The 144,179-nt window shown below is 39.5% G+C and overlaps 4 protein-coding genes and 1 long non-coding RNA gene across 13 annotated transcripts; 4 read left to right on the top strand and 1 right to left on the bottom strand.

Annotated features, from left to right (window-relative positions):
• The first annotated feature begins 2,885 nt into the window (after positions 1-2,885).
• Positions 2,886-8,579, top strand: LOC105869185 (apolipoprotein R-like). Its single transcript, XM_012760850.3, has 4 exons — positions 2,886-3,060; positions 5,879-6,049; positions 7,049-7,260; positions 7,842-8,579. Exons 1-4 carry the CDS (start codon positions 2,976-2,978, stop codon positions 7,974-7,976), a joined length of 603 nt encoding a protein of 200 aa, XP_012616304.2. The 5' UTR covers positions 2,886-2,975; the 3' UTR covers positions 7,977-8,579.
• Positions 8,580-19,444: 10,865 nt separating this feature from the next.
• On the bottom strand, positions 19,445-21,180 carry LOC142863839 (uncharacterized). Its single transcript, XR_012914472.1, has 2 exons — positions 20,896-21,180; positions 19,445-20,539 (listed from the first exon to the last, which is right to left on the bottom strand). It is a non-coding gene; the product is annotated as an uncharacterized LOC142863839 (long non-coding RNA).
• Positions 21,181-62,712: 41,532 nt separating this feature from the next.
• Positions 62,713-118,360, top strand: LOC105869192 (complement decay-accelerating factor). Of its 7 annotated transcripts, none has more exons than XM_075996882.1 (13): positions 62,714-62,976; positions 63,779-63,964; positions 65,770-65,961; positions 66,567-66,666; positions 68,730-68,815; positions 73,312-73,503; positions 79,248-79,391; positions 80,769-80,849; positions 84,195-84,215; positions 90,209-90,273; positions 92,725-92,829; positions 93,245-93,349; positions 94,221-94,389. In XM_075996882.1, the coding sequence occupies exons 1-11, from the start codon at positions 62,892-62,894 to the stop codon at positions 92,767-92,769; spliced, it is 1,197 nt and encodes a 398-aa protein (XP_075852997.1). In that variant the 5' UTR covers positions 62,714-62,891; the 3' UTR covers positions 92,770-92,829; positions 93,245-93,349; positions 94,221-94,389. The 7 variants fall into 7 exon arrangements, with proteins under 7 accessions (XP_075853002.1, XP_075852997.1, XP_075852998.1 ...); XM_075996886.1 differs by having other exon boundaries at positions 62,716-62,976; positions 79,248-79,310; XM_075996883.1 differs by lacking the exon at positions 93,245-93,349.
• On the top strand, positions 79,397-80,764 carry LOC142863841 (uncharacterized; the record flags this gene model as incomplete). Its single annotated transcript, XM_075996909.1, has 1 exon — positions 79,397-80,764. A coding segment is annotated over one exon (1,368 nt), but the record flags the coding sequence as incomplete, so codon positions are not given.
• LOC105869204 (complement decay-accelerating factor-like) lies at positions 98,617-135,660 on the top strand. Of its 3 annotated transcripts, none has more exons than XM_075996891.1 (10): positions 98,624-98,930; positions 101,725-101,913; positions 102,574-102,673; positions 104,663-104,748; positions 109,048-109,239; positions 117,202-117,258; positions 121,198-121,218; positions 125,308-125,372; positions 127,221-127,302; positions 135,492-135,660. In XM_075996891.1, exons 1-9 carry the CDS (start codon positions 98,813-98,815, stop codon positions 127,239-127,241), a joined length of 849 nt encoding a protein of 282 aa, XP_075853006.1. In that variant the 5' UTR covers positions 98,624-98,812; the 3' UTR covers positions 127,242-127,302; positions 135,492-135,660. The 3 variants fall into 3 exon arrangements, with proteins under 3 accessions (XP_075853007.1, XP_075853006.1, XP_075853005.1); XM_075996890.1 differs by having other exon boundaries at positions 127,221-127,382; XM_075996892.1 differs by lacking the exon at positions 109,048-109,239 and having other exon boundaries at positions 98,617-98,930; positions 127,221-127,382.
• The last annotated feature ends 8,519 nt before the right edge of the window (positions 135,661-144,179 follow it).

Here is a 144,179-nt window from a genome sequence, read left to right as displayed (position 1 = left end):
TTTGCATATAAACTATGTGATCCTCGCATATACTTTAAATCATCTCTAGATTACTTATAATACCTGATACAGTGTAAATGCTGTGTAAATAGTTGTTATATTGGTTTTTTCTCTGTATTATTTTTATGTTGCTATTTTTTATTGATTGAATATTTTCCATGTGAGGTTGGTTGAATCTGCGGGTGTGGAGGGCTGACTGTGCCTCCATTGTCAGGGTGCAGCCTCCCTCGTGGTTTGGAGAGGTCTCTCAACCACACCCACCATCTACCTCTCTTTTAGGAGGTTGCTGAAGGTTGTCAGCAAGTCCGTGCAGGCAGCAAACTCATGTGGTGTCTCCCAAGCCCAGAGGCATATAAGCTGTCTCTAGAGACTGACCTACCGGAATTACAGAGAGACAAGGCAAGACAATCCAATCTGGAGAAAGAACTATAATTTTTCACAAAAGAGGGAGGAAAAGGTGCTTTTCTGCTTTTAATTCTATTCACCAATTTTACCAATATTTATGGTAATAAATATTCACATATCAAAACTCCTTTGTTTTTGGCTGGGTGCAGTGGCTCATGCCTGCAATCCTAGCAAGCACTCTGGGAGGCTGGGGCAGGAGGATCACTTGAGGTTAAGAGTTCAAGAGCAGGCCGGGTGCAGTGGCTCACGCCTGTAATCCTAGCACTCTGGGAGGCCGAGGCAGGCAGATCGCTTAAGGTCAGGAGTTTGAGACAAGCCTGAGTAAGAGCAAGACCCTGTCTCTACTAAGAATAGAAAGAAAATAACTGGACAACTAAAAATATATAGAGAAAAAAATTAGCCAGGCATGGTGGCTCATGCCTGTAGTCCCAGCTACTCAGGAGGCTGAGGCAAGAGGATCGCTTGATCCCAGGAGTTTGAGGTTGCTGTGAGCTACAATGATGCCAGTCTACCCACAGTGAGACTCTGTCTCAAAAACAAAACAAACAAATGAACAAAAAGACCTATTTTTTTTTTTTGTGGTCATGTATGAGCTCAACAAATGAGGGTCCTAAGGAACTCCATCACCTAAATTGATACATTTCTTCTACTGTATTATGTACACCTTGGAAAAATGCACTTGAGCTCACAGCAGTACGTGTCCCTGGACTGCCTTTACTACCCTGGTCCACATGTGCCCAGACTTGAGGCAAGAGATCAGGGCTTTTGTACCCAAACATCAGCCTGGTATTTGTTGCTCCTGGGGACTGGGTTATAACTTTCCATGTGGATCTGGATGATGGGGCTCCTGTCATCCCAGAACGTCACAGGTGTAACCCATCAACTGCAGCACCAGCAGCACCTGCACGGTGAGCAAACTGTCCTCAACAGAAGTGTCCATTTACTCCCAAGTGGCTGAGTCAGTGTCTTGGCCGATCATCGTTATTGGCCAATAAGTTGAAATTACTTCAGTATAAAGAAAAGACCTGGATTTTGGAATCAGTCTTGCAGGGATTTTGACGTAGTCACCAATGATCTGAGCGATTTAGTGACATTTACTTAATCTTTCAGAACCCGTTTCTTCGTCTATGCAATGAGGAAGATAAGAATCATGTCACAGGGTTGAGATTAATCATGATAATTTATGTAAAGGTCTGGTATATTGCATGCTTAAAAATTAAAACCGGGTTAATAAAGCCTTCTGATTAATCATTTAAATTATTTCTTTGTTGTGGTTCCTCTTTCTAAAGGAAGCAACTGTTCAGTGGATTTGTTTTCCTCTCTCTCTAGGAAGTTGAAGTTCAATTGTGCTTTCATCACTATTCCAAAGAAATTCGCTCAGTTATATTTAGTAATTCCTCCTATGTATTTTTGAGAGATAAGCATCTTGGCTGTTATTGGTATGTAGCAGTCATTCCAACTTAACTGGTAGTGAAGATCACTTTAGGACAAGTTCCAGAGCCTACTGGACAACTTGTCCTAAACTGTTTGGACAACTCTCTTCCAGGAACAGGTACCCACAGTTGGTTGGTAAGACACAGAATCTAGATTGGTAGTTCATCTGTCTCACTTTAGGAGACTAAATTTTGCAGAGGTCTGGATGAATAGCTGGACAGTTCCATGTAACTAAGGGAAATTTAGTCTTGTGGTTAGCCACCCGTGAAGAATAACAAGTATGCTTTTCAACAACTTCTCTTTTGGTGCTTAGGGACAAAATGCTGGGCTTCTCCATGACCAAACATGATTCAGCTATTCCGAAAGTTGTAATAAATCTTCCTTTCTTCTTAATTCATCATCCTCAATCAGTTAAGTTTCAATGCATGTTTGTTTTTTTTTCTGTGTTGCAAACACAAACTAGACTAATTTTCAGACTAGAATAGTATCATTGAGTGAATCATTTGGTGCCTTAGGTACATTAGTAGGGAGAAAGAATTTCTCATGGAATTACTGTAAAAATTATTATTGCTTGGATTAGATTCTTGAGTATGTTCACTTGGAGACTTGTATTACTCTGTTCTGGCAAGAATGTCTGATAAAGAAATTTAACTTTGTAGATCTTTTTAAAAAAATCATTCTTCTGTGAGCAGTTCATACTCTGGACAGGAACTGCTTGTCGCCTGGGCTTTTTCTCCTGCTATGACTTTGAATTTCTGTAGAGCCACCGCACACACTGTTCCTCAGGAGCTGCAGTCCCTTTTGCCTTTTGGTTTTGTTTACCCAGAGAGGAGTCATGCATATATCCAGAAAGAGACTAGCCCATGCCTTGCTAAAATATGCACAGAATCACAGGGGGCTCTTGCATCAAGCTCCAGACTCTTCTCTCTAAGAAAGGGTCATGTCAGTTGCCACTGCCAGGGCTGTGCTCAGCACCTGGTCTTCTAGTCACTCCCCCTGCCCCTCCCCTTTAGTGACACTTGCTGGGACCTCCCCAAGGCTGAGCTCCTTGGCTTAGGCACCATTTCAACTGCTACTTAGAGACAAGGTGTCCTTAAACGTTGAGCCCCAGTGTGGTCCCTCTAAGACTGTGTGCCATGTCCCCGGAGTTGCAGAGTGTTTCCCCAGCAGTGTGCCTCTTTGGGGTCTTGACTCTACTGCTGTGCCCTTCTGGCTTGTGTGGTGAGTACCATGGTTACGAGGAAAAGGGGATGGTTTCTCCAAGGTATGGAGAAAAGTTCTCAGTGAAGACTTAACCAAATAGAGTCAAAGCGTGGCAATTCACAAGGTTTTTTCAGAGAGTACAATGAACTATGTTATTGATAAAAATAAAGAATTTTAAAATATCAAGGCAATTGTTCTAATTCAGATAGACACTGCTATTGTGTCTAGAATAACAAAGTGTTGATACGCAAAACGTTTTGCAGGGCTTCTTTAAAAAGGAATAACCTTTAATTTTCAAATCAATTTCTCGCATTTAAATGACTGCTTCTAAATGCTTAAAACACATTTCTTTTCCAATTAGGTTAGTTATATACAATCTACAATCTCAGTTACTGATTGATTAGAAAACATTTCCATCCGTAAAGCAAAAATATTATCTGTGTTCACAAATACTCTGTAAATTTGCTGCAGTAGAAATACAGAATACTTTGTAAACTGTAAAGCCTTTTAGAAATGTAAGGTATTATTATTGAAATGTAGGGAAATGCTTATAAATAAATGAGAAATGTATGTATTTGAGAGAACTTGGCAGAACTGGTTGATGAACTGTTGCTATGGAATTTAATTATCATTATATTATTTAAATGGAAATGTGCTTTTAGCAAAGTGATATTTTTCTCTGTCAGCCAACTTTGTTTCTTATCTGAGAGAAATTTTATAATAAATTAAAAATATGAATATGCTCTAAATTTATTAAATTTCACTAATTTCCTCTGTAAAATTTTTGGAACTGTAGATAATTCCTTTTCTGATAGACTAACGCAGCATTATATATTTCTTACTTCAAAGTATGTCTTTGTTTTACATAGTTTTGATAAATCTCTTTCCCAAACATTGAAAAATGATAAAACACACTCTTTGTGGAGTGTATGATAGTTGGGAGAAGTAGGGATTGCATAGAGATTCCAGATTCAGTCAATCCTCAAACATTATCAATGATTACCAACTCTTTTATTAAAATCTTATTAGAATATAACACACATATGGAAAAGTATACAAAGTGAAAACATACAGCAAAATGATTTGCCAAAAGGTAAACACTTATGAAAACCTCACTCAGGCAGAGAAATAGGACCTTGCCAGCCCCCAGAAGTCCCCATCCTTCTTCAAATATAACACCATCCTGATTTTTCAAATAAAAATGGAATCATATATCCAGGGTCTATCTACTTTTGTTCAATATATTGTGAGACTCATATGCATTGTGAATAGTGTTTCATTCATTTTGATTGCTGTATAATGTTCCATTGGATGAATATACTACAATTTCCTTTCCTTTTCTATAGTTGATGGGTATTTTGGCTCTTTCATGGTTGGGCCTATTATAAATAATGTTGCTTGAGACATTTCTAAGCTTGTCTCTTGGTGTACATGTTCCTGTATTTCTGCCAAGAAAATGCCCACGATTGCAATTGTTAGGTTCTAAGATACGATTATCTTCACCTCTCGGGGATAACAGTCTATTGTTCTTGGAAGTGGCTGTACCTTGGAAGTTACATTTCCTGAAGCGATGCATCAGAGTTCCATTGTGCCTTATTCTGTGTTAGGCTGGGATGAGGCTATACCGGTGTCAGGGCAGGCAGTGAGACAGGCAATAGGTGGATGTGGTCAAGGGCCGAGGGTCGGGAGCAATAAAAACAGAGAAGAGAAACCACAACCACAAGCACTTAAGGTTAGGGACTTTTCCCAACCGGGAGCCTACACAGAAACTAGGAACTTATAACCAGAAATAACCTTTTCCTCATTAACATAGTAAAACTCACACCCCCTAGCATGAGGACAGTCCCAGAGCCAGCCATGCAAGGACAGAAAATGGGAGAGCACATGGTTCTGGGAAATCTCCACCCACATCCCCGAAAAGACATAAATATTCTACCCCCAGCTTGACATATCGTTAGGGATTAGCATAAAGGACAGGTCCTAACCCTCGGATGACGCCGTTCCTTATTGGAACTGTCCACTCTCTACTGACCTTGACAGTGTACTATACTTTCTGTACTCTGTCTTTAAACTCAGGGTCATCTCCACTCTTGGGGACAGACTTTTCCTCTTTCTGATACTTACTTTCGCTTTACAATAAAAACTACTTGTGTGGAAGTGCTTCGTGTCTGTTATCATTTTATCATACCGGCCCTACTTATAATTCTTCCAAACAAGGAGCCAAAAAGCCAGGAAGGCAAAAACCACAACTGACATTCTTGACAACATCAGCATTACAGTAGTTTTCAATTGTAGACATTCTGGTAAGTGTGTCGTGGTTTCTCATTGTGGCCTTTATTTTTTCATTTCCTGACAACCTTTGAAGTTGAGCACCTATTCATATGCCTGTTGACCATGTATATAGCCACTTTATAGAAGTGTCCATTCAAGTCCCTTGCCATTTTTATATCGTATTGTCTGGTTTTAAAAAATCCATTTGTAAGGCATTCTGGCATTCTTTTCATTTAGCCTCATGATTGCTAAATATGATCTGTTTCAGAGTGATTCCCTGTGGTTGAATTAATACTTTTTGTACCAAAATGTCCATGAATAGTATCCATAGCATAGTGATTTTGCCAAGGAAATGAAATATATGAACATACTCAAGAATATAATAACATACCTGAAAGCGTTTGAAAGCCTGATCTATGTGTAACCCAGGTATTCCTCTTGGGCATACTCAAATCAGTATAATAATTTAATAACATAGTTCTATATAATGGGAAGGGCAGTTCACTCTGAATTGTTAATTACACTCTAGCTCATTCTCTTCTATCCTTCTCTCTCACCATTCAAGATTGCAAAATGCCTCCTCCCATTGCCCATGGGTCCCATGAAGATGTGAGTTCATTTTTATCCTTTACTACTGTGATGTACTACGAATGCGATGAAGGATATATTCTGGTTGGAGAGCCTAAAATCTCCTGCAAATACTCGCAGTGGTTGTCTCCAGCTCCTCAGTGTAAAGGTAACTCCAACCTTACTCACTGTCCTTGGTTAGAAGACAGAACCATCGTGGACATTCTGACAACAGGCTTTTCTTCTAGACAAAGGCAGTGCTTAGAAATTTGACTTCTACTTATTGATTCAACTTGGGTAATCAATACATGCACATGGTATAATATTTTAAAAGTATGAACCATCACACAGTTTAACACTCTTAAAACTACTGTTATGGTTGTGTGTCTTTCCAGAGTTCATCTGGAGGGCCACAGTTTGCTTTGTTGTAATAGAAGTTTTAATTCCAATATAACATACTATAGCACTGAGTACAAATTTTAGGTCTACAGGTCAATCAATCACAAGGTAAACCCACCCATGCAAACTACCACTCAAGTCAAGAAGCATTACCATTGCCCCAAAACCAGAAATGTCCCACCTGCCCTCTCCCAGTTACTCCCCAACTTTCCTCCCCAGTTATTCTGACTTTTAACACCATGGATTAGCTTTGTCAACTTTTCAACATGATATAAAGGAAATCCCATTTGTATTCTTTTGTGCCTGGCTTCTTTAATCAACATTATGTTTTTGAAAATCACGTATGTTCTTGCATGTAGTGACAGCTTATTCATTGTCATTGATCATAAAAAGATTAAGGTTTTGAGATATAACAGTTTTGAAAACTCAGTTTCTAGGGCTGCAATACCTAGGTTTATATCACAATCCTGCTGCCTAAAAGCTATGCAACCTTAGACAAGTTACATAAACTATCTGTACCTAATTTTTTTCTTTTTAACAAAATGGAGAAAATAGTGTTTTGCATTAGTGCTTACATTGATACGTAGTATGCACAATAACATTAGCATTATTATTAACCTTATTGTTATAATCATGAAATAAATGGAGGTAAAGAACAACTCTCAGCATCAGGTAAAATTTATCAGTGTTTCTCAACTCTCAATATTTTTTGCTACTATCAGATCTTATTCTAAGAAGCAAAGGATAATCAAAATTCTTTCCTTTATAGCCCTGTGTCTGAAACCAGAGATAGAAAATGGAAAGCTGTCTGTGGATAAGAATCAGTACGTTGAGCCTGAAAATGTCACCGTCGAAGATCATTACATTGAAACTGAAAATGTCACTGTTCAGTGTGACGCTGGCTATGGTGTGGTCGGTCCCCAAACTATCACTTGCTCGGAGAACGGAACCTGGTACCCAGCGGTGCCCAAGTGCGAGTGGGTAAGTGGCACAATCCTTGAACTGTCGTCAATCCCTAAAACCGGTGGCATCATCCAAAGCTCTGTCGCAGCCAACATCAATGAGATCGGACCTTTGTCAGGATTTGTTTCTGACAAATCACTTACACAGTCAGCACTGTCACCCTCGAAGCACTCTGGTGAGCTTGTAAAGGCAAGTTCTAATTCTTTCACTTTATTGCAAGAAGGACCAAGCCCCTACAGGGGACCTGGCCTCTAGCCTTATACTTTCTCCACTCAATGCTATGCTTTTGCTCCATTTCAGATGGAGTTCCGTCAGAACTATCCCTCCAGTTGTCCCTAAAGAGGCCGCTGGTTGTCCTCTGGAGCCCTGGTCCCTCCGTGCTTTAGCTGTTGTTTATTGCTGCCTGAGACCAGAGAAGGTGCGGACTCCAGGGCAAACCCTGCTGGGACCCAGGTTTCTTTTGGATTTTGTCCATCTGTCCCGAGGAAGGTTTTGAAACTCCAGCTGTGTTGCCATCAATGATGCATCCCAACGGGGTCATGTGTTTGGATTTAGTTTGGAGAGAAGCCTCTCAAAAACCATCTTTTTACTTCTTTTAGGAAGCCCCTACAGGCTGTGAGAAAGTGCTTGCAGGCAGAAAACTCACACAGTGTCTCCCAAGCCCAGAGGATGTGAAGATGGCCCTGGAGGTGTACAAGCTGTCTCTGGAGATTAGACAGCTGGAACAAGAGTGAGGCTTGAAGAGGAAGAGCACCAGATAGAAACCTGCACATCTATTCCCCCTCCACCCGCCCACCCCATATAGAGCATTGGGTATGTTTTTCTCTTTAGCAATTTTGCTGTTCCTTAGTTACCAGCATTCACAAGGGGAAGAAATACCTGTGTTAAACTGAGTGCAGTGGCTTGTGCCTGTAATCTCAGCTACTCAGGAGGCTGAGGCAGGAGGATCCCTTGAGACCAGGAGTTCCAGACCAGCCTGGGCGACATAGTGAGATCCGATCTCTAAGAAAACAATAAAAATAAAAAATTAGCACACCTGTAGTCCCAGCTATTTGGGGGGCTGAAACAGAAGGATCTCTTGAACTTAGGAGTTCAAGGCTGCAGTGAGCTATCATCACGCCACTGCACTCGAGCCTGGGTGACAGAGTGAGACCCTATCTATAAATAAACAAACAAACAAATAAATTAAATTAAAAAGTACTCTTTTATTGATAATATGGAACTATTCGTGATTTATGTCTTAGCTCAGTTTAAGTTTCTGCTTTGCTGGATTTGGTGGACTGGCTGAAATTAATAGTTACCTGTCAAAAATAAAATTATCTTTATTTTCACTTTGATTTCTGTGTAATAAAAGAATAGGGGCTTATACAAATCACTTCCAAATGTTCCTCTGGTTAGCTTTCTTTTCTACTTTGCGGTATTGCAGGGTACACGTGGTCTTTGAAAACACATACTTGTGCCCTTTGTCTGAGGTCTGTTCACGCCACCCCCTCCCTTCCTACTCATCCTGACCTGCGTCAGGACACGTACGACATCGTCCTCCGTCTCCTCCCTTCTCACCCTATTTGATCACAAGTATTTCTCTGAAGTCGCTTCTATATTCCACTTTATGTTTAATATATTCGGTTTCGTTTGACATCCCTGTCACCCGACGATAACACACCTGAAAGCGTTTGAAAGCCTGATCTATGTGTGACCCAGGTATTCCTCTTGGGCATGCTCAAGTCTTCCAATCCAATTTGAACGCTCTTTAATGTTTTAATTAAAGTGGCTTTGGTGTCTCTTTTAGGTCAGATTCCTCAGAAGCAGAGCCTGAGAAGAGGTTTCATGTGCAAGGAATGTATTAAGGAAGAACTCCCAGGAAAATCAGGAAAGGAAGTAGAGTCAGCAGGACTCAAAGGGAATGGGCCTCCCAAGGCTACCAGGCAAAGTGCTAGGGTGGGTAGGGGTGTAGCATAGCTTTATCCTGAAGAACTTTGCACTATAAATTATGCCTCAGAGCTTGTCCCACCCAGGCACAGGAATGGGGCTTCCCTTCTGCTGCACCAGCCAGTCCCTGGTGAAGGACCAGCCTGGGGCCACCTAGCTCTCAGGGCATCCAGCACTCTCAGCGTGTGGCCAAAGCTGCCCGGTGGGAGGGAGACCTCTCAAGAAAGCAGCAGGTGTGGCCATTAGAAACAAAGCACCGGCCAGGTGCGGTGGCTCACACCTGTAATCTTAGCACTCTGGAAGGCTGAGGTGGGAGGATAGCTCAAGGTTAGGAGTTCGAAACCAGCCTGAGCAAGAGCGAGACCCCCCCCACCTCCCCCATCTCTACTAAAAAGAGAAAGCAAATTAATTGGCCAACTGAAATATATAGAAAAAATGGCGCATGCCTGTAGTCCCAGCTACTCCGGAGGCTGAGGCAGGAGGATCACTTGAGCCCAGGAGTTTGAGGTTGCTGTGAGCTAGGCTGATACCAGGGCACTCTAACCTGGGCAACAGAGACTCTGTCTCAAAATAAAAAAGAAACAAAGCACCCAGGAGCCTGCAGAGGGGCATGCAGCAATGGTAAAAAGGGATCCCAGCAGGGCTGGGCAGAGCTCTTGAAGGCTCATCCACATGTGTCCCTCTTATGTCTCTGGGTATTCCTGGGAGTCTTGTATTTCTGACAGTCACCACCATTAAAACTATCTTGAAACAGAACAAAGCTGGAGGACCAATACTACTAGATTTCAGGATTGATTATAAAGCTGTATTAATTAAGACTGCATGGTGTTAGTATAAGTAGAATCAAAATAACTATGCAACTGAATAGAGAATCTAGAAATATCTATATCTCTATTATATATTTTTATATATACATATGTGATACACACTAGAAATGTATAGATATAGATAAATTAAATATAATTTTTTTAACCTTAGTTGTGATAACTTTGACTCTTCAGTGTGGTGTGAAAAGATATTTTTTTCAACACTCACTTCCTAGGTCCATTGGTGAGCTATGTGGCAAAACTGTACCTTGATCTCTACCTTATATCTACTCAAAAGATATCCAAAGTGGATTCTCGAGCTACATGTGAAAGATTAAAAAAATAAAGCTTCTAAAATAACACACACAGGAGAATATCTTCATGATTTAAAGTAGGCAAATATTTCTTATATACAACAACAACAAAATTATCTATAAAGGAAAAAAGTTATGAATTTCTCAATATTAAAATAAGCATTTCTGTTTATATAAAGACACCATTAATTTTCATCAAAGAAGATATATGAATGGCCAATAAGCACATCAAAAGATGCTCAACATGATAAGTCATTAAGGAAATGCAAATCCAAACCACAATGACACCATTTTCCACCCATCAGGATGGCTATACGGGTTTTTTTTGAGAATGGAAAATAAGTGTTGGAGAGGATGTGGAGAACTTTAAACACTCATCTGTCGCTGGTGAGAATGTAAAATGCTGCAGTTCCTGTAAAAACAGTTTGGCAGCTCCTCAAAAAATCACCACTTTTTTCAATTCTTGCCTCCTCTGAAATCTCATTCTCACGCCTGCCCACCTTCTGTGGCTGGCCTCTGGTTCTCACTGCATCTTGAACATCACCTCTCTTCTTTGATGTCCTCAGAAGGGCAGTCACACAAGGAGGTCGTGGAGCAGATGCCAGTACGAGAGCGAAAGGCAAGCCACAGTCTGCAAAGCAATATTTTCGATATTTGTGTCCAAATAAGGATTTAGATCCAAAATATATAAAGAACTTTTACAAATAAATAAGAGGAATATAATCGACCCACCAAGAGAATGGACAAAAGACCTGGCGCACCTTCGCGTAAAAGGATATCCAATTGTCCTATAGACATGTGAAAAGTTGATCAACTTCATTAGTTATCAGAGAATTAAAATTAAAACTACAATGCAATTTCACCATGTGCCCCAAAGCATGGCTAGAATGATAAAATACCAAGTGTCAGCAAAAATGGACTGCAACTGTAACTCTGAAAAACTGATGGTGGAAGTATAAATTTGACCCAACTGCCTTGCAGAATTCTTTGGCAGTAACTACCAAAGCTGAATGTGTGCCTGGTCTATGATCCAGCAATTCAACCCCTAGATATCACTCCTCAGAAACACGTACATCCACTCAACAATGGATATGGATTAGAATTTTTGTAGCAGCTCTATTTGTAATAAACTCAAACTGGAAATGATCAAATGCTCGTGAGCAATAGGGAAGATAAATTAATTGTGATACATCACGTGATGAAATATACCATAACAATGGAATGAATATCTGAATGAATTTCAAAACATAAAGTGTCTAGTGAAAGATGCCTGGCACAAAAGAGTATATACTGCTTAGTTTCATTTATGCAATATGCAAAAACACACAAAAGTAATTCATAGTTTTCAAAGTCAGTTTGAATAGCAATTCCCCTTGGGATGGAGGCATGAGGGGGGATTTGGAAGTTGCTGATAATGTTTTGTTTCTTCATCTGAGTGGTATTTTATGGGTGTGTCCAGTGTATGAAAAGTCAGCTAGCTCCACACTTAAGATATTGCAATTTTTTATATATATCTTTCAATAAAAATTAAATACAAAATTGGAAAGAAGGTGAATCCTCTATACCCTAGTGCAGGGGTCCTCAAACTTTTTAAACAAGGGGCCAGTTCACTGTCCCTCAGACCATTGGAGGGCCATTGGAGAGTGCAGCGCACATTCTACACATGCGCACTGTGGGCCCCCAACAGGTCGGCTGCTAAGAAGGACAGGCAGCGGCGGCAAAAACACCTGGTGGGCCGCATGTGGCCTGAGGGCTGTAGTTTGAGGACACCTGCCCTAGTGATCTAGGGGGTAATGGCAGGTTTACCCATTTACTTACAATATCCTTACCGATAATACATTTAGATAGAGGAGAAATTGTCATATTACTCAGAACAGGATTTATCTTTTCAATGTTTACATTGACTGATATGTTTTGCCCTTTTGCAGCTACCTGCGATATCTCCAAGGTTATTATATTACTGTGTCACCAGTTATGTGGAACACTATAAGTCCCAGAATCCACAAGCTTCTCCTGTGCTATTTTAGCTCCCTCTGTTGGCTCACTAATTTTCACCCAGTGCAGTAAACAAACAATACCCAAGGGATTAGATTTTGTTCTAGTTGTTAATGTCGATGTTATGCTAATATTACTTCACTGGGGCAGATCGTCAAGAATGAATGGTATAGCTTTGATGCCACACTAGTAAGATCTACTTCTCCTTATGCATCTCAAGGCTTTAACTATTATCTCAAACTCTGGATGATAAGATCACATGGATTTCACAATATCATACCTCTCTTCTTTGTCATCCCAGTTTTTTCCTCAACTTAAACATATGGGCATGGGGTCTTTGCGTCAACCCCACTATCTACCCACTGACAGTATTTACAGTATTGACAAATGTTGGGAAGAGGGTCTGATGGATGGGAAGATTAGATGCTTGGGGCAAATCAAATCACGTGCTCATCCAAAAGACACAGAAATATGCAAGGAATTCATCAAGGTATGGATACAGGGCAAAGGCAGTCCTACCATTTTCTTGGTTAGGTAGAAGTCAAATTTCCCAACTTCAAAAATCTTCACAGCACATTCACAACTGAAATTATTTCATCTGGGTGAGTAAGAGCCTCATGAGAACTTTGGTGGTTCAAATTTTCCCTTCTAAGCATTGCTTTATAAGAGTTGTGGAGCAATTCTACACACTGGTTGCTTTTGATATATGCTAAGCCCATGCATCCAAGCCAGGTGTACTCCATCAATGTACAAAATGACTACAAGTATAATGACTCAGCCCCCTGGCTAACATAGCTCATTTCCAATTGACCTGGAGCAAGGGTTAATTACTCAAGACATCTCTTGGCATCTGACTAATAGGCCATTAGGGCCTAGCCTGTATTTATTGCCTGCACCTGATTCATTATAGTTTTCTTAAATAGAATCATTGTCTCCAAGACTGAAAACCACAGGTTTCTTCACCTCTTCCCTTTTCCTTTGTACTCTGTATCTAATCAGTCATGTAATTCAGTTGCTTATTCCTTTGAAATGTTTTTGAGAGAATGGAAAAAAAATGTTTACATTAGAATTATGGAATTATTTCTACAATATGGGTCTATTGAAAAAAATTTAAGTTAGCCAAATTCCAACAATTCTTTGGCCCAAAATGGATCTCCATAAAGTTCTTTGACTCTTTTACTTCCATTATTCTTTACCTCCCTTTTTACCAAACAGGGTTAGAAGTCTTTTCAAGCAAGTATATTGAATAATGACTAAAGAGGTTGAGAGTACATGCAAAGAAATAGCCATAGAGATCAATGATAGGACTAAACACATTCCCCAATTCCATCATATTTAATTACATCTATCACTACTACCCTGGCCTAAGACACCATCACTTCTGTCGTTAGTATTTCCCTCTTATCCTTCATGGCAGCCATAGAGAGCTTACGTAATTATTCCTCTATTCACAATTCACGATTAGTTTCCCCTCAAAGACTAAATTTCTAAGTCCTCCTCAAGGCCTACAAGTCCCTATATGATCTAATCTCTGCTTATTTTTTATTTTTATTTTTTTTTGAGACAGAGTCTCACTTTGTTGCCCAGGCTAGAGTGAGTGCCGTGGCATCAGCCTGGCTCACAGCAACCTCAATCTCCGGGGCTCAGCGATCCTACTGCCTCAGCCTCCCGAGTAGCTGGGACTACAGGCATGCGCCACCATGCCCGGCTAATTTTTTGTATATATATTTTTAGTTGGTCAATTAATTTATTTCTATTTTTGGTAGAGACGGGGTCTCGCTCAGGCTGGTTTCAAACTCCTGACCTTGAGCAATCCGCCCGCCTCAGCCTCCCAGAGTGCTAGGATTACAGGCGTGAGCTACCACGCCCGGCCTAATCTCTGCTTATTCCTCCAACACCACCCCATCCTCCGCACTGCTCACACAGTTCTGCTATACTGGCCTTGTCGTTTGGCTTGTGGCTTTTCTATGCTCTTTTTTTTTTTTTTTTTTTTTTTTTTTTTTTTTTTTTTGAGACAGAGTCTCACTCTGTTGCCCGGGCTAGAGTGAGTGCCGTGGCATTAGCCTAGCTCACGGCAACCTCAAACTCCTGAGCTCAAGCGATCCTCCTGCCTCAGCCTCCCCAGTAGCTGGGACTACAGGCATATGTCACCATGCCTGGCTAATTTTTTCTATATATTTTTAGTTGGCCAATTAATTTCTTTCTACTTTTGTAGAGACAAGGTCTCACTCTTGCTCAGGCTGGTCTCAGACTCCTGACCTTAAGCAATCCTCCTGCCTTGGCCTCCCAGAGTGCTGGGATTAGAGGTGTGAGCAACCATGTCTGGCCAGTAGCTCTTTCTTAATTTTGTCTTTTCATGGTGACTTGGAGGAAGGAGACAGTATTTCCACTTTCTAGATATTAACCCCATTTCCTTATCTTCCTTGTCTATGCCTAATTACCTATTTTTCCGTGACAGTTATTTCCATTATTTTTAAAGTACTAGGTTTTAGTGGAAAGCACAGATCTGGTTGTGATCCTAGCTCAGCCACTTAATATTTATAAAGTTTTGGGCAAATGTTACTTAACCCTCTTTGTAAAAGGGATTTAAAAAACCATAGGGTTGTTATAAAGCTAAATGGAATCATTTATGGAAAGTACTTAGAATATAGTAGGTGCCTAATAGGTAGAAGGAACAATGTAAAGTAGTCTTCTAGTAAATGTTCTAAATTGCTTTTTTTATTTTATTTTACTTCATATTCAGTTATTGTCTTGGATTCTCTTTCTAAAGTCAAGAAAATTCATGATGAATTTATTTGCTTTTTTTTCTCTCTAGGAAGGTTGAAATTTAATAGTGCTGGAATGAATATTACATCATAATTTACCCAGTTATTTCCTGTAAGTTAGAGCTAATCACTTTGGATTTTGAGTTCCTGTAAACAGTCTTTGCACCTGAACTGCATGAGCAGGTTTTTCAGGCCTCCCTAAAACTTATCTTCTTCTAGTAAAAATCGACATATCTTCAAGTATCACTTCCCATGAAAGATAAAAATGATGCACATAAACAACTCGTGCTTTACTGCTTTGGTCAATGCCACACAGCAGGCTGATTGTTCCCTTTTGCTGACTGAACACCATGCAAGTACTCTCAGTCTTAGGGAATCTTCCTCTCTTCACGGTTCTCCTCTCCCAGCCACTTCCGTGTGTGCTGGTTTGTGTTTTTCAGGGTTCAAGATACTACTTGTTCTCCCTTCTAAGAGACTAAAATGGCACCAAAGTGTGATTCATTAGGTGACTTATGTGAATCAGGATTAACAAAAAGGAATGTCACACTCAACTACGGTGTGTGAGTAATTTGTCTGCCCTTATTCTTGAATTTTTTTCATGTTTCTCTTTCCCTGCTAGGCTTCAGTAATTCTGGAAGGAAATTTAACTTTCTCCATCATTTTTTGTTTTGTTTGCTTTTTAATTTTACCTTTCCATTGGCAGCCCAAATTCATAATTGAAGCCACTACTCATCCCAAGCAGGTAGTACTTAGAAATGGCTTCTCTCCTACTGTAATCTCCAGTCTCCAGTGGCCCTAACACTCAGCTTTATCAGACTCAAAGTTTGCTTTAAGGGTGACTAAGCAGGCCCACTCTGAACCAAAGTCCTTTTTTCCCAACCCTTGTTTGTTCTGTCACTCAGAAATGAATTACTCACATTTCTAGATAACAATTTAAGTTGTACTCCTACAGTGAAAAGAAAATATTAGGGTTACGGTTCTAAATACACTCCAAGTTCTACAAAGTTACTCGCTCCTGGTGTCAGAGGTTTTGAGTGTCCTTGGGCTTGATTGATTCCAGAAACCCTAATTCCACCTTCTTCCCTTGAGCGTCTTCCTAATTCAGAGCTCAGTCTTGACCTGACTTTGCCCCAGGGTGTAGCTGCTGTTGACTGTTGTACAACCAACCTCCAGTTTGGCAGGTGCGGCCGCTAGTTCACTCTTTCTTCCAGATATTTCCAGGTGGAATCTGAGACCCTTGAGCTTCTGTTGGTGGGATGCCAAGGCCTGAGTCAGGGAGCAACTCCTCATGTCTGTGCCTTCTCGGGTTCTGACCTTCCTACTATGCTCACGCAGCCTACAGAGTGAGCAAGGCAGTTGCTGGGGCACTGGCCCCAGGACAGCATGAGGAAGTGTACCATCAATGAAGGGAAGATAATTTAGACCAACCAAGTGCAAAGGCATTTCTTCCATATTAGTGTTACAGGCCAACAAGGTTCATTGCCCGCTACTCAAGAGGAAGCCAATACACTGAGATAGCAAGGTTTATAGCAAAGAAAGATATTAAATATCACAGGCACCATGCAAGGAGATGGGAGAAATTTCTCAAATCCATCTCCCTGAAAATTTTTTTTTTTTTTTTTTTGAGACAGAGTCTCACTTTGTTGTCCAGGCTAGAGTGAGTGCCGTGGCGTCAGCCTAGCTCACAGCAACCTCAAACTCCTGGGCTCGAGTGATCCTTCTGCCTCAGCCTCCCGAGTAGCTGGGACTACAGGCATGCGCCACTATGCCCGGCTAATTTTATATATATATATATCAGTTGGCCAATTAATTTCTTTCTATTTATAGTAGAGACGGGGTCTCGCTCTTGCTCAGGCTGGTTTTGAACTCCTGACCTTGAGCAATCCGCCCGCCTCGGCCTCCCAAGAGCTAGGATTACAGGCGTGAGCCACAGCGCCCGGCCCTCCCTGAAAATTTTGAGAGAAGGGGTTTTTAAAGATAGTTTGTCCAGCAGAAGACTAGGCAGTTGAGTCTGCTAATTGGCTACGTTTGGGGCAAAACCACAGGGGTGTAGAAATTGTCTTCCATGCTGGGTCGGTTCTTAGGTGGGGGTTGCAATACCAGTTGAGTCAGTTCCTTGGTATGGGCCACTGGGTTGGGTGGGTCAGCCAATCCCCTGGAATGCAGCGCCTAGACAATATCTCAGAAACCTTGGGTTTCACAGAGTGATGTTATTGATGAGGAAAGTCAAGAATCTTTATGACAATCAGCTATGTAATTCCTGAGTAGCAATTATAGAAAAGTAAACTAGGGGACAGTGACTGGCTATTATCATTATTTTTTATCTATGCCTGTGCCTTTGTAAAGTTTAGGCATTTACCACAGCTCTTGCCTTCCGTCCCTTTATTAATTTCTAAAGGGCAGTTTCATTAAGAATTTTAAAGGTGTGGTCAAATTGTAGCAATTTACATCAATTTGTGGGAGGAATTATAAATGGTTTTTATTAATGCTACTGATTTATTAACAATGAACAAATTATTTTATTAGTGGTATAATAAATGGTTTATTAATTTCCGTTTTATTAATGGAAAAGTTTAACTACAAAATATTTTTAAAGGTTTTAATATTTTTAAGTATATACTATTTCCATTACTAGAGAAAAAAAACTTGGTTTGTATATATTCCTGGAGCTCTACTCTAGTAAACAGATAAGAATGAATCGTAACTTGATTTTTTTGCATATAAATATAAATGCAATAAATCTTTGACACTCGTTTACTTTTTAAATAAGTTCACTATCTCATGCTTGGTTTACTAATTAGTTGTCATTATTTTTACCATCTCTACAGCAAAAGTGAAATTGTTACTATTGTCACAAATTCTGAGAAAATTAACTAGAACCTAAAATCTTATGCTATGCGTATAAAAATTCCCTGTAAACCATAAAACATTATATAAATATAAGGTTTTATTTTTGCAGTTTGGTAAATAATTTTCATTATTCAAGTAATTAAAAATTTTTCTTTTCCTAAGGTTCTTTTCTATAAATGATTCAAAAACACAGGGTATTCTTGGGGTTGGTGGGTGGGGAGATTCTTGGAAATTCTGGATTTGCACAGTCCTTAAAAGTTTTCACAAAGCAACATCTTTTTAATCACAAATGTTTCTTGAACAACTTCATTTTAAAGAAAAGACTCTTCTGTTGCTGATTCTAGACTTTATACCTAACATCCTCCTTTTTGTGTGTGTGTGTGTTTTTGAGACAGAGTCTCACTCTGTTGCCCAGGCTAGAGTGCCGTGGCGTCAGCCTAGCTCACAGCAACCTCAAACAAACTCCTGGGCTCAAGTGATCCTCCTGCCTCAGCCTCCCGAGTAGCTGGGACTACAGGCATGAGCCACCATGCCTGGCTAATTCTTTCTATATATTTTTAGTTATTCAGTTAATTTCTATTTTTAGTAGAGACGGGGTCTCACTCTTGCTCAGGCTGGTCTCGAACTCCTGAGCTCAAGTGATCCTCCTGCCTCGGCCTCCCAGAGAGCTAGGATTACAGGCGTGAGCCACCGCGCCCGGCCCTAAAGGCCCTTCTTTAACCCCAAGTGGCACAGGCAGCATGCTGTGAAGAGCAGGGCGTGTTAGAGCAAAACGACATCGACTATGTTCCTCATTAGCTGTGGGACCCTGGGCAAGTGACTTCACTTCTCTGTGCTTCTGTTTGCTCATTTGTAAAATGAGGATAATAAGCTACCTCATGATGTTGTTGTGGGGAGGAGTATTAAATGTATTTATATTTGTTCAATGCTTAAAAAGCTGCCTGACACACCACAGTTAGCCCTTATATTAATACATTTTGCTAAATATTTAAAATTATTGAAAAAATAGTTCTATACCAGGCGAGGAGTCAATTCTGCTTTCCCCCCAAACACATACACATGCCCATTTCCCTTAATTCTCAGCCACATGATACTATGAAGGGGAAACCCTTACTCTGTGAATTATGCCATGTTATTTTAGAGGCAAGGAAATTGATCAGGAAGGGTTAAATCTTTCAACAAATCCCCTTAGTTCTGTGCTGTTTTCTTTGTTTTTTTTTTTTTGAGACCAAGTCTCACTCTGTTACCCAGGCTAGAGTGCCATAGCATCAGCCTAGCTCACAGCAACCTCAAACTCCTGGGTTCAAGCGATTCTCCTGCCTCAGCCTCCCAAGTAGCTGGGATAACAGGCATGCGCCACCATGACTGGCTAATTTTTTTTTCTATATATTTTTAGTTGGCCAATTAATTTATTTCTATTTTTAGTAGAGACGGGGGTCTCACTCTTGCTCAGGCTGGTTTCGAACTCCTGACCTTGAGGGATCTGCCCATGTTGGCCTTCCAGAGTGCTAGGATTACAGGCATGAGCCACCACGACAGCCTGGCCAGTGCTGTTTTCTTTAATGAATCAGAAACAATTTTCCCTCTTCCCTCCCCTTTCCTCTCTCCCTCCTCCTCCTCTCCTGCCCTCACTATCCAAGGCTGCGGTTCACCGACCAGGATTGCACGGGGACACTATGAAGGTATTAGTGAACTATCACTCAGAACTGTAGTAGGAATACGAGGAAGGATAGGCTCTGGAACAGCTAAAATCTCCTGTAGGTCTACAGGATGATCATCTTACACTCCTAAGGGAATCCAAGCTCTCTGGGCAGATTAGTGCAGTAGAGTGACTCAGAAGTCACTCAGACAGAAAGGGTCCTCCCAGCCAGAGGCAGAGTCATCGTGGTTCTGTGCTTGAGCCCGAGTGACGTCGTCTGTCAGGGTGTAATTCTAAATATCTAAGAAACAGCACCCTTCGGTTCTTTCGCAGTCCGAAACCTTTTATGGAAGAGTCGACCTGTGGGGTTGACCTCACTTTTGGTCAAATGGCTGTTAAGGCAGAACAAGCAACATGTTCCTGATCAGATGTTTTTCAGGCCTGTGTTGGAGACTGTCCCCTGGTTGTAGAGAGGGTAAAAAAAAAAATGACCGCAAATGCTTCCTGGTCTTGTATCCATGCTCTTGGGCTGCCTTTCGATTTGGTTTGCTCAACGGGACAATAGCAAATATGACGCAAACAGAGGCCGGGAGAGCACTTTGTGCTCTGGGACTTGTCCTGCTGTTGCCCTTGGAACTCTGTGTCCGCCACCACGTGAGTAGGTCCGGGCTGGCCTGCTAGGCAACGAGAGACCCATGATCCTTCTTTGCCCCAGCTAATCGATAAGCCTGCCGACTGCCAGAAAAGTGAGTGAAGCCACTGAACCAGTCAGTCCGCAGACAACTCCACCACGGACGGCATGCACACGAGCACATCCAACCGCCGTCAGCTGAGCCTGGGCCAATCCAGAAAGACGGCCCGGAACAGTCCTTGTGTAAATAAACAGTTGTTCCGGGATACTAAATCCTGGGGTTGTTTTTGCAACAGAAGCCGATCCAAAAAACTCTTCAAAGCTGTTTGCAGTCTGTTAAGTGAAGGTGCCTTAAGAAGTGACTGCACCTAAGTGGACATAGAAGAGTGACATTTATTGGGTATTTATTGGGCAGGGGGGAGGGGGTGGGTATATACATACATAATGAGTGAGATGTGCACCCTCAGGGGCATGGTCATGCTTGAAGCTCAGACTTGTGGGGGTTTAGGGGGGAGCAAGGGCATTATTAGAAACCTTAAAATTTGTAACCCCATAATATGCTGAAATAAAAATAAATAAATAAATAAAAATAAAAAAAGGGACTACAGTGGCCCCCGAGTTGTCAGCGTTATCAGCCCCAGGCACCTTGCAGGGCTCGTTTCGTGCGGGGACAGATGCAGCTTACAGAGAACTGATCTGGGCTTTGGCACATGACACAACTCACTTTTGGTCGTCCCGTTGAGGTGGCAGTAAGGGTGGCCGTTGTGTTATATAGACTGTACTCGAGGGAAAATGGCAGCGCCGTTGGAAGAAGAGGCTGAGGCAGGGCACTCGGCGCTGTGCTCCTTCCGGGGCGTCCAGGCAGGCCCTGACTGAGGACCTGAGCGGGGACGGAAAGGAAGGCTTGTCCTCCTGCTGCTGCCGCCACACACCCTTCTGGCCACAAACCGCGGAGCTGCTCTCTGGGGGCAGTGGGCGAGGGCTCCCGAGGAGGGGCGCGGTTGGGGGTTCCCCCAGTCAGGCCAAGAGAGGAAACAGGAAACAAGAGGGGTTTCAGAGACCTCCCTTGCGACATCCTGAGAGAACGGTGGTTCCGAGCGGGGGTGGCGGGGGAGAGGAGGGCGTGCCTCACAATAACTTTTATGTCTGACTTCTAATTTCCCTGAGAGAGAATTGAACAATCGATTTGTTGGGGTGACAAACACTTCCCTGGAGGAAGGCAGCAACGGCTAGGGATAAGCTTTTATCAGGAAGTCGGTCAGAGAAGGCGCAGACGGCAGCGGCAAGGTCACGTGATCAGAATGCGGGCCTCCGGGCGGAAGGGGCCGGAGTGCTCCGCCCAGCCCCGGGCAGGAAGTGAGGGCGCCCCACCCCAGGGGGAGGATGTGAGCAGGTGGGGTAGAAGCGGGCAGTGCCGGAGCCCACAGGATGTCTTCAGTGACGCGTGGTCCTGCCTTTGTGTATAACAGTTGGGAGGAAACGGGCTTGCTGCCACAGCAAACAATCCCCAAATTTCAGGGGCTTTAAACATGAAGCTTTATTTCTTGGCCGGGCGCCGTGGCTCACGCCTGTAACCCTAGCACTCTGGGAGGCCGAGGCGGGAGGATCTCTCAAGGTCAGGAGTTCCAGACCAGCCTGAGCAAGAGCGAGACCCCGTCTCTACTAAAAATAGAAAGAAATTAATCGGCCAACTAAAAATATATATAGAAAAAATTAGCCGGGCATGGTGGCACATGCCTGTAGTCCCAGCTACTTGGGAGGCTGAGGCAGTAGGATTGCTTGAGCCCAGGAGTTTGAGGTTGCTGTGAGCTAGGCTGATGCCACGGCACTCTAGCCCGGGCAACAGAGTGAGACTCTCTCAAAAAAAAAAAAAGCTTTATTTCTTGTTAACACGATTAACACTACACACCCATCTTGGGTTGGTGTGGAACAAGAGTGGGACCTAGGACCCACACAGAAGGAGCCTCTGCTTTGGGGGGAGGAACATGACCGCCCCATGCTGGCTCTCTAGAACTTCACATGTTACTGCCAAAAGTAAATCACAGTAAGGGAAGTGTAAAAGGAAGAGGGAAGAACAGTTTCACTACGTGCCTGGAAGGAGAAGAATCAGAATCATCGGTGAAACTTACAAATGACTACACCACACTGGGACTACAGAAATTTCCAGCAGGACATATACACTCCTATGTGCCCATTTTATTTGGGTTTCTTGTGAATCCCAATCAAGGTTTTCAGCTGATCAGCACAGGAAGAAGAGCCTCATGTGGCAAAGGCGGACATAGGAGCACAGGCAGAGGGAGTCAGGAGGGTGTAAGGACAGGAGGATGCAATGCAGAGGCCGTGGGCTTGCCTAGAGCAATTCAGACCAAGTTTATCTGTAGCAGCAACAAACAGCAGACAGCCCAAATGTTTATCAATAGGAGAATCAATACGATGTGCTTACAAACAGTGGGATTTAATCATTCACTAATTCCCCAAGTGTTCATAGAGCATCTGCCACGTGCCCAGCACTGTTCTAGGCACTGGGGATACATACATCTCTGACCCTTAAAAAGCCATTAAAAAGAATGAGGTGTATTTATGTTACTGATGTGGAAAAATATCTAAAATGTATAAAATTTAAAAAGCATGTTGCCGAACAGCATGGATCATAGGATCCCATTTGCCTACCCATTTATAGATACTGCATACATACATACACATACTCTTACAGTGATTATCTCATGGTGATTATAATAGTATTTAGGGGGTGGTAAAAGAGAAGGGAAAGGATTTATTTGACACTCTGTACTCTTATGTACTATTTGTAACCTGAGCACGTTTTTATATGTAACATATAGATTATCTGATATGACAATCTTTATTTTTATCTTTATAATAATAATAGCAAACATTAGCATAAAATAATTTTAATAAAAATTATTTGGCTGCTCAAGAAAAGGAAAGACGGGGGGGGCGGGTAGGCAGTATCTGGAGCAAGGCGTCAGGATGGGGGGGTACATTGGCTACAGTAGATGGGAGAGGAGAAACAGAGGAGATTGGGATGGGAGAATTAGGCACGTTTTTCCTGACAAGGCCACAGGGGGCGAGATTCAGGGCTCACTGTATGACGTGACCTCAGATAGGATGATGGACATCTCCATTTTCTGGCAGGCGGAGAAAAGGAAGAGTGAGTGTGGACACTGTTTGGTTGTCTACGGCCTCCTCTTTGATGGCTTCTGTTTTCCCACTGAGGCAGGAGGTGAGAGCACCCCCCAGAGAGAGGGGAGAGGCAGGCAAGAAAGGTAGAGAAGGGTTGAAAATGTTGCAGGAAGGGCAAGAGTGGCCTTGCTAAAGGGAGTTAGAATTTCCAGAGAGGCAGAATTGAGGGCTTCGGTGAATTCAGAGTGGTACCAATCTACTTGGAATTTTAGGGTTTTTTGTTTTTTTTTTTCTTCCAGAGCTCTGTTAGCATAGAACAGGAGATCTTTGATTCATTTAGGATTCAGATTCTGTTAGACGGGCCCGAGGAAGGAGCAAAAGGAACAAAGAAGTTGACAATATTGATAAAAGGTTGAAATGTTGTTGCACCATTGCCTTTCGGTTGGGGAGGGAAGAAATGAAAAGAGAGGGGCTGGTGGACGGTGACGTTGAATGGAAAGTGTTTGGTGGCAGGGGATTATTCAGAGTGAACAGACTCTAAAGACAAAGGCTGGGTCGGGGAGTGGGGTATCTCAGTATTTCACCCTCCAAGTGGAACAGTCCTAGGTGGCGATGAAGGCTGGGGTGGCCATTGGAGTGGGGGTAAGTGAGCAAGGGGATATCACTGGGGCTGTGGAGCTGAAGGGAACTAAAAGGCCAGGCCCTGGCTGGGGTCATTTCCTGACCGCATGTCTCCCAGTTAGGAGCAGGGATGAGGACAGAGTGATGACAGGGAAGGGGAGGTTATTTGCCAGGGCATAATTCAGTTGTTTCTGAGTCCCATGGTCATATTGCTATTTATTGCTATCCAAATCCCTGTGTAGTGTCTAATAATGAGATCCCTGGCCCTCTGGAGATCAGAACTCCTGTCTTAGCTCCTGCCTCTTGGGACCTAAAATTCCATCACTGGCCCGATCGATCAGTGTTTCAGGTCCCTGAAAGAGGAGGGCTCAGATATTTTGCTGTAAATCTCCGTTTCCTTTATCATGCCATTTGCCAGGTCTAGTTCATGGTCACTGTCTATTTGCTGCCCCTGTAAACTATGGTACCAAGAGAGGAACCAGCCTACCGCCTCTCGGAGCTAACAGCCCTTGAGGGCTAATTAGCAGAGGTTCTGCTGGAGATATTTTCTCTCTCACACAAACACTGCTTTTCACAGCCCTCTCAACCCTCCTTGTTATTGTCTACCCCCCAGGGACACTCCATTCCAAACTGCAGAATTCGTATTAGAGAGTAATCTAAGGTAATTATGGAGGTTTCTCAAAAAACGAAAAATAGAATTACTATACGATCTAGTAATCCTACTACTAGGTATTTATTCGAAGGATAAGAAACCAGTATATCTAAAAGATACTTGCACCTCCGTGTTTATTACAGCCAATAACCAAGGTAGGGAATCAAACTACGTGTCCATCAGTGAATTAATGTGTAAAGAAAATGTGATATATATATATATGTGTATATATATATGTGTATATATATGATATATATATGTGTATATATATATTTTTATATATATATAATGGAATACTATACAGCCATAAAAAGAATACAATTCTGGCATTTGCCACAACATGTCTATAACTGGAAGTCATCATGTTAAGTGGAATAATCCAGGCACAGAAAGACAACTATGGCATGTTCTCCCTCATATGTGAGCTAAATATGAGCTAAAAAGGTTGATCTCTCATGAGCTCAGGGTGACACACTCGAGTGTGGTCATAGACACAGAAACAATCTGAGGAAGGAATCTGGGTGAGGCAACACTGACCACATTCACACATCCACTAAGTAGAAGGTGAGATTACCCAAGAGTGGGTTGGGTAAGAGGAACAGAGTCATGGCTTAACTACAGCAAGAGATGATGGGAAGTAACTTCGGGAATACACACACTCAAGAAAAATGCATAACCTTTGTCTTGGAAAACAAACTACAGGGAAAAAAAAAAAAAGATTAAGGAAAAAACAGGATTTGTATTACAATCCCAGAACAAAAATTGGCCAAATGCTTTCATTTTTGCTGCCTGGTGTCTATCTCCATAACATCTGTTTCCTTCTTACCCGTCCTTCTTTCCTGTTTCATTGGCTGCAACCTTTTCTTAGAAGGGTTGGTATGATAGAGTCAGGGCTGAGGAAAGAATATGCCCATGGGGTTCTGGGCGACTCTTCCTCTTGTTGTCTTCCTCGGTCTTGCTTTCCTGTCTTAGACACTGACTCATAACCACCAGGGCTGATTTTCCTCGTGGGTGGCCACTGCTGATCTTGTGGACTTTGCCAGAGTGCTGCTCTGGTCACACGTCCCACAGTTCCCATTCTGCTAGAAGTACTTATTCCATACAGTTGCCAATCAATTCCCCCTCCACTGAGATCCCCAATTCTCTCCACTCCAAGTGGATGAACATTTCCCCATAAAGTGTCATATCTTTACAGTCCAATTTAGAGAATTCAACCTCAGGCAATCATATCTCTTTTCATCCCTAAAAGGTCACCTTGCTTTTTGCAAAGACCTAGCCCCTTCTGTCTATCAACAAATTCCCCTAGAGGATGAATCTGACTGAGGGATACTTGTGTTAAATCACTCTGTTGGACAACTTGAGCTTTCCTCATGCTTGCGATCCACATTAAGGGCAGCCTTCCACTTTTTATTTAGGTTTTAAACGTAGGCATCCAGGTATCTCAGGCGGTCAAGACGTTCTCCTCCCAGAGCTTGAATTAACATTTGACCATAATTTGGCCAACTTACTCTCAGTTTCCATCAATCTCCATTGGCATTTATCCAAAGGGACTAACTGTCCCGTCTTGATGTCCCTGAGTTCCCCCCAAAATATCTAAGTTAGATCCCACCACAACTCCTGATACAAAAGATACTTATGCAATAATCAAACTCTAATGGGAAATGGATGTTAACTAGATATAAATTAAGCTCTTAAATTTAATCCCTTAAATTTCAATGGTGTAACACAGTAGAAGTTTCTTTTTTTCTTTTATTTATTTATTGATTTTTGAGACAGAGTCTCGCTCTGTCGCCCTGGGTAGAGTGCAGTGGCATCATCATAACTCCCTGCAAGCTCAAACTCCTGGGCTGAAGTGGTCCTCCTGCCTGACCTTCTGGAATAGCTGGGACTACAGGCATGCACCACTATGTACAGCTTATTTTTTAAAAAAATTTTTTTCATAGAGAGAGGGTCTTGCTATGTTGTTCAGGCTGGTCTCAAACTCTAGGGCTCAAGTCATCCTCCCACCTCAGCCTCCCAAAGTGCTGGGATTGCAGCCATGAGCCACCACACCTGGCCTCTTTTTTCCTTTTGGGAAGTCTAAAAGGGTTGTTCTTTGTCAGCTTTCCTCTAGGCCGTGATGTGGGGACTCATGAAGTTGCTCTTAGATCTCCATCCTTTTCAGCATGTGGCTTCCAAAGTCACCACATTTATCTGCATCAAGCCGTCAGAAGAGGAAAGAGAGCATGCAAAGAAGAGAGACCCATTTCTTAACCACCTCTCCCTGGAAGAAGCACACCTCACCTATGTTCCCATTCCCTGGCCTTTGAAGCTATTAGCACAGCTGCTCCATGGCTAACACTGCTTTCTAAGGAAGGGGATCACAGGTAGTTGGTGAGCAGCTAGCTATGGTGGGCACACATCAAGTGAGTCAGATTTTCATGACTTTGGATCTTTCTCAAGTGCAGGGTACACAGACATAGGTACGATACCAGGGGTGATACGGTTAGGAAATGGCAGGGCAGATATGGCACAGGGTGGGCAGAACTGCCTATTTGATATCTCTATCTGGGAAATCTCACAGGCACGTCAAATTTAATGTGTCACAAAAGGAATCCTTTACCTACTCTGCCTGCAATGCCCAGCCTATGCCCACTGACTCTCTTCTCTCTAACCATGACCATGTAAATAGATAAAATCATCTCACCCGGGCCCAAGTGAAAATCCTAGGGATCATCCTTGATTTCTTCCCTTCTGGGTTCTCCATTTAATCTATCCTCAAATTCTGTTGCTTCCACTTCTAAAATATATTTAAAATATTTTAACTTCTACCTCTTCTGCCATTTCTCTAGTCCAAGCCACTGTGATCTCTGATTCATATCCACAATGGCCTCTTAATGGTTCTCCCTGCTTCTACTCTTGCTTTCTTTAATTCATTTTCTACAAAGCACAGCAAAAGATCTTTTTAAAATGTAAATTTCATCATATTAGCCTGCTGCTTAATCTCCCAATATTAACTTTCCATTGCAGAACAAATTCTAAACACCATAACGTGGGCAGCGAGATTTTGTAACATCAGAATCCTGTCCACCCCTGCAACTTCATCCAGAACCACTCCCTTGCTTGCTCTTGCTATACTGGCCTATCCTGTCCTGAAAAACACCCAGCACTTTCCTATCTCAGGCCCTCCACCCATGCTACTCCTCTTGCTTCATAGTTATTTTCCTCTCCCTTCCCTGGATATTTCCTACTCCTCTCTCACACCTTAGCTTAAATGCCACTTCCTCAGAGAGCACTTCCATGACCAGCCCAGCCCCCCAATCTAAAGTGAGTCTCCGTCATCCACTCTTGGTAGCCTTCATAGATCACCATTTGTAACTTGTTATTTATTTATACATTTACTTGTTTAATATGGCCCTTCTGTTAGACTATAAATTTCATGAAGGCAGAGATCACGTCTCTTTTCTTTCTGAGCTGTATCCCAGCACTTAGCCCAATACCTGGTACCTAGTGAGTGCTCAAAAAATATGTTACAAAAAAAAAAAAAATGAACGTGCAGATTACAGGGAACTATTGAAAAACATGGACTCGGGGTTAAACTGGGCATTGTGTAACTGGAACAAAAAAATTGAGACACCAGAGATCCTGGTAACAGTCGAAAGTTGGTTCGGTGGTGGTGGGGAAATGGTGCAACTGTGGGTAAAGACAGAAAGAAGCGGGGAGGGATGGCTCAAGAGAGGAATATGGAGATGGAGTTCTGGGGTTTTGAGATGCTTAGGGTTACAGTGGACATGCTGGTGTTAAGTGCAGAGCAGATGAGGATCAGCGAGCTGAGAAGTAAGAACCCGCACACCAAGGCGTCAGAAAGGCCAACACAGTGGATGCGAATAGTCTTAACACCTAGTGGGGGGTGGTGCTTTAAAAAGGCTGTTCCATGAAATAAATGATAATAGCAGGAATCTGGATGGAGAAGAAAAATGGGAAAGCAAACCCCAGTCAAAGTCATGGGGATCGTGAACTTACATTCTGGAAATAAGTAAATGTAGGAAGGGCTGGATGGACGGAATGGAATTAGGTCCATGGGTCGAAAGGCACAATAGGATATCAATTTTTCTTCCACCATAAAACATGTGGGAGTGAACGGTGGGGATTTCACAGGAAAGGGCGGCCAGCTGGGTTTCTGTTTTATCCGTAAGATAAGAGGCAAGACAGGCAGACGTGTTCAACAGGCTGGGTGTGGGAGTGGGCCTCACAGGTGGAAAGCAGGGCTGGAGTCACCAGGATTATTTTGAAGGGGAAGCAGGGGTGATGGTTATGGTTGGTTTGTTTTCGGTTTTTTTTTTTTTTAGGGAGTAAGAATAGATAGCAGAAACGCAACAAACCGGAGGCTTCAGGAGCAGGCTGGGAACAAAATTCAGCACAAGGGCAGAGAAGCAGCAGCTAGAGCACATCCCACGAGTTAAGGAAGCTTGCTGTGAGTGGCCAGGAAACGGCAAGTTGATTCGTGGACATATAATTTATTGCAAATAGACACTCCCTGGGAGTAGATATTCAACAGCTAAGCAGTAAATGTTCTCTGAAGCTATTTCCTTTTCTGATGAATAGAAAATATTTTGTTTGAATTCATGTTTATGAACTCTATGGGGTCATAGGTCATATTTTGTTTTCCTTGGGTTTCAAGGCTAGACATGAGAAATAACGCCTTTCATTCCAGCTCTGTTGTCACTGTTTGCAAAAGAGGAAGCTCTTACTGTAGTTCAACGGGCTCCATTTCCTACTCTTGAGCTTTCTGACATTTGTAATAAAGTTAGAATAACTGAATTTAGAATGACAAATATACCTGCCCTCAGTAATAACAAAAGTATGAAATCCTCTGTTTTGGTAGCTTGAGCTTGTTTATTGCAAGCCTAATTTCTCCTGACTTCTGTCTCCTCCTTGCAAAGGCTTACGAAAGCTTATCAGAGAGGTTCAGGATTCTGTGTAGGTTTGGACAAGCTGATCTCATAGGAACATAGAACAGTAAAGACTGTTAGTGGTGGAAATCTTATGCAAATAGCTCAGTAGTAGTCATTTGATATAAAAAATATAGTGGTAGAAAAGTCATCAAGCCTCTTAGCTTCAATCAATAAGCACTCTAATGACATAAACCCATTGATGAGCTACTGGGAAAGGAAAAATGAAGTAGTTTTCAATGTTAATTTGGAAGTGAGGGATAGCTTATCCAGATTTTTATAGGGCAAGTTGCAGTTCTTGAAGTGGCTCCAGGTCCATACTCACTCTCACTGTATGGACATGGGAATGTCATGTTTATTAATCATTTATGGTATTTTATGTTATTGAATCTTTACGGGGTGAAGGCATGTGTGGGTTGGGGGGATCTCACCTAGAGTGGGGCCATTTGTGACATCCATCACTTGGCTAAAATATGTGTTTCCAAGGCCAGAGCCCTGTAGGAGCCCTGTTGGTGCTCGTTGGGGGTGGGGAGGAGGTTGGCCTTGGTGGATGAGTGGAACTCTGTCTCTCTTGATCTTTTCCACAATGTAGCCAACATGTCTAGCAGGAGCTTCAAGATGTTCAGAGGATTCCCTCCATAGGAAGCTGAACCAGAACTCTGGAAGTATGAACACATTCACATATAGCAGAAGGCTATAAATTTGTGCCAGCCACTTCGGGTTAAGTAAAACCATCTCAGGGAGAACATAGAATAAGACAAGCTCTATAAGCCCTGGGTGCACACCAGCTTATATAAAATCAGACATTGCTATCTATGTGCCAGAGTTTTCATATGTTTATATATTTTATGTTCCCTTTATTTATTTTTGCTTGTTTTACTTAGTAGTTAGAAAAGCTTTTGTGAAAGTTCCGCTCTATTTTACCTGTGCTAAGGTGGAAACACAGAAATGAGTTTGTGTCTTTACTATGGCCAAAATTAAAGGACATGGAGTTTAGTTAGGGGTCAGTATGGGGTGGCAGAAACAATGGGAATGTGAAAGCCTTAGTATACGGTGGATGGAGAGACTAGCTGTTGGGCCCCACTCGAAGATTCTCTTATAAAAACATAGAAGTGCTGCATTTCTTTTTACTAAGGGATTTGGCTTTCCCTTTGCAGGCAAACCGAGACCTCTAAAGCGAAAATGTCATTACAGGCTGAGGACTAAGATTCATTGCTGACCTTTTAGTTGTTTTCATTCCAGGATACCAGGTCATCAAACAGCTGGGTGAGACGGCCTCTCCCTTTTAAAATAAAGTAACCCGAAGGGATTTGGGCAGTAGTGTTTGCCATCTTATTTTTGCAAGAAACATTTATTATGATTGCAGCTGGTCTTACTGTCAGTAGTTGCTTATCCTCAAATTAAAAAAAAAACAACAGCTATATTTTCATCTGGACTGGGCTAATGCTTGAATTTCTGTCCTTAATAATGTTCATCATCACTCTTTTTCTTCTTAAAAGGATTTTTCATTGCAGGGGAAGAGTTATCAAAACCCCTATGCTTGTAACAATGGGTGCTTTTTTTTTTTTAATAATCAAGAGTAATATATTAAATATTAAATATCAGCCAATTTATAGTAAAGGAAGCAACGGGATTGAGAGTAGAAATGGAAGAGTATGTGAGGTGCACTTAGAACAAACTTGCCGTAAGTCGAGTCTGCCTAGAATTGGTCATGGTCGTCTTTTCACACCAAATTTCTTTTCAGTTTATAAATGGGAGCAACCTTTCAATTGCAATCAGAATGACACAGAGAGAATATCATTTAATAAGCGTTGAACCCAACTTTTATCATAATTTATGTAGCCACTATATTATCTGTTTTACTTTTGTTTTCAGTGTCGCTGGCGCTGGAAAACAAGTTCTGTCGCCTTCCTTCCTCTAAAGGCTGTTACCAGGTCAAAGGACGAAAACTGAAAGAGCAAGTTGCCTGTCTCATGTTGACAACCTTAGTGGCCTGCTCTTCCCCAGACGATGCCTGTTTGATTTTTGCTGCAGTCGGTCTTGGGGAGTGTAAAATGTTGAGGGAATCAATGGAGTCTGATGGGACTGAGGGAAGAGAAGGGAGGAAGAATCGTCCATTAATTAAACGAGTATTAAAGAGCCTTTAATATGGGCTCATTGAAGCAGGTGCCACTAGGACATAAAGGGAAAGCTAAAACCAGCCCTCCACCCTCTCACAACCCAAATCTGTTTGGACAGATAAGATACCAATAGCAGAATGACGAAGTGGCAGTTCAGAGATGTTTTGGTTGAACGTCAGTGCAGTATGTAGGAATTTAGGGCCAAGAGAGAACACTTTAGTTGGAAGTCTTTGTGAAGGAGAGGGTTTCTTTGGCCTTGAACTTTACACTTGATGATTGCCTCTTTCCCTTGCCTGCGCCTAAGAATTTTGAATATTGTCATTTTTTGAGACCCTTGTTAGTTCAACTAAAGCCAGAACAGAAGCAACATGGCACTCCTGTGGGTCAATGGGATGAAGGGATGAAGACTACCTGTCACTGACATGAATATTTTACGTCTGTTGAACCCTGTTGATGCTCAAACCTCAGTGGGAAAACACAGGTTTTTGTCTTCTGACGGGGATTCAGGACAAAGCAAAAATATGTCTTTTGTGACTCTGGTAATGTAATTATATATGGCTGGGGCCTTTCCATCTCGGCTTCATCCAGCTAGGCCTTGAGCTCAGCCAAAGGCATTTTAAGATGCCCAGCAGTGTCTCTTTCCACAGTTGGGAATTAAGATCAGATGCTTCTCTGTATTTTTCACAGGAACGTCTTCCCATGTGAAACTGGGCTGATTTGAGTCTGCCAAAAGGCATGCTCTCCAGATGCTAGGAAGAAATACACAGAAAAGGAACATAACTCCATGGCGGGCACAGGCAGTGGGAATTCTATAGATGTAGAGAGTGAAAGAAATATGGAAAAAACACAACCACGACTTGCCCAGCAGACAGAACGCCTGTGGATTCTCTCTTGCTCCTAGAACAACGATTGCTGCATGGAAGTAATGATCTGATTGGGCTCTTAGTTCTTAGCTGTGCACCTGCCTTTTATCTTCCTGTGTGGGTTTCTCTCTAGCTCTAATAAGGAAACCATGTAGAGGGTTGAGCTATTCAGATCTGAGTACTATGCACGGCACACTTTGTAAACACTTTCCCTTAATAACAGGTAGCTCTGTGCCTCTCTCTCCACCTTCACCAGCAACTCATATTTCTTTCCTGGAATTTCATTGGCAAGCCCCAGAGATATGAGTCTGCCAGGGACACCGAAGCTTCCCACGTTAAGTATTTGTGGTAAGACAATAAAAAATTTGCAGTCAGGAGAACATGCATCAGGATGTGTCTCTTGGACAGTAATTTCTTCGTAGCTCAGAGTCAGTCGTATCCACATTCTCAGCTCCCCACTTCTGGCAGTTAAGACTGCAGATCCCAAACATAGCTTCATAAAGTATTTATACCCACCCAACATGGGTGTGTCTCTCTCTTTCAGTTCCCTCCTACAGAGTGTTTATTTCTCCTTACTTGTTCTCTTCTGGATTTCACCGTATCTCTTTTAAAGGATTACAAATGAAAACCAAACCCTCTCTTTGAATTAGCCTTTTACAAAAGTCACCGATTTTTTTTTAAGGGAAAAATGTTTTTCCTGCAGATTTTCATCTGGTTTACAAATTAAAAAGGACTCACACAGCATAGTTGTCTTAGGGTGGGCTGGTCACATCCAGGGACACCAGCAAAAAAAGGAGAGTGCTATTTCTTCTGCAAAATATTTTATCCTCTGACTTTGCATCAGCTTGCTTAAATTAAGAAAATGAATGTTTTCATGCCATTAGTGTGTATAGCTTCTTCCTTCTCTAAACTAATAATGCTTCTAGACATTGCAGCAAAATTCATCTGCAAAGCAGAAAATTTGTTGTAGAATGAGGAGAGATTCCAAAATTATTTGGTGCTGGTGACACAGATGAAAGACCATTAACTAGGGTCTGTAAATTGCAATTACTCCCCTTGAGAAGGACTAGATGAATTTGGGCATTTAGACATGGTATCATCATCACATTATACCATTCTATACTCCTAGATCAACAGGTAATTTGATAACATATCTTCTGCCCCAAAGATCCATTCTCCCAATAAAAAATAGGTTCACTACCAACGTTCCCATCTTTCCAGGAATATTTTGGGGAGGACATCCTATCAACTGTGCAACAGTGCATGGGCCTTGATGTATGGGCCAACATTTTTCAGAAGCTGCTACTTAATATTGGCATGATACCTTCCAGTGTTCTGCATTAAAGGTCATTAACTAAAGGTGATGATGCCGATGATTCCAGAAACCTCAAATTTGTGATGTCAACGGTTACTCTTGAAATTGATGCTCCAATCTCTGGGACACTCACATACACCTGGTGCATTAGAGCTCAAGGTAAGAGTGCAAATCCATGTATCAGCTTCAGGTTAATTGAAGACAATAAAACTCTTCACTCTCCCTTAAATCTTCCACTCGGGCTGCTGCTGAGCAACCTCTGAGGATCCCGAGGGCTGAGGCGGCCAGCTGGGCTAGGCAAGCCATTTGGCATATACACCGTGGGGAACCACAGAGCAGCACAGCCTGTGATTCCCAAGGTGAGAGTGCTAGAGGGAAAGGGGAAATAAATAGATCTCACTTAAAGTACATTCTAACCAGTCACAGCTCCCTCTGCAAGAAACCAGCTCAGAATGTCCCTGGGAGTTATTTGAGTTGAGTCCAGTGATTAGCACACGAGGGTACAGCAAACATACAGGTCAGGTGAAATTTGCGTGAAATGCTCTTAACATACCAAGGTCATTGGCCCAAATAGGCAACCAACTGGAGGAAAGTTTTATAAGTATGGTCTGCGTGTAAATGGGAGATTTAAAGTTTAGCCTTCAAAAAAATTGTTCCCAGTGGTGACCATCTCATGAGCCAGTTGAGGGTTGCCAAGCAACAAGAGAAACAAAGGCAAGTTCCAAGAACTTCATTAAAATCCATAGCTGCCGGGCTTTGCTGTAATGTTCTCTACCCTAGTGGAAAAGACACCCAGTCAGAATTGATAGCTCCTCTCTGGTTCTACCCTGGGCCCTCTCTCCTCTGAGCTGCAACTCACTCTGGTTACACTGTTAACTTTAGCAGGAAATACATTTTGCCTTATCCATACCTTTTAGTATATCTGTATGTTTCCCTATTAGATCTCTGGCCCTTTTAAGGCAGGAACCATGTCATACTTGTCTTCTTACTAATACTAGCTTAGTACTTAAAACAACAATTATTAATATCTTCCTGTACAAGCTAGGTTGACAATAAATTGAATGTTAACTGCATATTAATGATCTCTGCCTATGGAAGTTCTAGCTTTCCTTTAAGTCCTGTCTCAAATGCTCTCTTTTTCAGGAAGCCTTTTTTTTTTTTTTTTTTTTTTTTTTTGAGACAGAGTCTCATTCTGTTGCCTGGGCTAGAGGGCCATGGCGTCAGCCTAGCTCACAGCAACCTCAAACTCCTTGGCTGGAGCGATCCTCCTACCTCAGCCTCTCAAGTAGCTGGGACTACAGGCATGCACTACCATGCCCGGCTAATTTTTTATCTATATATTTTTAGTTGTCCAATTACTTTCTTTCTATTTTTAGTAGAGACGTGGTCTCACTCTTGCTCAGGCTGGTTTCGAACCCCTGACCTTGAGCGATCCTCCTGCCTCGGCCTCCCAGAGAGCTAGGATTACAGGCATGGGCCACCGTGCCTGGCCAGGAAGCCTTTTCTTATCTCTAATGTACTGTCATTTCCCTCTGAATATCTACAGAATTTTTTGTCTCTCTTTTGTGAAGCTTAGTTTGCTTGTATTACAGACATGATAGTTTGACCTTAACTGTGTGCTCTTTCAGGATAGGAACAAGGTCTTACTTAACTCTTGTTTCCTTGGATACAATGACTTCTACACAGTCTTGGTCATTCATTGTATTCATTCATTCCACAAACATAGCTGAGGATCAGCTATGCGGATTCTGTTCTAGGACAGCAGATATAAAACAAATAAAATAGACATGGCTTTTATTCTCATAGAGCTTAAGGTGTTAAGAGGAATTTGGATGAGGAAATAGAAATTAAACCTCCAAGCTTTGATGAGGAAGTATACAGACCATGAGATCACTTGATCTTATTCGGGGACCAGTGAAGACTTCTGTGAAGTCTGACATTCATGCTGAGACCAAAACAGGGGGAAAAAAGTGTACAGGCAAAGGCCAGGAACTGAGAGAGAGACTGGTATATTTAGGAACTGAATGAAGTTCAAGAGTTCAAACTGGCTCAATTGAAGAAATGCTTTAAACTTATATCATACCTTCCCCACTGAAAAACTGATATTGACAGGGACAAGACGTACAAAGGGAAAACCCAAGTTTGTATACATGGCTAACCTACTAAGGGGCTCCCGTATTCTGCCTCCCAGATCAGTTCTGTTTCCACTAAATATTTCTATAAATATTTTGCATTTCTGTCAAGATCAAGCCTCTCATTTCTCATATAATTTCTCATATAATTTCTCATATAATTCATGGAAACCCGTTGATGCAAGAAATATGTATCCACAAGCAATTCATGTGGTTTATGTCTCCCTAAGGCATTCATATATTTCTATGCTCTAGTTCAACAGCGTTGTCTCTGATTATTCATTCTTAAGTGAAAAACCGAAGCCCAAGAACCGATGCATAGTACTTTGTCACAATCAAGTTGCCTCTGAATATGTGAGGAACAATTTTACAGGCTGTGATCACATACCCTCAAATGTGACTTGGGCAGGGCTGCTTTTAGCGAACCTGAATTTAGAAAGCTTTTGTTTTGCTCATCTATAAGTTTCAATGAGGAAAAAGAGGAGAACATAAGACTGTAAGTATGGTGACCATATAGTTTGCCATCCAAACTAAGACAATTTTTTTTTTTTTTTTTTGAGACAAAGTCTCACTCTGTTGCCCAGGCTAGAGTGAGTGCCGTGGCGTCAGCCTAGCTCACAGCAACCTCAAACTCCTGGGCTCAAGCGATCCTGCTGCCTCAGCCTCCCGAGTAGCTGGGACTACAGGCATGCGCCACCATGCCCGGCTAATTTTTTTTGTATATATATTAGTTGGCCAATTAATTTCTTTCTCTTTTATAGTAGAGACGGGGTTTCGCCCTTGCTCAGGTTGGTTTCGAACTCCTGAACTCAAACGATCCGCCCGCCTCGGCCTCCCAGAGAGCTAGGATTACAGGCGTGAGCCACCGCGCCCGGCCAGAAATAAACTTTTATATGACTATTTCACAAGAGTTTTTATTTATGTAAGAATGTTTCCAATATAATCTTTTTTATTTTCATTTTTTTGTTTTTGTGAGACAGAATCTCACTCTGTCACCCTCAGGAGTACCAAGGTGTCAGCCTAGTTCACTGAAACCTCAAACACCTGGGCTCAAGCAATTCTCCTGCCTTAGCTTCCCGAGTACCTGGGCTACAGGCACGTGCCACAACACCCAGCTAATTTTTCTATTTTCAGTAGAGACGGGCTCTCGCTCTTGCTCAGGCTAGTCTTGAACTCCTGAGCTCAAGTGATCCTCCCACCTCAGCCTCCCAGAGTGCTAGGATTACAGGTGTGAGCTAATATGCCCAGCCCTAAGTGGTCACTTTTCATGGTACAATTTGAAGTGATTTTTTTCCCTCTCCTTTTACTTATTATATTTTTAAAAAATTGACTTAATATCAATAATATTAAACCCATATTAGTATGTAATATGTGACTTTGACATTAATTGTTTCCCCTTTTTAGAAATAATTCTAACTAGCAGACTCACAGAATAAAAATCAAACTTCCAGGCAGGTAAGCACTCTTGGATTACACGTTTTGCTTTTCTTTTTTGTGGGGGGTATGGGAGGTAGATGGGCTACCACATGCCAATCCAACATCTCAATTTTGATCAAGAGGCGGAAATGCCAAGAGTTTCGAGGCTGAATTAAGTGAGGACTGGTCAAGGTTGAGTTCCAAACTGATAGTGCCAAAAATATTCACACAAAAATGTACCTCAGTTTTTATATCTCTTGATTTTATTTTTAAAAATGGGTTTTGTAAAAGAATAAACATTAGTTCTCTCAGGAAAAGTATCGTTGATATGGGTCATGGCTATATTTATATTATTATGAGAAACACACTCCAGCATAAGTCATGTATCTTCATACCTCCCTGTGACAAAACTTTGATTGCTTTTATGGCTGGCAAATTAAAGAATTGTTCAGTATCTGCGTAGGACATAGAGGAGAAGAAAAACAAAATAGCAAGTAGGAGAAAGAGAAGGTAGGAATGTCTAGATGTGGTTTGTGTAGGTGAAGTTGCGGCTCTCTGACAATCTATTTGGGAATCTAAACTGGAATGGTGCAAAGTTTACTGCACAACGCTTTGCACACAGTAGGCAATTGATACGTATTGAATAAATTGACAGCACATGCGGTTCATACTTCACCTACACAGAATATTTGTTCTTTAGAGTTTTTCAAGTGGACTCTGCCTTCTCTAACAAGGGGTAATTTAAAAAGTAGCAGCTAAAAAGGAGTTAAAAATTATAGAAAGACCAGAGAAAGGTATAAACACGGTGTTTTCCTGGAGGATTTCCCATTTAAAACTGCAACTGTTTTCAGTGCCGGGTGTCCTTGGTGGCCAGCGCCTGGTGAAAGCATAGAAGCTGCAGAGAGCAGGGTTCAAGTGCTCCCCGAGGACATGGTTTGCAGCTTTCCACTCATTATGGAGGCAAGCCTTGAGTGCAGGTCCCCTATTTGAACCCAGTGCACTCCCCTGCCAGAGGGGAGAGAAGAGGTAAGAGCGCCTGAAGAGTATAAAGTGGAAGATGCATGACCAGCGATTGAATATAAGGGATCTAACGTTTTTCTTAATTCATGCCTCATTTGAATATGAAGAGAACACATGTTAGGCTCATAACGAGGCTGAGGAAAGGGGTCCAAGATCAGGTTGCATGAAATTTCCTGTGCAGGCCAGGCGCGGTGGCTCACGCCTGTAATCCTAGCACTCTGGGAGGCTGAGGCGGGTGGATCGTTCAAGGTCAGGACTTCGAAACCAGCCTGAGCAAGAGCAAGACCCCATCTCTACAAAAAAAAAAAAAAAAAAATAGAAAGAAATTAATTGACCAACTAAAAATATATAGAAAAAATTAGCCGGGCATGGTGGTGCATGCCTGTAGTCCCAGCTACTGGGGAGGCTGAGGCAGGAGGATTGCTTGAGCCCAGGAGTCTGAGGTTGCTGTGAGCTAGGCTGCCGCCACGGCACTCTAGGCTGGGCAATCAAGCAAGACTCTGTCTCAAAAAATAAATAAATAAACAAATAAACAAATAAATAAATAAATTTCCTGTGCAGTATCCTTGGAGTATAAGACGTATGATAGTGCCCCAGTTCTCTCACAGTTGGTTTCAATGATATCAGAAGACTCCCTTTCTTTGCTTCCTCCTGATTTTTCCTGCCACCCATCTCCTTCCTAGGTCCCTCAGAAAATGCATTGGTGGTCGTACTTATGTCTAAAATTTAAAATCGTTTTTAACATAACCAAGCATGTTTGCACAGAAAATTAAGAGCTCTGGTGCCAAAGAAACTTGAGTCTGCTCCCTCCTCCACTATGTCTTAATTGTGTGTTCTTGGGCAGCTGCTTAACCTCTGTGGCCCTCAGCTTCCTCAGATGAATCAATGCCACCCACTTCTAAGGACTGTCGTACACAGCAGCTGCTGCAAAGTAACCACATGGTGAGTTTCAGTTTTTATTATATGCTCAACAAAATAGTATGTTTTGGGCTCTTTATTTGCTATTTCATGCAAGTCCTTGCCTTAAAAATCAAGGCAAGAACGAAAAGTAGGCAAATACAGTGCAGCAAACAAGCCTAGGCAATTAAAAACAAAACAAAACAAAGATGAAATGACAGGACACATATTAAGTAGCATGGGAATCCAAGGAAAAAAAGAGATCACAGAGGGGAGACACTCTCAAACCTCCTGTTTCACTCCATCCTCACCACAATTCTGTGACAGAGGCAGAGGAAGTGGTCAACACATTCAACAGACTGGAAAAAACCAAAGCACAGGTGGGCTTCAGCTCCCTTTCAGCTGCTATAAAATGAAATGATGGAATCAAGTTTCATGAAGTTTCTTTCATGGCTGTAATTCTATTTGTTCTTTGGCCTCCCTAAAGTAAACCAACTGGTTAACGTGAGGTTTGATACCAGAACTCACATCTCCTGATTCTCAGCCCAGGACTTTGTGCTAGGCCAGAAGTGCTTAGGAAGTAGGAGAATCTTGCTGTAAGATAAAGGAAAGTTCCAGTTGTGCAAAAATGTCCTTGTCCTTTTCTACTGGCAGGATTTTCAGGCAGGCCTAAAATCTCAATACAGTGACCTTGGCAATGTTTGTTCGAGAGTGCTCATGCATCAGTAAGGATTTCTACCTTCAGACATGAAAGTGCTTTCACAGTTGTAATCGCACCCAATTCCTGCATGCTTCCTGCTGTTTGCTCACTTCTCTTTCAGAATCCTCCATACCTAAGCATTTCCTCGTGCCAGAAGAAACACAGCTTTCCACCTGTTGGACTTCCTTCATTTCTTTTGAGTTGTTTGCTCTGTTAAAACAAGTCAATCTTGCTTTTCAAAAGAAATAATATTTACACTTGGAGTTCCAATCTTCTGTCAAATGACAAAATATACAGCCTAGCAGAAGAGCAAATTATACCTGTACTATATTAATGTTGGAAGCCAAGTATTTCTATTTGTGGTTGCATCGGTGTTTACAAGCCTCTCGTGTACTCTTTGGTTGACTCCTTTAAACTCCAATTTGATCTGAAGTCCAAAGTGGCCTCAGCTCCCTCAAGACACTGGGGCCTTATTTTGTTCCAAGAGACAATGCCATAGCAATGTCATGTTTGCCTGGTTACAAGGACTTCCACAGAGGCCAATATATTCCTGGCAAGGTTTTAGCAGGCCCTGAAATAGAAATAACCATAGCATCACTATAATTTGATTCTTCTTGCTTTATTCAATGAATCTGCATAGATTGATACATAGTAAATCCCTATTATTTGGATAAGAGGGAAATATACTTGATTGATTTTTTTAAAATGTTGGATAAATTCCATTTGCAGTAAAGCTAAAAGAGTTACCTTTGTAGGTGCTAATTCATCTATTAAAATATCTACCATTTTGCTATATGTATTAGAGTATAAATAATAATCTAATAAATTGAGGTGTGGAGCTTGTTCTTATTGCCTTCATCCGGCACCTGGAATAGAAATTGTTACAGCAGGGGTGCTACATGACGTGTGAGCCACACAGATGCTGAGAGGACTAGGACAGATGACAGCAGACACTATGCAATGGAAAAATTAGAGGCCTCCAAGACATGTTCAGAATCCGGGTTCTTTTAATTACAAACTTTGCAACCTGACCAAAACATCAATGTCTTCCTATGTAAAGTGGTGATAACAATAATATCCTCAAAGTGTTATTGTGAGGGCTCATTGTGAAGGTTAAATGTAATTCTGCATGGACATGCCTAGCACAGTACTGGACCCATAACAGGTGCTAAATAAAGTTGGTTACATCTCAGCTTACTGAATTTAAAGGAACATACTGAAGAATGGGCGTCAGAAGTTTCTTGGATGAAGACAGTGCTGAAGAATCATCAACAGAAATAAGGAGGAATGTAGCCTTGTAGTTGGGATGAAGGAGGCTCTGGCAATATCTCAGAGGAAATGAAGACTGAAACAAGAAGGAAAGAAGAGGGCAAGCTTGCCGGGAATGGAAAGTGAGCCCCAGTGAGGGACTGCAGGGGTTTGAAGGGTTCTATGGATCTTCATACAGGGAAACCCTTTTCTGTAGGACAAATCGATATTTGAAGTCATGGTAGTTTTTTATCCTTATATAGTTTTTAATCAAATGATACTAGAAAGTAAAACTACTATCTATATTTAATACTAAGATCCAGGTTTTGACACTCAAAAAGGGTGCCAGGGCTAGAAACCACTGGTTCAGAATGACCGCAATTGAGGGAATGACTGTAAGACCTAGTACGAGACCATACTGGCCCAAGACCCATCCTTGGGTCTTATGAGTGTCAGCGTGTTTCTCAGTAAATCCAATAAACCATTTTCATAAGAGCCTGCTCAAATTATATGTTAACGTGTCCTATTTACACATGAAATTTTAAAATTCCCCCATATCCACAATGTGGAAATGGTGACACATTTATTTTTCTGATATCTAGCAACCACACACAGGGCCACACTGAGGCCAAAAATGGGCTTAAGACATAGAACAAACTGAAACTTCACACAAACTGTGGTCAGAGAGAGTCAAGGAATCAGAAAATAGAGATACTGAAAAGCCCAGGGCGCAGAAAGGCAATCCTTGTCTGTCTCATACAGAGATGGGCTCAGCTCATTCCTCTGAGCTACAAAGTTGTTTGTTTATTTTGCACAGGTCCTAGCAAGCCACAGTGGGAGTTTCTGGTCTTGCAGCTAGAGCAGGCAGTTGGGAGTCAAAAGTTATGGGCTTTATTAGCGTGTGTAATACTCTTAATGACTCCTTTTCTCCCTTCTCTTAGCTTGTGCCTCCGTTAGCAATGGAAAAGAATTGCTGCCTCTCCAAATGCTAAGCTTCTTTAATGAGGATGTGTTTGTATACGAGCAGGGAGGGGACAGACCACACAGGTTATGGGGGAATGTTAGCATTAATTTGTTATAAAGCATAGCGCTTGTTGTAAATGTCAGCAATACAGCTTCTCTGCAGGGGTGACAGATAAATGACAGCGTCCACACTTACTCTGCTAGTCATAGGTAGACCAAGAACTTCCAGGACCAAAAACATTAATAAATTGACATCTGTAGGAGGCTCCTTTGAATTCCAAAGAGACTAGATAGGAAGCTCAGGAAAAGAAGATGAAGTCAGGGATTGACTGCATTTGTCAGAAGAAAACATAAAACATACCCAATACAGAACTCAGGCAGAGTCAACATGGAGACTGTCTCAATTTACATCTTCTTCCTTTGCTGCCTCAAATACTTATTGAAATCGTACTATCTTCTACGCTTTGTGCTAGGTCTTAGATTACAAGGGTGAACAAGCCAGGCATGACCTCTTCCCTCCTGGACCTGTCGTTGCTTCTAGTCATGTCCACACATGCATTGCCTGGGGACTGAGGACTGGACCCCATGGCCAAACCAAACCCCAAACTGGGGCTGGGGGTGAAGGTTCCTTACATTAGAATGGATGTTTACACTACACAGGTTTGAAGAAGTAGAAGCTCTCTGAAGGCAAGACTGACCTGCAGCCATGTAGGATGAGGGACCAATGCTATTAACAGGATCTGATCATGAGGGCACAGAAAATAATTTGACCTTTTTCTTGTCTTCTCTTGGACTACGGTACAGTTATGTTTAGCAAGAGTTTTTTTGTTATTGCTTTATTTTTATTTGTTTTTTTTTTTTTTAATCTTTCTCTCATATAATAAAATCTCTATCTACTACCAACTCTTCAAAATAATCTGACATATCAGGATGCCTTTACATGATAATGTTGCAAGGAATAAATGGATGAAATTAAAGAAAGAAAAAAAGGCAAAGGGTGGCCTGCCTCATGAATGTGAACTCCTCTGATGAACCGTAGGCATGACTATGAGGAGGCTGGTCCCTGTGTTCCAGGAGGTGGTGGCCAGCAGCAAAGAGAGACTTGTCCTCGGTGGAGGTGGGAAAGGTGAGGAGAAACAGGCAATGCACAAAAGCAGCTCCCAAGGGCCCGAGAGACAAGCCTTCCTTCTACAACACTAGGGAAGTGGACCTTGAAGAGTGTGTTTGCAGAGAAAGCTGGTGCTTGCCTTACAGCTGCTAATTAGAAGGGGAAATCTTCTACCAAGGGTCAGAGCAAAGTGTGTTGGGGAAAAGGGTGGAGATTTGAGAAAAGTGAAAAAAATAGGAAATAGGTGAGGTGGAGGATGGGATAGAGAGTTCATGAAGAAACATGGGCAGTGCTAAAAGGTCCGTGAAGATGGACTAGTGTCCATTTGGTTGTCTTCTTTTCTCTAGTAGAGCATCTGAAGATTCAGACATGGGCAACAGTGGGTTGATCCAGTTTTGGCCATGCTGCCGGGCAGGAACGATGGAAAAACAGCAGGGTAGGAAAGTTAAGGGCATCGGAAAGAAAGAAGGAGAAGTGAAGGGCCATAGAATGTCAATCAGGAGAGGAAAGAATGAGGACAGACAGGTACTGAGAGGAAGACAGAAAGTAAGAAATCCAGGAATTGGAGGTCTCAATGAGGACAAAGAATGGTAGATTGAGAGTAACCGATTCCAGTTTATGCTCAGAGAATCTGATGTCTGAAAAACATGTTTTCAGAGTGAGAGCAATTCCAAGTGACAAGTTCCAGGGTGTGTCTATTGGAATGAGTAGTTGAAATAGAGGCGGTCACAGGAAATGAGTAAGTCAGGGATGTAAGTGTCCGGGGTGATAAACAAGGATATGGTGTTATCCTAAAAAATGGGTGCATGCTGGATGGACAGGAAGACTATAAGGGTACCAGTCTTTGATGAATCAAGAGCAGTGGTGAAGAGAGGTCCATAACTGCCAGCAAGCAGAAGCTCAGAACAGTAGAACAGTAGTGCTCAGCATAGTATTGCCCCTGTCTCCATAGGAGCAGAGACACATTTTCACCAGTGGTAGAAGAGAAAGGATCTGAAACTGAAAGTCTGGAATAAACATAGAATTTCCATTTCCTAATAGAAACCACAGAATTGGTGAGGCTGGGTTGGGGTATTTTTAACTTTTTCTTTTAGAAAATCTTAAATGGAAAATGAATTAGCATCTTGTAAATGGCATGCAATTCTCTTGCTCGCACATTTTCTTTGAGTCGTGTTTTCTGCCCCTTGAGTTTATGTTAGTGTTAGGCTCTCTACTGTTCTGCTCTGTGCCTGGTAGAATGGGTTACTTATCTGTACACAGCTATATGTATATAATTAATATTATGATGGAGCATATAATGCACTGTGTCCAGATCCTATGACTCACAATTCCTGGGAAAGATTGAGAGACATTTAATCACTCATTTACAGCTAAGCAATCTGTAACTGTATTATTTTATCATTATAAAGCTAGGAGATGATGGCTATTATGTATACAACCTCTGAGACAGAGATTGCTAACAAAAGGAAAGAGAACTGAACCAAATCTCTGTCCTTGGCAAGCTAGCTTCACTCATTCATCCCTTCATTCATATGTTTATTGAATGTATCTCATATGTCACACACTGCATTAGTTGCTAGGGACATAAAGATGATTAATTCCTAACCTTTGTCCTTGAGAGGCCATGGTCTAGTGGCATAAACAAATAATTACATATCTTTGTTAAATGCTGTAATAGAATGTTGTACAAGGTCACAGGACACTTCATCAAGCTGGCAATAGTGAATCTGCACTCTAAAGTCAAAGGAGTTAGGCAGATCTGTATGGGAATGGCATCGTAGGCAAAACGCAAAGCAGGTGGGGTGAAAAGAGCACAGAACATAGAAACGTGCAAGTTCTTCAGTGAGGCTTCAGCACAACGTGTGTAGAGGGAAGAAGCAAGTGACACAGATGGGAAGGTAGACAGGGAGCAGATCCGGAAGGGCTTTGAATGCCACAGTGAGGGGTTTGGATTCTAATCCATAAAAAGTCAAGGCCACACAGGATGTAAAGTAAATCTTTTTAGATGGTAATGCTAGGAATATGGATGCGGAATGGAGTTGGGGTGAGGGTAGGTGGAAGTCAGGCCAGAAGATTACTTAAGAGAGTACACGCTAGGGAGGAGAGAAAAGTAGAGCAATTCTAGGACTCCAAGAGTCTGGCCCAAATTTACTCTGTGTCTTGTGGTCCATTAATTATGGTAAGAAATGGCAAAGGAAATGAAATTTTGGTTGGGGGATGAAGAAGAGGCAGGAGTGGCTGGTGAGGGGGAGAGATGAATATGTCATTTTTTCGGGGTGGATCTGAGATGGCTCTGAGAACTCCCATTGGTGGTCTCTGTTAAGTAGTTGGTTATGTGAGTCTGAAACTCAGCAGAAAGTTCAGGGAGAAAGCATAATGTAGAAGCCACTGTCTCAGTGTCCACCAAAGATATGAAAGTAGCTAATTACCTAGAAAGAAAGCACAGAGCACAGATGTTCAGCCTAAGAGCCCAAGATGAAATTTAGAGGGTCCATGAAGCAGACACAAATGAAATTATTATTTTTCTTTTATTTCCTTCCTACGAAATTATCTTGGTGAAAAATTAAAACAAAAAGAAAAAGTATCATAGGATAGAAAAGGATGCTGTAAAGGGTCAGATAACGCCCAGTCTTCATGGGTGAAAGACAATAGGAGTGATGGAGAATGTGCACCTTCCAAAGGAAACAGCCCCTCCGCCCCTCCGAGTGATCGACAGGCTGGCATGGCAGAGCCCCAGTGTTGCCAAATCTTCTGATATTCCAAGAGAAACTGTAACCATGGTGTTAGGATAAATTTTCAGGTTTTAAGAGCCCTGTGCATGAATTCATGTATTCAAAAAATATTTACTGAACATCTACTATGTGCCAGGCACTATTCTAAAATCTGGAGATTTTATGGTGAACAAAGAGACAAAAGTCACTCCCTGGATGAGGTTCACATTCAAGTGCGGGAACATATGCAATAAAACAAAACAAATGAGTAAAATCTATAGTGTGTTATGTGGAGAGGCAAGCAGTGAATGCATATAAAGCAGGGTGTGGGACAGAGAAAGATGGAGCGGGTTACAAAATCAAGCACAGTGACAAAGAAAGGCCTTCCCGAGAATGGAACATTGGAGTGACAGCCTTAGGGAAGTAAAGAAGTGAGCCACATGTATATCTGTTTTCATAGTCACATAAAGAGAAAAATAGCAAAGTCAAAGTCTCTGAGATGGGTCTTTGCTCGGTGAGTTCAGAAAGGCCGGTGTAGCCAAAGCAGTGAGACCCACAGGCAGAGTCTGGGGAGGGAGGTCAGAGAAGTAAGGGAGAATGGGAGGCTACAGGGTCTTGATGGCCATTGTCAGGGATTTCTGTCCTGCATGAGCCAGGAAGCCACTGGTACAAGTGACTCTATGCTTGCTATGTTGAGAGCATAGGAAATAAGGGCAGGGATAGGAGACCTGAGATGAAGATGCTACTGCAGTAACCCAGGCTAGAAATGACAGCTGCTTGGACAAGACTGGTAGGGGTGGAGGAGGGGAGGCAGGGTCACATTTGGGCTGTATTTTGAAGACAAAGACAGCTTTGCTAAGAGATTCTATGTGGAGTATGAGAGTAACTAACCAAAGCATCCAAGAAGGCTCTCAGGTTTTGGGCCTGACCTGGAAGGAAGGGGTTACCAGTAACCAAAATGGGGAAAACCATGATGTTGGGGGAGGGGTATGAAATATAGGAGCTCATTTTGTTCTACCTGTTAGGTTTGAAATGTCTATTAGACCTCTAAGTGGCATCGTCAATTAGGCAATTGGGTATGTATGCTTAGAATTCAGGAGAGTGATCCAGACTGGATATATAATTTGGGGATTCATAGCATTTAATGCTGTAAGACTGGAAGTTATCAGGGAATTCTGCATAGAGAAGGGTACAGGTCAAAGGGCTGAGCACCAAAGCACTCTTTTTAGAATTTGTGGAGATGAGGAGGAGCTGGCAAAGCCAACTGGGAAGACACAGCCAACGAAATAGGAAAAAGAGCAACAACAAAAAACCCCAGGAAAATGTTGTGCCCAGGAGAAGAAAGTGCTGTAAGAAGAGGGAAGAAGTCAACTGGGACATTTGCCTTTGCCAGGCCCAAGAGGAGAGCACTTAGCAACGTGAGGATTCTTAAGTGGCCTTGGAAAGAGCAGTGTTAGTGAAGTGATGGGGGCAAAATTCTGATTGGAATAGATTCAGTTACACCCCATAAGTACATCCAAGTGTTTTGTTTTGTTTTGAGACAGTCTCACTTCTGTTGCCCATGTCATCGTGTCAGCTTAGCTCACAGCAACCTCAAACTCCTGGGCTCAAGCGATCCTCCTGCCTCAGCTTCCCAAGTAGCTGGGACTACAGGCATGAGCCACCACGCCCGGCTAATTTTTTCTAAATATTTTTAGTTGGCCAACTAATATCTTTCTATTTTTAGTAGAGATGGGATCTCGTTCTTGCTCAGGCTGGTTTCCAACTCCTGACCTGGAGGCATCCTCCCACCTCAGCCTCCCAGAGTGCTAGGATTACAGGCGTGAGCCACCATGCCCAGCCAAGTCTTTTGAAGAGATCTAATGAAGGTAAGAAATGGGACAGTGGCAGAAGGGAGAAGTAGGTCAAGAGATGATTTTTGTTTTTCTTGAAGATCACAGAAGTAACAGTATGTGGATATATGTTTGCAGGAAAGATCCAGTTGAGAGAAAGAAGTGATGATGTGGGTAAGAGAGGAGACAATTGCTGGAAGAATGCCCTAGAGTAGGAGAGATGGGATGGGATCAAGTGTCTGAGTGGAAGGGTTGGAGCCTACACAAAAAATGCAAACCATGTTCTGGATCCTCATCCAGACTGCCAGTCCACAACCTCTGCATATCATATCTTCTCATCCTGAAAACACCCTGGACATTGCGGCTCCTTCACAAGAGAAAAGGCTTACTTTAGAAACACTGAGATACTCCACATATTCAGATTTTCTTCAAGGTCAACACTGCCAAACTGAAAGACACTACCCATAATTGGTGGGGCTTTGAGAAAATCATGTGCTCTGGAAATGTTCAGTAGGTTTTTGATTTGGAAGAAATAAAGGTAAAGCCTAAGTTGACCTCAAATTGTAGGATCCATGCTAGAACGGTTTACATTTCTTTTTACTGTTTTGGTGGTAGTCCACGAGGAGTAGATAGCTACAGCATTTCAGCTACTAGATTAAAGCTGTTGGCATCTCTCAAACAACCCGATTTCTCTGTTAAGTTCACACTAATATCATCACACAAAAACTCTTATTTTGGGAGCCCCTGTTGGAAACTTAGACTCCAGTCACATATTTGAGATGGTGAAAATATTCTTTTTCAAGTAGCACTTCAATTAGAAACAGAAACCTTAGTGCTCTATATACAGATTGAGTAAGTATGAACCTTGGCAACGCTTCTAGATGGGCTGTTTCAGAGAAGGAAGACACCATGGGTCATCATGCCCCATTCCTTGACCCATGGGAGGCACTGGTATCAAATGCCCAGTGGTCCTAGTTCCTTGCACAAAATAAGAGCATGATCAAAAGTTGCTAAATTAACAATTAAAAATTAGTTCTATCTAACCAGTTCTGTTACCTCCATCAAACCCTGGGCCTTGAATTTGCATTTCATCAAGCGATTTTATTAAGAACTAAGAAATGTGAGTAGAATCTGAAGGTTTTTTTTTTTTAATAGCTCACAAGTTAATTGGCCTTGTAATGGACAAGTATTGATGCACTTTGTTGCATTTTAAATAGCATTTTGAATAAGAAGAGCCCATTCGCCAAGCTGTTTGAAAGGAAAGAGCTGATTCACAGTTTGCCTTATTTGCTAGATATTTCTATCCTAGGGGCGAAAAAGATTTTTCTTATGCCTTTGTACGATATTTGGAAAAATCCAATTTTTTCAAAGTTCCTAACTAGATGCTAAATAAATATTGTATGATAATGGAGTCTCTGTTCTTTAGGTGATAATAGAGAGCAATTGCATGAAATGGATAAGAAAATGTTATTAAGGAAATCAGAAGGAAGAGAAAATGTATTTACTATTCATTAAGTGGGAGTGGATCATGATAAAGGTCTTCGTCCTTATCGTCTTCACATTGAGTAGGCTGAGGAGGGAGAGGAAGAGGAAGGGTTGGTCTTGCTAAATGAAGGGTGGCAGAGATGGGAGAGGTAAAAGAGGTAGGACGGGAGGCAAGAGAGGCAGGCACACTTGGTGTAACTCTACGGAATTACATCCTAATTTCCGACTTATTTTGCATTTTCATTTCTCTAAAAACGTTTCTATATAGTACCAATCTTGCTTCCGCCATTTGCTTTAATTGCAGTGCCTGTATCCTAGAAGGGACCCTGTATAAAAGAAGTCAAAAGCAGTCTTCAATAATTGGAACCCTTTTGCCAGACTGTCGATTTGTTTTCTGGCATGGCTTCTTCTATCTCATCTTCCTCATCATCTGGCACTGGTTGGGAAGCACTCATCTCCATCAAGTCTTCTTCTGTTAATTCTGCTGGAGTGGTGTCTGTTAGCTCTTGAATTTGTCCAAAATCCATATCTGGAAACCCCTTTACCCAATCCCATCTTTTTTTTTTTTTTTTTTGCCATATCCACAGTCGATTTCATGATTTCCTCTATTGTCTCTGTCTTAAATTTTATGAAGTCATGCACAATATCTGAACCTAGTTTTCTTCAGTAGCAATATATTATCAATATTTTAGGGCTTGATGGCTTTCTCTATAACAATGATGGTATCTTCAATAGTGTAATCCTTCCAGATTTTCATGATGTTCTGTCAAGATTCTCTCCCACAGTGTTGGCAATACTTTCCAAGGAGCACTGTGTGTAATGAGCCTTAAAGGTCTTTATGGCCCCTGATCTAGAGGCTGAATTCGAGATGTTGTGTTTGGGAGCAAGTAGACCATTTCAACACCTTCAGTGTTGAACTCACAGGGTTCTGGGTGGCCCTGGGCATTGCTCAATATCAGAAAAACTTTAAAAGGCAATCCCTTACTGGCAAGGTACTTCCTTACTTCATGGACAAAGCACTGATGGAATCAACCCAGAAAAAGAGTTCTTGCTGTCCAGGCCTTCTTGCCATACAACCAAAACACGGACAGCTGGTTTTATCTTTTCTCTTCAGGGCTCAGAAATTAGTAGCTTTACAGATAAGGGCAGTCCTAAACCTAACTGCATTTGCACAAAACAGTAGAGTTAGCCTATCCCTTTCTGCCTTAAATTCTGGTGCTTGCTTCTCTTCCTTACTAATAAATGTTCTTTGTGGCCTTCCCCCCCTCCCCCCCTCAGAATAGGGCGTTTTCATCTACATTAAAAAACCGCTCAGGCAATATCATTTCTCCTCAGTGGCTCTTAATGGTATCTGGAAAATTGTCTGCTGTCTCTTGGTCAACAGAAGCTGTTTCTCTGTTGTTTTTATTGTTTTGTTTTGCTTTTGTTTTTAAGCCAAACTTCTTCCTAAATTTATCAAAGCATCCTTTCCTGCCATTAAATTCTCTAGATCCTTCCTTTTGTTTTAAGTTGTCATCTAATGACTTTGCTTTTTCTCCAGTCATATTAGAGTCTGTAGGTATACTTTTTTTATAGCAATCCTATGCCTTCATAAAAGCTGTATTTTCAATATGAGATAAAAAGGTACTTCACAAAAAGTTCAAGGTTTTCACTCCTCTTAGTGTAGCTGCAGCAACAGCTTCATGAATTTCCTTTTCATTTATCTTTTTTTTTTTGAGACAGAGGCTCACTCTGTTGCCCGAGCTAGAGCGCCGTGGCATCAGCCTAGCTCAGAGCAACCTCAGACTCCTGGGCTCAAGAGATCCTCCTGCCTCAGCTTCCCGAGTAGCTGGGACTACAGGCGTGCGCCACTATGCCCGGCTAATTTTTTCCATATATTTTTAGTTGGCCAATTAATTTCTTTCTATTTTTAGTAGAGACGGGGTCTTGCTCTTGCTCAGGCTGGTTTCGAGCTCCTGACCTTGAGCCATCCTCCCACCTCGGCCTGCCAGAGTGCTAGGATTACAGGTGTGAGCCACCGCGCCCGGCCTAGATTCATTTATCTTGAAATGGCAGGCAACTGCAGCTACGGACCTCAATCTATGGTACATATCAATCCATTCAGCTTTGTCTTGTAATGTGATGACTTTTTTTTGCTTCTTGGGAGCACTTCTAGCATCCCTAATGGACACTATGGCACTGCTCCAAGTTATTTACTTATTATATTACTTATATACTTCATTCTATGAAACAGAAATTATCTCCATTTTATAAATGGGGAAACTGAGGCACACTAAAATGAAGTAACTCGTCCAGGTCACAGAACGCAGAAAAGAGGGAGGCAGAATGCCAACCCAAGCAGGAGGCTTGAGAGTCTGTACTGTAATCTGCTGTGTCGAATTGCTTTACAACTTGGTTGAGCAGAAGAACAGACAGAGCTAACTAAACCACCTTATATGATTTAAGAACCCATTCAACAGATTGCCAGAAGGGATGTCACAAATGAATGCAAACATACTTTAAGGAAAATCAGTGTGTTACTCCAGGAGCTCAGAAGAGGGTGAGAACCCCATAGGCTGATGGCCAAGGAAGCATTTACGTGGACCAAGCTGGGTGGGGAGGGCATTCCTTGTGAGCGAGTGAAGATGCAGAGGTGGTCGACCACGGCATGCCAGAGATCAGCAAGGAAGGTAAATTGACCAGGGCATGGCAAGTTTTGCTCATCCACAAATGAGACCAGTGAGAGGAAAGGTCTCAGGAAAAGTCTAATATCAACCTATAAAGGGCCTTGAAAGCTGGCTAAGAAACTTGGACTGTATCCTGTGGAAATAGGAAGTAACTGCTGAGCATGTGAGAACATAATCTGGACATGATCAATCGACCAGAGAAGAACAAGTAATGGTTTAGTGTGATAATCTGGACAAAGCTTATCAAAATCTTGAACAAGACTGGGGTGAGAGAGAGTGGAAAGAATGGCCTGGAGCCTGGATGGGAAGACTCACTAGGACTTACAAAAACAATTTGCATTGTATCATCTCTACCACAGAGAAAGATTTTCAAACTAGAAAGGATAGAATTAAAAGAGAATCAAGGCCAGGCGCGGTGGCTCACGCCTGTAATCCTAGCACTCTAGGAGGCCAAGGTGGGCAGATTGCTCGAGGTCAGGAGTTTGAAACCAGCCTGAGCAAGAGCAAGACCCCGTCTCTACTATAAATATAAAGAAATTAATTGGCCAACTGATATATATAGAAAAAAATTAGCCGGGTATGGTGGCGCATGCCTGTAGTCCCAGCAACTCGGGAGGCTGAGGCAGCAGCATTGCTTGAGCCCAGGAGATTGAGGTTGCTGTGAGCTAGGCTGACGCCACGGCACTCACTCTAACCCGGGCAACAAAGTGAGACTCAGTCTCAAAAAAAAAAAAAAAAGAGAATCAAGTTGCAAAAAGTTCAAGTTGAGTATCTGCTTTGTAAAACTAAGTCTCTAGGTTCAAACAAGTTACAACTCAGCATAATCAAATACTTAGCTATTTGGATTATGAATCAGCTGATAGGATTTCTTTGAAAATGAAAAGTTTTCTAGATATAATTTTAATATATGCTCAATATGGAAAATAAATACATAAAGAAAAAAAATCAGTAAGCTTATCTCTATATCCTTAATATTTTGCCTTTTTTTCAATCTTTTCTACATATAACATTGTTTCCACATTAATGCATAGTTAAGATCGATTCTTATATATAGAATATATCATTTTCATATTCAAATAACTAATATTTTTAAAAAATCTCCTACTCCATTACAAATTTATTTGTATACATAACTCTTAATAACTGCATAATGTTCAGTAATATATATACAAAACGTTTTTTAATCATTCTTCTATGGTTGGATATTAAAGCATATTCCAAATGTATTTTTTACTTAAGTGTAGTATCTATTTGCTTAAATCCTATTTCCTGTATCATAGATTACCTCCTTAGGATAGTTTTCCAGACAAAGATCATTAGGCAAAACAATGGAGAACCAAAGTAACCCCTTAAACATAACTTCTGTTTAAGAGGACATGAAACAGTTAAACTGCAAAACCTTAGTGAGGCAAAAAAAATGATGGTTTTTAACCACACAGCTCCTGAAGGACAGCTGGTAATGACACATGGGAAGTAATGATAGTGTAGAAAACATCTAAGGAGACACAACTGAGGTCTGATAATTACATCAGAACCATAATAATTATATCTATATTTGAGTGTGTTTTATATTGCATTTAAATTTTTTGCATGTATTTACATTGAAATTAACAGGTAAAATGGACAAAGCACATTCTGAAGTGTGGGTATAATTATTCTCTCAATTCATCTTATTGTTGTTTTAAAGCAGTGAATTAATGGAATCTATAGACATTATTATAGAGAGGTATCTGAACCAGTTATTGTACTCACAGGCACTTATAGTGAAAACTCTGGTGCTTAAGCGACCAGACCAGACCAAATACATAGCACCCTTTAAAATCCGGTGCCTGCAGGAGTCTGCTTTATATTTTGTAGTTTACTGTAAAGTGTGTGTGATGGGATGGGATAAGCACAAAACCAGCAGACAGGTGATGTGGGTTTGAGTTTTGCCTTGACCATTACTAGATATAAGACTTTGAACTCATTAGATAATCCTTGAAATTCATTCAGTGGATGATAATAATACCTGTCTCAGTAGCTCTGACAATTAAATGTTGATATCAGTGAAAAACACTTAAAATTGATGCGTCCATCACTTCTGTCTGCCACATCATCCTTGCGCAAGATGTCGCAGGTATTCACTGAGCAGGGGAGAGGTCATTTGGAGGACAGCCATCAGCTCATCTCGTTAGCTCCAGGAACATATCACTAGCTGTTCAAATGGAGCAGTAAGAACAGGCTGGGATTACGACAACAGGATGACGCTGGGAAGTCACCTCACAAGTGCCGTGGATGTCCCAGTAAAATTGATGAACACTCTGATTTGACACTGTGCCTCTCAGTATATAGTAAACAACCAAGATTATTCTATCCAAATCAAATGATTAATGCAACGTGCTTATAATTGTATTTATGATTTTGTCAGTTTTCTCATATGTGTAACGACTCAGTTTCCTGGAAGCCAGCAAAGTCCACTAATGTTACGGGCTCACATCATTTCACATACATGGTTAACACTACTCAAAACTTATTTACTAAATTAGGAGGCAAAACAGTAAAGGCACCTTTGGTCATGCTATTCTTTTTTTTTTTTTTTTTTTTTTTTTTTTGAGACAGAGTCTCACTTTGTTGCCCAGGCTAGAGTGAGTGCCGTGGCGTCAGCCTAGCTCACAGCAACCTCAGACTCCTGGGCTCGAGTGATCCTGCTGCCTCAGCCTCCCGGGTAGCTGGGACTACAGGCATGCGCCACCATGCCCGGCTAATTTTTTTTTTTATATATATATCAGTTGGCCAATTAATTTCTTTCTATTTATAGTAGAGACGGGGTCTCGCTCTTGCTCAGGCTGGTTTTGAACTCCTGACCTTGAGCAATCCGCCCGCCTCGGCCTCCCAAGAGCTAGGATTACAGGCATGAGCCACAGCGCCCGGCCGGTCATGCTATTCTTGACATGACAACCTTGTTGTTGGTTCTCTGTCGCTGAAGCCCATCACTCTACAGCTGAAGCCTTTCATACCATTTTGTGATTTTTAATCAACTTCATTGAAGTAAAATTTACATAAAACAAATGAAAACACTTAAAGTATCCAGTTTGGTGAGTTTTGAAAATTGCATACACCATGGAATCACTACCGCAATAAATATATAGAACTAGACCATGGAACCACTACCCCAATAAATATATAGAACATTTTTGTTGTCCCCAAAAGTTCCCTTTCCCTATTTTGCTGTCAATTCTCCTAATCCAGGGGTCCTCAAACTTTTTAAACAGGGAGCCAGTTGACTGTCCCTCAGACCGTTGGAGGGCCAGACTATACTTTAAAAAACACTATGAACAAATTCCTATGCACACTGCACATATCTTATTTTGAAGTAAAAAAAACAAATGGGCAAGAACACCTGCATGTGGCCCATGGGCCGTAGTTTGAGGACGCCTGTCTAACCTCTTGTATTCCTCATTTCAGTCAGCAATTCAGTTGATTTCTATCATCATAAATTGATTTTGCTTGTTCTAGAACTGAACATGAAGGGAATCCTATGGTATGCACTCTTATCTGTCTCACTTCCTTTGCTAAGCAAGTTTTTGAGATTCCTGCCTGTTGTTGTGTGTATCATTAATTTGTTCCTGTTTAATGCCAAGTAGGATTCCTTGTATGGCAGTACCACAATGTGTCTATCTGTTAAGTTATTGATGAGCTGTTTCCAGCTTCTAGCTGTTATGAATAAAGCTGCTATGAACATTTATGTACAAGTCTTTTGTAGATACTTTTATTTTCCCTGGAGCCAGACTTAGAAATGGAATTATTGGGTCATATGGGAAGTATCCATTTAACTTTAGAAGTTACCAGAGTGTTTTCCAAAGTGGTGGTTTTTCATCAAACCCTGACACAATTACTACAGGCCTCTGGGCAGAATGCACTAAGTGATAACAAGGCGAGGCTGCCTGCTTTGGCAACACAAGGAGGAAGAAAGAGTGGATATCAGAGAAATCTTAGAGGAGGTGGTATTAGATGTGGGCCTGAAGGAAAGAGCAGTATTTTCAACAGTAACTGCAATTACTGTTTCTTTGAGGTAAGTACCTCCTTCATAGCCAACTAGTTGGTTTTATGGGAAAGTGCAATTTATCCTAAGGAAATGTTCTTCATTTTGATAAATGGTTTTATTTGACAACTGGAAGAAAAGTGCTAGGAAAATACCTACTAATGAATACTTCTGAGAAAGATCAAGGAAACCTTTAGCTTCAATTATGCACTGACAAATACAAGGTAACACACAGACAGTGGAAGAAGCATAGTTGTAGAGCTACTGAGACCTGGGTTCAAATCTTGGCTTCCACGTGTGTCATTTGGTCCAATCATTTTCCCCTGTGAACGTCTGTTTCAACACGAGCAAATGGATGCAATAATAGTTTACGCATGGCATTACTGTGGTAGTGAAGTGAGGTTAGGTCTCAAACTGAGAGTAAAGCCGGGCGCGGTGGCTCACGCCTGTAATCCTAGCTCTTGGGAGGCTGAGGCGGGCGGATTGCTCAAGGTCAGGAGTTCAAAACCAGCCTGAGCAAGAGCGAGACCCCGTCTCTACTATAAATACAAAGAAATTAATTGGCCAACTGATATATATATAAAAAAATTAGCCGGGCATGGTGGCGCATGCCTATAGTCCCAGCTACTTGGGAGGCTGAGGCAGAAGGATTGCTTGAGCCCAGGAGTTTGAGGTTGCTGTGAGCTAGGCTGACGCCATGGCACTCACTCTAGCCTGGGCAACAAATCGAGACTCTGTCTCAAAAAAAAAAAAAAAAAAAACAAAAAAACTGAGAGTAGCACATAGAAGGTGATCCTTCAATGTAAATGTTTTCTTCTCTCCCCATCCTTGTACAATTCTAATAAGCTCAGCTACGAAGTCTACTGTTTCATTTGCAAGCTCATAAATCAAGGAAAACTGTGTCTGGGACTCCAGTGGAGGTAGGGAAAGAGCGCAATGTAGAAATAGCTCTGAATCTTTATAAGTGACCTAATCTTTGCCAAAGGACAAGTTCTATTTGGAGGAGAAAGAATAAAGAGAAAAACTGGATGATCTCAACACCGTTAGTATCTTGTCTGAAAATTTTAAATTGCTTTCATAGATTTTTCAGATCGTATGTCATGACGTGTCCTTTTTATAGATTACATGAAAAGTGGACATGTCCTGTTACATGGAATGTTCATTCATGTCAGTCACTGCCATTAATTATTGCTAATATTTATTGAGTATTTGCTGTGGGCCAAGCAACATACCAAATGCATTACATTAATTATTTCCTTCATTCTTTAAGAAAACTCTGTGAGGTAAGGGAAACGATCACATCTCTTTGCAAATGAGGAATTCGTGTCATAACTGAGGAATTCGTGTCACAGAGCGGTTGAATACTGGGCCACACAGAAAGCAGGGGAGCAACAGTATGAATATTTGAGCCTAAGTCTGTCTGAATCCCAAACCTGCCCACTCAGTCCCCGTGCTATGTTGTCTGCCATCACACACTTGCTCACACACACACACACACACACACACACACACACATTTTCTTGCCATTGCTTCTACCTCCACTTTGGCAGCAAAAATTCACTGCTATGTCAGAAAACTAGGACTCAGCAAAGAAAGTCAAGCACTCAATTTCCACGGGGCTTCTGAGCTTCTCTCACACATGGAGAGAAACCAGCTGCAGGGTGGGATGCTATCCTGTCATGTGAAAATGTCACGGGGTATTAAGCCACTTCTACTAGAAACTGTCGAAACTACACCTTGTGACGAAAAAAAATTACTATGTCTACAGCAGTACAATGATATCTTGATTAATGAATTCCTGGAGAATGCAACTTCTTTACAACAAAGAGGTGTCTGCTCATTTGTTTTCATTTATTTTTCAAAAATATACTTCACGTATTCTGCTAAGCAGAACTGCAGCTGCATGACAAAAATGCCTCAATATAAAGCTTTTGTGCCTCCTTGGCCATTTTAATATATGTTTGAGATTAATTCTAGGCTGAGTTATGACTATGAAACACACATATGAAAACAGACTGGTTCCTTAGATGTGAGGAATTGATAGGCACATGAGGTACTTGGAAGAAGGTACCGGGGCATGATGTCACGGTTAGGGGGATTTCCTGGAAGAGTGATGCCTGAAGTCTACCGGAGGTGTTAAGTTCCTAAATCCAGCTCTATGGCTGGCAAGTTACCTGACTTCTTTAAACAACAGCTGCCTGACCTACAACAAGGGTGATTAGTATTCAGCTCACAGTCTTGTAGGCTTTGGCATTCATAAAATTGCATTATCCTCTTCCCTTTCCGCTGCTTTTTCCTTTCCCTTTATTGTTTGCACTGTCTAATGTGGGGGTTCCTCAGGGCTCACCTCTTGGCCTTCTCTGTGTTTAGATTTTCACTCTCTCTCTTGGTTACCTCACCTGCAGCCAGGTCTCTGTCCACTCCAGCTCAGTCCTGCCTCTATTTCCACCACTGCTGTACACCTCCACGTAGACAGCCTGCCAAGGCATTATAAATCCAACATGCATAAAGCCAAATGTGTTATTTCCTTCACCTCCTGACTTTGGAATAGATAGTTCTTTTCAATAGGGCTCCCAGATTCACAAACTCCAAACTTCTCAGTCATCTTTAACACTTTTTTTTCTTGTTCTTTATCTAATCAGTCATCAAATTCTGTAGGGTCTTACTTTAAAACTTCTTTGGTTGGAGCAGCAATGGAAATTCAAAGGCCTATAATAATTACGAAATGGGTCCTTACAGAGTAATAGGACTTTTATTTCTTAATATGGATTTATTAATTTTAAAATTCTAAAATTAAAAAAAATTTTTGCAGTCTAATCTTAAATTCCTGGACTATAAAACAGTTAGCTAAATTAGGTGTTTGCTTACAGGCTTACTCCCATTCCATCATCTTGTATACAAGTTCCAGAGTAACCATGTGCTTCCCTGCTTACAAGCTTCAACAGTTTTTTAAATGGTTCTAAATAGTTTGAAAGGCAAAGGTCTTTCATTTAAGGTGGTTTGAAGTCTTTTTCTAGCCGCTCAGCCTCTTCTTCTCTTGCTCCAATTCAGTTTCCTATATCCTCCCTAAACTAAACTCCTTACTATTCTTGGAATTAAGAGACCTTTTCCTGACCGCAATCTTTGCTCATTGTCTCTTTTCCTATATTTTGCACCACAGTGCTGACATTCACTCATCACATTTAGCCAAATCACTAGGCCATCAGCCTCACCCTTCCCAAATGCCAGGCTCCATTCTCTTCTCTCTGAAGCCCCACACCACTTTGGCTATGGCATTCGCACAGCACTTGTCACAGAAAACCTCCTTGCTAGATTATGGATTCTTAAATGCAAGTATTGACACTTTCTTAGCCTGCTTGTCAGTACTAGGCACTCCCTAGTTTACTAAACAGTCTTTGTTAGTCATCGCATGGTTCCTGGGACAAGGCTGAGAGTTGTGTTCTCTAACTCTGACAAAGGCATAAGCCCATTTTCTTTAAGTTTTTTGACCTAATTACATAAATTTGTCATTTTGGATTAGAAAGCTCTATGGAGACTATTTTTTTTTTTTTTTTTGAGACAGAGTCTCGCTTTGTTGCCCAGGCTAGAGTGAGTGCCGTGGCGTCAGCCTAGCTCACAGCAACCTCAAACTCCTGGGCTCCAGTGATCCTTCTGCCTCAGCCTCCCGAGTAGCTGGGACTACAGGCATGCGCCACTATGCCCGGCTAATTTTTTTTTTTATATATATATCAGTTGGCCAATTAATTTCTTTCTATTTATAGTAGAGACGTGGTCTCGCTCTTGCTCAGGCTGGTTTTGAACTCCTGACCTTGAGCAATCCGCCCGCCTCGGCCTCCCAAGAGCTAGGATTACAGGCGTGAGCCACAGCGCCCGGCCTATGGAGACTATTTTAGCACCAAATATTTTAAATCCATGTGGAAATGGGCCCCTGAAGGGGAGAGTGATGGCTCAGCTGAAAACACATAGCTAGTTGATAATAGATGAAGCTTGAAGCCTTGGGACTACTGCTCACACCAAAAGCCCCTGGGTTTCCAAGTCACTTCCTAAAATACCTATTTGGTGTCTTTCACAGAGAAGACATTTTTGCTGACTGATTTCAGTAAGAAGAATGTAGTGCGGTAGGGTAGAAGAAATATAGGTTTTAGAAGCAAACTAGGTTTAGATTCTGTCCTGGTCATGTGGTTAGCTGCACAGACTTTGGGAAACAACCTTTCAACCTGTTTCTTCATTTGTAAAATGTGGATAGTTATCTTCATTTCATGAAATTGTGTTGGTGAAATGGTGAAAAAGTTTGTGTATGAAGTGACTGAAATACAACAAACTGACCCCATTCTTTAAAACGATCTTCAGTAAGTCATAAATGTGCATGTTTGATTAAGTAATTTTAATGCTTACAATTTTATCATAGGTCCATTTTCTAAAATCAATAATTGCATAGTGGATTTCTTTTTCTCTTTCCTCTCAGGATTTTAAATTATTCGGGTAGTTATAAGTATTATTTAAGAGTCCACCCAGTTATTTGTCATAAAAGTTTCTTTAAAAAAATATTACCAGTAAGGTGAGGTGGCTTATGCTTGTCATCCTAGCACTCTGGGAGGCTGAGGTGGGAGGGTTGCTTGAGGCTGGGAGTTGGAGAGCAACCTGAGACCTGACTCTCCTAAAAATAGAAAAAATAAGTTGGATGTAGTGGTACACAGCTGTAATCCCAGCTACTCAGGAGGCTAAGGCAGGAGGATCACTTGAGCCCAGGTGTTTGAGGTTGCAGTGAGCTATGATGACACCACTGCACGCTAGCCAGGGAGACAGCAAGACTATCTAAATATATATATATATATATATAATCCAGAACAAAGTGTTTTTGAAGGCGAATGCAGATCTCATTATTTTCTCTAGTTAAAAAGCTATGACATTCACTTAATAAACACTTAGGTTTAAATGGCCTCATTGTTAAGTAAGTATTCCAACGGCTCCATAACTGGTCTTGATCTTCAGCTCTTTTTCATAATGTGACCTTGCCTTTCACACCAACTCTGTGTGCCCAGGTAGGAATGAAGACTACATGTCTATAATGGCATTAGAGAAGGGAGTGGTGGTGAAGGTCATGAGAATATCTTTGGGTGAGTAAATGAAGACCTGGTACTACTTTTAAAATACTGCTGGGCCCTGACATAGTTTATTTCAAACATGAGAGTAAAAGATATTTTAATATCAAATATGAGGATCATACTAGATGGTTTTAAAAGCACCTCTCCCCCACTCCTGCAACTTCTAAACTCTAAAATATTTGAATCCTATTAGTTTTCAATGAAATCCTATAGGATATCCCTTTCCTTGAATTCCTGTAGGATTGGATCCAGCACTAGGCAACGCAGGGTCTGGTTCAGTATGGTAAGCATGAGCCAGAGAAAACCCTATTGTTGAAAAGTGCTGTTTTCCACTTTATGAAGCTCATACTAACCATAAGAGCTACCAGAAAGCACTCAGGAAAAGAATAACATGATAGGATATAACAAACATTCCCACAGCTGGTCCGTGGACCAACATACAGTTCCAAGTGAGGGATTTCACCTAATCAGGTAAAGCATTTAAGGGAAAGGAATCTAGAATAGGACTCTGTTAACCAGACCTAGGTAAATTACTAAAGGGAAATATGTTCTCGAGCTATTCTCCAGGAAGATGAGCAACCCATCTTGCCATCAGTATCCTTTAGTATTTTTGACAAGGGCACTGCTGGGCTGAACGAACCTTTACTCTGACCAGTACTATATAGATCTGTGGTTCCCAAACCTAGCTGCACAGTGGAGCACTGTAAATAATCCTGATACCCCATCCCTTTCCCAGAGATTCTGATTTAATTTGTCTGGGGTGCAGCTTGGATATCTGGATTTTTAAAAAGATCCCCATGTGATGTTAATGTGTGGCCAGTCTTGCAAACCGCAGGCTGTTCTAAGGGTCTTGTAACAAACCTTTCTTTTAAAATCCACCAAGACATCCTTTAACTTTCTGGGGCTAGTTTGTTTTTGTTGTCATCTTCTCCCACCTGTGGCACACAAACACTCCGGGGTGGTGAATTTCTATCTGCAGTCACACTAGAACAATCCTAAGGTGGAATTCAAGAGTTGTCCTTGCTAAATAGGAGAACCCAGGTGAAGAATATGATTGCCGCCCAAACATGGTATGAACAATGATCCCTCCCTGCCATGTGGCTGGACCTGTTTTCTTAGGTCGTTTCACACTTGCAGTTTCTAGATGATGGAGTGTCTTAGCAGACAAAGCATTAAGTAGTTTTTTCTCCAACCCTGACCTTGGCAGTAAAGATCTCCCAGTTGAAGGCAATGGCCCTTCAATGGTCACCCTTTCTCAGCTCCTGAATTTCACTGCTCAGCTATGACACGCTGAGATCCCCTAAAACCAACTCAGAGTCCAGGTAAGGGATGCCTGCGTTATTTGAACCACTACCCTCTCCCATGTCCGCTCCGGTTTTTCTTTTTTTTTTTTTTTCTTAGCAAGCAGATATTTATAATACCTATCCAGCCGACAACCCATTGTAGGCCCCACGAAGCAGTAGAAATAGAAAGTCATGATGTCTTGTACATGAGCACTCTTCCATGGTCCCGGAACCAGTCTTCCCGAGTCTGGGTTCCCCGGGGGCGGATGACGCGTGAGCCCCGCCCAGTCCCTTTCACTGCAACAAACCCCTCCTCTATGCCACGCCCTGTCGGTAAAACAGAGCCCCGGCGCCGCCCCCGCCAAGACTTTAATAGAACTGTCCTCTGAGAGTTTACTCGGTGGTGTTCTTACACTGAGCTCCTCGCTCCCGCTGGCTTCCTCTGGCTGCAAACTAGGCGGAGTCCCGGGTCCGGGTTCCTGTTCCCGCCATGAGTCTCGCGCGCCCGAGCGCCCCCACAGTGCTGCGTCTCGGCTGTCTGTACCTGCTGCTACTGTGGCCACCAGCCGCACGGGGTGAGTGGCGGCCCGTGGACCCAGCCCGGCTCCTTCAGCCCCTGGGCTCCGTTTGGGGTGGATACTGAGGGTTAGGTTGGTCTCCGTGACCACGCAGAGGGCCTGGGGACCTGGGAGGTGAGGAAAGTGGACGTGGGTCGTTGTTCCCCTAATCCTCTACCTTTAAGGCGCAGGGCTCCGACTTCCTTGGGGCCGGAAGAGGAGCTCCACCGCCAGCCAGCTTTTGGGAGACCTCGCTGTGCTGGACCCCAGCTGGCATGGCTTCAGGGGTGGGCGCGGAGGGCTAAGGAAGCCTGGGCTGAGTTTGCCTAGCAGCCAGACCGGGAAAGGCAAAAGGGAGGGCTCCCAGAGAGTGAATTCCCCCCAACAAGCTTGTCTAAAAGGGTGGGAGGACGAATAGCTGACCGCTCCCGCCTCTCAGCACAGAGTCCTGTCAGGTGCCACACATGGCGCTACCCACTTTCCTGTCATTTCCTTCAGGTACAGTGTAACAAGGGGGTCTCTGTCTTAGGTGTGCCTAGCAAAGGCATGTACGTGGACACTGGATAAATTCTAAGCCACTTTTGTTTTAATAACGAAGAGGTGGGATTTATTTACTCTGGGCTTATTTTAGTCTTCTCTTATTTGACAAGACACGAAGCCTAGCATGTTCTCCATGTTTGTCAGTTGAGCACTGGGTGGAAATAGTATATGTATATCAAAAGCCTTTGCTGCTTCCTTTATTCTAAGTCTTGGGGAAACAATATTGCTATGCATGCATTTCAAAAAGGTATTTCCTTCAGTTCTGCTTTTTCCTGCCTAGGTGACTGCAGCTCTCCCCCAGAAGTACCTAATGCCCACCTGGACTTGAGAGGTCTTTCAAGTTTTCCGGTGAATAGCACAGTAACATACAGATGTAATGAAGGCTTTGTAAAAGTTCCTGGCCAAACAGACTCAGTAATCTGTCTTGGGAATGATCAATGGTCAGAGATTTCAGAATTCTGTAACCGTAAGTTCTTTTTTTAAAGTAAAATTGTGAGATTGGAATGTATCTTGTTAAGTTTATTTTTATCTCTCTTTGGAGTGATTGGTAATTGATAGTTTTCTAGCATTATTAAACCGCGGGGGATACCAAGTTGGTACTTAATACTCGAGCTAATTGAAGGCATTACTTCCATGAGAACCCCATGGTTCTTAATTAAGAGTTTTCTTCCTAACAGTGTATCTCCTGAACAGGCTAACAGAGAAAATAAACAAAAGGTACTGTTTAGACAGTAAATTATGAAAATATTTGGCAATTACCTTGAGACACATATCATAGGTGATCTGTTTTCTTAAATTCCATTTTGTAAAGTAGAACTTACCAAATCCAACTCTATCATGACATTTTAAAAAGGTCTTAATATTTATTTCAATCTGTCAGAATGATTGAACATATTTACAAGGTGCATGTGATATTTTGACACATACATACAATGTGTAATGGTCAAATGAGGGTGATCAGGATATCCATCACATTTATCATTTCTTTGTGTTGAGAACATCCCACATCTTCTGATTGCTGTGAAAAATATATATATGAATTTTAAAAAATGAATGAGAGGCCCAGTGAAGAGTTGTTTTAGAGTCAACATAGTAATGGTGTTGAATACTAAGATAGCCCATAGAAATAAAAGCAATGAAGATATTTGCTTTGGGTAAATGTACATTGCATCATCCACATCTCATGGGCCCTTTTGTTCAGTAAAATATATGTTAGCATTATCTTGGAGGAAAAAAATCTATTATACATATAGTCCTCCATTAACTTTGTGATATACAAGTAAAGATAAAAATAAGACTTAACAAAACAGATAAGATTTGATACCTGCCTTTGAATAGCTCTGAAGTGACAGTAAATATAGAAACTGCCACAAATACTTTTTGAAACCATGTGTGAAATGGGCTTTAACTTTTTATTTTTATGTATGCATGATAGAGATAGTATGATGAAGTAAGCCTTTACACATGTATCATGTTTTAGAGTTTATAACTCTTCCACAGGTTACTTTATCTAATCCTCCAAACCACCTCATGAGGTTAGTAGGGATTCTTATCCCATTTTTACAGTTGAGGAAACAGGTCCCTGGAAGGTAAATAACTTCCTGGAAATCAGGAGCTTTTATGCCAAAGAACCAAAGCCCAAACTTGGGCTTTTTGACTACAAATCCAGTGCTCCTTCCACTTTACCATGCCTTTCTAGATCCACATTTTCCTGGCTGTTTACAGCTTGTAAACACTTTGTACACACAGTTGGCTCATCTGATCCTTATCCCCATGGCTTCTTGTGGTGATTAAATGAATTTATGTGTAAAACATTTAGATGTATTCAGTAAAATTAGCTATTGTGATTGCTTTGAATTGCCGTTGTGCCTGATGTCAGTCCAGGAGTCTCGAAATAATCGGTTCTCGTCTATCCCTGTACCTTACCGTGCTCTGTAATTTCTTAGGGCAGGTAAGAGAAACAACATTTGTGGAATGCCAGAACTGTGCCAGGCAACTTAAATGGGTTATATTTTTTGAAAATGGGGATAATCACATCTGTTTACCAAATATTATTCCCAGACCTCTAGTAACTAGGAAATAAAGTATACATGTAAATACTGTTGATACATTGCAAATGCCATAGTGATATAAATATATTTAAATACTAAATATGTGCAAAGAAGTAAAAACGAGGGTGATTTAAAGTTAAGAATATTCCAGATAATTAAACATAGATTATGAAATAAAGAGTGATACTTGTTTTGTTGTTGCTTTTGTTAATACTTTTAGGTAGCTGTAACGTTTCACCCCAGCTACAGTTTGCAATGCTCAAAAAGATTTATAGCAGCCAGAATTATTTTCCAGTTGGGTCCACTGTGGAATATGAGTGCCGTTTGGGGTACAGAAGGGTACCTGGTCGATCAGGAACACTAACTTGCCTTCAGAATTTAGAATGGTCCAAACCAGCTGAGTTTTGTACAAGTGAGTATAATTTTTAAAAGTATTCCCTGTGTTGAAAACTTGGCCCCCTGTCTCCCAAATAAAGTATTCCCAATCATTTGGTGTTTGGGGTAAATAGTACCTCTTCCTTTGTTCATGCTAGAACTCTATGTGTATATGTTAATATTGAAAATGATTTTTATAAGAACCGTGATAATTTATTTTAAATTTGACAAGCTAAATAGTTTTGTGGAAGAAATATTTATGCACTCACAAATTGCACATGTAATTAATTTGAGGTTACCCTATTTGAAATAAGTAAATATTCTTCATATGTTGCTTTTTTTGAATCTTACAAAGGTAGAAATAAAGAAGTCTAAGCATAGGAAATCACAATGGTTCAGATGGTGGATTTGCATATATATGCCTGCTAACTTTTTCATACCTTTTTTTCCAGCTTTCTTGAGGTATAATTGACAAGGGAAAATTGTATTATTTAAGGTATACAACATGATTTTTGATATATGTTTACGTTGTGAAATGATTACCATAATCAAACTAATTAACAAATCTACTGCCTCACATAGTTACCTTTTTGTCTGTGTGTCTAATAATTTAATGAAAAAAATATTTGTATTCTTATCTAGAAAAGTCATGTACTCATCCTGGAGAATTATCAAATGGTCAGATCAATGTAAAAACTGACTTCTTATTTGGTGCAACCATTAACTTCTTATGTGATAAAGGGTAAGTTTTAGTGTACTAAAATTCTTTATTTAAGAAATGAGAAAACAAATTAGGACTTAAGATGGACATTGTTAGTTTCATGACTGGTATTCACAAGCGGGTAGCAGCAAAATCAACCCCTCTCCTCACAGATTGTTTGTCATGAACTCATCACAGTTAAATTTAGTAAAATGGGGCAAGAAGGGAAGATTTCTGAGGCCACCAAATTCTCTAAATTGTTAGATTTCAGTACATATGTGATTCAATATAAAATGTTACAGGTAAAGACAGAAATTTGAGATGTTCATGATACTTGCCAAAATAATCCTTCAAGTGTTAAAATGAAACCAATCTTGAAGTGGCCTAAATAATGAATTTGCATCTGTGTGATTTTATATGCAAACAAACTGATGAAATATTATAGACCATTTGCTGGGCATGGTGGCGCATGCCTGTAGTCCCAGCTACTCGGGAGGCTGAGGCAGGAGGATTGCCTGAGCCCAGGAGTTTGAGGTTGCTATGAGCTAGGCTGACGCCATGGCACTCTAGCCCAGGCAACAGAGTGAGACTGTGTCTCAGAAAAAAAAAGAAATATCATAGACCAAAGACATTTATTCCTAGTGGAAAGCATTCTAGCCTAAGTTCTTTTATAAGTTCTCTGTGCAGGGAAAAGGAACTCATTGAGTACCATCAGTGTCTCAGACAATGTTTAAACAGTTACATGGGCTGGGCGCGATGGCTCACGCCTGTAATCCTAGCACTCTGAGAGGCCTAGGTGGGAGGATCGCTTAAGGTCAGGAGTTCAAAACCAGTCAGCAAGAGTGAGACCCAGTCTCTACTAAAAATAGAAAGATGTTAATTGGACAGCTAAAAATATACAGAAAAAATTAGCCAGGCATGTTGGCGCATGCCTGTAGTCCCAGCTACTTGGAAGGCTGAGGCAGAAGGATTGCTTGAGCCCAGGAGTATGAGGTTGTTGTGAGCTAGGCTGATGCCACGGCACTCTAGCCCGGGCAACAGAGTGAGTCTCTGTCTCAAAACACAAAGTCTAACTTAAAAAAAAAAAGGTTACATATATTTTCTCATTTCATATATGCAAATTGAATTATGCTATTTTACTCTGTGTGTGTGTCCTTACTCTTTTTTTTTTTTTTTTTTTTTTTTGAGACAGAGTCTCACTTTTGTTGCCCAGGCTAGAGTGAGTGCCGTGGCGTCAGCCTAGCTCACAGCAACCTCAAACTCCTGGGCTCAAGCGATCCTCCTGCCTCAGCCTCCCGAGTAGCTGGGACTACAGGCATGCACCACCATGCCCGGCTAATTTTTTGTATATATACTTTTAGTTGGTCAATTAATTTCTTTCTATTTTTTTAGTAGAGACGGGGTCTCGCTCAGGCTGGTTTCGAACTCCCGACCTCGAGCAATCCGCCCGCCTCGGCCTCCCAGAGTGCTAGGATTACAGGCGTGAGCCACCGCGCCCGGCCAGTCCTTACTCTTTATAAAATAAAAATATCAGTATCACTTGTCTCCTATACTAAACACAGATGTCATTTGGGTCATTAGCATAAAATCTTGGGCTAGGCATGGTATAATCCTAGGACTCTGGGAGGCAAATTAGGAGGATTGCTGGAGGCCAGGAGTTCAAGACCAGCCTCAGCGACATAGCAAGACCATCTCCACACACACACACACACACACACACACACACACACACACACAATCTAGGAAGTACTCTGAACCCATTAAGTATGAGTCCATTCTGTTATTCTATGAAGCCTGAATTAATCCTTTAAAACTCAGAAATATAAAATAGTCAATCATCTATATTACTTAATAATGTTTTAAAACCCTTTTATATTTTCTAACACATGCCTCATGCACATAAAATATTGTTCTACCGTTTCACCCTTTGGTTGTCACCTTCTTAAACTTAATTTATTCTTTTCCTTTAAATTGCTGTTGGGACTTGTATCAGCTATTCTTTTGTATCCATCTACTGCTTCAGTAAATATTTTAAGATAATATTCTGAAGAATTGGAGAAAAGTCAAATGTGTGAATGTAACACACTCTTTTTCTGTCCCTACAGCTACAAACTAATTGGTGCAAAGCATAGTATCTGTGTTATTATAGGTGATGATGTTGGGTGGACTGAACCACTTCCAACTTGCAGAGGTAAGAGTTTTTAAAAATCTAAGCACCCAGGTTGTGGGGCTCAATGAGAAATAATAAATTATCCACAGTGTATAATTGTAGTACCCTCACCTTTGAGTGTGTGAGTATCTTTGCTAATTTAAAGACCTTTTCTAGTGATGTTCTTTAAGGTATTAGCTATGGAGGTAAACCATTAAGCTTTTCTTAGCCCCAATATCCTTAACTATAGGATGAAAACTGAAACAAAGTTAGGTTTGTATTATGCTTGGTCCTTGATTATCTAACCATTCTTTCTACAGTCAAGTAAGTTACATAGGGGATTCCCACCACAATTTTGTAGAAGAAAATGCTATCATTCAGACAGTCAATGTCACTTGACCCCACATCCTAAAACAATATGGTAATAGAACGTGTGTAAGCTAGGATTCTTACTTGAAACCCATCATTTTTCTAAGACCCAGAGTTATCTACATGCCTCTTCTTAGGATTACAGTTATTAACTGAGGTAATTATTTAAAGTGTTTTACATATATTTTTTTCATTAGAGAAGTAAGGTCATACAATAAAGAAGTATGGTTTCTGCACTTGAGAATCTTAACTTCTCAAAGAAAGATAGGACAAAGAAATAATATCATAAATGGATATATCCAGTCAAATTTATGACCATTAGAGACACATGTCTCCTGAAAATTGAGAGGAGAAAAAACATGCAAGACTTAAATGTAGGTTTCTTTCTTCCATCCTTTTTTCTTTACACCCAATTTACCTTTCTGCAAATGACTTCTGAAAAAATGATTGTCAAAATCATTCCTAAGGTTCCAGTTTTTTGTGTTACTAGGAGTAGGAAACTTGAGTAGAGCTAGGGTAATTTGTCAAGCATTTATTGATTGACACTGTATAACAGGTATCATTTGTGGTTAACTGATATGAAGGCAAATAAAATGAACCTTGCCATTAAGGAGTCTGTTGCTGGCACAGCTACCATGTGCCCCACCCTTCTAGATCTACTACTGCTTCTCCTTTTTTCTCATTATGGTTGTTTTTAAATTGTCACCATTACTACCCTTTACTGCCATCCCCACTTCAACCGTCCAGTAAAAGACACTGTAAATGATAATAAATTAAAGATTGAAAGCAAAGAGGAGCTGGACCATATTTTTTTTTTTTGACCCAGGCAAGTGTCACAGGATTCAGACAAGCATTCTCCCATGTGAGGCCAGTATTTTCATGAGCAACTGGTGTCATGAATTTCATCAGAATGTGGACACCAGCATATATTCTAGCACAAAAGAGCTTTTGCACTACAAACCCATTGTGTGTTTGTGCTAGTCTGCATCTAGGCCACAGTTCTACTCTGTTTGCTGTCTTGAACTCTATGGTGAATATCCTGATGTTCATATTTTCCTCCTAGACTGTTCTATCCATCTCTCCAACTTAGCAACCACTGACATCTGCATTCTGCAGGAAAGAGCCCCTTTTCTGAAGCACCCTCAGTGTTTTCAGCTGTCCCTAGAAAGCCCTATTTCTTTTAGGATCTAGGTTTGATTTTCCACCAAACTTTTTTGTTTTGGTCATACCAAAAAGATTGAGTGGAAAGTAAATTCCTAAATAGCTGCTTTACCTCAAGTATGCAGCCGTGGCCTATAAGCACTTGAAGTTGCATTGATGTCCCCGTGTGAATATGGATGTGAAGAAGGAAAGAATCATGAGCACATTCAAGAATTGTCCCTAATTATACATCAAACAGAGGTGGTACTTGTTCACCTCTGAATGAAGCCCTAACTATCAGAAGGACCCATTTTCTTATCTCTCTGCCAGTGTTTTCTTTCTCGAAATTACTTTCAGTGGACTACTGGTACCTGCTAGGCTCGAATCACTTTCTGGTATATAAGGACCGTCATCCCTGACCACTCTCTTTATCTCAACTTCCACCATGTAATCACTAATTCATTTTGCTTTACCTCCTCAATATATTTTTCAAACCTATGTTTTATCCTCCATTTGTATACTTCTAACACAGTTTATCATTCCCCATCTTGACTGTTGCAATCAGGGCCACTGCTGATATTTTCAGGGCCTACACAGGAGTATGAATGTCCCACCCTCTCTCAAATAGTCCTCCCTCTTCCCTGACTGTGAGGGGTCTCTGGTACACATAAGTGGACAACTTGGCCTACATAGCCAAGTCATGCCCACCACGTCCCCCATGACCCTTATCCAACTTCATTTTCCTTTCAGTAGAGGTAGTATATACGCAGTGTAGACCACCCTCAATAACATGGTCCCGGGGAATGGACCTCTCAGGTAATGGAAGGGGTATTGGCACGAGAAATTCTGGGTGCTAGTTCCTAGAGCATATTCTATAATGGAGGAAGGGGTGGTAAGATGGGCTGTCATTGACCATGTCCTCTCAGCCCTACAGATATCCACCTACTGGGGAGAGAGATACCCAAGGCAGGGCCAGAGCACAGCCTTTTCAAGTGTGGGGCCTGCAGAAGGAATCTTAGTTGCCTGTGTTCAAAGGTGAAACTGAGGCAGTGGCCTCATTCTTTCACTCTGTTAAGGTTTCATTCATATTTTACCCAGAGTGATCTGTCGAAACACAGATATGACTTTTCTCTTTTCTCCTTAGAGCTTATTAGTATCTCCCATTACTTACTAAGTCAAAACTCTTTAGTATATTCTACAAGGCAGCCATGGTCTACCTACTTCTCCACACTCATGTTTTATGTTTTATCCGTGCAAACTGGTGATTATTTTGCATGTACCTCATGTTTCTGCATGCCCCTGCATCATTCTGTGACGTTACTGCGTGTGCCTTGAACGTTTTTCAGCCCCTTTTTTACTTGGTTATATTTTGCTCATTAACAGTCAGTTCTAGTCCTTTAGGAAGATTTCCAGGCTGGTTATCTCTATGATAACCCTCACATTTTGTATTGCATTTGTCTCTTTGAATCTCTTTCCTACTGGATTTTAAGATAGGAACTGTATCTTGTTGAATTTTATACTTAACATTTATAAAACAATGCCTGGTGTGAATTAGGTTCTCAGAGAGTGTTTGCACTGAACTGATGGTATATGTACAGTCCCTGCAGACTTTAACTGGTGTAAATCAGAATAGCTCCTTATTTTGGTCAAAGGCCTAAGAGTAATTTATAAATTTGCTAGTATTCTCTTGGTACTTAGGTACGTTTGGTGTAATATAATTTGGTATACGCATGTGATTACATTGCTTTCTTTCTTAAGAATAAAACAACTTCATAACTCTAGAGAATTTAGACCTGTTGGATTTTCTCTCAGGGCAACTACCAGGGAGAGGCCTATTTTTGCATAACTAGAGCATAATTTCTTTGTGTTTATTTTATAAATTCAGCTCAGCTACTCAGGAAGATTTATTTTGTTTTTTATTTTATTTTATTTTATTTTATTATTTTATTTTATTTTATTTTAATTTATTTTAATTTATTTTATTTATTTTATTTTTTTTATTTATTTTTTTATTTATTTTATTTTATTTTATTTTAATTTATTTTATTTTTTATTTTATTTTATTTTATTTTATTATTTTATTTTTTTGAGACAGAGTCTCGCTTGATTGCCCAGGCTAGAGTGAGTGCCGTGGCATCAGCCTCGCTCACAGCAACCTCAAACTCCTGGGCTCAAGCAATCCTGCCTCAGCCTCCCGAGTAGCTGGGACTACAGGCATGCCCCACCATGCCCGGCTAATTTTTTCTATATATATATTACTTAGCCAATTAATTTCTTTCTATTTATAGTAGAGACAGGGTCTCACTCTTGCTCAGGGTGCTTTTGAACTCCTGAGCTTGAGCAATCCACCCGCCTCGGCCTCCCAGAGTGCTAGGATTATAGGCGTGAGCCACCGCACCTGGCCAGGAAGATTTATTTTGAATAAAAATCTCTTTGAGTCAGTATGTCCTTAAAAATGTTACTCTAGAAGTCAAAATGTAATTTTTACATTTAATATCTTCGCTCTGTCCAAAATGTTCTGTATGGGTTTCTCAAGCATGCCACTTCAATTCCCACTCCTTTCATGTGCATCATTTCCCCTGGGGAATGAAGAGCAATACTCTCTTCTCTGTTCTCCCTTAAAGGAATGGTATATATTAGATTTATACTCAATTTTAAAACCATTTCCTCCCTAAAGTCTCTGAGGGGTCTACTTTTGTCTCTAAACTCCTGCAGTATTTTCTTTTTCTAGCACCATTTTGATATGTAACATGTTGTAATTTTTGTTTTCCATATATGTTCTAAATCTTTCTAAGAATTGGTCTCAGGTTTAGCATTCATATTTTACAACATTTGCATTCACAGCTTCAAATATACTATGAGTTTCTTCATAAAAGCATTTATAAACATCTATTGGTGATAAATGCTGAATTTAGAAAAATGGTAGATTTTGCTTTTTAAATGAAATCATTAACATGTTTTAGTCTTGTTTGTAAAACATGCTTTATCAATTTTATTTATTTAAAAGATGTTGGAATTTTTTTTTAAAGTAATTCATTGTCAAGAACCACCAAAAATTGAGAATGGAAGAATAGTTCGAGGAGATGGCGACTACTATGTATATAATCAGGCTGTAATGTACGAATGTAATAGAGGCTTTACCCTGATTGGAGAGGACACTATTCATTGTACTGCAAAAGGCGATGAAGGAGAGTGGAGTGGCCCACCACCTCAGTGCCGAGGTAATCATGTTTTGTATAGTCATATTTTTGTTTTATTCTTACTCTTATAGGGGCTGCAGAGATTCTGTGAACTCCCTGAGCAATGAATGTAAAAATGTTTGACATGTGCATATTTGCATTTTTCTGTGGGGTAAGTTTTTCATCATATTCTCAGAGGGGTCTATGGCATATATACACACAAATATATGTGATGTATATATACAAAATATGTCATTTTTATCAAATTAGCTTAAATTTGTTTCATACCATTTTACTTTCAGTAAGTCAATATAGATAGCTCTTTGTTTATAAAAAGAGTGTATGAAATGATTTATTAAATTGGAGGAACAATCTTAGGTTGAACTCAGGGCTCTAGGGTAGTGATGTACATGTTGTGACAACTGAGAAACTCTTGCCTAGCTGTTGATGTCATTGCATTACATTCAATTATTTTCTGCCTCCAGAATTTCTGTGTGTTATTGACCATTCTCTCTTTATCCTTCTATACCTTTTTCCTCAGCATCTCTTTATACCCAGTTTGTACTCTCGGGTCCTTAGACCTGCTTTTTAAATATATTTTAGGAGATATTTAAAAGATCAGTGAAGCTGGATTAAACATTGCCTAGTACCACGAGGTGGCATGTGTTTAAGTAGTGATGAATGCCAACATGTCTCAAAAGTAGGATACTACTTTTATAATTATAAATGAAATTCTATTAGCATGAATTTTTAAAAATTATTGCTTATTAAAAATAGCTTACTATAAATGTTCATACACATGGTGATATATTAAAACCATGTAAGTGAATATAAAATGGGAAGAGAAAATCTCTTCTCTATCCCCAGTCCTACTCTGAAAAATGACCATTTTTTACAAATACTTGTATTTTATTCTAGATTATAAATAAACATACATTTAATTCTTTTATAATATCAATTGTATGGATGTAATATTTATTTAAATGGCCTCCTTTTGGAATTTAGGTGTTTTGTTCTAGTTTGATTTTTATAAATTATTACAAATGATGTTACAATAAATATTGTACATCTGTTTTTGCACAAGTGTCAAAGTACTCTTATACAATTAATTCCTTGTAGTGTAATTACTGTAGCAAAGGTAAATGCATTTTCTTTTTTCTTTTTTCTTTTTTCTTTTTTTTTTTTGAAACAGGGTCTCACTCTGTTTCCCGGCCGAGAGTGGAGTGGCGTCATCATAGCTCACTGCCACCTAAAACTCCTGGGCTCAAGCGATTCTCCTGCCTCAGCCTCCTGAGCAGCTGGGACTTCAGGCATGCGCTACCACGCCCAGCTAATCTTTATATTTTTTGTAGAAACAGGGTCTTGCTGTGTTGCTCAGCATGGTCTGTAATTTCCGGCCTCAAGCGATCGTCTCGCCTTGGCCTCCGAAAGTGTTAGAATTATAAATGTGAACAACCACCTGGGCTCATAGTTACTAGCAACATTGTTTTCAAATAGACTTTACCAGTTTACTCTCACTAATATTACATCATTATGCTATTTGTATGTACCTTTGATGATAATGATTATTATGGTATGGAGATTTGACAATGTAAGTGGTGAACATTTTATTGTTTGCACTCATTTCATTATGATAAAGTTTTGTGTTGTATGTATTTTTAATTAGGCAATTTATTTGATCCACTTTCTATTTATTTTCCGTAGTCATTAAATTGACAGTTATTTAGATCTTAAAACTATACAGTAGTGCCCAAGTAGGTCACAGCAGGTAATACTTCTATTAAAACAGCTACAAAATCTGAATATACTTTTAAAAAATCGTACTGTTAAAGCCATAAGATACAGCTGTGGAAACAATGAGGTCTGAATGAAGTAAAATTCCTGGCAGTAGGAAATGAAGGCAAAGCAATCTGAGCTGAGTCAGTTGTATTTTTCCCTGGGGACATACGCTGATTCTGAACCTGGGCTGAGGGTCCATCTTGACCCAGACAAAAGACCATTTCCAGGAAAGACAGAAACCAGCAAAGTTTTTAATGGTTTCGAAAGGCTAAATTAATACACTGGAATTGAGGTCCTCACATGCAAAGCCAATTTTTCCACTGGCCATTAGCTGATTTCTAGGGCTGCATGTGAGCCTGGGAAGCTGGCTCCAGTGATTCTACCATGCCCAGTAAGATCTCAGAACCTGGTAGTATTTGGACAAGTGCCCATGAGAGGAACAGGCCTTTAGCAAGCACACGTCCACACTCCTCCGTAGGATACCTGTGCTCATTATGAAGCTGTGTGGGGAAGGAGGCTAGATGGCTGGGCTGGGGGAACTCTGAAGCACAGACCTGGATCTCCTGCAGTCTTTCAGGGCTGAGGCAACAAAGATCCATTAGACTTTCCAGCCAAAGCCCAGAAGGGCCACTCCCAGGGAACAGAGACAAGAGCAGAGGAAGCCTGAATCTTACTAAATCTTACTAATCTTACTAAAATTGCAACCCAGCTCAATCCCTGACAGGTTGAAGAGATGATCATCTCACTACAGTCTGCCTATCAGGAAAGCATATCTTATGGTACCATCTGGATATTTGTATACAATGTCTGGCATATAATAAAAAACTATTAGATATGGAAAGAAGCAAGAAAATATCACCGAATCAAGAGAAAACCAAATCTAATAAAGATGATCCATATAATTGAGTCAGCAAAAAAGAATTTTAAAATAAGTAATTAAAATGTTTAAGAGAATAAAAGAAAATTTAGGCAACTTCAGCGGAGAACAGGAATCTATAGAAATAGAGTAAAATGACCAATGTATCATTGGAAAATATCTGAAATTAAGAACATAATAGGTAGCTTTTCACAGTGACTTGGACACAGTGGAAGCAGTATATGAACTGGTAGACAGGTTAATTAAAAATGTCCAAACTGAAACAGCAATAGATAAAAAGATGTAAAATATAGAAAAGAGTGTGGGACATTAAAGACATGTTAAGCTGCTATAACATGTCAGAAAGAGAGGAGAAAGAAATTGAGAGATGACAAGAAAGAGGGGGAGGACAAGGAAGAGAAAAGAAATAGAAACAGAAGAAATATTCAAAAAGATAACAAGTGACAGTTTTCCCAACTTGGTGAAATATATCAGCCAACAAATTCAAGAAGCTCTGTGACTCTAAGCAGAATAGAAACAAACCACTTCAATGTGCCCCATAGGAAACCTTTGGTAACTCAAACAATGATAAGACTACTCAGAGACTAAAAATAAAAAACAAAAAAAGCCATCATAGGAGCAACAGTAAAAGTGATCACTTTATCTACAAAATATGGTGCAAGCCGAAAGACAAGAAGAAATCTTTAAAATACTGTAAGATAATAACTGCTTATCCAGAATTCTATGCCCAATGTATATATTCTTCTAAACTGAATGCAAAATAAAGATATATTCAGACAAAAACTGAGGGAACTCAGCACCAGCAGGCCAGACCTGTACAGAGCAAAAAACTAAAGGAAATTCTTCAAGTACAGTATAAATAGTGCCAGGTAGAACAAAAATGCAAGAGAAAATGAAGAACAGTGGCAAGGGTATGTGAACACTGAGTTTACAGAACAATGAATATGATGTCTTTTGGGTTTGAATTGTATTTAGAATACAAATGCACCATAGTAATAAAACAAAAGGCAGAAAGAGGTAAACTCAGTGTAGAAGTTATAAGATTTTAGCAGTATTAAAAAAGCGGTAAAAGTGAAAATTTTCATAACTGACTTATAGCCTGGTACATATTGTAATCTCTAGGGTTGCCACAAAGAATGATAAAAGAATACATAAATCACAAGCTAATAAATCACAATGAATGTTTAATCTAAAAAAGAACAAGAGAGGATGAGAAACAGAAAGGAACATAAAATACATGGGTGGGGTAGAAAACTAATTATGTGTTTGCTATAAAACCACACTGTATCAGTAATTGTATGAAGTGTAATTTGATTAAGACTGTCACACTAGATTTAAAAAGAAAGCATATTTACTATTTACAAGACACACAGTTTGATTATAAGAATACAGAATGGTTGGAAGTAAAGAATGGAGAAGTACTTTATGCATACATTACCCCCCAAAATAAACGTGTGCAGTTATCTTAATCTAAGTGTATATTTTGACCTGAAACAGTTTATAATGATAATGAGGCCACCCAAACAGGAAGATAACACAAGCTAAAATCTGTATACACTTGATAAAATAGTTTCAATCTATATGTAGCAAAAATGAACAGAAAGAAAAATGGACAAATCCACATTCATAGTTGAAGAATTCATAGGTTTCTCAATAGCTAATAGAACAAGCAACTAACTTTACTAAGAATATAGAAGGTTTGTGCAACAATCAAATGAATGACATATAAGAGCATTGAACCTCATAATGACAGATGGCGGGTTTCAAGTACACATGAGACATTTACCAAATTTGACTATTGAGGTCTAAATTGCAGTGCATTGCAGGAAGTTGAAGTTATTTAAAGCATGCCTTCTAACTGCAGTGGGATTAAACTAGACAACAATAAGAAAAATATAAATAAAAATTAATTTCTGGGGAATTTATACTCTATGGTAGTATAAAATTCTCTGGATCAAAATGAGAACTACCTTAGTAGAACAAAGAATATATGAGGGCCTTAGAATGAAAAGTCCATTTAAAAACTTTACTTACTCTAATAATATCTTATCACATTTTGAGTGCCCGCTAAGTGCTGTGTTACCTGGTAGGTACTTTACTGGAGTTATTCTTTATAGCATCCTGTGAGACAGGTAAGGAAGCAGAAAACAACATGCACCATCGGTGTGTGTATATAAACGAGGGCATGATGTGTGTGATGGGACTGGCAGCAGGAGTACTGGATGGTACAACCTGTGGCTTCAGGGACAGACACTGTGTGAAAAACTTACTAAATTATTTCCTTAAACTTTACAGTAATGCTGTGCAATCTGCTCTGTTTTTATCCTCATTTTACAGATGAGAAAACTAAAGTTTAGAGGGATTACAAAACTTGCTCAAGGTCTCTAGGATATGGTGAAACTAGGGTTCAGCTCTACTTAATAGCTGCCATAACAGACTTTGTGTAAGTGACCCAGAGACACACTGGCTCTGAAGACTAGATCAATGCTGACGTTAGATTTGTTATTCTAAGAATACGTTCTTAATGGAAGTTTGACATTAATAGTTATCTAACCTGAAATATAAAGAGGACCTACACTAATATATGTAAAGTTGGTAACTAGCGCAGGAGAAATGGGGTGATTTCTATTCAGACTGATATGTTACTTTAAGAAGGAGTACAACACAGTAAGTTCTCAACCTCACTAACATATCCTGAAAGCAGTGGGAAAAGTAACTATGCTGTGATTCTCTCTGTTGGTCCAATGATTGCATTCTGTTTTTCTGTGGTCTTGGCATGAGCAAACGCAGGCAATTTGGGAGAGAAAATACAGAGAGATATGTTACAGAATAAGATCACTCTGACTTTAACGTTGGTTTCCTTTGTTCTCAAGAAAACAGCTTAAGGGCCTCAATACTACTTTGACATAACTCTGCTTTAGTCACCAATAGGTGTAACTTATATCAAATGAAAAGAAATGCAGCCTTTTAGCTCTTTGGGAAATATGTTGTAAGACTTGACTTCTTAAAAGTCATATGTAGGTGTTAATGGAGAGGGAAAGACAATAGCCATAGAACAAGCAATGGCTAAAAAATCTTAAGTTGGACAGCAATATTTAGCTGATTTTCTCTCAACATTTTTTCTCCACAGGAAAGTCTCCACCTGCCACGTTCCGGCCATCAGTTCCTAAACCTACCACTACAAATCTTCCAGGTACACCAACTTCTCACAAACCCACCACAGTTCCAGGTACAAAAATCACACCAACTTCTCGGAACCACTCAAAAGCTCCAGGTACAGAAGCCCCATTAATTATTCAAAATCGCACCACAGTAAACATTCCAGCTACAGGAGTCTCACTGACTATTCAGAAACCCACCACAGTACATGTTCCAGCTCCAGGAGCCTCACCAACTCCTCAGAAACCCTCTACAGTACATGTTCCAGCTACAGGAGTCTCACCAACTCCTCAGAAACTAACCAGAGTAAATGTCCCAGCTCCAGGAGTTACACCGTCTCCTCAGAAACCCTCCACAGTACATGTTCCAGCTACAAGAGCCTCACCAACTCCTCAGAAACCCTCCACAGTAAATGTTCCAGCTAGAGGAGTTTCACCAACTCCTCAGAAACCCTCCACAGTACATGTTCCAGCTACAGGAGTCTCACCAACTCCTCAGAAACCCTCCACAGTAAATGTTCCAGCTAGAGGAGTTTCACCAACTCCTCAGAAACCCTCCACAGTACATGTTCCAGCTACAGGAGTCTCACCAACTCCTCAGAAACCCTCCACAGTAAATGTTCCAGCTCCAGGAGTTTCACCAACTCCTCAAAAACCCACCATAGTACATGTTCCAGCTACAGGAGCCTCACCAACTCCTCAGAAACCCTCCACAGTAAATGTTCCAGCTCCAGGAGCTTCACCAACTCCTCAGAAACCCTCCACAGTAAATGTTCCAGCTACAGGAGCCTCACCAACTCCTCAGAAACCCTCCACAGTACATGTTCCAGCTACAGGAGCTTCACCAACTCCTCAGAAACCCACCATAGTACATGTTCCAGCTAGAGGAGCCTCACCAACTCCTCAGAAACTCTCCACCGTACATGTTCCAGCTACAGGAGCCTCTCCAACTCCTCAGAAACCCTCCATGGTACATGTTCCAGCTACAGGAGTCTCACCAACTCCTCAGAAACCCTCCACAGTAAATGTTCCAGCTAGAGGAGTTTCACCAACTCCTCAGAAACCCTCCACAGTACATGTTCCAGCTACAGGAGTCTCACCAACTCCTCAGAAACCCTCCACAGTACATGTTCCAGCTAGAGGAGCCTCACCAACTCCTCAGAAACCCTCCACAGTACATGTTCCAGCTACAGGAGCCTCACAAACTACTCAGAAACCCACCACAGCAAATAATTCAGCCACAAACACCCCAGCAACAGCCCAGACATCTCTCACATCAAATACCCTATCTACAAAGGCTCTAGCAGCAGCTCAGAATCCAATCACAGCTAATGCTTCTGCTACACTGGCCACACCAACAGCCCAAAGATTCACCACAGCAAAGGGTTCACTTGCACAGAGTCTTCCAGCAGCACAGGAGTCCTCTACTGTACATGTCCCAGTGACTAAGGGCCTCCAGATTATACAAAGATTCACTTCTGTTCATATTACAGCAACCCAGGGTGAACTTCTTCCCAGGACAACCATGTTTTCTCCTGCAACAAGTATATCTAAAGGAGGACAGATCCCTTCAGGTCAGTTGACGGTGTTCAGGTTTCTTGAGTATGGATCTCATTTGCTCTGGTGGAAATATGAATTTAACCAAGTTTGTAAAATTAAATAGTCTCTATTTCTGGTAGCCAGGGTTTTTGATACTAATGCTTTTGACTTTCTATAGAGGCAGACTTAGATTGTGCTAGGGAAAATCCTTAAAAAGAAAATAGTTACAATAATATAGAAAAATATTGTGGCCCTATTGAAAAACAATGTTAAATTAAGGGTGATAAAAATATTGTTTTCCATGCTAGTGTAGGGAGTCATTGAATTTGTCAAGACCTCTTTGAAGATCCAAGTATGTACCATCCTTGAGGCTGAGTCCTGGGTCTGGTTCCTTGACAGAGACCCATCCCTCAAAGCATTAAGGGATGTCTGCAGATTCTCTGAAGCTGCTAATTCGGTAAAGCATCTCAACAGTGTCTTCTAAGTAATTGAAAGTACAGCAATTCTTTCACATAGTTTATGTTATTACAGGGCTCTGCAGATGACAATTTTGTGAAAGTAAAATATGCTTTAGGCTTCAGAATACCTGCCGAAAGAATGCAAGAGACCTGTCTTAGTAATCGATGCTGCTTCAGGCCACCAGTAGGACTTCTTGCCTGACAACTTGCCTAATATATAGCCATTTTTAGAGACATTCTTGCTTTAATGGAGACTATTTGTTATTTTATCTTTCTTAGAAAATAATCAACAGGATGGATCTAAGGCATAATTTTTAAAAAATTGTTTTATCTTTTAAATTGAAGTCAACGCAGAAGTAGAAAACTGCATAACAAATAAGTGTGTAGTTCAGTAACTTTTCTAAAGCAACTGTTTGTGTTAAGTCCCACAGATGTCAAGAAATATGACAAAACCACCCCTCAGATTTGCCCCCTTATTCTCCAGATCCTCTGTCAGGCCTGAGCTCCATCCTCTGACTTTGCAAGCTAGAGACTGGGGCTCTCTGCTACCCACACCATGTGGCTTAGGGAGGGCCCTTCCCTGCATGTGTGCATCTCTGAACCCTGCCTGTCCACCCCATTTAGTTCCCCTCTTTAAAAGGGGAACTGCCATTCCTGCTTTGGGGCACTTTGCAGAGGTGTCAAATAATAGGTTTTTAACTATATTTTTATACTTTAGAACCATATATTTTAAGGATTTCGTATAAGTTTTATCTTGAAGCCTATTTTGCTATCACATATTTTTAAGAATTCAAACATTATAGATGTTGTTAAAGTTCCCTTGTACATTTCCCTACCCCCAACTTTTTACCATTAAGACAATTACTGCCCTGAGGCTGGTGAGCTCTCTTATCTGTTTTCATGCTTATACTGCATGTATGTATCCATAAGTAGTTCATAATATTGTTTTGTGATTTACATAAACAGTATGTCATATGCTTCATTATCTAAGTTTTAGCACTCAACATTGGCTTTCTGGTTCATATTGATTCATTTAGATTGAGTTCACTCATTTTAACCTTTATATGGAGTTTTTGACTTCTTAAAATTTTATGACATCTTTGGCTCTAAAATTTTCAGATTATATATACCCAAATTTTAATAAGGGAAGGCAAAGAAAAATAAATTTCCCTTTATATAAATTTGTTGAAGTGTTGAAATATTTCTTTTTGTAAAAAGTACAAGGTAATTTAACAAATTTAAAGCTAATGAGTCAATTTGTATGATAAAAATATAATAAATATAATTATATAATAAAATAATACAAATATATAATAACTATAATAAGCATATGACATTTTCCTCCTATGTAAAATTAATTGATTCTCTCAGGACTCAATATAATCAAGCATATTTAGCACTTATTGAAAGATCATAGTAGTTACCACTTATTGGCTATGTACTATAGTGTCATATACCCTGTACCATCTATTTGTTGACACTAGTCCCTACAAAATCAGTATATTTAGTTTCATTTTGTAGATGCAGAATTAGAGGCTCAGAGAGTAACTTACACAGCTCACATCTAGTGCATAGGTAATGGGGAAGTTTAACCACTTCAGTACGAGCATTGACTATAGTCAGTAGCCACAGATGAATGGGCACAGCCGAGAGTCGACTTTAGCCGGCAGCTGTAATAAGACTTTTCTAATTTTTCGTTTATCAAAACAAAATTGTGAACATTTAAAAATAACGTAATGAAAACATATGTGTATATGTTACCTATTCTGGTTTACATTACAAGTAAAGCTGCCTGTAAAGTAAAACAAGCTTTCAGTGCTTTGAAGCTTTCCTCATCACACAAGAGCAAAGTGGATTCTTGTCAATGCACAGCACAGACTATTGTGCGGACTATGAGTGCCGGCTGTGGGCAAGGTTTCTCAGCCGGTGAGCGCCGTACTGAAGTGATTAAAGATGTTTTGGTTGACTCTACATCCTGTGCTTTTTCTGCTGTGTAATATTGCTTGTTCTAAATAGTACTGTGAGTAAATTTTTTCCCTCACCTGAGAGCAGATTATTTATTATGAATGTACTTATTTCAAAGTAAAGTTTATTTTATCGTGCCTCATCCATAATCATTGAAAGATATAAATAATAACGTGATATGATAATTTTGAGTTTTGAAAGAGTCTACTGAAAGGGACTTGAGTTTCTTATAGTTTCTTGGTAGTAGGATTGAATCAGCAGTTATTTACTATTCAAGCTTCTCAAACTTCTTTCTTGCCCTCAAGTGATACAACCAAATTTAGATGGTGTTTTGTTTTGGCATTAAGAAACTCTTTATCATAATTTATGTTTATAGTGTTGATTCTGTTGAACAGATAGAGACACTGCTGTTTTTTATTTAAGGTAATGTGTAGTTATTTTCATAAATTTATTTACAATTCTTTGATTTATGGAAATTTGAATTGCTTTGGAGATTTCAAGTGTAGCTTATTTTTTTTTAATTTTTTTTTTTTTTTTTTTTTGAGACAGAGTCTCGCTTTGTTGCCCGGGCTAGAGTGAGTGCCGTGGCGTCAGCCTAGCTCACAGCAACCTCAAACTCCTGGGCTCGAGTGATCCTTCTGCCTCAGCCTCCCGGGTAGCTGGGACTACAGGCATGTGCCACCATGCCCGGCTAATTTTTTATATATATATATCAGTTGGCCAATTAATTTCTTTCTATTTATAGTAGAGACGGGGTCTCGCTCAGGCTGGTTTTGAACTCCTGACCTTGAGCAATCCGCCCGCCTCGGCCTCCCAAGAGCTAGGATTACAGGCGTGAGCCACAGCGCCCGGCCCAAGTGTAGCTTATTGATGTTATTTAAATTGCTAAGCAAATCAATGACTTTTCAAAATTTTTATTTTTGTAATTGTTTTTCTTCTCCCCTTCTTTTTCTGTAGATTCTTCCACATTTACAGCTGGTAAGTTTGGCTCTCAGGCAGTGACTGTTATCATTGTGGAATGAACAATCTGTATTTCTGGAAGAGAATATTATCTTCTTTTTCTTAATTTGCCCTGCCATTTATTTATTTATTTTTAAACTTACTATTATGGAAAACTTTAAACATCATACAGGTAAGAAAAACAGTACAGTGAATCCCTGTGTACTCACCCTAATTCAACAATTGTCAACTCAATGGATGCCCACTTCTTCCAGCTCCCACTGGGTTATTGTGAAGACTATATCACACATCATACCATTTCCAGTAATGCTGGCCTCATAGAATGAGCTTGGGAGAATTCCCTTCTCTTAAATATTTAAAACTGGTGTGAATTATTTTTGAAAGTTTAGTCGAATTCAGCAGTAAAGCCATCTAGTCTGGTCTTTATTGGGGGACTTTTTATTGCTGATTCAATATCATTATGCATAAATGATTAGGTTTTCTGTTTCTTCTGATTTCAGTCTTTGGAGATTCTGTGCATACAGGAATTTATCCATTTCCTCTAGGTTTTCCAGGTTCTAAGTATAAAACTATTCATAATAATCTCTGATGATCTTTTGTATTCTATTGTATCAGTTGTAATGTCTTTTTTATTTCTGATTTTATTTGAGCTTTTACTTTTTTCTTGGTTTGTCTAGCAAGTAGTTTATTGATTTTGTTTATATTTTAATAAAACCAACATTTTTTTTCTTGCTTCTTTTTTTTTTCTCTCCATTTTATTTAATTCTGCTCTGATCTTTATTATTTTTTTCCTTAATTTTAGGTTGGTTTGTTCCTTCTTTTCTAGTTCCTTGAGGTGCATTGTTAGAATATGTCTTTTGAGTTTTTCTCCTTTTTTCTTTCAGGAATTTATTGCTGTAAGTTTTCCTCTTAGAACTGCTTTTGCTGCATTCTTTACATTTTGATATATTGTGTTTTCATTTTCATTTGTTTTAAGAAATTTATTCATTTTCTCCTTGATTTCTTCCTTGACCTAACAGTCATTCAGGAGTATATTATTTAATTTCCATGTATTTGTGCAGTTTCCAAAGTTCCTCTTTTTATTGACTTCTAGCTTTATTCCATTATGGTCTAAGAAGATATTTGACATGATTTCAGTTTTTAAACATTTGTTAAGATTTGTGTTCAGGATAACATATGTTTTTATCCTGAAGAATAAACATACATTTTGTCCTGAAGAATGTTCCATGTGGTGATAAGAAGAATGTGTATTCTGTAACTGTTAGCTGGAATGTTCTGTAAATGTCTGTGGGGCCTATTTGGTTTAATGTTCAGTTTAAATCCAATGTTTCTTTGTTAATTTTCTGTGTAAATGATCTGCCTAGTGCTGACAGTGTGGTGTTGAGGTCTCCAACTGTTATTGTATTAGAGTTTATCTCTTTCATTAGATTTGATAATATTTGCTTTATATATTTGGGTTCTCCGGTATTAGGTACATTTATGTTTGGAATTGTTACATCCTCTTGCTGAATTGATCCCTTTATCATTATATAATAACATTGTTTGTTGCTTTTTGCTGTTTTTGACTTAAAGTCTATTATATCTGATATAAAGATAGCTATTCCTACTGTCTTTTGGTTTCTGTTTGCTTGAATAATGTTTTCCATCTCTTAACTTTCAATCAATATGTGTCCTATGTAGAGTTTCTTGCGGGCAGCATATAGTTGGGTTGTTTTGTTCTTTTATCCATTCAGCCAGTCTATTTCTTTTAAGTGGAAAGTTTAATCTGTTTATATTCAAGTTTAATCTGTTTATATTATTGATATGTGAAGGCTTATTCCTGTCATTTTAGTAATTGATTTCTGGTTGTTTTGTTTCTTTCTTTCATTGTTTATACTTCTGTTTTGGTTGTTTTCTGTTATGGTAACATTTGAGTCTTTTCCTTGTTTCTTTGTTTGCTCTACCAGTGGTTTTAATACTTCCATGTTTTCATGATTGTAGGCATCTTTCTTTTTTTTTCCAGATGTAGGACTTCCTTAAGCATTTCTTGTAGGCCTGGGGTAATGGTGATGAGTTCACTCAGCTTTTGCTTGTCTGGCAAAGACTTTATTTCTCCTATATTTGTGAAGAATAACTTTTCTGAGTATAGTATCCTTGAATGGCAGTGTCTTTCTTTCAGCACTTTGAATGTATCATCCCATTCTCTCCTGGCCTGTAAAGTTTCTGGTGAGAATTCACTGTTTGTTATGGGGGTTCCTTCAAAATGACTGGATGCTTTTATCTTGCCGTTTGTAGAATTCTCTGTCTTTGACTTTTGACATTTTGACTCATGTACCATGGAGAAGACTTTTGTAAATTGTATCTATTTGGGATATGCAACCTCCTATATCTGGATTTCTAAGTCTTTTACTAGACTTGGGAAATTTTTATATATTATTTTGTTAAATAGGTTTTCTAACCCTTTCATTTCCTCTTTACCTTCTGGGACTCTGAAAATTTATATATTTGGTTGCTTTTTGGTGTTCCATATGTCACTTAGGTTTTGCTCATTCTTTTTTATTCTTTTCTCTTTATTCTTATTTTACTGGGTTATTTCAAAAACCCATCTTCAAGTTCTAAAAGTATTTCTTTTGCTTCATCTAATCTATTGCTGAAGTTTTTGAATGTATTTCGTATTTCATTCAATGAATTCTTTAGCTCCAGAATTTCTGATTGAGTGATTGTTTTTTGATGATGTCTTTAGTAAATTCATCATTCATACCCTTAATTGTTCTTCTGATTTCCTTGTATTTTTCAGTATTGTGTTGTATCCCACTGAGCTTATTTAATATCAATATTTGGGATTCTTTTTCCAGGAATTTTTAAATTTTGTTTTGATAGGGATCACTGGAGAATTTTTATGTTTCCTTGGTGTGTCATTTCCTTGCTTTTCTGTTTCCTATGTCCTTAAGTTGTTATCGGCACAGTTGGTGTAACAGTCACTTATTCCAGTCTTTTCCATTTGTCTTCTTAAGGGAGGACTTTTTCCTGAAGATACATGTATGGTGTTGGTTGGATATGGCATTTTGGCTTTGATTCTGGGCTCATGCAGTAGCATATTCTCTGTATGATCTTTGGCTGTAAATAGTGTCAGTGGTGTCTGTGATTTTCTTGGTGGCTTATGGTGCGGTTGTTAGTGGAGTCTGTGGTGAAGTTTTGCTGGAATCTGTGATGCCAGGTGGGCCAGTCTTCAAGCCTCAGTGGTGGCAGCAGTGAGCTGAGTGTGCCTGTTGTTGCATCCCAGGGCAGTGCATGCTGGGACTGGTGTTGGCAGGCCTATTCTTGTGCCTCCAAGTGGCTTGCTTGGGTACCAGTAATGGCAGCAGTGGTTGGGTTGGGCAGCTTTTTAGGCCACTGGGCAGCAGGCATGGCATGGGCAATGGCAGTAGCAGAGGTGGGACAACCTAGGACTCTAGGACTCATATGTTCCACATTGGCTGTGATGGGCTGAGCAGGCCTGTCCCTAAGTACAAAGGTATTACATATGGATGGGTGCCAGCTGTGATGATAGTGGTGGATTTAGTTGGCCAAACCTAGGTGCCAGTAGTCGTAGACTGGGCTGGGTGATCCCTAAGCCCCTGGACAGTATGCTCGGGTGCAAGGGGGATAGGGCTAGGCTGGCCCTAGGCTGGGTGGTGCATGGAAGCAGTGGCTGTGGTAGGAAGGACCAGGATGGTCCCCAGGCCACCAGCAGAATACTCAAGTGAGGACAGCAGTCACTATGCTGCAGTCCTGCTACAGGGGAGGGCAGGGTTGGTTTCAGTAGGAATAGCTACAGGAGGGCATTTGGTGTGCTCATGCCTTGGTGCCACAGCAGCCAGTTGTGGCCGTGGGCAGTAGGATTTGTCCTTGGGTATATGAAAATGCCCACCTGTCCCTCTGCTGGGGCATTAGGGGTTGCTGCCAATGGCTTCTGCTTCAGGCTGGTAGTAGCAGCCCCAGGACAGGACACAGTCTGGCAGGGGCTGGGCTTTCCAAAAGGCACTGTGCTATAATGCTTAGGGCTTCTTGGGGCTTGTGGGACGCAGTGTAAGCTCCCTCTCTGGAGTAACAGCGTCATGCAGTCTCTAGGCCACTGCCTGTGTCAGTATTTTTGGCATGGCCAGTGCTGTGCCGAACCGACCTTTACTCCGACAAGTACTGTATCACTGAGCCGTGTGCTGTGAATTTTAAAACTATTTAAAGCTACTGGCTCTGTGTCAGTGTTACTCAATTTCTTTTTCATTCTTGTCCTTTCTTCACCTAGGACCCTTTTAGATATTTTTCTTAATCCTCCCCCACCACACATATACTGTAATTTGTTTATGTACCACATATATATCTGTACTTTATATATTCTACAAAGTGAAATGTTTTTTCACCTTCACTTATCACACCCACTGAGAATATGGGCTTTATGGTGTTTTTTTGCTATTGCTTCTGTTGCTTTTGAGACGGTACCATGTAGAAGACAGAGTTTGTCCTTTGGAGTTAAACCAGTTAGACTTCCGTTTGAATTCTGTTTTTTTCTTTTTTTTTTATTTAGTAATTATTCAAGCCAACTAATTAATCTCTGAGTCCCATTATTCTCATTTATGAGATGGACATTGAGATTCCTAGTTAAAGTTTTTGAAGCTTAATGTGATAGTGAATATGAAAACTCCTAGCACAGTGGTAAAAGTTGAATAAATATTAGCTGAAAGGAGTTATGACATGTAGTCACTATTATTTTCCTAAGGTGGATGGCTGACAATTTTATCATTTCCTATGGCCACACCAAAGAATAAGAATGCTCTTTTATTTGGGTAACATTTTCATGTTTGTTCTGTGGCAAATACTATAACACTGAGATTTTTGTATGTATTATTTTATTTACTTCTAACAACAATCCCATAATGTAGCATTTATACCCCACTTTCAGCTAAAAACACAGGGTTTTATAAGATTAGTAACTTGCCCGAGGTCACTGAGATAGTAAGCAGTAAACAGAGGCAGAGGACTAGTTTCTCTAGTACCAGCTACTTTAAAGCATAGAAAGATTGTCATCTTAGTGACAGGCCAAGAGATTGCCCAACTCAAATTAGACAGTTTATATACTCGTTAGGAACATTAGCTTCAGTTGCTTTTCTAAGTGTCACTGATAATTTCCTTTGTAGTACAGATCAAAGGGGTAGAGTGCAGGGTCATTTCCGGGGGTAGGAGATGTTGGGAAGCAAAGGGAGAATGAGGATGGCAAGAGAGGACAGCAAATGGGTTGTTATAACATGAAAGTAAACTGCGAAACTGATTTGATGCTGACCAATGTATTTGACCAATTATTTGCTGCTGTTTGGCTCAAAATAGGGTTTTGAAGCTTCAAAGTAAATATAGCTTTCATGAATGAAATTTCATCTCTTAATACAATAGACTAAACACTGAGAAGCATATTCTATAGGCAAAGTAAATATATTTTGCCTTCTAAATCTCAGATGATAATAAGACAGGCATCTTTTCTATGATGGGGAAATGCCTACATATCTGTTATCTGTGCTATGAACTAAGTAAGTGGCCTTCCCATTGACCACATATGTAATTTCCGTCTTTCTGAGACTTAGTTTATTCATCTACAAAATGAGAGTGAACTTTATGATACCTTTTGCTCTAAAATGATATAATTCCATCATCATATTTGAATGATCAATGATCAGAACATTGAAAATTGAGCACGGTTGCGTCAAAACACTTTAGAATCCTCTCAAACCTGTCAAAAAAATTTGTATTTGAGCATTGCCACCCTTTCCTTTAAATACTTCATTTCTTTTTCTTTCAAAGAAAACTAGACAAATAACATGCAGTGTTATGGTAAAACTTGTGACATAAGGAAGCCATATACAAAATGCAATTCATGTCTCCTACTTTTTATATAATTTTAGAACCAATATGTATATCATGTGAAACTATGACGTACTAATGTAATGAAATATGTAATTGTTCATATTTCTATTAATCATGTTATTATATTTTTCCCCCTGAAGGAATTGTTGCTGGTGTTGTAATAATTGGTTCCATAGTTGTAGGCGTGGGACTATGGAAATTCAGGGTGAGCAGATATCCTGATGATTTTAAAAAATGTACTCTTAGCTTCTTTCCAGTAAAATTTTATGCTAATATCAGTATATAACTCTGTTAGCTCTATTGCATTTTTTGATATGCTGACTCTTCATTGCTTATATCTTTAATTATTATCCTGGATGAGTAGACTTGATATCTTTTTGCCTCCTCCATATTTTCAAGAACACTAACCACATTTGAAAGGAAAATGACTTGAAAGCCAAAGTCTCAGTTTGTGATCCACTAACCAACTCACCCTTTTTTCTACTCATTATAATCTATCATAGTATCTGTGTGTTATACAGCAGCAAAGGAAGCTAGGAAAAGTCAGCCTTGAACATGTTGTGAAATTGCCTATGATTGGGCCTTGTGCTGAGTTATATTTATAAATAGATGCCAGTGAAGCCCCAAACAGCCCAGTGGTTAGGAAGGCAGGCTCTGGTGTCTGACTGCTCAGTTTGAATTCTGGATCTACCATCAAGGAGCTGTGTGACTGTGAGCAGTTTAACCTCTTCGTGCCTCAGTTTTCTCATTTGTAAAATAAGGAAAATATAGTTACCTACCTCATGGGATTGTAGTAAGGCTCAAATGAGTTGCCACTTCTGAGGTGCTTAGAACATTAATTGGCACATAGTAAGCACCCAGATGTTAAAACAGCAACACACACACAAAATCAGTATTATTTGAAATATATCATCTGTACTGAGTCTACCTATGTTAAGTATAAATGTCATGACTGGCTCTGATGTATCCTGTTAACAAACAAAGATTTAAATTGGGGCTCTTGTGCTTTGTCGATATAATTACTCAGCAAAGTAATTGTGGAGTTCATCCAAACTTCAGTGATTTCCAGGCTGCCCATGAGAGTTCATTGTTTTATTAATTAACAAAACTATCTTTTAATGCTGTTATTAAATTGCCTGTTTTATTTCTTTGGATAATGTGAGCTATTTACCTTTTTAACTCCTATCACTCCTTCCTTTCTCCTTAAATTCCAATATTACTTAAACCTATTATAAGCTACAGTATGTAAATATTTTTTATTCACTAAATGGGTCAGTCTTTTGGTAAAATATTTGACCATTAGGTCCAGGGGGAGGAGTGGCAGTTAATCGTTTTTCAGGTATTTGTTTAATACCAATAAAATACTCAGATGTGGCCAGGCACGGTGGCTCACGCCTATAATCTTAGCACTCTGGGAGGCCGAGGTAGGTGGATCGCTCAAGGTCAGCAGTTCAAAACCAGCCTGAGCAAGAGCGAGACCCAGTCTCTACTAAGAATAGAAAAAGAAATTAATTGGGCAACTAAAAATATATAGAAAAACTTAGCTGGGCATGGTGGCGCATGCTTGTAGTCCCAGCTACTCGGGAGGCTGAAGCAAAAGGATTACTTGAGCTCAGGAGTTTGAGGTTGCTGTGAGCTAGGCTGACGCCACAGCACTCTAGCCTGGGCAACAGAGTAAGACTCTGTCTTAAAAAAAAAAAAAGAAAGAAATATATATATATATATATATATATATTCATATTCAGATATTACAATAGCAAATGTAGTAAGATATTTTTTTCTCTAGATTTTTGTAAGAAACCTTTTAGGAATGTGGTTTAGAGCCCACAAAAACTAACAAGAGTTCTAAGTCACATAAAGTGAGTGAAATTGGTACAGAAGCCTCAGCAAAACTACTCCAAAAAAATTAAACCACCAATCTTATGTACATTTTTTCATTTGCTCCAGATCTCCCTTTTAAATAGTTATTATCAATTATCAAATTATAAATTACCAATATATAGAGTATTATTGGTTTACCAAGGCTAGTGCTTTCGGATTTTGTGGGTCAGGAAGGGGTGGAATGAGATTTGCCAGGTCTTCTCTGGCTTCCATCAGTTTCTTCATGTACTTTGGGAAAGTGATTGGTAATGATACTTTTAATAGGACAAAAAGTGCTAGAATTTAGAAAGCAGGAGAATACTGTATCCCCCCCTTTGTCTGTAGGGCTTACATTTCAAGAACTCTTGTGGATGCCTGAAAGCACAGATAGAACCTGACCCTATATATCAGGGGTCCACAAACTTCTTAAACAGGGGGCCAGTTCATTGTCCCTCAGACTATTGGAGGGCCAGACTATAGTTTAAAAAAAAACTATGAACAAATTCCTATGCAAACTACACATATCTTATTTTGAAGTAAAAAAACAAATAGGCAAAAACACCCACATGTGGCCGGTGGGCCATAGTTTGAGGACGCCTGCTATATATAATGTGTTTTTTTTCCTATCATACATACCAGTGATATAAAGTTTAACATATAAATTAGGCACTGTAAGGAATTAATGGCAACTAATAATGAAATAGAACAACTATAACAATATACTGTAATAAAGGTTATGTGAATGTGGTCTGTCTCTCTCAAAATATCTTATTGTACTGTGCTCACCTATTTTCAGGCTCATCGTCGCCGCCGTTTTCGGGCTCATTGTCGCCGCCAGTAACTGAAACCAAGGATGAGGGGGCTACTGTATTTCTTTTGCATTTTATTTGGGAATTATGTGGTAAACCTACTTGTTCAATTTCTGAATCAGAGGGAAATTCTTGGAAACCTCTAAGAATTTACCTTTTAAGTGTACATATAAAAAACACTCCACTTCCCTTACTTCAGAAGTATAAGGTGTGGAGGGTATGAGTTAACTTTATATAAGCCTGGTTAGCCTTTTGATCTCATACTCATTTAATCAAATATTTCACCTTATATAGAATAAAGGATATAGTTAATGAGTATGAAAGTGAGAATGTAACTTCATCTAGCAATTCTTTGTGTTTGTCTAGCAAAGGATTAATTTATTTCTTTTACAAGCATTGGATTTCTATGATAAATTTTAGTTTAGGGATGGGAGTGTAAACAACTGCTTAATTCTGCTGTTTTAAATTAAAATTATGTAATTCAGTTATTTTTTCCTTCTCTACTAGTCAGCTTTTATAAAATACATAGGAACAACGAAACAATGTTATGTTTTATACTTAAGTGTGACTGCTGGTACCTCAGAAATAAGATCTTCTGGTAAATTATAAAAGGTATATGTGATTTAATAAAAACGTATTTCTGTATGTTGTAAAATATCTACTAATACAGTTGTCTTGGGCTTTCTCCATGACTTATAAAGGTTAACAGAGGCTTAAATTTCTACTATTGCCAGAACTATTTCATGTTAACAGTATGGTTATCTCATCCTGTGCTTTGCACTCAGTTTATTATAATGTTATAATGGCACAAATATTGTGGGGGGCAAAGGATTATACAGTAGAATTTAGAAAGAACGCCTTCATTATGACAATTTGAGTCATGAGATGCTTGGCCTATCTTGTATATGGTTCTCCTTTTGCTTGTTGGCTTTTAGAGTTTTCAGCATTTAAGAAATATGACAATATGTATTAAGATATCTTTTTTGTAGGTCATGTTTATAGATCTTAAAAGACATCTCTTTTATGTCTTTATACAAAATTATTACACAAAAATAACTTGATGTGAATGTATCTTTAAAACTTTCTAAGACTCTTAATGACTCTTTCCTCTATTCTACATGTAGTATTCAGGGGGCTTTTGTTGACTTTTTAATTTTTATTTATTTAAATATTTTTTAACATATCCCTGAAATAGGAATTCATTGACTTTTAATCTGAATGTATATGTTAATTGATTCTAGGTTGGCCACTATTAATGTCAAGAAACTAAAACTCAACTGTCACATTTTAGCTGTTGCTATAGCTACTAAACTAAACCTGTAGGAAGTTGTTATTCTCTATAACTTATTAATTTTTCATTTGTTTTGCACCCTACATTAACCGATTCTTTTTGATAATTTATCACATAGTAACTAAAAATCAGTGTTTCTCTCTAGTTAATAAAATCATTTTGATTTAACTTTTTATTTTTTTTATTTTTCAGGGCACACATATTTAACTTTGACCATTTTGCTCATGATGCTAGTAATCACTGGCCAGCTGACCTAGCCAAAGAAGAGTTAAGAAGAAAGTGCACACATGTACACAGATTATTCCTCATTACTTAGACCTATCTGCAGGAATGGATACAATAAATTCTATAGTGCTCTTCATTTTGAACGTTATCATTGTCTTTAACATGTGTTAGGAAACTCAACAAAGCAAGGAGAAAGGAGTTCACCCTGGAATCACACACTTAACATAATTAATGCCTCTTGAAAATAGAACAACTCACAGAATTGAGAATGATTACTTTCCTAAAAGTATAGCAAGGTGTAGAGATTTGTTCATACTTAGAATGGGAACATGAAGAAAAGAAAATAAGTGATTTTTTTTCAGTAGATATGTAATATTCTTACTTAAAAAAGAAATTTTAAAATGTAAAACATTACTTGGATATCAAAAACAAACAAAAAACTGAATCTGGTCTCTTCTAAGCAAAGTTGCCGAAGAACGATGAATCACGCTATAGAATAATCCCTGGCCTGTAAAGCATTTTCTTCCTTATTCCATTAAAATGATCCTGAATGGGTTGGCAAAATATTTTGCAGGAAAAACTTGCTAATCAACAAAGAGTGTTGGTGGTGGCAAGGGAAGAGCATAGAATGAAAGACTAATTCTTCTTTTGTTGTATAAACACAGCCCATTATTTGTAAGATGAATATGCTACAATCTTTTCTTTTTTCAAAATGAGTTCAGTGTAAGGTATCTTATTTGACTTAATCTCTTTTAAAAAAGTATCAGGGATGGTACAATATTAACATAAGAAAACCTTCTATATTTCTGAAGTGAGATGTTCACAGCCAAATTGTACATTTTATTCCTTTGTAACATTAAAATTAATTTATGTATATTTATTTCAGTAAGTAAACCTATTGGTTTTACATATAAAACAAGAAAACTTTTATGTAAAGAAAAATTTATTTTCCCAAGTAGAAATAAATAATTTATCAAAGTTTTTGGTCTCATGTAGTATTTGAAATTTATTTTCTTAAATATGAATATTTGGTTTCTAAATAAGATATTCCCTTCCTGCCTCCCATAAGTAGTTCAGAATGCTGCCCCTTGGTTATCCTAGTGGGAATCATTTTCAGTTATTTTTAAATTATATTCACTTTCTCAAACATGTCATATCCTCTCCTATTAGAACGCTGATGTTATTGATTTACCTAAAGGCAATCACATTAATTTCTAGGTTCTTCATATATTCTTCTCATATTGCCAATTACATTTTAAGTATTAGCTTGGACTAGAATACAGGCAGTCCCCAGGTTACAGATGACCCGAGTTACAGTGTTCCATACTTATGAACCAGTTCCCAAGGCTGCCATGAGGATAATTTAGATATTAGGTTATGAAGTATGAAATGTCTGATTTCCTCAAGTACTAAGTTTGACAGTTGATATCACTGACATTTCACTTTGACACTTCCTGTTTTGTTTTATTGTAAAGGTACCTCTTGGAAATGCATGTTTTGCCTTGTGATTTCATCTGTCAAATTTATTTTTAAAGCAATTTTTTTGGAGCGATGCATAAGTCAAAAATGTATGCTATTTTCAAATATGATTTCCCTCATGGATCCAGTGCAGCACAGACAGCTCAAAATACCAACGAAGTGTTGGAGAAGAGTGTGGATAATGAACGCACAGTACTCGGATGGTTTGAGAAGTTCCATTCTGGTGACTTTAATCTTGAAAATGAGCCATGTGAGCGACTTGAGACCAAGGTGGACAACATGTGCTGAAAGCTGTAGTGGAAGGGAATCCACCTCAGTCTGTGCATCAATCAGCAGCAAGGTCTGACGTTACTAATCCAACAATATTGGACCATTTGAAACAAATCATCAAGGTAAAGAAGTTGGACAGATGGGTACTGGATGAATAAAAGGAGCATCAGAAGAGAAATCGTCTCGAAACTTACCATTAAGATGGCAAAACTGTGTCGACAGTTTAGGCACATACTTTGATTAATTGTACTGCTGCTTGTTTGAGATACAGTAAACTACACTTTAGATTTGTAATCGGACATTTCATATTTATGACTTAATAAATTAATAATTCAGGACCTCTTTTCCTCCGTGTATGTCAATGAAGCCGCATGGCATCGGCGTTTCATTGGCAAAGCATCTTTAATCAGTTTAGTTGAGTATTGATATTTACATGAATTCAAATAGTAGTATAAATAATAATTTATCAAAGATCTATATCTCATTTAATTTAGCCTTTTTTTATTTAAAAAAATACTATAATATATTAAAATCACATACGAAATAATATATAAGCATATACTAAAATCAAGACCAGCTATATAATTTACAAAACCCAATTCAATATGGAAATGCAAGAATTTCAAGATACGGACAGTAGAGTATTAAACCAAGGTCACTTCTCAGCATGCAAGCCTGTCTAGGTTTCTATCTAGCTTGCATGCCCAGGAAGGGAATCCTGACTAACCTGGCATGTTTGTAGTAGTATTCTGTGAAACGTCGGAGAGAGGACAGCTTTTCCTTTTTCATATTCTGAACTCACAAACCAATTTAATTTATGAAATGATTTCCTTATTTCAAATATGGGAGCAAAAGATGTTTAATATCAAATATGAGGACCATACTTGATGGTTTAAAAATCTCCCGCCTCCCTTCCAAATATAAACTCTAAAATGTTTGAATACTGTTAGGTCTCAGTGAAAGCCTATAGGAATCCCTTTCCTGGAATCCTTGTAGGATTGGTTCCAGCACTAGACAACGCAGGGTGTGGTTGAGTATGATGAGCATGAGTCAGAGAAAACCCTATTTTGGGATACTGTGGTTTTTCCTCTTTAGGAAAGTCACACTAGCCAGGAAGAGCTACCAAGAAGCATTCAGGAAAGAATAACATGATAGGATATAACAAACACTCCAACAGCTGGTCCGTAGTCCAAGGCACAACTGCAATTGAGGGATTTTACCTAACCAGGTAAGCCATTTAAGGGGAAAGGAATCTAGCCTAGGACTCTGTTAACCAGACGTACGTAAATTATTATTATTATTATTTTTTTTTTTGAGACAGAGTCTCGCTTTGTTGTCCAGGCTAGAGTGAGTGCCATGGCGTCAGCCTAGCTCACAGCAACCTCAAACTCCTGGGCTCGAGCGATCCTTCTGCCTCAGCCTCCCGAGTAGCTGGGACTACAGGCATGAGCCACCATGCCCGGCTAATTTTTTATATATATATCAGTTGGCCAATTAATTTCTTTCTATTTATAGTAGAGACGGGGTCTCGCTCTTACTCAGGCTGGTTTTGAACTCCTGACCTTGAGCAATCCGCCCGCCTCGGCCTCCCAAGAGCTAGGATTACAGGCGTGAGCCACCGCGCCCAGCCTAATTATTAAAGGGAAACCTGTTCTCGAGCTATTCTCCAGGAAGATGAGCAACCCATCTTGCCATCAGTATCCTTTAGTATCTTTGACAAGGGCAGTGCTGGGCTGAACGGACCTTTACTCTGACCAGTACTATATAGATCTGTGGTTCTCAAACCTAGCTGCACAGTGGAGCACTGTAAATACTCCTGATTCCCAGAGATTCTGATTTAATTTGGGATGCAGCTTGGATATCTGGATTTTTAAAAAGATCCCCATGTGATGTTAATGTGTGGCCAGCCTTGCAAACCGCAGGCTGTTCTCAGGGTCTTCTAACAAACCTTCCTCTTAAAATCCACCACAGCCTTTAACTTTCTGGGGCTAGTTTGTTTTTGTTGTCATCTTCTCCCTCCTGTCACACTTAAACACTCCCGGGGTGGTGAATTTCTCTCGGCAGTCAGACTAGAACAATCCTAAGGTGGGATTCAAGAGGTGTCCCCGCTAAATAGGGGAACCCAGGTGAAGAGCGTGATTCCCGCCCAAACATGGTAGGAACAATGATCCCTCCCCGCCAGGCAGCTGGACCAGTTTTCTTAGGTCGTTTCACACTTGCTGTTCTTAGGTTATGGAGTGTCTTAGGAGACATGCACTCAGTTGTTTTTTCCCCAACCCTGACCTTGACATTTGACAGACCTCCCAGTTCAAGGCACATGGTCACCATGTCTCAGCTCCTGAATTTCACTGCTAAGCTTGGCTGCATTTAATGGCATTCAGGTCCCCTAAAAACAATTCAGAGTCCAGGGGGCACAGCCTCTGCTATTTGAAGCAGTACAGTCTCCCACGTCGCTTCCGTTTTTTTCTTTTTTTTTTCCTTAGCAAGCAGATATCTATAATACATACCCGGTCGGCAGTGGAAATAAACACGCACTGCGTCTGGTACCTCAGTACTGTCGCACCTCCCCGGAACCGATCTTCCCGAGTCTGGGTTTCCCGGGGGCGGGTGAGGCGGGAGCCCCGCCCAGCACCTTTGACCTCAACAAACCCCTGCTGTGCTGCTGTTTGCCACACCCTGTCGGGAACACAGAGCCCCCGCCCGCCCAAGCGGCTAATTTAACTGCACTGGGAGCTACTCCCGGGTCGCCCTGGCTTCTCTAGCTGCCAACCGGGCGAAGTCCCGGCGCCGGGTCCCGGTGCCCGCCCGCCATGCGTCCTGCGGGCCGGAGCGCCTCGGTATTGCTCCGTGTCCTTGGCGGTCTGCACCTGCTGCTGCTGCTGTGGCCACCAGCCACCAGGGGGCAGATAATAGACGGCATGTCCTTCGGTTGGTTGAGCCCTTAGGCTGTGTGTGGCGGGGGGCGGGTAGGTGGAGGGGAATAGGTCGGTGTCTGTGACCACGCAGAGGGCCTGGGGACCTGGGAGGTGAGGAAAGTGGACGTGGGTCGTTGTTCCCCTAATCCTCTACCTTTAAGGCTCAGGGCTCCGACTTCCTTGGGGCCGGAAGAGGAGCTCCACCGCCAGCCAGCTTTTGGGAGACCTTGCCGTGCTGGACCCCAGCTGGCATGTCTTCAGGGGTGGGCGCGGAGGGCTAAGGAAGCCTGGGCTGAGTTTGCCTAGCAGCCAGACCTGGGAAAGGCAAAAGGGAGGGCTCCCAGAGAGTGAATTCCCCCCAACAAGCTTGTCTAAAAGGGTGGGAGGACGAATAGCTGACCGCTCCCGCCTCTCAGCACAGAGTCCTGTCAGGTGCCACACATGGCGCTACCCACTTTCCTGTCATTTCCTTCAGGTACAGTGTAACAAGGGGGTCTCTGTCTTAGGTGTGCCTAGCAAAGGCATGTACGTGGACACTGGATAAATTCTAAGCCACTTTTGTTTTAATAACGAAGAGGTGGGATTTATTTACTCTGGGCTTATTTTAGTCTTCTCTTATTTGACAAGACACGAAGCCTAGCATGTTCTCTATGTTTGTCAGTTGAGCATTGGGTGGAAATAGTATATGTTTATCAAAAGCCTTTGCTGCTTCCTTTATTCTAAGTCTTGGGGAAACAATATTGCTATGCATGCATTTCAAAAAGGTATTTCCTTCAGTTCCCCTTTTTCCTTCCTAGGTCATTGCATCCCTCCCTCTGAAGTACCTAATCCCCACCCAGACCTGAGAGGTCTTTCACATTTCCCTGTGAATAGCACAGTAACATACAGATGTTATGAAGGCTTTGTAAAAGTTCCTGGCCAGACAGACTGAGTGATCTGTCTTGAGAATGATCAATGGTCACAGATTTCAGAATTCTGTAATCATAAATTCATTTCTTTTTAGAAAATTGATGGGATTAGAATGTATCTTAACTTTTTTTTTATTGCTTTGGAGTGATTGGTAATTGATAGTTTTCTAGCATTATTAAACCCCACGGGATACTATATAGGCCCCTGACAGTCCAACTACTGGAAGGCATTAGTTTCCTGAGAAGGTCCTACTTCTTTATTAAGAGTTTTTCTCCCTAACAGTTTATCCGCTGAACAGGCTAACAGAGAATATAAACAAAAAGTGCTGTTTAGAGAGTAATTATTCATGAACATATTTGGCAATTATCTTGAGACATAACATAGGGATCTGTTTTCTTAAATTCTATTTTGTAAAGTAGGACTTACCAAATTCAACTCTATTGTGGCATTTTTAAAAGCTCTTAATATTTACTTCAGAATCTATTAGAATGATTGCACATATTTCCAAGGTACCTTTGCTATTTTGACACATACATACAATGTGTATGTGTCAAATCATGGTGATCAGGATATCCGTCACCTAAAACATTTATCATCACTTTGTGTTGAGAACATCCCACATCTTCTGATTGCTGTGAAATACCTATATTAATTTTAAAAAACCAAGAGGCCCAGTGAAGAATTGTTTTAGAGTCAACATAGTAATGGTGTTGAATACTAAGATAGCCAATAGAAATGAAAGCAATGAATATTTCTTGCTTTGAGTAAATATGCATTGCGTCATCCACATCTCATGGGCCCCTTTTTTCAGTTGAATATACGTTAGCATTATCTTGGAGGAAAAAAAATCTATTATATACATAGTTCTATATTGGCTTTTAGATATACAAGTAAAGATAAAGATATACAAGTAAAGATACAGTTAAAAAAAAAAGAGATAAGACTTGATACCTGCCTTTGAATAGCTCTGAAGTGACAGTAAATATAGAAACTGCTACAAATACTTTTTGAAACCATATGTGAAATGGGCTTTAACTTTTTTATGTATGCATGATAGAGACAGTATGATGAAGTACATAAGCCTTTACACATGTATCATGTTTTAGAGTTTGTAACTTTTCCACAAGGTACTTTATCTAATCCTCCAAACCACCTCATGAAGTTAGTTAGTAGGGATTCTTATCCCCATTTTACAATTGAGGAAGCAGGTCCCCAGAAGGTAGATAATGTCCTTGAGATCAGGAGTTCTTCTGCAAAGAACTGAGGCTCAATTGGGCCTTTTGACTACAAATCCAGTGCCCCTTCCACTCTCCCATGCCTTTCTATATCCACATTTGCCTGGCTGTTTACAGTATGTAAACACTTTGTACACACAGTTGGCTTATCTGATCCTTGTCCCCATGGCTTCTTGTAGGGACTAAATGAGTTTATGTGTAAAACAATTAAATATATCCTTTAAAACTAGGTATTGTTATTACTCTGAATTGCTGTTTTGCTTGACGTTAGTCCAGGAGTCTGGGAATATCCATTCTCATCTATCCCTGTACCTTATATGCTCTGTAATTTCTTAGGGCAAATAAGGGAACTGAGATTTATAGAATGCCAGAACTGTGCCAGGCAATTAAATGGGTTACATTTTTTTGAAAATTGGGTATAACAACATCTGTTTACCAAATATTCTTCGCAGACCGCTAGTAACTAGGAAATAAAACATGTGAATACATTTGATACATTGCAAATGCCATAGTGATATAAATATAGATAAATACCAAATATATGCAAAGAAGTAAAGAAAAGGGGGTCATTTAAGGTCCCAATCATTCCAGATTATTAAACATAGGATATAAAATAAAAAATGATGCTAATTTTTTTGTTGTTGCTTTTTAAAATACTTTCAGCTATGTGTAGTAGTCCACCAGATCGAGATTTTGCAGTGCTCTCAGAGCCTTATAGGAACGAGACTGTGTTTGCAGTAGGCACCACTGTGGAATATGAGTGCCGTCCAGGCTACAGAAAAGTCTCTGATGAACGACAAATAGCTTGCCGTCCAATGATAGGATGGACCAGACTATCTGAGTTTTGTACAAGTGAGTATAATTTTTAAAGTATTCCCTGTGTTGGAAACTTGGCCCCCTGCTTCCCAAAGAAAGTATTCTCAATCATTTGGTATTTCGGGGAAAGAATATATCTTCCTTTGTTCATGCAAGAACTGTATGTGAATATATTATTATTCAGAATGATTTTTCAAAGAACCACGATAATTTATTTTAAATTAGACAAAATGTGTGGTACCAATTCTTATTCATTCACAAATTTCACATGTATTAATTTGAGGTTACTCAAAATAAGTATATAGATGTTGCTTTGTTTTTAATGGTACAAAGGTGGAAATAAGGAAATGTAAGCATAGAAGTTTCAATGTTTCAGATGATGAATTTGCATATGTGTGTGTGATAACTTTTTGAAAACTTTTTGCCACCTTTATTGAGGTATAATTGAAAAATAAAATTATGTTATTTAAGGTGTACATGATTTTTTTTTTATTTCGGCATATTATGGGGGTACAGATTTTAAGGTTTCAATAAATGCCCATTTCCCCCCCCGTGTACATGATTTTTGATGCATGTATACATTGTGAAATGATTACAATAATCAAGCTAATTAACATATCCACTACTTCACGTATTGAGCTTTTTGTATGTGTGCCTGATAATTTAATGAAAAAAAAAATTTTTATTCTTTCCTAGAAATGTCATGTCCTAATCCTGCACCATTAGTAAATGGTGATATCCAGATACCAGCTAACAGATTATTTGGTGAAGTCATGGTCTTCTCGTGTCATGCTGGGTATGTTTTGGCATATTGAAACTCTGTATGTAAGAAATGAGAAAACAAATTAGGGCTTAAGACGAAGATTGTTACTTTCCTGACTGGTATTCACAAACTGGTAGCAGCAAAACAACCCCTCTCTCCAAAGATCCTTTGTCATGAACTCATCACAGTTACATTTAGTAAAATGGAGCAAGAAAGGAAGATTTCTCAGACCACCAAATTCTCTAAATTGTTAGATTTCAGTACATATATGATTCAATATAAAATTTTACAAGGAAAGACAGAAATTTGAGATGTTGATGAGACTTGCCCAAATAATCCTTCAAGTGTGAAATATGAAACCAACAGTTAAGTGACCTAAATAATGAATTTGCATATGGGTTCTTCTATATGCAAACAAACTTATGAAATGTCATAGGCTAAAGACATTTATTCCTAGTGGAAAGTATTCTAACCTAAGTTCTTTTATAAGTTCTCTATGCAGGGAAAAGGAACTCATTGAGTACCACGAATGTCTCAGGCACTGTTGAAGCATTTACATTTTATTTTCGCATTTCATATGTGCAAATTGAATTATGCTATTTTACTTTGTTTGCATTTCTCCCTATTCTTTATAAACTGAAAACATCAGTATTACTTGTCTCCTGTAATCAAAACAAATGTCAGTTGGGTCATTAATATAAAATCTGGGACCAGGCATAGTGGCTTACACCTGTATTCCTAGGTCTTAGGAGGAAGAGGTAGGGGGTCACTTGAGCCCAGGAGTTGAACACTAGCTTTAGCAACATAACGAGAGCTTACACACACAGACACACAGATACACACACACACACAATATCTAAGATGATGCTCCCTGAACCCTTTCATTGTGTGTGATTTTTTTTTTTATTTCAGCATATTTTGGGGATACAAACGTTAAGGTTAGGTACATTGCTCTTGCCTCCCCTACCCCGTGGAGTCAGAGCTTCAAGGGTGTCCATCCCCCATGTGGCACACATCACACTTACCATGTATGTAAATACCCATCCCCTCCTCCCCCTCCCACCTGCCTGACACAGCTAAATGTGTTTTTTTTAACATGTTGGTTACATTTTATATCTTTGCCTCTCCTTAGCAATGTGTAGAGGTATGTCCTTCCCCTTAACAATGCTCACCACATCCCTCAGATGCGGGACTACCCCCCCAAACCCCCAAATTCCTGGTGAGCACCACCACCTTCCTGAACCCTTTAAATATAAGTACATTCTATTATTCTATGAAGCCTGTATTAATCCTTTAGAATTAAGAAATATAAAATAGTCAATCATCTGTATCACTTACTAATGTTTTAAAACACATTTATAGGCCGGGCGCGGTGGCTCACGCCTGTAATCCTAGCTCTCTGGGAGGCTGAGGCGGGCGGATTGCTCAAGGTCAGGAGTTCAAAAACCAGCCTGAGCAAGAGCGAGACCCCGTCTCTACTATAAATAGAAAGAAATTAATTGGCCAACTGATATGTATATAAAAAAAATTAGCCGGGCATGGTGGCGCATGCCTGTAGTCCCAGCTACCCGGGAGGCTGAGGCAGGAGGATCTCTCGAGCCCAGGAGTGTGAGGTTGCTGTGAGCTAGGCTGACGCCACGGCACTCACTCTAGCCTGGACAACAAAGCGAGACTCTGTCTCAAAAAAACAAACAAACAAACAAACAAACAAAAAAACCACATTTATATTTTCTAACACATGCCCCATCCCCATTAAAAATGTTCTACGTGTCATACTCTTTTACCCTTTTAGACTTACTTGTCACCTTTTTAGAGGTGACAACCTTTTTAGGTTGTCTTACTTTTTTACTTAGGTAGACTTGCTTTTTTCTTTTCCTTTAAATTATTGTATGAACTTTACAAGCTATTCTTAGTTCTGTCCATCAACTGCTGCAGTAAATATTTTAAGATAATATTCTGGAGAAATGAGGAAAGTCAAACATGTGAATGTAACACACTCTTTTTCGGTCCCTATTATTATAGGCACGCACTATTTGGTGAAGAAACTGCTAGGTGTATCGTTGTGGGTGATAATGTTGAGTGGAGTAACGAAAATCCAACTTGCACAGGTAAGAGTTGATAAAAATCTACGCACTCAGGTTGTGGTGCTGAATGATAAATAATAAATTACTTTCCGCTAATTAAGAATTATCCACTGTGTATATTTGTAGCACCCTCACCTTTGAGTGTCTTTCCTAATTTAAAGACCTTTTATAGTGATGTTCCTTCATGTATTACCTGTAGAGATAAACCATTAAACTTTTTTTAGCCCCAATAGGATGAAAATTAAAAACAAACTTAGATTTCTATTGTGCTTGGTCATTGATTATATCACCATCCTTTCTAAAGTCAAATAAGTTACATAGGGGATTCCCAATACCATTTTTGGAAGAAAATACTGCCATTGAGACAGTCAGTGTCACTTGACCCCACATCCTAAGACCATATGGCAATAGAACGTGTTTAAGCTAGGATTCTTACTTCAAACCCGTCGTTTTTCTAAGACCCAGAGTTATCTACATGATTCTTCTTAGGATTACAGTTATTAACTGAGATAATTATCTAGAAGTGTTTTAAGTATTATGCCATGAAAAAGAAGTATGGTTTCTGCACTTGAGAATCTTAACTTCTCAAAGAAAGACAGGACACAGAAATAATATCATAAATGGATATACCCAGTCAACTTTATGTCCATTAGAGACACATGTCTCTTGAAAATTGAGAGGAGAAAAAACATGCAGGCCTTTAAAATGGTTTATTTCTTTCATCCTTTTTTCTTTACACTCAACTTATCTTTCTGCAAATGGCTTCTGAAAACCCTATTGTCAAAATTATTCCTAAGTTCAAGTTTTTTGTGTTACTAAAATTAGGAAATTAGAGTGCAGTTAAGGTAATTTATCAAGCATTTATCGATTGACACTTTTATACTCAGCAACATATGGGAACAATTAATATGAAGGCAAATACAATGAACCTTGCCATTAAGAAGTCTGCTCCTGTCACACCTACCATGTCCCCATCTTCTAGATCTACTGCTGCCTCTCCTTCTTTCTTATTATGTTTTTTTTTTTTAAATTGTCACCATTCCTATCCACTACTGCCGTTTCCATTTCCACTATCCAGTAAGAGATGTTGTAAATGATAGTAAATTAAAGGTGGAAAGCAAGGAGGAGCTGGACTGTATTTTTTTGGTCCAGGTAAGCAGTCTCCCATGTGAGGCTAGAATATTCACCAGCAAGTGGTATCATGGATTCATAGGAATATGGACACCAGCATATATTCTAGCACAAAAGAGCTTTGGCACTGCAAACTCACTGTGTTTTTGTTCTTGTCTGAATCTAGGCCACAGTTCTAGGCCTTTTTAGGTGTCTTGAACTCCATGGTGAATATCCTGACGTTCCTATATTCCTCCTAGACTGTTGTATTCATCTCTCCAACTCAGCAACTGCTGACATCTGCATTCTGCAGGAAAGTGCCCCCTTCTAAAGCAACCACAGTGTCTTCAACTGTCCCTAGAAAGCCCTACTTCTTTTAGGATCTAGGTTTGATTCTCCACCAAACTTATTTTTTGTTTTGGTCATACCAAAAAGAATGAGTGGAAAGTAAATTCCTAAATAGCTGCTTTACCTCAAGTATGCAGCCGTGGCCTATAAGCACTTGAAGTTGCATTGATGTCCCTGTGTGAATATGGATGTGAACATATGGATGTGAAGAAGGAAAGAATCATAAGCACATTGAAGGATTGTCCCTAGTTAAACACCAAACAGAGGTGGTACCTGTTTACCTCTGAATGAAGGAAGCCTCACTATCAGAAGGACCCATTTTCTTACCTCTCTGGCAATGTTTTCTTTTTCCAAATAACTTTCCGTGGCCTGCTGTTACGTGCTAGTCTTGAATCACTTCTTCTTATATAAGGACCATCATCCCAGACCACTCTCTTTATCTCAACTCCCAACATGTAATCACTAATTCATTTTGCTTTACCTCCTCAATATATTTTTCAAACCTATGTTTTATCCTCCATCTGTCTACTTCTAATATAGTTTATCATTCCCCATCTTGACTATTGCAATCAGGGCCACTGCTGATATTTTCAGGGCTCACACAAGAGTATAAATGTCCCACCCTCTCTCAAATAGCCCTCCCTCTTCCCCAACTGTGAGGGGTCTCTGGTACACGTAAGTGGACAACTTGGCCTACATAGCCAAGTCATGCCCACGACATCCCCCATGACCCTTACCCAACTCCATTGTCCTTTGGGTTAAGGTGCGTATATAGGCAGTATAGGCCACCCTCAATATCATGGACCTGGGGAACGGACCTCTGATGTAGTGGAAGGGGTATTGGCACAAGGAATTTTGGGTGCTAGTTCCTGAAGAATATTCTAGAATGTGGGAAGGGGTGGTAAGATGGGCTGTCACTGACCATGTCATCTCAGCCCTACAGATATTCACCTACTGGGGAGAGAGACACCCAAGGCAGGGCCAGAGCACAGCCTTTTCAAGTGTGGGGCCTGCGGAAGGAATCTTAGTTGGCTGTGTTCAAGGGTGATACTGAGGCAGTGGCTTCATTCTTTCACTCTGTTAAGGTTTTATTCATATTTTACCCAGAGTAATCTATCGAAACACAGATATGACTTTTCTCCTTAGAGCTTATTAGTATCTCCCATCACTTACTAAGTCAAAACTCTTTAGTATATTCTACAAGACAGCCATGGTCTACCTACTTCTCCACACTCATGTTTTATATTTTATCCATGCAAACTGCTTATTGTTTTCCACATACCTCATGCTTCTGCATGCCCCTGCATCAGTCTGTGACGTTACTGCATGCGCCTCGAGTGTTTTTCAGCCCCTTTTTTACTCGCCTGTATTTTCCTCATTAAAAGTCAGTTCTAGGCTAGGCGCTGTGGCTGATGCCTGTAATCCTAGCACTCTGGGAGTCCGAGGCGGGCAGATCCCTGAAGCTCCGGAGTTTGAAACCAGCCTGAGCAAGAGTAAGACCCCGTCTCAACTAAAAGTAGTAAGAAATTAATTGGCCAACGAAAAATATATAGAAAAACTTAGCCAGGCATGGTAGCACATGCCTGTAGTCCCAGCTACTCGGGAGGCTGAGGCAGAAGGATTGCTTGGGCCCAGGAGTTTGAGGTTCCTATGAGCTAAGCTTAAGCCCCCACACTCTAGCTCGGGTAACAGAGTGAGACTCTGTCACAAGAAAAAAATAAAAGATCAGTTTTAGTCTCTTAGGAAGTTTCTCAGGCTGGTTACTTCTATGATAACTTTCACATTTTATATTGAAATTGTCTCTTTGAATCTCTTTTCCTACTGGACTTTAAGATAGGAACTATATATTGTTCAGTTTTGTACTTACATTTATAAAACAATGCCTGGTGTGTATTAGGTCCTCAGAGAGTGTTTGCACAGAACTGATGGTATATGTACTGTCCCTGCGTGCTCTAACTTGATATTCAGAATAGCTCCTTATTTTGATCAAAGGTCTCAGAGTAATTTATAAATATGCTAATATTCTCTTGGTACTTAGGTACATTTGGTGTAATATAATTTGGCATACTCATGTCATTACAATTCATTCCTTTGTATAAAAAAGAAAAGATAACTTTATGACTGTAGAGAATTTGGAAGCCTTGAATTTTTTCTCAGGGCAACTACCAGGGAGAGGCCTATTTTTATGGTATAACTAGAGCAACTCTGCCTGTGTTTATTTTACACAATCAGCTGCTCAGTAAGATGTATTTTGAATAAAAGTCTCTTTGAGTCAATATGTGCTAAAAAATGTTACTCTAGAAATCTAACTCCAATTTTTACATTTAAGATCTTTGCTCTGTCCAAAATGTTCTGTATGGGTTTCTCAAGCATGCCAGTTCAATTCCCAACTCCTTTCATTTGCCTCATTTTCCCCGGGAATGAAGAGCAATACTCTCTTCTCTGTTCTCTGTCAAAGGAATGGTGCACCTTAGATTTACACTCAAGTTTAAAACTGTTTCCTCTCTAAAGTCTCTCTGGCAGGTCTACTTTCACCTCTAAACTCCTGCAGTATTTTCTTTTTCTAGTACGATTTTGGTATGTAACATGTTCTAATTTTTGTTTTACATACATGTGCTAAATCTTCTTTCTATGAATTGGTCTCCAGTTTTGCATTCATATTCTACAACATTTGCATTCAAAGCTTCAAATATACTACCAGTTACTTTATAAGCATGTATAAGCATCTCTTGTTGATAAATGCTGAATTTAGAAATATAGTAGATTTTGATTTTTTAAGATAAAGTCATTAACATGTTTTAGTCTTATTTCTGAAACACTTTACCAGTTGTATTTATTTAAAATATGTTGGAAATTTTTTTAAAGAGATTTTTTGTCCAGAACCACCACGAATCAAGCATGGAAGAGTAAGTACAGGAAGAGAGGAACGTTATGTATATAATCACATTGTAAGGTACTCGTGTGACGAAGGCTATTCCTTGGTTGGAGAAGACTATATTCAGTGCTCTTTAATAAAGAATGAGGGAGTTTGGAGTTTCCCAGGACCTACATGCGAAGGTAATAATGTTTTGTATAGTGATATTTTTGCTTTATTCTTATATTTAGATCTATATAGGGACTGCAGAGATTCTGTGTACTCCCTGAAAAATGAATGTAAAATGTTTTTACATGCATTTTTCTATGGGACACAGTTTTTCATCACATTCTCAGAGGGGTCTATGGCATTATACACATACATATATATGACTACATATGTAAAATATCTCATTTTTATCAAATAAGCTTAAATTTGCTGCTTCATGCCATGTTACTTTCAGTACATTAATAGAGACAGCTCTTTGTTCATAAAAAGAATGTATGAAGTGATTTATTAAATTGGAGGAGGAATCTTACATTGAACTCAGAGCTCTCGGGTAGTGATGTACATGTTGTGACAACTGAGAAGCTCTTGCCTTGCTGTCGATGTCATTGCATTACATTCAATTATTTTATGCCTCCAGAATTTCTCTGTATTATTGACCATTCTCTCTTCTTTATCCTTCTAGACTTTTTTCCTCAACATCTCTTGATACCCAGTCTGTACTGTCAGAATCCTTAGAACTGCTTTTTAGATATATTTCACAATTGCAAAGATGTGAAAACAACCCAAGTGTCCATCATTACATGAGTGGATTAATAAAATGTGGTATATAGATACTATCGAATACTAATCAGCTACAAAAAACAATTGTGAATTAGCAACTCTTATATGATCCTGGATAGAGATTGAGCCCATTCTTCAAAATGAGGTATCACAGGAATTGAAAAACATGCACCACATGTACTCGCCATCAAATTGGTACTAACTGATCAACACTAAGGTGTTCACATGGTAGTAATACTTATTGATTGCCAGGCAGGTGGGGTGGTTAGGGGTGGTAAACCTACAACTAATGGAAGCAGAGAGCACTGTATGGGGGAAAGACATGCTTGTAGCCCTGGCTGGGTGATGCAAATGCATTACATGTAGCCAAAATGTTTGTACCCCCATAATATCCTGAGTTAAAAAAATATATATATATATTTTAAAGAGCTAATTTAAAAGATCCATAAAGCTGGATTAAACATTGTTAGTACCACTAGGTGGCATGTGTTTAAGTAATGATGAATGCCAACGTGTATCAAAAGTATACTTTTATAATTATAATTAAAATTCTATTAGCATGAATTTTTAAAAATTATTGCTTATTAAAAATAGTTTACTATCAATTTTCTACATAAATATAGTGATATAATTAAAACCATGTAGATGAGTATAAAATGAGAAGTAATAATCTCTTCTCTATCTCTAGTCCTATTCTCAGCAATAGCTATTTTTTATAAGTTGTTATGTTTCATTCTAGATTATAAACGTACAGATACTTCTTTTATTTATCATAGCAGTTGTATGGAGACAACATTTATGTAACTAATCCTCTATGGGAATTTAGGATTTTGGATCTAATTTGTTTTTTATACATTATTACAAATGTTGTTACAATAAATATTGTACATGTGTCATTGCACACGTGTGCAAGTACATTTGTACAATATATTCCTCCCAGTGTAATTACCATAGCAAAGGTCAATGCTTTTAATTTTTTTTTTTTGAAACAGGGTCTCTATGTCTTGGCCTACAGTGCAGTGGTGTTATCATAGCTCACTGCCAACTCAAACTCCTTAGCTCAAGTGATCCTCCTGCCTTAGCCTCCTGAGCATCTTGGACTTGAGGCGTGCTCTACCACGCCCAGCTAATTTTCATATTTTTTGTAGAAATATGGTAGTGCTGTGTTGCTCAGGCTGGTCTCAAACTCCTGGCCTTAAGCGATCATCTCCCCTGAGCCTCCCAAAGTGTTAGGATTACAGGCCTCAGCCACCACAGCTGGGCCATTTACATTTTTCATAGCTGTTGGCAGCATAGTTTTCAAAGAGATTGTACCAATTTACTCTCTCACTAATATTATTACATCATTATGCTATTTGTACCTTTGATGATAATGATTATTATGGTGTGGAGATTTGGTAAGTGTAAGTGGTGAAAATTTTATTGCTTGCACTCATTTCACTGTCATGAAGATTGGTGTTGTATGTGTTTATAATTAGGCAATTTATTTGATCTATTTTGTATTTATTTTCCCTAATTTTATCAAATTGTCAGTTATTTAGATCTTAAAACTAAGTGGTAGTGAAAAGGGATTCTTTTCCCCAGCGTATGTTTTTGTCTGCTTTGTCAAAGATTAGATGGCTATATGAGGATGGTTTTATATTAGGATTCTCAGATCTGTTCCACTGGTCAATATTCCTATTTTTGTGCCAATACCAGATTGTTTTAATTACTGGAGCTTTGTAGTATAGTTTGATATCTGGCATATTAATACCTCCCATTTTGTTTTTGTTGCCTAGGATTGCTTTTGATATTCGGGGTCTTCTCTGATTCCATATGAAGCGTAAAATTATTTTTTCTATATCTGTGAAGAATGCTGATGGGATTTTAATAGGTATTGCATTGAATCTGTAGATCAGTTTGGGTAGTATAGACATTTTAATGATGTTGAGTCTGCTGACCCACGAGCATGGTATGGATCTGTATCTGTTTACTTCCTCTGCTATTTCCTTCTTCAGTGTTTCATAGTTCTCCCTGTAGAGGCCTTTTACCTCCTAGGTACTTCAATTTCTTTGTTGCTATTGTGAAGGGAATTGAGTCTTTCATTTGGTTCTCAATTTGATTGTTGTTGGCGTATATGAATGCCTCTGATTTCTGTGTGCTGGGAAAACTGGATAGCCACTTGTAGAAGGCTGAAGCAGGACCCACACCTTTCACCTCTCACAAAAATCAACTCACGCTGGATAACAGACTTAAACCTAAGGTATGAAACTATTAGAACTCTAGAGGAAAATGTTGGAAACACTCTCCTAGACATCGGCCTGGGCAAAGAGTTTATGAAGAAGTCCCCAAAGGCAATCACAGCAGCAACAAAAATAAATAAATGGGACATGATCAAACTGAAAAGCTTCTGCACAGCCAATGAAATAGTCATAAAATAAACAGACAACCTACAGAATGGGAGAACATTTTTGCATCCTACGCATCTGATAAGGGGCTGATAACTAGAATCTACTTAGAACTCACAAAAATCAGCAAGAAAAAATCAAATAACCCTATTGAAAAGTGGGCAAAAGACTTGAACAGAAACTTTTCTAAAGAAGACAGAAGAATGGCCAACAAACATATGAAAAAATGCTCAACATCCCTAATCATCAGGGAAATGGAAATCAAAACCACAATGAGATATCACTTAACTCCAGTGAGAATGGCCTTTATCAAAAAGTCTCCAAATAACAAATGCTGGCGTGGATGTGGAATGAGAGGAACACTCCTACACTCTGGTGGGACTGCAGACTAGTTCAACCTCTGTGGAAAGCAATATGGAGATACCTTAAGGCAATACAAGTGGATCTACCATTTGATCCAGCAATCCCATTACTGGGCATCTACCCAAAAGACCCAATGACACTCTACAAAAAAGACACCTCCACCCGAATGTTTATAGCGGCACAATTCATAATTGCAAGGCTGTGGAAACAGCCTGAGTGCCCATCAGTCTAAGAATGGATTAATAACATGTGGTATACATATACCATGGAGTACTATTCAGCTCAAAGAAACAACAGTGATATAGCACATCTTATATTTTCCTGGTTAGAGCTGGAACCCATACTACTAAGTGAAGTATCCCAAGAATGGAAAAACAAACACCACATATACTCACCAGCAAACTGATATTAACTGAGCAGCACCTAAACCGACACATAGGAACTACAGTAATTGGGTATCCAGCAGGTGGTAGGGGGGAGGAGGGCGGGTATATACATACAAAATGAGTGAGATATGCACCATCAGGAAGACCCTCACGCTGGAAGCTCAGACTTGTCTGGGGAGGGGGGAGGGGCACTTTTTGAAACCTTAAAATTTGTACCCCTATAATATGCCGAAATAAAAACCAAAAAACTAAGTGGTAGTTAAAATTACCTGGTAATTCAAGTAGGTCATGGCAGCCAATGCTTCTATTAAAACAGCTATACAATCTGCATACATTTTTTAAAAATCGAACTTTTAAAGACATAAGATACAGCTGTGGAAAAACTAGGTTGAATGAAGTAAAATTCCTGTGGTAGGAAATGAAGGCAAAGCAATCTGATCTGAGTCAGTTGTATTTTTCCCTGGGGCCATTTGCTGATTCTGAACCTGGGCTGAGGGTCCATCTTGACCCAGACAAAAGACCATTTCCAGGAAAGACAGAAACCAGCAAAACTTTTAATGGTTGTGGAAGGCTAGAGTAGTAGTACACTGGAAATTGAGGTCCTCACATGCAAAGCCAATTTTTTCCACTGGCCATTAGCTGATTTCTAGGGCTGCATTTGAGCCTGGGAAGCTGGCTCCAGTGATTCTACCATGCCCAGTAAGATCTCAGAACCTGGTAGTATTTGGACGACAAGTGCCCATGAGAGGAACAGGCCTTTAGCAAGCACACGTCTACACTCCTCCGTAGGACACCTGTGCTCATTATGAAGCTGTGTGGGGAAGGAGGCTAGATGGCTGGGCTGGGGGAACTATAAAGCACAGACCTGGATCTCCTGCAGTCTTTCAGGGCTGAGGCACCAAAGATCCATTAGACTTTCCAGCCAAAGCCCAGAAGGGCCACTCCCAGGGAACAGAGACAAGAGCAGAGGAAGCCTGAATCTTACTCAAACTGTAGCCCAGCTCAATGCCTGACAGGTTGAAGAAACAATCATCTCAATACAATCTGCCTATCATATCTTATGGTACCATCTGGATGTTTATATACAATGTCTGGCATATAAGAAAAAACTATTAGATATGGAGAGAAGCAAGAAAATATCACCAAATCAAGAGAAAACTGAATGAAATAAAGAAGATCCAGATAACTGAGTTAGCTGACAAGGACTTTAAAATAAGTCATTAATATGTTTAAGATAGTAAAAGAAAATTTAGAGAACTTCAGCAGAAAATAGGATCTATCAAAATGGAGTAAAATGACCAACGTATCACTGGAAAATATCTGAAATTAAGAACACAATAGATAGGTTTTCACAGTGACTTGGACACAGTGGAAGCAGTATAACGAACTGGAAGACAGGTTAATTAAAACTGTCCAAACTGAAGCAGAAAGACAAAAAAATGTAAACTATAGGAAAAAGTTTGAGACATTAAAGACATGTTAAGCTGTTGTAACACATGTTTGAAAGAGAGGAGACAGAGAGAAAGTGAGAGATGACAAGAAAGAGGTGGAGGAGGAGGAAGAGAAAAGACAAATGGGAGCAGAAGAAATTTTCAAAAAGATAATGACTGACAATTGTCTAAACCTGGTGAAATATATCGGCCAACAAATTCAAGAAGCTCTGTGACTCTAAGCAGAATAGAAACAACTCACTTCAAGGTGCCCCATAGGAAACCTTTGGTAACTCAAACAATGATAAGACTACTCAGAGATTAAAAATAAACAAACAAAAGAAACCATTGTAGGAGCAACAGTATAACTGATCACTTTCTCAACAAAAAATTGGTGCAAGCCAAAAGACAAGAAGAAATCTTGAAATACTGTAAGAGGATTACTGTTCTTCCAGAATTCTATGCCCGATGAATACATTCTTCAAAACTGAATGCAGAATAACGATGTATTCAGACTAAAACTGAGGGAACTTGTCACCAGCAGGCCTGACCTGTACAGAGTGAAAAACTAAAGGAAATTCTTCAAGTAGAGTGAAAATAATGCCAGGTAGAACAAAACACGAAAATGCAAGATGAAATGAAGAACTTTTGCAAGAGTATATGAACACTTGAGTTTACAGAACAATTAATCTGATGTCTTTTGGGTTTGAATTATATTTAGAATAAAAATGTACCATTTTAATAAAGCAAAAGTCAAAAAGATTAAGTCAGTGTAGAAGTTATAAGATTCTAGCAGTATTTAAAAAGTGGTAAAAGTGAAAATTCATAACTGACATACAGTCCAGGACATCTTGTAATCTCTAGAGTTGCCACAAAAGAATGGTAAAAGAATGCATACATCACAAGCTAATAAAGGAATCATGATGAATATTTAATCCAAAAAAGAACAGGAGAGGAAGAGAAACAGAAAGGAACATAAGGTAGATGGGTAGAGCAGAAAACTTATTAATTAGGTGGTTGCTATAAAAGCCCACTGTATCAGTAATTGTATGAAATGTAATTTGACTAAGACTGTCACACTAGATTTAAAAAGAAAGCATATTTACAATTTACAAGGCACACAGTTTGATTATAAGATTACAGAATGGTTGAAAGTAAAGAATGGAAAAATACATCATACGTACATTACGTGCTAAGATGAACTTGTACAATTATATTAATGTCAGTGTATATATTGACTTGAAAGAGTTTATAATAATGAGGACAACCCCAATATGTAGCAAAAATGAAAAGAAAAAAATAGACAAATCCACATTCATAGTTGGAGAACTCACAGGTTTTTCAATAGCTAATAACAACAAGCAACTACACTTTACTAAGAACATAGAAGATCTGTGAAACAATTAAATGAATGACATATAAGAGCATTGAACCTCTTAATAACAGATGGCAAGTCTCAAGTATACATGGGGTATTTACTAAATTACAGTGCATTCCAGAAAATTGAAGTTACTTAGAGCATGCTTTCTGACTTCAGTGGGATTAAACTAGGTGACAATAAGAAAAAGATAACTAAAAAATTAATTTCTGGGAAATTTAAATTCCATGGTAGTATGTAAGCTACCATGGATCAAAAATGAGAACTTAGTAGAACAAAGAATATGTGAGGGCCTTAGAAAGAAAAGTCCATACAAAAAGTTCACTTACCCTAATAATACTATCTATCATGTTTTCAGTGCCCGCTAAGTGCTGTGTTACCTGGTAGGTATTTTACTGGAGTTATTCTTTATAGCATCCTGTGAGACAGGTAAGGAAGCAGAAAACAACATGCACCATCGGTGTGTGTATATAAACGAGGGCATGATGTGTGTGATGGGACTGGCAGCAGGAGTACTGGATGGTACAACCTGTGGCTTCAGGGACAGACACTGTGTGAGAAACTTACTAAATTATTTCCTTAAACCTTACGGTAATGCTGTGCAATCTGCTCTGTTTTTATCCTGTTTTTACAGATGAGAAAACTTAAGTTTAAAGGGATTAGAGAACTGCCCAAGGTCACTAGGATGTGGTAAAACTAGGGTTCAGCTCTACTTAATAGCTGCCATAACAGACTTTGTACAAGCGACCCAAAGAGACAGTGGCTCTGAAGACTGCATCAGTGCTGTGTCATTAGATTTGTTATTCTCAGAACATGTTCTTAATGGAAGTTTGACGTTAATGGTTATCTAACCGGAAATCTAAAGAGGAACGAAACTAATATACGTACCGTTGGTAACTCGCACAGGAGAAATGGGAGTGATTTTTATTCAGACTGCCATATTACTTTGAGAAGGAGTACAACACAGCAAGTTCTCAAGCTCACTAACATGTCCTGAAAGCAGTGGGAAAAGTAACTATGCTGTGATTCTCTCTGTTGGTCCAATGATTGCATTCTGTTTTTCTGTGGTCTTGGCATGAGCAAACGCAGGCAATTTGGAAGAGCAAATAAAGAGAGATAGGTTACAGAATAAGATCACTCTGATTCCAACTTTGGTTTCCTTTTCTCTCAAGGAGACAGTATAAGAGCCTCAATACTACTTTGACATAATTATGCTGTAGTCCCTAATAGGTATAATTTATATCAAATGAAAAGCAATGCAGCCATTCAGATCCTTGGGAAATATGCAGTAAGACTTGGTTTCCTAAAAGTCATATGTAGGTGTTTATGGAGAGGGAAAGACAGCTTCCTCCATAGAGGAAGCAATGGCTAAGAAATCTTAAGTTGGATAGCAATATTTATCTAATTTTTTCTCAACATATTTTCTCCACAGGATACGAGGCCACAGAAAATAATTTCCCATTATTTCGGAGATCCGGGACACATTCAGGTATGGAAGCTCTATTAAATTTTCAAAATGTACCACCGTAAATGGTCCAGCAACACGAGTTGCACCAACTCCACAGAAACCCACCACAGTACATGCTGTAGCTACAGGAGTCTCACGAACTCCTCAGAAACCCTCTGTGGTAAATGTTCCAGCTCCAGGAGTCTCACGAACTCCTCAGAAACCATCCATAGTACATGTTCCAGCTACAGGAGTCTCACCAACTCCTCAGAAACCCTCCACAGTAAATGTTCCAGCTATAGGAGTCTCACCAACTCCTCAGAAACCCTCCACAGTACATGTTCCAGCTAGAGGAGTCTCTCCAACTCCTCCGAAACCCTCCACAGTACACGTTCCAGCTAGAGGAGTCTCTCCAACTCCTCAGAAACCCTCCACAGTACAGGTTCCAGCTAGAAGAGTCTCTCCAACTCCTCAGAAACCCTCCACGGTACATGTTCCAGCTACAGGAGTCTCTTCAACTCCTCAGAAACCCTCCACGGTACATGTTCCAGCTAGAGGAGTCTCTCCAACTCCTCTGAAACCCTCCATGGTACATGTTCCAGCTAGAGGAGCCTCACCCACTCCTCAGAAACCCTCCACAGTACATGTTCCAACTACAAGAGCCTCACAAACTCCCCAGAAACCCACCACAGCAAATTATTCAGCCACAAACACCCCAGCAACAGCCCAGACATCTCTCACATCAAATACCCTATCTACAAAGGCTCTAGCAGCAGCTCAGAATCCAATCACAGCTAATGCTTCTGCTACACTGGCCACACCAACAGCCCAGAGATCCACCACAGCAAAGGGTTCACTTGCACAGAGTCTTCCAGCAGCACAGGAGTCCTCTACTGTACATGTCCCAGTGACTAAGGGCCTCCAGATTATACAAAGATCCAGTTCTGTTCATATTACAGCAACCCAGGGTGAACTTCTTCCCAGGACAACCATGTTTTCTCCTGCAGCAAGTATACCTAAGGAAGGGAAGATCCCTTCAGGTCAGTTGACGGTGTTCAGGTTTCTTGAGTATGGATCTCATTTGGTCTGGTGGAAATATGAATTTAACCAAGTTTGTAAAATTAAATAGTCTCTATTTCTGGTAGCCAGGGTTTTTGATACTAATGCTTTTGACTTTCTATAGAGGCAGACTTAGTTTGTGCTAGGGAAAATCCTTAAAAAGAAATCAGTTACAATAATATAGAAAAATATTGTGGCCCTATTGAAAAACAATGTTAAATTAAGATTGGTGAAGAAATTGTTTTCCATGCTAGTGTAGGGAGTCATTGAATTTTTCAAGACCTCTTTGAAGATCTAAGTATGTACCATCCTTGAGGCTGAGTCCTGGGTCTGGTTCCTTGACAGAGACCCATCCCTCAAAGCATGTTAAGGGATGTCTGCAGATTCTCTGAAGCTGCTAATTCGGTAAAGCATCTCAACAGTGTCTTCTAAGTAATTGAAAGTACAGCAATTCTTTCACATAGTTTATGTTATTACAGGGCTCTGCAGATGACAATTTTGTGAAAGTAAAATATGCTTTAGGCTTCAGAATACCTGCCGAAAGAATGAAAGAGACCTGTCTTAGTAATCGATGCTGCTTCAGGCCACCAGTAGGACTTCTTGCCTGACAACTTGCCTAATATATAGCCATTTTTAGAGACATTCTTGCTTTAATGGAGACTATTTGTTATTTTATCTTTCTTAGAAAATAATCAACAGGATGGATCTAAGGCATAATTTTTAAAAAATTGTTTTATCTTTTAAATTGAAGTCAACGCAGAAGTAGAAAACTGCATAACAAATAAGTGTGTAGTTCAGTAACTTTTCTAAAGCAACTGTTTGTGTTAAGTCCCACAAATGTCAAGAAATATGACAAAACCACCCCTCAGATTTGCCCCCTTATTCTCCAGATCCTCTGTCAGGCCTGAGCTCCATCCTCTGACTTTGCAAGCTAGAGACTGGGGCTCTCTGCTACCCACACCATGTGGCTTAGGGAGGGCCCTTCCCTGCATGTGTGCATCTCTGAACCCTGCCTGTCCACCCCATTTAGTTCCCCTCTTTAAAAGGGGAACTGCCATTCCTGCTTTGGGGCACTTTGCAGAGGTGTCAAATAATAGGTTTTTAACTATATTTTTATACTTTAGAACTATATTTTTTAAGGATTTTGTATAAGTGTTATCTTGAAGCCTATTTTGCCATTACTTACATAGTTTAAGAATTTAAACATTACAGATGTTGTTAAAGTTCCCTTGTACATTTCCCTACCCGTGATTTTTTACCACTGAGACAATTACTGCCCTGAGGCTGGTGAGCTCACTCATCTACGTTTTCATGCTTCTACTGCATGTATGTATCCATAAATAGTTCATAATATTGTTTCGTGATTATTTGTGATTTATATAAACAGTACGTCATATGCTTCATTATCTAAATCTCAACATTAGTTTTGTGGTTCATATTGATTGTGTTAGATTGAGTTCACAAATTTTAACCCTTATATGGAATTTTTGACTTCTTAAAATTTTATGACATCTCTGGATCTGAAATTTTTAGATTGTATGTCCCCAAATTTTAATAAGGCAAGGCAAAGCAAATATCACTTTATATAAATTTGTTGTAGACCTAAATGTTGAAATATTTCTTTTGAGTCAAAGTCTCACTCTGTTGCTCAGGCTAGAGTGCTGTGGCATCAGCCTAGCTCACAGCAACCTCAAACTCCTGGGCTCAGGCAATCCTCTTGCCTCAGCCCCCCAAGTAGCTGGGACTACAGGCATGTGCTACCTTGCCCGGCTAAGTTTTTTTTAATATATTTTTAGTTGCCCAATTAATTTCTTTCTATTTTTAGTAGAGATGGGTCTCACTCTTGCTCAGGCTGGTCTGGAGCTCCTGAGTTCAAACGATCCTCCCACCTCAGCCTCCCAGAGTGCTAGGATTACAGGTGTGAGCCACCGCGCCTGGCAAAATATTTCTTTCAACAATAAAAGATATGTAGAAAGTACAAGATAATTGAAGAAATTAAACTAATGAGTGAATAGGAGGATAAAAATATAATAAATATCATTATATAATAAAATAACACAAATATATCATAACTATAGTAAGTCTATGAAATTTTGCTCTTATGTAAAATTAATTGATTCTCTCAGGGCACAATATAACATATCACATTTAGCACTTATTGAAAAATCATAGTAGTTAACACTTATTGGGTATGTACTATAGTGTCATATACCCTGCACCATCTATTTGTTGATACTAGTCCCTACAAAATCAGTATATTTAGTTTCATTTTATAGATGCAGAATTAGAGGCTCAGAGAGTAACTTGCACAGCTCACATCCAGTGCATAGTGCACATCCTGTGCTTTTTCTGCTGTGTAATATTGCCTGTTCTAAATGGTACTGTGAGTAAATTTATTCACCTCACTAGAAAGCAGCTTATTTATTATGCATGTACTTATTTGAAAGTAAAGTTTATTTTACAGTGCGTCATCCATAGTCATTAAAAGATAAAAATAATAAGGTGATGCAGTAATTTTGAGTTTTGATAGAAAGGGATTTGAGTTTTTTATAGTTTCTTGGTAGTAGGATTGAATCAGCAGTTATTTACTGTTTAAGCTTCTCAAACTTCTTTCTTGCCATCAAGTGATACAACCAAATTTAGATGGTGTTTGTTTTGGCATTCAGTAACTCTTTATCATAATTTATGTTTATAGTGTTGATTCTGTTGAACAGATAGAGACAGTGGTGTTTTTTATTTGATTAAGGTAATGTGTAGTTATTTTCATAAATTTATTTACAATTCTTTGATTTATGGGAATTTGAGTTGCTTTGGAGATTTCAAGTGTAGCTTATTGATGTTATATTAAATTGCTAAGTAAATCAATGAATATTTAATATTTTTATTTCTGTAATTCTTTTTTTCCCCTTTCTTTTTCTGTAGATCCTTCTACACTTATAGTTGGTAAGTTTGGCTCTGAGGCAGTGACTGTTATCATTGTGGAATGAACAATCCATATTTCTGGAAGAGAATATTGTCTTCTTTTTCTCAATTTGTCCTGCCATTTATTTATTTATTTTTAAACTTACTATTATGGAAAACTTTAAATATTATACAGGTAAGAAAAACAGTACAGTGAATCCCTGTGGACCCACCCTAATTCAACAATCATCAACTCATGGATACCCACTTGCCTCATGGATACCCCCTGCCTCCACTGGGTTACTGTGAAGACTATATCACACATCATACCATTTCTGTTAATGCTGGCCTTGTAGAATGAGCTTGGGAGAATACCCTTCTCTTAAATGTTTTGAAATAGTTTGAGGAAAATTGGTGGGAATTCTTTTTTGAAAGTTTAGTAGAATTCAGCAGTAAAGCCATCCAATCTGGACTTATTTTATTGGGGAACTTTTTATTACTGATATAATATCATTATGCATAAATGATCAGGTTTCCTATTTCTTCTGATACAGTTGTTGGAGATTTTGTATGTATAGGAATTTATTCATTTCCTGTAGGCTTTTCAGTTTGTTAGTGTATAATTATTCATAATAGTCTCTGGTGATGTTTGTATTTCTGTGGTATCTGTTATAATGTCTTTTTTTTCTGATTTAGTTTATTTGGGTTTTTACTTTTTTCCTGGTTTGTCTAGCAAGTGGTTTATTGATTTAGTTTCCCTTTTTACAAAAGCAACTGTTTTTTTAAAAATATATTTCACCTATCCCATTCTAACTTGAGTGGCTTATTGTGAAGCAAACCCCAGATAGCACATCATTTCACCCATAAATGTTTCAGAACATACCTCTAAAAGTTTAAGTTTTCAAAAAACATAACCACATTATACCTAAAAATTAATCATAGTTGCTTATTATAATATCTATCAAGTGTTTAAATTTCTTAAGTCTCCACAATTTTTAAAATATTGTTTACAGTTGATTATCAGAAGGGGTGTGGATGTGCAGAGACTGAACTCTCTTACACTGCTGGTGGGACTGCAAATTACTACAACCCCTGTGGAAAGTAATTTGGAGATACCTCAAAAAGCTGAAAATAGAAATATCATTTGATCCAGCAATCCCACTACTAGTCATCTACCCAAAGGAAAAACAGTACTTATTTTTTTTCTTTGAAATTCTTCAAGTCTCTGTGACTTTTAGGAAAACTCTATTTAGTGTTTCTTATAATTCCAACTTGTGCTAAAAATAGAAGGAGCTCCTTCCTTCTTAAAGCAGATATATGGCAACATTGTTTTGTGGTCTTACTTGTAAGATATATATCTGAAAATTATCTTCATGTAGTTAATTTGTTGTGTGAATCAGGTTACTTTTCTCACTTTAAAGATAAGTTAACTACTACAACAAAATTGTTTTAGCCATTACACTGCAATATAAGTGAATGATACACATGATCTTCGAACTTTGGAAGTATTTGATTCCCTCCTGCCCCCATTTAATTCCTCTCTCTCTCCAGAGAGAGACTGATCTTCAGAGAACTTTCTAATTTGCCTTATCACTGATTTGCCTTATCATTCTTGCCTTTCTTCACCAAGGACCTTTTTAGATACTTTTTCTTTTTTTTTTTTTTTTTTTTTTTGAGACAGAGTCTCGCTTTGTTGCCCAGGCTAGAGTGAGTGCCATGGCGTCAGCCTAGCTCACAGCAACCTCAAACTCCTGGGCTCGAGTGATCCTTCTGCCTCAGCCTCCCAAGTAGCTGGGACTACAGGCATGCGCCACCATGCCCGGCTAATTTTTTATATATATATCAGTTGGCCAATTAATTTCTTTCTATTTATAGTAGAGACGGGGTCTCGCTCAGGCTGGTTTTGAACTCCTGACCTTGAGCAATCCGCCCGCCTCGGCCTCCCAAGAGCTAGGATTACAGGCGTGAGCCACAGCGCCCGGCCTAGATACTTTTTCTTAATCCTCCCCCAGCAGACATATACCGTAATTTGTTTATGTACCACATATGTATCGTACTTTACACATTCTAAAAAGTGAAAATTTTTTTCACCTTCACATATCACACCCACTGAGAATATGGGCTTTATGGTCTTTGTTGTTGTTGTTGTTGTTTTTAGTGGTTGCTGCTGCTGTTGTTTTTGAGACAATACCATGTAGAAGACAGAGTTTGTCCTTTGGAGTTAAACCAGTTAGTTAGACCACAGTTTGAATTCTGTTTTATTTTATTTTATTTTATTTTATTTTTTTGTTTAGTAATTATTCAAGCCAACTGATTAATTTCATCTCTGAGTCCCAGTTTTCTCATTTATGAGATGGACGTTGTGATTCCTAGTTTAAGAGTTTGAAGCTTAATGTGATAGTGAATATGAAAACTCCTAGCACAGTGGCAAAAGTTGAATAAATATTAGCTGAAAGAGTTATGGCATGTAGTCACTATTATTTTTCCAAGGTGGATTTCTGAAAATTTTATCATTTCCTCAGGCCACACCAAAGAATAAGAATGCTCTTTTATTTGGGTAACATTTTCATGTTTGTTCTGTGGCAAATACTATAACACTGAGATTTTTGTACTTTCTCACTTTTATTTTATTTACTTCTCACAACAATCCACTAATGTAGCATTTATACCCAACTTTCAGCTAAAAACATGGGGCTTTTGTAGGATTAGTAACTTACCCAAGGTCACAGAGCTAGTAAGCATTAAATAGAGGCAGATGACTAATTTCTCTAGCACCAGCTACTTTATTTATTTATTTATTTGTTTGTTTTATTTTTTTTGAGACAGAGTCTTGGTCTGTTGCCCAGGCTAGATGTCATGGAGTCAGCCTTGCTCATAGCAACCTCAAACTCCTGGGCTCAAGCGATCCTTCTGCCTCAGCCTCCAGAGTAGCTGGGACTACAGGCATGCGCCACCATGCCCGGCTAATTTTTTCTATATATTTTTAGTTGCCCAATTAATTTCTTGCTATTTTGTAGTAGAGAAAGGGTCTCGCTCTTGCTCAGGCTGGTTTTGAACTCCTGACCTTGAGCGATCCACCTGCCTCTGCCTCCCAGAGTGCTGGGACTACAGGCATGAGCCACCGCACCCAGCCAAGTACCAGGTACTTTAAAGAATAGAAAGATTGTCATCCTAGGGACAAGCCAAGAGATTTCCCAACTCAAATTAGACAATTATATGCTCATTAGGAACATTAGCTTCAGTTGCTTTTGTAGTGTCACTGATAATTTCTTTTAGTGCAGATCAAAGGGGAAGAGTCCAGGGTCATTTTGGGGGGTGGGAGATGTTGGGAAGCAAAGGGAGAATGAGGATGGGAAGAGAGGAGGGCAAATGGGTTGTTATAAGACGATAGAATACAAAGCAAAGTGTGAAAATCATTTCACATTGATCAATATATTTGATCACTTATTTGCTGTTGTTTTGCTCAAAAAAGGGCTGTTAAGCTTCAAGTAAATATAGCTTTCCTAAATGAAATTTCATCTCTTAATACAATAGACTCAACACTGCGGAGCATATTCTGTAGGCAAAGTAAATATATTTTGCCCTCTAATCTCAGATGATAATACAGGCATTTTTTCTATGATGGGGAAATGTCTACACTCCTCTTACCTGTGCTATGAACTAAGTAAGTGGCCTTCCCATTCACCACATATGTAATTTCCGTCTTTCTGAGACTTAGTTTATTCATCTACAAAATGAGAGTGAACTTTAGGATACCTTCTGCTCTAAAATGATATAATTCCATCATCGTATTTGAATGATCAATGATCAGAATATTGAAAATTGAGCACGGTTGGCTCAAAACACTTTAGAATCCTCTCAAACCTGTCAAAAAATTTGTATTTGAGCATTGCCACCCTTTACTTTAAATACTTCATTTCTTTTTCTTTCTAAGAAAACTAGACAAATAACATGCAGTGTTATGGTCAAACTTGTGACATAAGGAAGCCATATACAAAATGCAATTCATGTCTCCTTTCTTTAACTTCAGAACCAATATGTATGTCATGTGAACTGTGACATACTAATGTAATGAAATATGTAATTGTTCATATTTCTATTAATCATGTTATTATATTTTTCCCCCTGAAGGAATTGTTGCTGGTGTTGTAATAATTGGTTCCATAGGTGTAGGCGTGGGACTATGGAAATTCATGGTGAGCAGATATTCTGATGATTTTAAAAAATGTACTCTTAGCTTCTTTCTAGTAAATTTTTATGCTAATATCAGTATATAACTCTGTTAGCTCTATTGCATTTTTTGATATGCTGACTCTTCATTGCTTATATCTTATTTATCCTGGATGAGTAGACTTGATATCTTTTTGCCTCCTCCATATTTTCAAGAACACTAACCACATTTGAAAGGAAAATGACTTGAAAGCCTAAGTCTCAGTTTGTGATCCACTAACCAACTCACCCTTTTTTCTACTCATTATAATCTATCATAGTATCTGTGTGTTATACAGCAGCAAAGAAAGCTAGGAAAAGTCAGCCTTGAACATGTTGTGAAATTGCCTATGATTGGGCCTTGTGCTGAGTTATATTTATAAATAGATGCCAGTGAAGCCCCAAACAGCCCAGTGGTTAGGAAGGCAGGCTCTGGTGTCTGACTGCTCGGTTTGAATTCTGGATCTACCATCAAGGAGCTGTGTGACTGTGAGCAGTTTAACCTCTTTGTGCCTCAGTTTTCTCATTTGTAAAATGGAGGAAAGATAGTACCTACCTCATGAAATTGTAGTAAGGCTCAAATGAGTTGCCACGCGTGAGGTGCTTAGAACATTAATTGGTGGCACACAGTAAGCACTCATGTTAAAATAGCAACACACACACCAAATCAGTATTATTTGAAGTATCTAGTCTGCATTGAGTCTTCCTATATTAAGTATAAATGTGATGGCCAGCTCTGATGTATCCTGTTAACAAACAAAGATTTAAATTGGGGCTCTTCTGCTTCGTCGATTTAATTACTCAGAAAAGCAATTGTGGAGTCCATACAATCTTCAGTGATTTCCAGGCTGCCCATGAGAGTTCGTTGTTTTATTAATTAACAAAACTATCTTTTAATGCTGTTATTAAATTGCCTGTTTTAATTCATTGGATGATGTCAGCTATTTACCTTTTTAACTCCTATCACTCTTTCCTTTCTCCTTAAATTTACAATATAATTACTTAAGCCTATTATAAGCTACAGTATGTAAATATTTTTTAATTCATTAAATGGGTCAACCTTTTTGTAAAATATTTGACCATTAAGTCCAGGGAGAGGAGTAGTAGTTAATAGTTTTTCAGGTATTTGTTTAATACCAATAAAATATTCTAGATGTTACAATAGCAAATGTGGTAAGAGATAACTTTTTCTCTAGGTTTTTTAGAAACTTTAGGAATGTGGTTTAGAGGCCAGCAAAAACTACCAGAGTTGTAAGTCACAGAAAGTGAGTGAAGTTGGTACAGATGCCTCAGCAAAATTACTCCGCCAAAATTAAACCGCCAATCTTACATACATTTTTGCATTTGCTCCAGATCTCCTTTTGAAATAGTATTACTGATTTATCAAATTATAAATTACCAATTTATAGAGTATTATCGGGTTACCAAAGCTAGTGCTTTTGGGTTTTTTGGGTCAGGAAGGGGTGGAATGAGATTTGCCAGGTCTTCTCTGGCTTCCATCAGTTTCTTCACGTACTTTGGTAAAGTGATTGGCGATGATACTTTTAACAGGACAAAAGGTGCTAGAATTTAGAAGGCGGGAGAATACTGTATCCCCCTGTATCTGTAGGGCACATGTTCCAAGAGCTCCTGTGGATGCCTGACAGTATAGGTAGAACCTGTCCCTTTACATACATATGAATGATAAGACGTTTAATTTACAAATTGGCACAGTTAGAGATTACTAGCAACTAGTAACAAAATGGAACAATTATAACCATATACTGTAATGAAGGTGATGTAAATATGGTCTGTCTCTCAAAATATCTTATTGTACTGTGTTTACCTATTTTCAGGGTGCACGTCCCAGGCCGTAACTGAAACCACAAATGAGGGGACTACTGTATTTGTTTTGAATGGTCTCATTGGAATTTTGCGGTAAACCTTCTTTTCTATTTCTGAATCAGAAGGAAATTCATCCAGACCTCTAACAAAGAATTTGCCTTTTATATGTACATGTAAGAAACACTCCACTTGCCTTATTTTAGAAGTATAAGGTGTGGAGGGCAAGAGTTAACTTTTTATAAGCCTGGTTAGCCTTTTGATCTCATACTCATTGAGAGTTTATTTAATTAAATATTTTATCTTATTTGGAACAGAGGTTATAGTTAATGAATATGAAAGTGAGAATGTAACTTCATTTAGTGATTCTTTGTGTTTGTCTAGCAAAGGATTTCTTTATTTCTTTTAGAAGCATTGCATTTCTATGATAAATTCTAGTTTAGGGATGGGAGTGTAAACAAGTGTTTGATTTTGCTGTTTGATTGAAATTAAAATTATTTAATTTAGTTACTTTTTTTCCTTCTCTACTCTTCAGCTTTTATAAAATACATAGGAACAACAAAACACTCAATATTATGTTTTATACTTAAGTGTTACTGCTGGTACCTCAGAAATAAGATCTTCTGGTAAATTATAAAAGATATATGTGATTTAATAAAATCATATTTCTATGATTTTAGAATATCCACTAATACAGTTGTCTTGGGCTTTCTCCATGACTTATAAAGGTTAACAGAGGCTTACATTTCTACTATTGCCAGAACTATTTCTTGTTAGCAGTACGGTTATCTCATCCTGTACTTTGCACTCAGTTTATTGTAATGTTATAATGGCACAAATATTATGGGAGCAAGGGATTATACAGTGGAATTTACAAAGAATGTTTCCATTATGACAATTTGTCTCATGAGATGCTTGGTCTATCTTGTATATGGTTCTCCTTTTGCTTGTGGCTTTTAGGGTTCTCAGTGTTTAAGAAATATGACAATATGTGTTAAGATATCTTTTTTGTAGGTCATGTTTATAGATCTTAAAAGACATCTCTTTTATGTCTTTATATAAAATTATTACACAAAAATAACTTGATGTGAATGTATCTTTCAAACTTTCTTAGTCTCTTAATGACTCTTTCCTCTGTTCTACATGTAGTATTCAGGGGGTTTTTGTTGACTTTTTAATTTTTATTCATTTAAATATTTTTTAAATTTCCCTCAAATAGGAATTCATTGACTTTTTTGTTTGTTTGTTTTTTTGGTTTTTAGTGTTTTTTTTGATTTCGGCATATTATGGGGGCACAGATTTTAAGGTTTCAATAAATGCCCTCCCCCCCCACAAGTCTGAGTTTCCAGCATGACCATCCCCCAGATGGTGCACATCTAACTCCTTATATATATATATATATACCCGCCCCCCTCCCCCCTCCCACCTGCCCAATACCCTATTACTGTAGTACCTATGTGTCCACTTAGGTGCTTCTCAGTTAATACCAGTTTGCTGGAGAATATATCTGGTGCTTGTTTTTCCATTCTTGGGATATTTCACTTAGTAGTATGGGTTCCAGCTCTAACCAGGAAAATATAAGATGTGCTATATCACTGTTGTTTCTTAGAGCTGAATAGTACTCCATGGTATACATATAACACATTTTATTAATCCATTCTTGGATTGATGGGCACTTGGGCTGTTTCCACAGCCTTGCAATTATGAATTGTGCTGCTATAAACATTCAAGTGCAGGTGTCTTTTTTGTAGAGTGTCATTGGATCATTTGGGTAGATGCCCAGCAATGGTATTGCTGGATCAAATGGGAGATTCACTTGTATCGCTTGAAGGTATCCCCATATTGCTTTCCATAGAGGTTGAACTAGTTTGCAGTCCCACCAGCAGTGTAGGAGTGTTCCTCTCTCTCCGCATCCACGCCAGCATTTGTTATTTGGAGACTTTTTGATAAAGGCCATTCTCACTAGAGTTAAGTGATATCTCATTGTGGTTTTGACTTGCATTTCCCTGATGATTAGAGATGATGAGCATTTTTTTATATGTTTGTTGGCCATTCTTCTGTCTTCTTTAGAAAAGTTTCTGTTCAAGTCCTTTGCCCACTTTTTAATAGGGTTTATGATTTTTTCTTGCTGATTTTCGTGAGTTCTAAGTATATTCTAGTTATCAGCCCTTTATCGGATACGTAGGATGCAAAAATGTTCTCCCATTCTGTAGGTTGTCTGTTTACTTTCATGACTATTTCTTTGGCTGTGCAGAAGCTTTGTAGTTTGATCATGTCCCATTTATTTATTTTTGTTGCTGCTTTGATTGCCTTTGGGGACTTCTTCATAAACTCTTTGCCTAGGCCGATGTCTAGGAGAGTGTTTCCAACATTTTCCTCTAGAATTCTAATAGTTTCATAACTTAGGATTGAGTCTGTTATCCAGCGTGAGTTGATTTTTGTGAGAGGTGAAAGGTGTGGGTCCTGCTTTAGCCTTCGACAAGTGGCTATCCAGTTTTGCCAGCACCATTTATTAAAAAGGGATTCTTTTCCCCAGCGTATGTTTTTGTCTGCTTTGGCAAAGATTAGATGGCTATATGAGGATGGTTTTATATCAGGATTCTCAGAGCTGTTCCACTGGTCAATATTCCTATTTTTGTGCCAATACCAAATTGTTTTAATTACTATAGCTTTGTAATATAGTTTGATATCTGGCATATTAATACCTCCCATTTTGTTTTTGTTGCCTAGAATTGCTCTTGATATTCGGGGTCTTCTTTGGTTCCATACAAAGCGGATTATTATTTTTTCTATATCTGTGAAGAAACCTGATGGGATTTTAATAGGTATTGCATTCAATCTGTAGATCAGTTTGGGTAGTATAGACATTTTAATGATGTTGAGTCTGCCGATCCATGAGCATGGAATGGATTTCCATCTGGTTGCATCCTCTGCTATTTCCTTCCTCAGTGTTTCATAGTTCTCCCTGTAGAGGTCTTTTACCTCCTTGGTTAAGTATACTCCTAGGTACTTTAATTTCTTTGTTGCTATTGTGAAGGGTATTGAGTCTTTAATTTGGTTCTCAATTAGATTGTTGTTGGCGTATACAAATGCCACTGATTTCTGTGTATTGATTTTGTATCCTGAGACTTTACTAAATTCATTGATCAGTTCCAGGAGTTTCTTGGTTGAATCTTTGGGGTTTTCCAAATATAATATCATATCACAGCAAACAGTGAAAATTTGATCTCTTCTGCCCCTATTTGGATACCTTTAATTCCATTTTCCTGTCTGATTGCTGTAGCCAGGACTTCCAGCACTATGTTGACTAGAAGTGGAGATAGTGGGCAGCCTTGTCTGGTTCCAGTTCTAAGTGGAAATGCTTTCAGTTTTTCCCCATTCAGTATGATGTTGGCTATGAGTCTGTCATATATGGCTTGTATCATTTTTAGGTATGTCCCTTCTATGCCTATTTTCTTAAGTGTTCATATCATGAAAGGGTGTTGAATTTTGTCAAAAGCTTTTTCTGCATCTATTGAGAGAATCATGTGGTCTTTGTTTTTGCTTCTGTTTATGTGGTGAATTGCATTTATAGATTTACGTATGTTGAACCATCCCTGCATCCCTGGGATGAAGCCCACTTGGTCGTGATGGAGTATTTTTTTGATAAGCGTCTGGATTCGGTTAGCTAAGATTTTGTTGAAAATTTTTGCATCTATATTCATTAGGGTTATTGGTCTGTAGCTTTCCTTTTTGTTGCATCCTTTCCTGGTTTTGGTATCAGAGTAATATTCACTTCATAAAAGGTGTCGGGGAGGTTTCCGTTCTTCTTGATGTTGTGGAATAGTTTCTGCAAGATAGGTACTAGTTCTTCTTTGTAAGTGTGGTAAAATTCGGGTGTGAAGCCATCTGAACAGGACTTTTCTTTTTAGGGAGATTTTTAATTGCTGTTTCTATTTCAGCAGTTGAGATTGGTCTGTTAAGGGAATCTATTTCTTCCTGATTGAGCCTAGGGAGGCTATGTGTTTCTAGTAATTTGTCCATTTCCTCCACATTTTCCAATTTGTGTGAATAAAGATTTTGTAGTACTCATAAATTATATCTTGTATCTCTTTGGGATCAGTTGGGATATCTCCTTTTTTGTTTATGGGGTTTATTAGAGATTTCTCTTTTCTGATTTTCGTTAGCTTAGCCAGGGGTGTGTCAATTTTGTTTATTTTTTCAAAGAACCAACTTTTTGTTTTGTTAATCTCCTGAATAGCTTCCCTATTTTCAATTTCGTTTAGTTCTGATTTGATCCTGTTGATTTCACTTCTTCTGCTGGGTTTGGTGCTGCTCTGTTCTTCTTTTTCCAGCTCTTTGAGTCGTTTCATTAGATTGTCTATTTGTGATCTTTTTGACTTTTGGTTATAGGCATTTATGGAGATAAATTTTCCTCTCAGAACTGCTTTAGCTGTGTCCCAGAGGAGTTGATAACTTGTCTATCCATTGTCATTTTCTTCATAGAATTTGTTTATTTCCATCTTGATTTGTTCATTTATGAAGTAATCATTTAGTAGGAGCTTGTTTAATTTCCACGTTTTTGTGTAGAAATGTGAGTTTCTGTTAGGGTTGATTTCTAGTTTTATTCCACTGTGATCTGAGAAGATACATGGTATGATTTCTATTTTTTTAAATTTCCTGAGGTTTACTTTGTGTCCTAGGATATGGTCAATCTTAGAGAATGTCCCGTGTGCTGATGAGAAGAACGTATATTCAGTGGATTTTGGGTAGAATGTTCTGTAAATGTCAGTCAGACCCAATTGTTCTAGAGTTTTGTTTAATTCCATTATTTCTTTATTAATTTTCTGTTTGGAGGATCTGTCTCGTGCCTTACGTGGGGTGTTGAAATCTCCGGTGATTATGGAGTTGCTATTAATCCATTTGCTTAGCTCCAGTAAGGTTTGCTTTATGAATCTGGGTGCACCTAAGTTGGGTGCATATATATTTAAAATTGTTATCTCTTCTTGTTGAACTGTGCCCTTCACCATTATATAATGATCCTTTTTGTCTTTCACTACTTTTGTTGCTTTAAAAACTAAATCATCTGAAATTAGAACTGCCACACCAGACTTCTTTTGGTTTCTATTTGCTTGGTATATTGATCTCCACCCTTTTATTTTTAGTCTATATGCATCCTTGCAGGTTAGATGTGTTTCCTGAAGACAGCATATCCTTGGCGTGTATTTTCTTATCCATTCAGCCAGCCTATGTCTCTTGAGTGGAAAGTTTAAGCCATTCACATTTATTGAGAGAACTGATAGGTAAGGTAGATTACTGTTCATTCTGTTGGGTTGGATGTTGTTGCTATGATTTCTGTCTTGAGCCAATGTAATATCTGGCCTTTAATATCTTTGGCTTTTGGTTGTTTTTATATTCGTGGATTTATATTATGATGTTTCGTGCATAACGCTGTTTTGAGTACCTCTTGTAGGGGTGGTCTTGTCTTGGTGAATTCTCTGAGCCTTTGCTTCTCTGAGAATGTCTTTATTTCTCCTTCATATGTGAAGCTTAGTTTTGCAGGGAATCAGATTCTAGGCTGGGCATTGTTTTGTTTGAAAAGAGTGAGAATGGTGTGGCAGTCCCTCCTTGCTTGTAAAGTCTCATTAGAGAAGTCTGGTGTTATTCGAATTGGCTTTCCCTTGTATGTTACTTGCTTCTTTTGTCTTACAGCTCTTAGAAGGGCCTCTTTAGTTGATACTTAGGTCAGTCTGATGACTGCATGTCGTGACGTCTTCCTGTTTGCATTGAATCTCCCAGGAGTCCTCTGAGCTTCTTGAACTTGTATATCAAGATTTTGAGCAAGGCCTGGGAAATTTTGCTCTATTATATCTTGAAACAGCTTGTCCAACCCTTGAGTGTTATCTTCTTCCCCTTCTGGTAACCCTATGAGTCTCACGTTAGGTTTCTTCACATAATCCCACAGGTCTTGTAGGCTTTGCTCTTTTCTCTTGTTTCTCTGCTCTATTTCTGTGACTGATTTATTTAATTGGAGGGTGTTATCTTCAAGCTCTGAAATTCTTTCTTCTGTTTGATCTACCCTGTTCTTGAGACTTTCCACTGTATTTTGTAGTTCCTTGAATTGATTCTTCATTTCTAGGAGTTCGGTTAAACTTTTCTTCATTGTGTCCATTTCTTTTTCCAGATCCTGGAGGCTTCTTGTGGTTTCTTTGTGTTGGTTATTGAGTTCTTGTTGCAGCTTGGTGAGTGTTCTTATGATCCACAGATGAAATTCCTCTTCTGTCATTTTGGTTGGCTGATTTTGGTTGGTGCCCGTTTCTAGGGGGCTGGGGCTCCCTTTTGGGGGAGAGTTTTCCGTTTGGTTCTTCATATTTCCTGAGTTCCTTCGCTGATTTCTTCCCATATCTATCAGTTGTTGTTTCTTTTCTTTAGGTTTTTGTTTGGGTATTCACACGCCTTGTTTAGTTTCTGAGCCGTTAGGTGGTGTCTGTGGGTAAAATTCGTCCACTCCCTGTTCTGATAAGGGTTTGCAGGATGCTCTCCCTCTCAGTAGGTGGCGCTTGTTTGGAGGAACAGGCTACGCTGTTGTTTTTACGCCCTGTTATCAGCTCTTGTTCCTGTAGAGAGAACTCTAGTGCCTCAGGTCGTGGGTGGGGCCCCGGCACTTCCAGGTGTGTCCTTTTCTCCCCTTCAGTGAGGGCTAGTCTAGGAGAGAGTCTGGGCCGAGCTGAGTTGGGTAAGCCTGCCCTCATGCAACACCAGTGCTGTTAGCAGGGGTCAAAGTTCTGTTCTCTGCTTCCAGGCAAAGCTTTCAGGTTGGGGCTGGAATGGCCCGGCTCAGTCAGAGAGTCTGCGTGTGGGGTTGGGGCTGTCTGAGACTCGCAGTCTGGAGCGGGCCTGGCTTCTTTCTACCGTCCCCAACTCTGCAGCTACTGCTGGGCCTCTGCCCGCAGGGCAGACCACACGCCACCACTACTCCCCTGGCTGTGCTACCTGCGGGGAGGTTCCCTACGCGGGAACGCCACCTGGGCTAAGTGCAGGGCCTCCCTTTGTGGGGAGGGTTGCCCTCTAGGACGCTGATCTGCCCCTGAAGGCACACACATTGCAGTAGGCTGTTCACAAATATCCCTTCTGTGCCCCAGGCAATGCAAGGCCTTGGTGCACGGGATGTGGTCTGCAGGTCTGACATCTAGGTCCCAGAGTTCAAACTATATCCCCACCAGGGAGAGCAGTGCCAGTCCCAATTCACCCATAGGGAGCCCAAGCTGCGTCTATGTCTCTCAACCTCAGAGTCTTCCCCATTCTCCTGGGATCACCGTGCCAGCAGCACCTGGGAGGGCTGGCAGGTAGGGAGCTCACAGTCTGAGTTCCCCTTAGTCAGCTGTAGGGCCCCAAAAGGGAAGGTCCCGTTCCCTGTAGGTGCCTCTGGCTGGTGGCTATATTGTCTCTCTGTCTCTCTGGGCAGTCGCGGGTAGGGTCGGGGGAGAGGAAAAGGAGGCAGTATGGAGTCTCCCGTGTGGCTCAGGTCTGTGCACACAGAGGTGCCCCGAGTGAGTTGGGAGCCCAGTGCCGCATCCACCACTGGATTACCGCTCACTGTTAGCGGCCGTCGCTGGGCTGGTGTCCACAGGTCTCTCCACTCGCTGGGGAGCCCACCAGCAGTCCGGGATGCAGCAAATTCATTGACTTTTAATCCGAATGTATATGTTAATTGATTCTACCTTGGCCACTATTAATGTCAAGAAACTAAAAACCCAACTGTCACATTTTAGCTGTTGCTATAGCTACTAAACTATACCTGCAGAAATTTGTTATTGTCTGTAACTTACTAATTTTTCATTTGTTTTGCACCCTACATTAACCAATGCTTTTTGATAATTTATCACTTAGTAAGTAAAAATCAGTGTTTCTCACTAGTAAATAAAATCATTTTAGCCGGGCGCGGTGGCTCACGCCTGTAATCCTAGCACTCTGGGAGGCTGAGGCGGGCGGATTGCTCAAGGTCAGGAGTTCGAAACCAGCCTGAGCAAGAGCGAGACCCCGTCTCTACTATAAATAGAAAGAAATTAATTGGCCAACTAATATATATATAAAAAAAAATTAGCCGGGCATGGTGGCGCATGCCTGTAGTCCCAGCTACTTGGGAGGCTGAGGCAGCAGGATTGCTTGAGCCCAGGAGTTTGAGGTTGCTGTGAGCTAGGCTGACGCCACGGTACTCACTCTAGCCTGGGCAACAAGCGAGACTCTGTCTCAAAAAAAAAAAAAAAATCATTTTATTTAACTTTTTCTTTTTTTTTCTTTTTCAGGGCACACATGTTTAACTTTGTCAGTTTTGCTCATGATACTAGTAACCACTGGCTAGCTGACCTAGCCAAAGAAGAGTTAAGAAGAAAGTGCACACATGTACACAGATTATTCCTCATTACTTAGACCTATCTACAGAAATGGATCCAATAAATGCAGTAGTGCTCTTCATTTTGAACATTATCATTGTCTTTAACATGTGTTAGGAAACTCAACAAAGCAAGGAGAAAGGAGTTCACCCTGGAATCACATACTTAACATACTTAACGCCTCTTGAAAATAGAACAACAACTCACAGAATTGAGAGTGATTATTTTCCTAAAAGTGTAAGAAGGTGTAGAGATTTGTTCATACTTAGAATGGGAGCATGAAGAAAAGAAAATTGGGTTGGCAAAATATTTTGCAGGAAAAACATGCTAATGAACAAGGAGTGTTGGTGGCAGCAAGGGAAGAGCATGGAATGAAAGACTAATTCTTCCTTTGTTGTCTAAACACAGCCTATTATTTGTAAGATGAATATGCCACAATCTTTTCTTCTTCTTCTTCTTCTTCTTTTTTTCAAAATGAGTCCAGGGTAAGGTATCCTTTTTGTAGTTAATGTTTATTTATTTTTTCCAGTATATTATGGGGGTACAAATGTTAAGGTTACATATATTTCCCTTGTCCCCCCTCCAAAGATATCTTCTTTGACTTAATCTCTTTAAAAAAAGCATCAGGGATGTCACAATATTAACATAAGAAGAGCTCCTATATTTCTGAAGTGAGATGTTCACAGCCAAATTATATGTTTTATTGTTTTGTAACAGTAAGATTAGTTTATTTATATTTATTTCCATCAGTAAACCTATTGGTTTTACATATAAAACAAGAAAACTTATATGTAAAGAAAAATTTATTTTCCCAAATAGAAATAAATAATTTATCACAGTTTTTGGTCTCATGTAGTATTTGAAATTTATTTTCTTAAATATGAATATTTTGTTTCTAAATAAAATATTCCCTTTCTGCCTCCCATAAGTAGTTTAGAATGTTGTCACTTGGTTATCCTATTGTGAATCATTTTCAGTTGTTTTTATTTTTATTTGTTTTTGAGAGAGTCTCACTCTGTTGCCTGGGCTAGAATGCCATGGCATCAGCCTAGCTCAAAGCAACCCGAAACTCCTGGGCTCAAGCGATCCTCCTGCCTCAGCCTCCTGAGTAGTTGGGACTATAGGCGTACCACCGATCCTGGCTAGTTCATATATATATATATATATATATATATATGTATATATATATATATATATAGTTGTTGTTTGTTTTAGTTGTCCAGCTAATTTCTTTCTATTTTTTTAGTAAAGATGGGATGTGGCTCTTGCTCAGGCTGGTCTTGATCTCCTAAGCTTAACAATCAGCCTGCCTCGGCTTCCCAGAGTGCTAAGATTACAGGAGTGAGCCACCGTACCCAGCCTCAGTTATTTTTAAATTACACTATATTCACTTTATCAAGCATGTAGTATCCTCTCCTGTTAGAGTGTTGATATTATTGATTTACCTAAAGGCAATCACATTAATTTCTAGGTTCTTCATATATTCTTCTCATATTGCCAATTACATTTTAAGTATTAGCTTAGCCTAGAATACAGGCAGTCCCCGGGTTACAGATGACCTGACTTACAGTGTTCCATACTTTTGAACAGGCTCCCAAGGCTCCCCATGAGGATAATTTAGATATTAGGTTATGAAGTATGAAATGTCCTATTTCCTTAAGTACTAAGTTTGACAGTTGATATCACTGACATTTCACTTTGACACTTCATGTTTTGCTTTTATTGTGAAGGTACATCCTCACTCTTGCAAATGCATGTTTTGGCTTGTGATTATCTTCAAATTTATTTTTAAAGCAATTTTTTTAGAGCCATGCATAAGTCAAAAATGTATGCTATTTTCAAATATGATTTCCCTCATGGATCCAATGCAGCACAGACAGCTCAAAATACCAACGAAGTGTTGGAGAAGAGTGTGGATAATGAACGCACAGTACTCGGATGGTTTGAGAAGTTCCATTCTGGTGACTTTAATCTTGAAAATGAGCCATGTGAGCGACTTGAGACCAAGGTGGATAACATGCACTGAAAGCTGTAGTGGAAGGGAATCCACCTCAGTCTGTGCGTCAATCAGCAGCAAGGTCTGACGTTACTAATCCAGTAATATTGGTCCATTTGAAACAAATCATCAAGGTAAAGAAGTTGGACAGATGGGTACTGGATGAATAAAAGGAGCATCAGAAGAGAAATCGTTTCGAAGCTTACCATTAAGGTGGCAAAACTGTGTCGATTGTTTAGGCACATACTTTGATTAATTGTACTGCTGCTTGTTTGAGATAGAGTAAACTAGACTTTTGTAATCGGAAGTTTCATATTTAATCACGGAATAATTAAATTAATAATTCAGGACCTCTTTTCCTCCGCGTATGTCAATGAACCCACATGGCATCGGCAGTTCATTAGCACACTGTCTTTATTCAGTTGAGTGCTGATATTTACATGAATTCAAATAGTCCTATAGATAATAAATTATCCAAGATCTATGTTTCATTTAATTTAGCCTTTTTTTTATTTAAAAAAATCTTGGCATATACTAAAATCAACACCAACTACATAATTTATAAAGCCCAATTCAATATGGAAATGCAAAAATTTCAAGATAGGGACAACAGACCATTAAACCAAGGTCACTTCTGAGCATTCGATCCTATGTAGGTTATCTATCTATGTTGCATACCCATGAAGCCAACCCTGACTAACCTGGCATGTTTGTATTGATTTTTATTCCTTGTAACATCAGAGAGAAGGCAGCCTTTTCTTATTCATATTCTGAATTCACAAACCAATTTAATTTATCAAATGATTTTTCTTGAGTTAGGAGTGAACTGAAATTATAAATTTATATTTATTTGGCATGTGTACAGCTTCAAAATTCTTGGTTTAAATTTATTTCAGAACTTTTCAGTCTTTAAAGACAAATTTAGGCGTAAAATTTACCTTTTTATAGGAAAAAGCGATGTGGGCTTACGGTTTTCCATACTTTCACCATTACACTTTTATTTTGAGACAGAGTCTCACTCTGTTGCCTGGGCTAGAGTGCCATGGCATCAGCCTAGCTCACAGCAACCTCAAACTCATGGGCTCAAGCAATCCTCCTGCCTCAGGCCCCTGAGTAGCTGGGACTACAGGCAGGTGCCACCATGCCCGGCTCATTTTTTCTATGTATATTTTCATTTATTGAGCTAAGTTCTTTCTATTTTTAGTAGACACAGGGTCTCGCTCTTGCTCAGGCTGGTCTCGAACTCCTGAGCTCAAATGATCTTCCAGCCTCGGCCTCCCAGAGTGCTAGGATTACAGGAGCGAGCCACCCCACCTGGCCCGCCTTACACTTTTTATGATTACTAAGTTATTGGCTGCTCTTCTTCTGATATCTTTATATATTTCTTCATACTGTTGAGGTAGAGACCTTGAGGCCATTAAAGAAAAGTTAAATTTCCTTTTCTTATTCAAATACTTTTTGAAGGATAGCAAAAGTTTCAATTCGGAAAAATAATTTTTCAATTAGTCATTAGATGTTTTTATGCAGAGACTTAAAAGTATTTTTTTTTCTTGTAAAAATTATCATACTGATCTTCAAATAGATACCATTACCTAAAGGGTTTCAAACTCAATTGAATAATGAATTTAGAAGGCATTGTTTCCAAGGGGGAAAAAATATTGGTATAGAGTTGATGATTAAATTAATTAACCTGTTTAGATAGAAAAATTACAGTGACTGGGCAACTGCAGAGCCTTTGCTTTTTCCCAGCATGTGTTTTCTTAGGACAACCAAATATGAAGAATTAGAAAGTTTTGCTAGATTTCTTAATTTTTTTGCAAGTATGTACAGTCATTCTACATTTAGATAACTATTATGTGATCTTTAATGCAAAATGGGTTTGTAAGAGAATCTTTATATATATATATACATATATATGCATGTATATATTTTTTAAGAATGTACCTCCTATTGCAGATACAATTAGGTACTATCATGCTCTTTACCCACTGAACTATTTATCTGTTTTTACTGGGGACGTGCCTATGCTGTTGTAAATTGATTCTCTCCAGTCATCCTTCTCTTTAATGTGACTCCTGATCAAATTCACTACAACCTATATATAAACACATTCATTGACTGTCCTTTAGAGAAATGTTTTGATAGCAATGCATGCATTTTCCTTTACCTTATGAAAAAGAGGCTCAAACTCTTTTTCAGGAGAAGAAAATGATAATGGACCCCCCCGTATGTACTGAATCAGAGATTCTGAGTGTCTGCCTCAGAAATCTGGCAGGTTGACAAGTTCTCAGGGTGCCTATGATAAAAACTAAAGTTTCAGAACTCCAAGGTTACATAAAGATTAAAAACTTACATGGTAAAGGTAACCCAAATGGTACAACGTGAGGAGATATTTGCAACACATCTGAGAGAAAAGAGATTAATATATTGGTGTATCTGTTTTGAAGGATTATAAATAAAGGCAAAACCACCCCCATTAATTAGCCTTTTATATAAGTCACAGATTTATTTATTTTTTATGGGGAAGATGTTTTCCTACAGATTTTCATCTGGTTTCCAACTTAGAAAGGACTCACTAGGCATGGTGGTCTCAGGTGGGCTGGTCACATTCAAGGACACCAGAAACAAAAGGAGAATGCTATTTCTGCTGCGAAATATTTTACACCAGATGTGATAAGTTTGCATCAGCTATGCTTAAATTAACAAGAAAATGAATGTTTTTGTGTCATTAGTGTGTATAGCTTCTTCCCTAAACTAATAATGTTTCTGGACTTTGCAACAAAATTCATCTGCAAAGCAGAATATTTGTTGTAGAACGGGGAGAGATAGCAAAGTTATTGGTGCTGATAGCACGGATCAATGGTTATCATCTGGTGTTTGTAAATTGCATTACTCCCCTTGATAAGGACTGCATGAATTTGGGCATTTAGACATGATATCCTCATCACATTATACCATTTGTAGTACTAGGTCAACAGGTAATTTAGCAGCATATCTTGTCTCTCATAACCTCCTTCTTCCAATAAGAAATAAGTTCACTATCAACTTTCCCATCTTTCCAGGAATATTTTGGGGAGGACATCCTATCAACTGTGCAACAGTGCATGGGCCTTGATGTATGGGCCAACATTTTTCAGAAGCTGCTACTTAATATTGGCATGATACCTTCCAGTGTTCTGCATTAAAGGTCATTAACTAAAGGTGATGATGCCGATGATTCCAGAAACCTCGAATTTGTGATGTCAACGGTTACTCTTGATTGATGCTCCAATCCCCGGGACACTCACATACAGCTGGTGCATTAGAGCTCAAGGTAAGAGTGCAAATCCATGTATCAGCTTCAGGTTAATTGAAGACAATAAAACTCTTCACTCTCCATTAAATCTTCCACTCACGCTGGAGCTGAGCAACATCTGAGGATCCTGAGGGCTGAGGCGGCCAGCTGGGCTAGGCAAGCCATTTGGCATATACAGCGTGGGGAACCACAGAGCAGCACAGCCTGTAATTCCCATGGTGAGAGTGCTAGAGGGAAAGGGGAAATAAACAGATCTCACTTAATGTACGTTCTAACCAGTCACAGCTCCCTCTGCAAGAAACCAGCTCAGAATGTCCCTGGGAGTTATTTGAGTTGAGTCCAGTGATTAGCACACGAGGGTACAGCAAACATACAGGTCAGGTGAAATTTGGGTGAAATGCTCTTAACATACCAAGGTCACTGGCCCAAATAGGCAACCAACTGGAGGAAAGTTTTACAAGTGCGGTCTGCGTGTAAATGGGAGATTTATAGTTTAGCCTTTAAAAAAATTGTTCCCAGTGGTGACCATCTCATGAGCCAGTTGAGAGTTGCCAAACAACAAGAGAAACAAAAGCAAGTTCCAAGAACTTCAGTAAAATCCATAGCTGCCGGGCTTTGCTGTAATGTTCTCCACCCTAGTGGAAAAGACACCCAGTCAGAATTGATAGCTCCTCTCTGGTTCTACCCTGGGCCCTCTCTCCTCTGAGCTGCAACTCACTCTGGTTACACTGTTAACTTTAGCAGGAAATACATTTTGCCTTATCCATACCTTTTAGTATATCTGTATGTTTCCCCATTAGATCTCTGGCCCTTTTAAGGCAGGAACCATGTCTTACTTGTCTTCTTACGAATACTAGCTTAGTACTTAAAACAACAATTATTAATATCTTCCTGTACAAGCTAGGTTGACAATAAATTGAATGTTAACTGCATATTAATGATCTCTGCCTATGGAAGTTCTAGCTTCCTTGAAGTCCTGTCTCAAATGCTCCCTTTTCCAAGAAGCCTTTTCTTATCTCTAATGTGCTGTCATTTCCCTCTGAATACCTACAGAATTTTTTGTCTCACTTTTGTGAAGGTTAATTTGCCTATATTACAGACATTCTAGTTTGACCTTAGCTGTGTGCTCTTTCAGGATAGGAACAAGGTCTTAACTCTTGTTTCCTTGGATAGAAGGATTTTTACACAGTCTTGCTCATTCATTGTATTCATTCATTCCACAAACATAGCTGAGGATCAGCTATGTGGATTCTGTTCTAGGACAGCAGATATAAAACAAATAAAATAGACATGGCTTTTAGTCTCATAGAGCTTAAGGTGTTAGGGGGAATTTGGATGACTATATAGAAAATAAACCTCAGAACTTTTATGAGGAAATATACAGACCATGAGATCACTCGATCTCATTCAGGGATCAGAGAAGACTTCTGTGAAGTCTGACATTCATGCTGAGACCAAAACAGGGGGAAAAAATGTACTGGCAAAGGCCAGGAACTGAGAGAGAGACTGGTATATTTAGGAACTGAATGAAGTTCAGGAGTTCAAACTGGCTCAAGTGAAGAATGCTTTAAACTTATATCATACCTTTCCCTCTGAAAAACTGAAATCGACAGGGACAAGACGTGCAAAGGGAAAACCCAAGTTTGTTTACATGGCTAAACTACTAAGGGACTCATGTATTTTGCCTCCCAGATCAGTTCTGTTTCCACTCAATATTTAACAATGCTTTCCTTCCTTCCTTCCTTCCTTCCTTCCTTCCTTCCTTCCTTCCTTCCTTCCTTCCTTCCTTCCTTCCTTCCTTCCTTCCTTCATCTCTTTCTTCCTTCCTTTCTTTTTTTTTTTTTAATTTTTCTTTCTTTCTCTATTTATTGTTTCAGGAAATTATGGCGGGACAAACATTTTGCTTACAAGGTATGACCTTGCCACATCGCAACCATGACTTGAGACATGCCCTTTCCCCCTACAATGCTCACCACATCCATTAATTGTGAGTTTACCCACCCTCAAGCCCCCTACCCGCAAAGAATATGACTACCGTGTGAGCACCTTAGTGTTGATCAGTCAGTGCCAGTTTGATGAGGAGTACAATTGGAGCCTACTCTTCCATTCTTGTGTCACCTCACTTCGGAGGATGGGCTCAAGCTCTATCCAGGAACATGTAAGAGGTGCAAGATCACCATCATCTTATATAATTCAGTAGTATTCCATTGTATACATATACCATATTTTATTAATCCACTCATGGATTGACAGGCCCTTGGGTTGTTTCCACATCCATGCTATAGAGAACTGTGCTGCCATAAACATTCGAGTGCAGATGTCTTTATTATAGAATGGCCATGCTATTCTTGACATGATGATCCCGTTCGTTCTCTATCGCCAAAGCATATCACTCTACAGCTGAAACCTTTCATCTCATTTTGTGATTTTTAAACAACTTCATTGAGGTAAAATTTACATAAAACAAATGGAAACACTTAAAATATCTAGTTTGGTGAGTTTTCAAAATTCTATAGACCATGGAAAACCTACCCCAATAAATATATAGAACTAAACCATGGAACCACTACCACAATAGATATATAGAACTAGACCATGGAACCACTACCATAATGAATATTTATAACATTTTTCTTGCTCCCAAAAGTTCCCTTTCCCTATTTTGCTGTCAATTCTCCTAACCTCTTATAACTCCTCACTTCAGTCAGCAATTCAGTTGATTTCTATCATCATAAATTGATTTTACCTGTTCTAGAACTGAACATGAAGGGAATCCTATGGTATGCACTCTTATGTGTCTCGCTTCCTTTGCTCAGCAAGTTTTTGAGATTCCTGCCTGTTGTGTGTTAATTTGTTCCATTTTAATGCCAAGTAGGATTCCTTGTATGGCAGTACCACAATGTGTTTCTCTGTTCAGTTATTGATGAGCTGTATCCAGCTTCTAGTTGTTATGAATAAAGCTGCTATGAACATTTATGTACAAGTCTTTTGTAGATACTTTTATTTTCCCTGGAGCCAGACTTAGAAATGGAATTATTGGGTCATATGGGAAGTATTTGTTTACCTTTAGAAGAAGTTACTAGAGTGTTTTCCAAAGTGTTAACGAATTATTTCCTTCCTAACATAAATTAATTCCTGGAAAATGCAACTCCTTTATAAGAAAGAGGAGTCTGCTCATTTGTTTTATATTTCATAAATATGCTTCACTATTCTGCTAAGCAGAACTGCCTGTATTTGCAGCTATGTGACAAAAATGCCTAAATATAAAGCTTTGGTGTTTCCTTGGCCATTTTAAGATTAGTTTGGGACT

This window comes from Microcebus murinus, chromosome 23, assembly GCF_040939455.1.
Source record: "Microcebus murinus isolate Inina chromosome 23, M.murinus_Inina_mat1.0, whole genome shotgun sequence".
NCBI classification, from domain to species: Eukaryota; Metazoa; Chordata; class Mammalia; order Primates; family Cheirogaleidae; genus Microcebus; species Microcebus murinus.
Note: the sequence above shows the minus strand (reverse complement) of the source record. Positions and strands in the feature narration are given on the sequence as shown.

What these genes read in the sequence shown, in the direction of transcription:
- LOC105869185 (XM_012760850.3), top strand. Translation starts at nt 2,976, where the DNA reads ATGTCCCCGGAGTTGCAGAGTGTTTCCCCAGCAGTGTGCCTCTTTGGG. An exon ending in GTGCCCTTCTGGCTTGTGTG is followed by an intron (nt 3,061 to 5,878) that starts GTGAGTACCATG and finishes TCACCATTCAAG; the next exon opens with ATTGCAAAATGCCTCCTCCC. An exon ending in TCCAGCTCCTCAGTGTAAAG is followed by an intron (nt 6,050 to 7,048) that starts GTAACTCCAACC and finishes TTTCCTTTATAG; the next exon opens with CCCTGTGTCTGAAACCAGAG.
- LOC105869192 (XM_075996883.1), top strand. Translation starts at nt 62,892, where the DNA reads ATGAGTCTCGCGCGCCCGAGCGCCCCCACAGTGCTGCGTCTCGGCTGT. An exon ending in ACCACTTCCAACTTGCAGAG is followed by an intron (nt 68,816 to 73,311) that starts GTAAGAGTTTTT and finishes TTTTTTTTAAAG; the next exon opens with TAATTCATTGTCAAGAACCA. An exon ending in TTCTTCCACATTTACAGCTG is followed by an intron (nt 84,216 to 90,208) that starts GTAAGTTTGGCT and finishes TTCCCCCTGAAG; the next exon opens with GAATTGTTGCTGGTGTTGTA.
- LOC105869204 (XM_075996891.1), top strand. Translation starts at nt 98,813, where the DNA reads ATGCGTCCTGCGGGCCGGAGCGCCTCGGTATTGCTCCGTGTCCTTGGC. An exon ending in GTCTTCTCGTGTCATGCTGG is followed by an intron (nt 102,674 to 104,662) that starts GTATGTTTTGGC and finishes CTATTATTATAG; the next exon opens with GCACGCACTATTTGGTGAAG. An exon ending in TGGGACTATGGAAATTCATG is followed by an intron (nt 125,373 to 127,220) that starts GTGAGCAGATAT and finishes ACCTATTTTCAG; the next exon opens with GGTGCACGTCCCAGGCCGTA.